Source organism: Archocentrus centrarchus, chromosome 17 (genome assembly GCF_007364275.1).
Source record: "Archocentrus centrarchus isolate MPI-CPG fArcCen1 chromosome 17, fArcCen1, whole genome shotgun sequence".
NCBI lineage: Eukaryota > Metazoa > Chordata > Actinopteri > Cichliformes > Cichlidae > Archocentrus > Archocentrus centrarchus.
Window position 1 is genome coordinate 90,225 of NC_044362.1, and position 121,896 is coordinate 212,120.

General features: G+C 41.8%; 2 protein-coding genes across 3 annotated transcripts; one reads left to right on the plus strand and one right to left on the minus strand.

Moving 5' to 3' along the window:
- The first annotated feature begins 12,145 nt into the window (after nt 1–12,145).
- Nucleotides 12,146–72,540, plus strand: LOC115796480 (sickle tail protein-like). Its single transcript, XM_030752904.1, has 23 exons — nt 12,146–12,238; nt 17,438–17,633; nt 21,140–21,338; nt 22,393–22,486; nt 29,863–30,124; nt 38,399–38,675; nt 40,334–40,654; nt 41,620–41,724; nt 41,970–42,004; nt 42,091–42,260; nt 43,928–44,103; nt 48,820–48,956; nt 49,238–49,385; nt 49,468–49,786; nt 49,888–50,010; nt 51,541–51,832; nt 55,355–55,450; nt 55,714–55,912; nt 56,001–56,085; nt 59,094–59,270; nt 64,077–66,017; nt 67,128–67,250; nt 70,663–72,540. Exons 1-23 carry the CDS (start codon nt 12,209–12,211, stop codon nt 70,687–70,689), a joined length of 5,532 nt encoding a protein of 1,843 aa, XP_030608764.1. The 5' UTR covers nt 12,146–12,208; the 3' UTR covers nt 70,690–72,540.
- Nucleotides 72,541–79,699: 7,159 nt separating this feature from the next.
- On the minus strand, nt 79,700–100,388 carry paxip1 (PAX interacting (with transcription-activation domain) protein 1). Of its 2 annotated transcripts, none has more exons than XM_030752553.1 (23): nt 100,206–100,388; nt 98,286–98,420; nt 97,996–98,039; nt 97,688–97,751; nt 97,567–97,582; nt 97,114–97,176; nt 95,850–96,377; nt 93,656–93,765; nt 90,631–91,402; nt 89,019–89,113; nt 88,834–88,929; nt 88,351–88,488; nt 88,070–88,191; nt 87,476–87,660; nt 85,603–85,646; nt 83,882–83,949; nt 83,646–83,748; nt 83,336–83,504; nt 83,048–83,148; nt 82,623–82,757; nt 82,302–82,377; nt 82,137–82,197; nt 79,700–79,965 (listed from the first exon to the last, which is right to left on the minus strand). In XM_030752553.1, exons 1-23 carry the CDS (start codon nt 100,284–100,286, stop codon nt 79,950–79,952), a joined length of 3,222 nt encoding a protein of 1,073 aa, XP_030608413.1. In that variant the 5' UTR covers nt 100,287–100,388; the 3' UTR covers nt 79,700–79,949. The 2 variants fall into 2 exon arrangements, with proteins under 2 accessions (XP_030608413.1, XP_030608412.1); XM_030752552.1 differs by having other exon boundaries at nt 97,114–97,189; nt 97,472–97,582.
- Between the last annotated feature and the right edge of the window lie 21,508 nt (nt 100,389–121,896).

The window sequence follows — 121,896 nt, forward strand, 5'->3', positions numbered from 1 at the left end:
TTAGTATGTGCCATCGCCAGAAGGTTTGCTGTGTCTTCAGGCACAGTCTCAAGAGCATGGACGAGATTAGTGGAGTCAGGCATTTACTCTAGGAGAGCTGGACAGGGCCCTAGAAGGTTTCTAACCCATCAGCGGGACCAGTATCTACTCCTTTGAGCATGGAGGAACAGGATGAGCACTGCCAGAGCTACAAAATGACCTCCAGCAGGACACTGGTGTGAATGTCTCTGGCTAAACAATCACAAACTTCATGAAGGTGGCCTGATGGCCCTGTGTCCTCCGTGGTGCCTGATTAGCATTTGCCATAGAATACCAAAGTTGGCAGGTCCACCACTGGTGCCCTGTGCTTTTCACAGATGAGCACACTTGACAGATGTGAAAGGGTCTGGAGAAGCTTTGGAGAATGTTATGCTGCCTTTAACATCATTCAGCATGACTGGTTGGTGGTGGGTCAGTGATGGTTTGGGTGGCAGGTACGCACAGACCTCTACAGGCTAGGCAACGGCACCCTGACTTCCATTAGGTGTCGGGTTGAAATTCTTGGACCCTACACTGTGCAGTGGGTCCTGGGCTCCTCCTGGTGCACAACAATGCTCAACTTCATGTGGCGAGAGCATGCAGGCAGTTCTTGGACAATGAAGGAATTGATACCATTGACTGGCCCCCACATTTACCTGGTCAATAGAACACCTCTGGGACATTATGGTTCAGTCTGTCTGACACCACCATGTTGCTCCTCAGACTGTCCAGGAGCTCACTGATGCCCTGGTCCAGATCTGTACCTGAGGAGATCCCCCAGGACACCATCCATCATCTTATTAGGAGTCCCGATGTTGTCGGGCATGCATACAAGCACATGGGGATGACGCTAACTACTGAGTACCAGTTTGAGTTGCTGCAATGAAATTTTGGAAGAATGTTCTAGCCTGCTGCATAACATTTTTCACTTTGATTTTTGGGGTGTATTTGAATTTAGCCCTCTGTATATATTTGTTGTTGTTGTTGTTTTAATCCTTAGTTAAAGTGAAATTTTTTTTTCTTTTAAATTAAGCTATTTTTCCTGCTCTGGGTGAGTGAAAATAAAAATACAAAACATACACAAAACAAATTATTTATATGTGAAAAACAGATATTTATTAAACATAAGCATGAATTAATACCACTAAAGTGTCTTTTTCATTAAGATTATTCACAGCTTGACTTATCATGGTATTACTGAAATCACAGTGAAAACTACTAGCTAGAAAATAACAATAAAGTTTTGACTGTTATTAATTAGCATATAATGTTTAAAAATATATATATTCTTTATTGTCATTCACATCACATTTACATGCAGTGGAACAAAATTCTGACCTCATTTCCAGTGTTGTCCTTATGACAGTTTCCACATATATTAAAGAAGAATAAATATAAATAAAGTAACAATAAATATAAAAACAGAAAAAATAAAGAGAATTAATATAACAATAAAAAAAATATAAATTAAACACTATAAACTGTCATAGCAGTGACTTGTGTGAATGACAGCAGCAACAGCAGGATGAGTGTGTGCAAAGATTGATGGAGGCAGAGCAGTGCAGCTACACAACCCCACCAGAGTTCAACAGTCTTGCAGCTTCAGGGAAGAAGCTGTTCCTCAGTCTGGTGGTCCTGCTCTTAATGCTCCAGCCTCAGACTGGAAGTGTTGTTGCCCAGATGAGGTCGTTACTTAGGAGTACACCCAAGTACCTGTAGCTGTGGGCCACTTCCACCACAGATCCTTCAGTGTGCAGTATGTATAATATATACTGCAGTTGCCTGCTAAGCACTTCCCAGGAACTATGTCAAGTCTACATGAACATGTAGTCTCAAACCCCCTTGATGCAACTCTTATTATTTGAAGGCTCTGATATGAGCAAACCAGATGGTAAACCAAAGTGAATCAGTGATGGACCGAGAGGATACTCTACTCCCAATTCAACTTCTCTTACTTCTAAATAAAAAAACAGCATTTGGCATTCTGCGTTTGAAGTCACAACTGAAGTCAGAATCAGTGGGCTGACTCAGAATCAGTGTGGACTGTGGACTGATGGTCACTTGTGTCTGTTTCTGCACCACTGATGTGTTACTTCTGCATTGAATTCAAAGTGTCCTTTTTCTTTTTACAGTGTTTGTTTGCATGTAGGTTTGAGATGTGGATGTGAAATGCCACACGGCACTCGTGATGCCGTAATTCTCTGCAGTTATGGCAGTAAGCTGGAGTTAGGGCTGGATCAGTGACATTTAAATTGTGTTAAGAATTCTTGGGTTGTGCAATGCCATCAGCTGTTACTGTGGATTTGTGAGACACTGTTACTTGATTAGCAGGGGTTAGGCCTCTGAGCAACTGGGAGCCTCAAAGATACAAGCTTGTCAAAATCATGCAATGAACCTGCAGTATACTGGAGGGAAAGTACTAACCTTTCACATTTAAAAGACATTGTTTCATCTTAGCAAACCATAAACTAAAAGAAACCTTGTAAAAACAGAACAGTAGCAATAATAAGTATATGTCAAAGACTATCTATAAAACATTAAAACACATTTTAAAATTTCACGTGACTGGTGCTGATCCAAACAATTACAATAATCTCTGCCCCATCTCTAATTTACCTTTTATTTCAAAGATACCTGGGAAAAAATGATTTTTAACTTCACTCCCTTTTAGCTCAAAACAGTCTGTGTGAAAAATTCCAGTCTGGTTTCCGCCCCGTCGTAGCACAGAAACTGCGCTACTCATAATCATGAATGACCTTCTCATGGCAGCTGATTCTGGCCTACTCTCTGTTCTCATCCTCCATGATCTGAGTGCAACTATCTCCTACAACATCAGATTAGCTTCTGTAGATTGCACCCTTAACTGGCTATCTCACAGGCTGCACTCAGTTCATCCAATTTCAAATCCCACCCCTCCCCAGTTACCAGGGAGGGGAGGGGTGGGAGGTGTGCCTCAGGGTTCAGTCCTGGGGCCCCTCCTCTTTATTATTTATCTTGCTTGTCTGAAATCAAATCTTGGTTCACATCAAACTTTCTTAAACAGAGATAAAACTGAGTTCCTCCTTGTTAAAACAAAATCCATTTTATCCAAAGTCGAAAGTTCCTCCCTCACCATCAACAGATCCTCAGTTTTCCCCTCCCCTCAGGTAAAGAATCTGGGTGTCATCGTCAACAGTACTTTATATTTCCACTCCCATATTGGTAATATTACCAGGACTGCAAACTTTCATCTCCGAATCATCAATCATCTGTGCCCCTCCCTCTCCCCACATACTCCTCTGTTCTTGTTCATAGTCTTGTTACGTCCCGTATTGATTATTGTAATTCTCTTCTATTTGGCCTCTCTCTCAAATCCCTCCACAAGCTTCAGATGGTTCAGAATTCAGCCGCTCCTATCATTACCAAAACCACCTCATTTTACCACATCACCCCCACAGCAACTGCACTGGGTCCCATTTAAATTCAAAATTCAATTCAAAATTCTTTTGTATATATTCAAGGCCATTCATAACCTGGCTTCATAACCTGTATATTATTATTATTATTATTATTATCATTATTATTATTATTATTTATTATAATAGGACCAATTTTATTTACATTATACATGCTTCCCTTAGGCAGTATTATTAGAAAGCACTGCATCAATTTTCATTGTTATGCAGATGATACTCAGCTTTATCTATCAATGAAGCCAGATGACACACATCAATTAGTTAAACTGCAGGAATGTCTTAAAGACATTAAGGCCTCGATGACCTCTAATTTCCTGCTTCTAAATTCAGATAAAACTGAAATTCTTGTTCTCGGCCCCACAAATCTTAGAAACATGGTGTCTAACCAGATACTTACTCTGGATGGCATACTTTGGCCTCCAGTAACACTGTGAGAAATCTTGGAGTCATTTTTGACCAGGATATGTCCTTCAATGCACATATTAAACAAATATGTAGGACCGCTTTTTTGCATTAGCGCAATATTTCTAAAATTAGAAACATCCTTTCTCAGAGTGATGCTGAAAAGCTCATTCATGCATTTATTACTTCTAGGCTGGATTATTGTAATTCATTATTATCAGGCTGTCCTAAAAGCTCCCTGAAAAGCCTTCAGCTGATCCAAAATGCTGCAGCTAGAGTACTGACAGGGACTAGAAAAAGCAGATTTCTCCCATATTGGCTTCTCTTCATTGGCTCCCTGTTAAATCTAGAATAGAATTTAAAATCCTTCTCCTCACATACAAGGTCTTGAATAATCAGGCACCATCTTATCTCAAAGACCTCATAGTACCATATCACCCCAACAGAGCACTTCGCTCTCAGACTGCTGGCTTACTTGTGGTTCCTAGGATACTTAAGAGTAGAATGGGAGGCAGAGCCTTCAGCTTTCAGGCGCCTCTTCTGTGGAACCAGCTTCCAGCTTGGATTCGGGAGACAGACACCCTCTCTGTCTCCCGAATCCAAGAGTTTCAGTCAGGTTTCAGAATTCATCACAGTACAGAAACAGCATTAGTGAAGGTTACAAACGATCTTCTTACAGCCTCTGACAGTGGACTCATCTCTGTGCTTGCCCTGTTGTTCCTCAACATATATCATAGACCAACTTGGGGTTCAGTTCAACATGAACAAATTGGAATCTGTTAGATAAATGTGATTCAAACCACTGCAGTGCAGTACCTTTAATACCTATGGCATGCTCTAATCTCTGTAATAAAATATTACAGTTAACAGTATCGAATGCTGCACAGAGCTCTGACTCTTTGTCAGCCTGGCTACAGTGCTGAAAACAAACCTGGGGTTGTTCTTATTTTCTTCAATTAATGATGAATAGTAAGATGTCCTAGCTTTACGGAGGGCTTTTTTATAGAGCAACAAACTCTTTTTCCAGGCTAAATGAGCATCTTCTAATTTAGTGAGACGCCATTCCCTCTCCAGCTTACAGGTTATCTGCTTTAAGCTGTGCGTTTGTGAATTATACCACGGAGTCAGGCACTTCTGATTTGAAGCTTTCCTTTTCAGAGGAGCCACAGTATCCAAAGTCGTACGCAGTGAGGATATAAAACTATTTACGGGATAATCTACCTCACTGGGAGCAGAGTTTAGGTATCTGCTCTGCACTGTGTAACAGTCGTAATTGTGATGTCTCTTTATGACAGTCTGGTCTTTTCCTGTTGATGATGTCACCAGTGTGCGCCCACCGCTCCTCAGTAGAGAGCGCGGGAGATGTGTTTTGCACACGGACATTTTGGCTTGAGGCGGACCCTTCCTTTCCTTTATTTTTTGTACCGTCATAGGTTGTATGAACACTGCTGGTTTTCATGTGTGTTTATGTAGCAGCCGTTCAACCGGGCTTCATAAGGTTGTGAAGATTACATTTATTAAAAGGGCAACACTGAAATTCTCAGTGCCAGTGTGCTTGTGCGTTTTTTTTTTTTGGCTGCCCGCCGCCTCCTCTTCACCACCGAACACAACCCAGATGTTACAACTGTGTTGGCACATGGCACTGAAGAGCATGCAAGTGGCCTCAGCATTAAAAGCTGAACGCTGCTTTTGTAAAACAGCAACGAGGAAAAAGTAAAAGATTTAATTGTTTACTCACTAAAGAGTTTTATTCTTGCAGTGCAGCTCAGGTGTTTGTCTGTACTACTGGAGTCAGAAAGATAACAAGAGCAGCAGGTCAGTCATTGACTACAGTTGTGGAAAGACTGAGCTGTCACTGTGACTTTGGCTGAGCGTTGGTTGTTGCTGTGACATGGTACGATAGGGAAGGTAAAATAACTTCATGCAGCATGTGTGCAGTGAGGGTTTGTGCTGACTGAGCACTGTGCTGAAGCTACTCTATTCTTGACTTCCTGTCATATTAGTAGCAAATTTAATAGATGTATCACCAAAAATTAACTGTCGTAATTTAGTACCTCATAGAAGCTCCTTCAGCACCAAGTCAGACTGTGTTTGTCTATTGTCTGTCCAGAGACCTTGAGAGGAGTGAACATTAGGAAAGCAGGGGACCCTGAGAACATATCAGGACAGGTACACAAGGAATGTGCTGACCACCTAGCTCCAGCTCTCACAGTCATACTGGTCAAGGACCACGTTATTTTCAGACTCACTCCTGCATTCAGCTCTTTTCAGTTTGATTACCACTCAAATTGCTCCACAGAAGACACCATCTCCTCTATGCTACATCTAAGCTTGGCAAATCTGAAGGAGAAGAACACATACTCATGGATTTTGGCTGAGCATTTAACACCATCATTCCACAGCACTTGGTAAACAAACTGGTCCCTTGTGCCCCAGCATGTGTTCCTGGCTGCTAGACTTCCCCACCAACAAGCTCCAATTTGTTCGGGTGGGTAATAACAGGCCTCATTTACTGACAGTGCTTATTGAGGGCTTGGAGCCAAAGGGGCGTAAGTGACATTTTGGTCAAAATTGAGATATAGATATCAAATGAAAGCTCTTGATGTGCTCTATCTAAGTAAAATATTAATAGAAATAGAGTTATTCAACAAAAACCAAAAGGCTTAAATCTGAATGCACAGAAGTTGGTGTCAAAAGGGCATATGTGCATTTATGACAAAGACAATATTGTTCATTAAGCATTGTGTCATCAATTTGTAAAAAGAAACATGCTTTAAAAAATAAAATTATTATACAAAGTAAGAGCGAACTATGGTCATTTTTTTTTGTTTGTTTTGTTTTGGCTCTCCTGTAAAGTTGGCAAAATGTCACTTATGCCCCTATGGCTCCAAGCCCTCGATATATACAAATCTGTGTAAATCATATGCAGATATGTTTCACAAACAAATCTGGGATTTATCAATATTTGTTCGTACTTTAGGAACTTTAGATCAAAGTCCCTTTGACCATGTGTACAAACAAATGACAGCCTGGCTGCCTTAGAATTTAAGTCTTTAAAATGAATTCTGCTACTACTGCTGCTACTAATAAGAACAATAATTATTATTATTATTTTTATTATTTACTTTTGGTCATTATTTAGTTTTCCAAAACACCATCCAACTATCCATTCATGTAAAATAAAATTTTAAGATCTTCCGCTTATCTGGGACCGGGTCCTGAGGGTAGCAGCCTAAGCAGAGAAAACCCGACCTCCCTCTCCCCAGCCACCTCCTCTAGCTCATCCAGGGGAACACAGAGGCACATCCAGAACATCTCACTCGAGAGGTGCCCAGGAGGCATCCTAGTCAGATGCCCGAACCACCTCAACTTTTCAATGTGGAGGAGTAGAGGCTCTATTCTGAACCCCTCATAAATGGCTGCACTCTTAAACCTATCTGTAAGAGAGAGGCCAGCCACCCTTTAGAAAAAGCTTATTTCCCCCACTTGTACGTGCGATTTAGTTCTTTCAGTTATGACCCAAAGTGTGTGAGGGTAGGGATGTGGATTGACTGGTAAATCTACTGCTTCGCTTTTTCACAGCCCCAATCAATATGTCAACTCCCCCCTCATGCCTCTCCCCTCACTCACAGACAAGACCTAGAGATACTTAAAGTCCTCCACTTGGGGTAGCAACTGGTCCCTGACCTGGAGTGGGCACTTTTCCATTTTTCCAGCTGAGGAGCATGGCCTCAGACTTAGAGGTGCTAATTCTAATACCCACTGCTTCACTCTCAGCTGTAACTGCTCCATTGAAAGCTGGAGGCCACCACCTGATGAAGTCAAAAGGACCACATCATCTGCAAAAAACAGAGATGATTCTGAGGCCACCAAAGCCTTCCGCCACTTGACAAGGGTTAGAAATTCTGTCCATAAAAATTATGAACAGAATCGGTGACAAAGGCCAACACCCACAGGAAAAGAGTCCGAATTATTGCCGACAATGTGGCCCAAGATCTCGCTGCGGTTGTACAGGAACCGAATGGCCCGTAACAATGAGTCCAACATGCTATACTACCCAAGGATACCCTTCCAAATTTGGTCAAATGCCTTCACCAGGTCCACCAAACACATGTAACACATGAATGGGCAAACTCTCATGAACACTCAAATATCTTTGACAGGATGATGAGCTGTTCCAGTGTTCCGCGACCAGGATGAAAACCACATTGCTCCTCTTGAATCTGAGGTTTGACTAACAGACAAACTCTCCTTTCCAGCACCTTGACATAGACCTTCCTGGGGAGACTGAGGAGTGTGATCCCTGATACCTAGAGCACACCCTGTGAACCCCCTATTTAAATCTTTAAGAAGGGAACCATCAACCCAGTCTACCAGTTAGTGGCACCACCCCAGACTGAACTGGGGCCTCTGCCAGTTGTTCCAGCACACCCACACTTTACATTTAGGTGTGCCACGCCTGTCCAACTTTCCCCACCACCTACTCTAACTCACCACCAGGTGGTGATCAGTTGATAGCTCAGCTCCTCTCTTCACCCACCCGGAACATAATGGCCGCAGATTTGATGATACAATTGCAAAATTAGTCACCGACCTAGGGTGTCCTGGAGCCAGGTGCACTTATGGACATCCTTAATGTTTAAACATTGTGTTTGTTATGTACAAACTGTGGTTTGCACAGAAGTCCAACAACAGAAAACCTCTCGGATTCAGATCAGGCAGGCCATTCCTCCCAATCACATCCCTCATCAGTGCCCACGTGAGCATGGGTAACAACATCCAGTCTCCCAGAAGGACAACAGAGTCACTGGATGGAACAGAAAACAAAATGCTACCCAAAAACAAGTTTGAAAATATGAGTTCTTCAGCTTTTTAAAATGAGATCACTGAGTCCACTGAACTGGCTCTATAATGTAGTGGTGCCATGTGAAGACCCAATGTGGAGGGGTGTAGGCTTTAACCATTTTAATTTAAACATATTCCATTATTCTTCTCTTTCATTAAAAATGACTTCTATCATTTCTGGATGGCATCACTTACATTATAATGTCTTGGCACTGTCCCATGCTGGAAAATCTGTTTTTTCATTGCAGTGAGTTTCACATCTGAGAGATAACATGGCCCGTTCTTCTTTTTCCTGTAGTCTCTTAATCTTTTTCATATCACCTTTGATTTTAAACTTGTTTTTCTTGAGCCACAGAGTGTCTCAGGGGAAATTATATTTGTTATTCAGCCTGAGTGTCGCTTTTTATTTATTTATAAATGGTTGGCACTCTGGTGGAAATACTTTGGAAAGTTGCGCTTCTTCTTCTATTAGTAAATGATGATCAGTGTATCCAGCATCATCTGGAAATCCCTGTAAACTGTTTTCCCCAGGGCTGCATCCTGAGCCCGCTGCTGTTTTCTCTGATGACCCATGACTGCTGTGCCAGGTCACATTGTGAAGCCTGCTGATTGCACAACAGTAGTGGTCCTCATCTGAGATGAAAATGACCAGGCCTACAGAGAGGAAGTGAACCAGCTGTCATGGACTGATGCAACACTTACAACTTGGGTCTGAATATTAAAAAACTGCCAGGATACTGGCTCACCGTGGTTGTTGTGTGTTGTTTTGTCTTTTTCAGGTGGATGAGTGGGCTGGCTGAGCATTCTCTGCACCTTTGGGCCGGAGCTGTGCATTCTTGCACACCTGGCAGTTATCTTCTCATCTGAGGGTTGTGTATTTATGCTCGGCTGTGGTTCTCCACTAGTTTGTCCCGTCACCTTTAGTAGTAAAATGGCTCACCTCGTTGTTCTCAGCTCTTGTACTCACCTGTAAAATAATCATCGTCACTAGTTGTTGTGATAAGGGACCTTATGCCGCACCTGCATGCCTCTGCATTCTTCAGTGAATACTCACTAGTTTCGCTTCATGGATTTCCCAGCTTGCAGCCTCTCAGCCACACCATCTGGTTTCAGCAGCTCTTGGATTGTCACCTGCCTGCTGACTTTCCACTGATTTTCCATGCATTCCACTGCTGTGCCACACTCTCCGCTGATCCAGGCCAGTCCTTCGTCAAACCCCTCAGCCAGCTGCTCTCCAGACCCCAAACTCTCCCTGACTGCCAGTCTTATTTACCAGCTCAGATTTTCTGCTGCTGTTTTCCCTTCATTTTAAATACACTCACTTTCAGTGTCATCAGTTGTTTTGTCTGCTCCAGCAAAATTTGAAAACCATGACAAAAACAAACTGGATCGCTGCTGACTTCAGGAGGGTGCAGTAAAAATACTACTCCATCAATAATACCACAGTGGAGGTGGTCACCAAGTTCCTGGCGGTACAAATAATGGACACTCTGGTCACTTCACACTGGAACTCTTGTAAAGAGAAATCAGCAGCGCCTGCACTTTTTGTGTAGACCTCACCTCTTCTCTCCGGTTCTCACCATTTTCTATAGAAGCACTACAGAGTGTGTACTGACCACATGCATCTCTGTGTGAACCATAGACTGGAAATCCCTGCAGAAAGTGGTGAGGATAGTGGAGAACACCCAGGTCATTGCACAAGAGCACTGAATGATTAGAACTAACAGTCATACATGACATACAAATTGTTGCATAGCTGACATCAACAGGTTTGTGGGCATTTTTCACAAATGATAGAGAGCAACCTCAGAAAGTACAGCTAATACAGTGGTCTCTCGCTATATCGCGGTTCACTTATCACTTCATTGTATTGCAGATTTTTTTTTAAAAATATTACTAATTCTATTTCGTGGCATTTTCACTATGTTGCAGGACTTTGCTTAGGTATTTTTGTAACTCCCCATAACTACGTTCATCACTCGGACGAAGAGATAGTACTGCACAGCTACATAATTCATCATCTTCATCATTCAAGTTGTAGTAAGAAAGTGGAAAGCTTTATAAGAGTATGGGAAGGGTTTATAAAGCCTTAAAATATATAAATAATAAAATAAATATAACGCTGCTACTTCACAGATTTTCACCTATCAGGGGGGTTCTTGGAACGTAACTCCCGCGATAGATGAGGGATCACTGTATATGATTCCCAGCATGCCCCTCTGCTGGGCAGCACAGTGGTGTGGTGGTTAGCACTGTTGTCTCACAGCAAGAAGGCCCTGGGCTTGAGTCCAGGCCAGGATCCTTCTGTGTGGCATTTGCAAGTTCTCTCCAGGTACTCCGGTTTCCTTGCACAGTCCAAAGGCATGCAGTTAGTGGGGTTAGGTTAATTGGTGTTTCTAGGTGTGAGTGTGAATGGTTGTTTGTCTGTCTGTGTTAGCCCTGAGACAGGCCGGCAACCTGCCGAGGGTGTACCCCGCCTCTTGCCCTAGGGTAGCTGGGTTAGACTCCAATTCCCGCAACCCTGAGAAGGAGAATAAAATGATCAATGCCCCTCAATCATCAAAACATTTTTTTTTTAAAAAAGCACCTATTTGTAATCAGTGCCATGTAAAACATTTCAGTAAATATTTGCAGCCAAAATTTAGTTCATAAGGAAACATTAATACTGCATGAATAAAGTTAGGCTTTGGGTGACAAGATAGAACCATGACTTAAACATGTAGTGTCTCTCTTATACTCTCTCCAACTATTATATATTACAGCAAGCATATGCATGCTGTGTAATGTGGAGCGGCCCATTTGATTGCCATGTCAACTAGGCCCTTCCTACCTTTTCGGGCTCAGGGCACAACACTGAGGCCATAAAGAAACCACCAACAACAAACATGACAAAACACAATGTACAGAAGAGAAAAAGTTTGAGTGAGGATGGCAGTGCTCAGCGCTGATATGCTGATACCGCAGTGACATGCAAACTGAGTTTAATAACTGTCTACAAATGTGGACACTGGGTTTTAAGCATTTTTTATTGGATGAACTTTCAGACAAATTGATTCTACCACAGAAAGTTCATCCTGTCATATGTAAAAAAAAAATTTCCTGTCTTCTGTGTCCAATCATGTCCTAAATCTTCTTTCTCTCTGCACCCCTGTACTCCTTCCTCACTCCTTTCCCCCTCTCATCCATCCCACTTAGATCCAAGAAAATCCCCATCCAGAGCCTCTCCCTCTTCTTGTACTCTGGGGGACAACAGCACAGAGCGTCTACTACAGAAGAAAGACCACACTGCCAGAGGCCTGCTCTCTAATCCTGACTACTCCTATGGTCCAGCTCCACGCTCTCCCAATACATTACCTCGAAGCTATGCCAGCAGCATCAGAGACAGCCAGGTGGACAGCCTGATAATGCAGCACATACATGTGGAGAGGAAGAAAGAGGTGTTCCTGGACCACGTCAGGCAAAAGTATCCTCAACACGCTGTTATTATCATGGGACACCAGGACCCCATGAAGGAGCAGGTGAGAGTTGTACATGGTTAGCAGTGTTGGAAAAATGGAATGTGGACGTGATTTATGATGATGCCATACAGAGGACAGAGTCCATCCATCCATCCTCTTCCACTTATTGTGTTCAGGATCGCAGATTGACTTAAGGTGATATGAAAAAACAGGAGAATTAATGACAGTACAGTTAAAATGCAAATAAAACAATGTAATGCTGGCTGAATGGGGAGTCTTGTGAGTTGTCATAAAGTTTACAAGTAGAACTGATCGCCTAGTCAGACCGGTACAGTCAGCATTATTTGCTGAGGTGGAGTTGTGTTGTAAGAGAAGGGGGCAGGAAGAGAGGTGGAGTTTGTCAGTGCACCTGATCCAGGCAGAGAAACATGCGGCACACAGAAACTGCGAAGTCTCAACAGTCCGAGAAAAGAACCTTTAAACTGACGTTAAACCGCAGGAGCTTAAAACTGAGTTAGCTGCTGTGCTAAAACTCTGAAGCCACACTGCAGACTCCGAGCTTCTCCTCCAGGTAAGCTCCTCCAACTTCTGTGACAACAACTTAATAATGACCCAACAGTTCCTGTTTTGTCTACTCATTTAAAGAGCACAGTGTAAAAAGTAGCCAAAGCGATCAGCAGCGTAACACGTTTAGTGAACACAGCGTCGCCTTGAACCCGCAAACGCGCGCTGCTGTTCAGTGCTGGAGCCGGCTGAGCGAGCTGCTCCATCAACACTTCAGAATGCGGGCTGCTCAGTGTCTGCGTCTGACGTCATTGTCTGCTGCGTCAGCTAGTGACGAGAACCAAAACAACAAGAGTGAGAGGTGTTAATGAGGTTCCCGCAGTTTTAAGGTTTTATTCAACGTGTGGACTCACGTTTTATCTGTTCCTCCCCCCCGGATCTGCTGCTCTGGGCGAAGTTTCAGCCAAGTGAAATATCTAGTTAGTTTCTTAATATCTATTAACCACAGTCATTAAAAAATACAGATGCCCTGTAGATAGCTACATGTTAGTGCAGAAATGGCAAGCATTCCCCACAGGAGACTGTTATTGTGATTTGGCATTATATAAATAAAATAGAATTGGACTGAATAGTTACAGTTTGACCTCTATAACACAGGGGTGTCTGTAAATACTCTCAGATCAGTCATAATAACACTCGGGCCAACCAATAATAGTCTGCTACACCAGTGATCTCGATGCAGCATAATTTTACCTGGATGGCAGATTTTATTTTAGGTTGCAATAGGTGAGCTGCACAGTGGTGTGGTGGTTAACACCAACACCTCACAGCAAGAAGGTCCTGGGTTTGAATTCACCATCTGGCCAAGGCCTTTCTGTATAGATCTTTCATGGTCTCGCCACGCCTGTGTGGGTACTCTCAGGGTAGTCCCACTTCCTCCCACACACCAAAGGCAGGCATGGGATTAGGTTAATTGGAGATTCTAAATTAAACATAGGCATGAATGTGAGAGCGGATGGCTGGCTGTCTCTCTGTGTTAGCCCTGTTACAGACAGGTGACCTGTCCAGGGTGTACCCTGTTTCTTGCCCTATACCAACTGATTAGCCACTTGGTTAGCTGAGAACCTAAGACTGTCCTCATGGCCTAAAGTGTGCACTTCTGTCCACTGCCCCCCCCCCCCCCCCCCCCCCCCACCCCCCCCCCCCCCCCCACACACACACACACACACACACACACATAACTGCAGACTGCTTCCGGTGTTATCTACTTGGATATATGGCACTAAGTCACATGTTTTCATGCTTTTACCACTAATATATAAGTTACAACAGAACTTTACCTTGGTCTCTGATCTGAAGGCCACATGAAGTTTGGAGGTCTGCAGTGACTGACTGCTGAAAGTTGGTGATCTTTACACACTGTACACCAGCACTTGTTGACTCTGATTTTATGTGGCCTACCACTTCATGGCTGACTTGCTGTCATTCCCAATCGCTTCTACTTTGTTATAATCCCACAAACAGCTGACTATGGAATATTTGTAGTATCACAGTACCACGCTGGAATTCACTGAGCTCCTGAGAACAACCCATTCTTTCACTAATGTTCGTAGAAGCAGTCTGCATGCCTAGATACTTGGTTTATACACCTGGGACCATGGAAGTGACTGGAGCACCTGAATTCAAATATTTGGATGCCTGAGTAAATATTTTTGACAACATAGTGTAACTATGTACAGCAACAGTAGGAGCAGATGCAGAACCTCCTGGTGTGTTGCACAGTACTGTGGCAATGTGCATATTGTCATTACAGTGTTCTGGCAGTATTCTTGTGTGTGCTTTTGTGCACATTCTGGGTTGTAAACATCAGAACTTCTGTTCACAGGACATCACATAGTTTGGAAATACAGACCACACACACACATACATACACACACACACACACACACACACACACACACACACACACACACACACACACACACACACTGTGTCTTTGTACTTGTCAGGACATTCTGGTACAAAACGCTGCAATCTAAAGATTATAAATATCCAACCACATTGTAATTCCTTTTTATTTTATCTTGAGTGTACCTCTTTAATTTTATATCAGCTATGATCACACTTATCTTCTTTAAGTTCAGTTGACTATGTGCATATTTATATAGAATTATATTCATGAAGGTGTCTAATCTTCAACTGGAAATACATTGGATGCTCCCACATTTTCGCCATAGTCTCCGTAGGCTAAGTCAGTAGAGTGAACTGTGGGTTCCCAGATTGCTTTGATACAGTGCACCATAAAACCTGCCCAGAACAGCTAGTGACACACAAAAAAGAAATCTTGCAGTGATCTGACCTCCAAATTCCCAGATTCCAGTGTGATCTAGCATCTGCACAGCTCCATCCCCAGAGGCCCTGACTTTGCAGCCCACAGGAGACAAAGGTTCTCCTAGCATTCTCTTCTGTCACACCAACCCTCTTCACTACATTCACAAATCTTCTCTGGAGGGTCTTCCTCTTTCCTCCTACCTGGCAGCTTCATATTCATGTAGTATCACCGTTCCTCTGTTGGCATCCTATCATGTTTTCTCTGAATCCACAAAGACCCAGTGAAGCTCTTTCTGTCCTTCTCTAACCTCCTCTAACTTCTCCATCAACACTCTCAAAGCAAACATCACAACTGTAGTGCTCTTTGTCGGCATGACTGCTGCTCACTGATCATCACCTCTCTCCTTACCCTAGCTCAACAAGTATTTCCCAAAGCTTCATGGTGTGGCTCAATAGTTTTATTCACCTGTAGTTACAACAGCTCTGCACGTCACCCTTGTTCTTTAAAATTAGTATCAGTACACTTCTTCTCCATTCCTCAGGCATCCTCTCACTCAAGAGGATGATTGTGTTAAAACAATCTGGTTAAAAAGGTAACTGTCCTTTTTCCTACACGTCTCCATACATCCACAGGTCTCTTGGTCTCTGTCATTTGGACTAACTAGCTTTCCACCCTTCATATTCTTCAGAGCCGCCCTCACTTCCTCCTTGCTAATCTTCTGCACTTCCTGATTAACACTGTTCACATTTTTTTGTATATCCGCCTCCCTTTCTCTCATTTTCTACATTCATGAGCTCTTCAAAGTACTCCTTCCATCTTCTCAACATGCTTTCTTCATTCATTAGTACATTTCCGTCTCTATCCTTAACCAGCTTAACCTGCTGCACATCTGTTCCACCTCGATCTCCGCCTAGCCAATCAATACAAGATGTTTTCGCTTTTCTTAGTGTCCAGCCTCACACACATCTCAACATTAAAACTGTTTTCTTTGCTTTTGTCACCTCTCTCTTTGCTCCTGTCTACTTTCTTCATCAGGCTAACCTCTTCCTGTCCTTCCACATTCTCCCAACAATTCTCCCAGTCCTCTTTCCTCTGTCTGGAGGAAAAATCCACTACCATCTATCCCACATATTTCTCCTTAATGCCCTACCTTAATTTCTTAATAACATTTAAATTTACAGTAAATGTCTTTGTGAAACTACTGTAACTAAGTCTAAAGGTATAATTCAATTCTGTTCTATTTTATTTATATAGTGTTAAATCACAACAAACGGTCAGCTGAACATGCTTTTTATTGTAAGGTAAAGACCTACAAGAACTCTATGGGGGTGACCCTACAACCCCACGAGAATCCCAGTGTGATTTGGAATCATATATATTGAATTGAATACCTGCCCAACACCGTTTAATCACCTCTGTTCCCTTCACATGTCCACTGAAATTTGATCCAATCACCCCCCCCCCCCCCCCCCCCCCCCCGGACCCACTCTACCACTTAATTCAGATTACTCCACAATTCCTCTTTTTCTTCTAACAGACATCCAACTTATGGTTCATATGCACTTCAGCATCACCTGTATAATTTCCAGTCTGACACTCTTGTCAGACAAGATTATCTCACAACATTATTCAGATACTCTCACCTTCATACTCCTCTGTTTCTATTTCCCTCACTGCTTCCGAACGCACCTTTCCTTTCCTTTGTCTTCAGCCAACATTAGCACAGTTTCCACTGCCACCCTTTTGGCCAGCAACACCAGGTAGTCATTGTTAACTTGGACCCCAACCAATCTGTTATGGAACTCGTATTCTTTATGAGCCGCATGTTTAATTTGGCCAAGATTTTACACCAGATGCCCTTTCTCATTCAACCCTCCCCATTTATCCAGGCTTGGGACTGGCACTAGGACTACACTGGCTTGCGACCACTCCCCATGGATGGGTTTGCTCCCATGCCAAACACCACAGGAAATCCCCAGAGCTCCTTTGCAGCAGTAGTTTCCAGCATAAGGGGAGCCTACACAATATTAGGCAGGTGGTTTTAATGTTGCTGGAGGTTGGTGAAGTCCTCCTTCAAGTGAAACATGAGAAATTTAAAAGTTAAACAGAGACACAGGCTTACATACCCAGATTTATAAACATGGCCAAAGCACACATGCTGCACATTATGAGCTCATTTGTATAATCAAATGTGACAGCTGTCTGGTAGTTGATGTAAAGATGTTCTGGCACTCACTGAAGCAAAGGGAGCTGCACTGTAGCAGTTGGTGTGTGTTTGTGTGTTTATATATATGCACACACACACACACATGGACATTAGTGTTCTTTAGTGTAAGATTTGACTTTTAGCAGAAGCACTTTTTTACCTATCTCTCTAATCTTTGTATATTGCCATTTTTTTCCTGCTTTTCCACTCTGTCCAGGTGAGGAGTCCACAGCTTACTGACAGGCCCCACTGCACTGGTGTGACATTGGTGAAAGACCAGGACAGGCTGGTTTCAAGCAACATGTCTGATGGAGACGTGATACCCCCGTCAGTCCCCTTTACAAGGGGCTCTAAGGCCAGAGCAAGTCTACCTGTGGGCCGTTCCAGCGGACAGACACGAGAGAGGCCATTTGGTATGTAGACGTATATAAATAAATCTGTGTAGTAACACTTACCGCTTAACTGCTTCTGACCATACATATGAATATCCTGTAGAAGCTGTACTAAAAAATTGGTCATAAAATTCTGTTGAAATCAAAGTTATAATCTACAAAGCTAAAATAACACATTCCCAGGTCACTTCTTTAAAATGGGGAAGTACAAGCCAGTGTACCCCAGTGGTAAATGCTAAATGGACTAGTTCTTATACAGCACTTTACTCCTCTACATAAGCACTCAAAGAGACAATATGTCTCATTCACCCATTCACACGCATTCATAAAGCACTTTCTACAAGTGCTTTCTATCAATCACCCTCTCTGGACACTATGGTGTAGATAGGAAGAGAAAAGGAGTAGAGGTTGTCTTGAAGGAAGAGTATGTGAATAGAGGTCTGGAGGTAAGAGAGTGTCAGATAGGATCGTGAGTTTGAAGCTGGAAATTTATAGGGTGATGCTGAATGTTGCCAGTGCATCTGGCCCACAGGTTGGATGTCATTAGAAGAGAAAGAGAAATTCTGGAGCAAGTTGGATGAAGTGGAAGAGAGTATCCCCAGGGGGGAGAGACTGGTGATTGGAGCAGACTTCAGTGGACATGTAGGTGAAGGAAACAGAGATGATGATGAGCTGTTGGGTAGGGATGGTGTTAAGGTGAGAAATCCAGAAGGACAGATGTGGTGGATTTTGCCAAAAGGATGGAAATGGCTGTCGTAAACATACTTCAAAAGGAGGGAGAGACATAGGTGATGTATAAGAATGGAGGACGGTGAACACAGGTGGGCTATATTTTATGCAGAAGGTGCAATCTGAAAGAGACTTCAAGGTGGGCTCACAAGGGAAATGTAGCTAAGCAGCATCAGATGGTAGTTTGTAGGATGACTTTGGAAACCAAAAAGAGGAAGTGAGTTAAGGCCACGGCAAGGGAGCTGGTAGAAGCTGAAGAAGGAAGAATGTTGCAGAGTTCATGAAGGAGTTGAGACAGGCTCTGGATGGTAGGGAAGAGTCATGACTGGAAAAGTGCAGCTGTAGGGTTGAGAGGAACTGCCAAGAAGGTGTCTGGTGTATCCTCCAGGCAGAGGAAAGAGGACAAGGAGACTTGTGGAATGAAGAATTACAGAAACATATTTAAAGAAAGAGGTTAGCAAAGGAAAATTGGGATAGTCAGAGGGAAGAAGATGGGAGTCTTGAAAGACTAGGCATATGGCAAAGAGGGAGGCAGAAAAGAAAAGGGCTTATAGTGAGTTGTATGTGAACCTGGACTCTAAGGAAGGAGAAAAGGACTTGCATCAATTGAGCAGGCAGTGAGATCGAGCTGGAAAGTACAGTACCAGTCAACAGTTTGGACACACTCGCCCATTTATATGAATATATGCAGCAGGTTGTGAGAGAGTGAGGGCAGCTATGAAGAGGATGAAGAGTGGAAAGGCAGTTGGTTCAGATGACATACCTGTGGAGATCTGTAGATGTCAAGGAGAGAGGACGGTGGACTTTTTGACCACTGTTTAACAGAATCCTGGAGAGTGAGAGGATGCCTGAGGAATGAATCAAGTATACAGGTACCAATTTTCAAGGACAAGTGTCATGTGCAGAACTGTAATATCTAAAAGCTCCATTCAGCAGCTCTCTTATCATCAGTGGTCACCGCAGTTCCACATGTTTGATTTTGCAGAATTTTACATCTGACACAACATCAAAGGGGACTTGTGTCAAACCAGCAATCTCAAGCTTGCCAGGCAGATGTGTTAGCCACTACACCGCTGGAGGCATTATAAATATAAAAACTACAGAGGGATAAACTCGATGAGCCACACCATGACCCTATGGAAAAGAGTTGGTGAAGAGAGCAGCGAGTGTGGCTTCATGCTGACAAAGAGCACTGATGTGATGTTTGCTCTGAGAGTGTTGATGGAGAAGTTAGAGGAGGAGAGAAGGAGCTTCACTGTGTCTTTGTGGATCCAGAGAAAGCAGATGACAGGGTGCTTAGGGAGGATCTGTGGTAGTGCATGATGAAGTCAGGAGTGGCAGGGAAGTATGGTGAGGGTTGTGCATGACATGTATGAGGACAGTGAGACAGTGATGAGGTGTGAGGTAGGAGTTACAAATGACAGGTTGACAGATGAGGTCAGGCAGGAGTCTCCATGGGCTATGATGTTTGCAGATGACATTATGATCTGTAGTCTTTAGTAGGAGATGAAGAAAGCGTAAGCCCTAACCCTAACCAGAGGAATGTTCTGGAGAGAAGCAGAATGAAAGTCAGTAGAAACAAGACGTAATACATCTGTGTGAATGAGAGGGAGATAGGTGGAAAGGTGAACATGGAAGGAGTAGGGATAGATGTAGGTAGATGAGTTTAAACACTTGGAGTAAAACATCCAAAGCAACAGACTGTTCTCAAGAGAGGTGAAGAAGCAAGTGTAGGCAGCGTGGGGTGGGTGGAGACAAGTGTCAGGGGTACTTTGTGACAGATGGATATCAGCAAGAGAGAACGGGAAGGTTTACAAGATGGTATGGTTTGGAGACGGTGGCACAGAGGAGCTGGAGGTGGCAGAGTAGAAGATGCTGCTTCCTCCAGAAGCTGAAGATTTTTACTGGGCATGACCAGGATGGACAAGACTAGAAATGAGTACATTAGAGGGACAGCTCAAGTTGAGCGTTCTGGAGACAGAGTTGGAGAGGCATGGCTGAGATGGTTTGGACATGTGGAAAGGAGGGATAGTGGATGTATTGGGCAAAGGATGTAGAATATGGTGGAGTAATAGAGGACAACCACAGAAGATTCATGAATGTAGTGAAGGAGGATATGCAGAAGGTTGGTGTGACAGAGGAGGATGCTCGGGATGGGGTGAGATGGAGACAGATGATCCGCTGTGGTGACCCCTAAAGGGAGCAGCTGGAAGAAGACTGATTGACATAATAATAACTAAACTCAAAAGTGAGTCATGATGATGATATGATCGCCAAAGACCAGAAGTCTCCTCACTCATTGTTAAAGTGTGCTTAGTTACTGAGTAGACCACTTGGTCTGCAGAAGGTCTTTGGCTGAGGACAGACAGCAGAAATCAGTACTAGTACTGAGGTTAACCTTAGTGCAGATAAGCTTCTGTTAGGTAGGCGGAGTGTTGCAGTGGTTAGCTCTGTCAGTACACAACTAAAAGGTTGTAGGCCTGAACTTTCCTCACGTCTGGATATTTTCCAGTTGCTCATCCTGCAGACTGAAGACTGTATGTCAGGTTAGTTGGTGATTTTAATTGCAGTTAGTAAGTGTGGGTGTAAAACAGATGAATTATTGATACCTTATTTAATTTAAGTATTCCTCTGTGAATTGTGTATTTTATGCTGTATACGGCTCAGTATATTAACTGAAATTAGCAGTCAAAAACATTTATTGTAGCTGTAACTCATCATGTGTAAAGAGTTAAGGATCCGTCAGCACCATCACTGTACAGTTCTGTCACAGACTGTTAGCCCTCTGCCTGTGCCAGGTGTGCTGTTCCTGCAGTATGGGGAGGAGACGAAGCAGGTCTGGGTGCCTACAGAAATCAGCAGCCGGGACGCTCTGCGGGGTCTGTTTGTTAATGCCTTCCCCCATCAGCTCACCGTCAAGATGCTCCAGTCTCCCAACATGGCCATCTACATCAAAGACACCAGTCACAATGTTTACTATGACCTGGAGGACATTAGGTGAGGACAGTACTGGGAATGTGACTTGGTCTACTCAAGATTGTCATGTCAACATCTAGATTACAATAAAACACAAAAGGGTGCAAATGAAAAGATATACTACGTGCACAGAAATGTATACACGGTAATCACACTCTAATCTATCAGTGTGTTATGTTAAATTGTTCTTACATTCACAATGGATGAAAAAGTCTGAAGCCCTAAATTTTGTCTTTTGCTATCACCTGTAAAATGTAGAAAAGTTTTTTAGATTTTGTCATCTTTAAACACAGATCCAGCTCTCCTTGTTCCTGGTTTCAGCCCTGAGCCTCACTCACCTGCTCTGGCAGCTACACTTTTGCTTCTTGTCACATCCTAAAGGATTAAGTACCCTGATGTTAAAAGGTCAAAGGAACAAGGCCACACATTCAGAAAAGTCATTCACTTCATGTAGTGCTCTAAATGGTTAATCTCCATCCTCCACTGTGCCTGAAGATGTTGCCACTCTCTGTATCATCATCTGTCATTTACAGAGCCCCCCCATCCTGTGTCTCCCTCATGTGTCCCCATTAAATTGGCTTTTAGTCAATCCAGCTGGAACATAGAAAGAAAAATACATTTATCAGCACTATAAGTGAATGTTTGTATGTCACATTTTGGAGTGGTGCTTTTTTTTTTTATGAGGTGAGATTTCCTGACACCAGCTGTATTTGTAAATGTTTGGAAGCTGTAATAGCTGTGAACAGAAATGTAATGTGTGTGTGTGTGTGTGTGTGTGTGTGTGTGTGTGTGTGTGTGTGTGTGTGTGTGTGTGTGTGTGTGTGTGTGTGTGTGTGTGTGCACAGCAAAATATATCTAATATATCAAAAATAACTGAACTGAAATAGTAAAATGTTAACAGTTGCATCCTTAACATCAGTGATTAAATGAAGCCATCCTTACAGAGAATATGTAGCACAGCCATGAGCCCTGCTTTTAGCTTTTAAACAATATAACTGATCCATTTAATCACTACCCAGTGAGTGAGTTGCTGCACACATTAAACTACCATATCATGTAACTCTGTTGCTTCTAGAAACATCACCCCTAACTCCTGTCTGAAGGCTTATCATAAAGACCCTGCACATGTGTTCAACCGCCATGCCAGGTCTGTTACTACAGGAGGAAGGGTGAGTCAGTCAGTCTGCTTAATGCTTTTCTTTGTAGCCATAGATGCTGTGATGGTAAGTACATTTTGCTGAGACACTGAGGAATGAACTGTGTTATAGGCAGCAGCTTTTTTATATATATACACACATATACACACACACACACATGCTGCTTGTCAGATTCAAAGGTACTTGCAGCTGTCCTCAATATCTGCAGTCTCTTCTAGTGATGCAGTCACTGCAGTTCTGACTACTTTCCCTCTCTTTGTTGCCATCTGACTAAACTTCTCCAGTCTAAATGATATTCCAGTGTTGTTGCACCTAGTGGTGTGGATCACTGAATCGATGTCTCATTCACTCCTGGGTGACTCCAGGTTCATGTCACCCATGTAGTGGAGGTGGCTGATGGTTGCTCCATTCTGTAGGTGTATCAGACCTACGCACAACAGCAGTGGGGACAGAGCAGCCCCTTGGTAAATCCTGCACTTGATGGTGACTTGTGCAGTTGATTTGAAGTTGGCCTCTAGTGTTGTCCTCCACATCCCTACTGAGTTCCTGATGAAGGCTGATGAGGGACCTGTTGATCTTGTACAGTTCTAGGCATTCCAGGATCCATGTGAGACACTGAGTCATGGGGTTTCTTGTAATCAATCAAGACAGGTTGTCAGTCTGGTCTTACAGTCTTGAATGACTGCTTGGTCTACCATTAACTGGTGTTTTGCTCCACTGGCTATTGAAGGAAATTTCAAATAAAGAGTGCGTGCTGTTGTTGCTTTTAAGCCTTTAGGTTTCTGCGTGTTCGTTTCATCGAACAGGACTGACAAAGAAACAAACAGGAATAAGGAGTCCAATTATTAAATTTATAAAGCCATTTCAAAGAGTTTACAGATATCTGGACCAGACTGCATGCCGTGAGATGACATGAAGTACTGGCACTTTCCAATTTGACAAACAATTTCATATAGTAACAGCATATCAGTCTTGATTACATCATTTACAAAACAGAATGTGAAATTCAACAACAGGGTGACCTCGGAGTCTCCATTTCTATCACTGTGTAGTCTTCATCAGTGTACAGTCAGAATACAAAGGTCACGATGACACAGAACATTATAAGCTTCTGTATTTTTAATCAGTTAAGTTATTTTCCAGACAGATTTCTCAGGGAAGTAAATGTATGTAAGATATATACCATGAATATTCCAACACTATACTATAGCACTTTTTTATCTATGTCTAAGGGCTTTCTAACATTCACACACACACTCACACTCCAATGGAGTGTTCAATATCTTGCCCAAGGATACTCCAGCGTGCAGACTGCAGGAGTCAGGAGTCGAGCCACCATGATGGATGGGGTGTTCAGGTTCAGGCACGCTTATATGAGGTTGTGATCAATAGTTGGTGGAAACCATAGGAGTGTGTATTTTTGCACAGGTCAGCAGCAACACAGACTCTAGGTTTTAACACTGGTTTAAGACTATGCTGTCTTTAAAACACAACATTGCCACTGTTTTACCCTCCGTCACAGCTTTGTTCTGACAAGTTGTTTTGTATAATTCTCAAAACAGTAAATTTACCTCTCAGAGCACAAGGGTTGTATATGTGTACAGGTGTTTAGTTAGCTGTGTATTTGTGTGATTTTGGTGTTTTATTGTATTAATTTGGATCTTAACTAATGCATTAAATCACAAAGGTCACAAAGTGAGCATCAACTCTCAGGTTTTATAAATCACTGCTTTTGTCAGTGCAGCTTGGTGGCTTTGAAAAGAGTGCTTTCTTAGCATGTTTACAGAAGCCAACAAACTCTTTCAGTTGTTACAAGTAATTTTAAATTAATGTGTACCATAAAATTTGTTATTCATTGTTAGGCCGGTGCTGTCTTTCTCCAGGAGCGCAGGGATGGAGCTGCCCTCCTGGAGAAAGACAGCAAACAGTATATTGCTAGAAATAATATTGTCTAATCTATCCATATATAATTAAACAGCAAACAGTCTTGAACAAAAACACACCCTCTTTCAATTCTAAGGTTTTATGTATCAGGACATAATAAAAATAATTTGGTCCTTAGCAGCTTCTAAAATGATTTCAGTATAATCTCAGATGAACATCAACACATGATGTTTGAGACAGTTTCCTAATTTATTAACTATAAAATAAAGCTAAGCCAAAATGAAGAAACAGCATGGCCATAAAACAGCAGTAAGATGGAGTCAATTTTTTGTCAGTTTGCATTAACAGTGCATTTACTGTCGCTGCTGAAGAGAAGCAGCCCCAGAGCATGATGCTGCCAACACCATATCTGACAGTGGGGATGGTGTGTTCAGAGTGATGTGCAGTGTTAATTCTCTGCCACACATAGCGTTCAATTTTGGTCTCCTCTGACCACCTTGTGGCACCTTGTTCCACATGTTTGCTGTGTCTCCAACATGGCTTCTGGCAAACTGCAAACGGGACTTTTTATGGTTTTCTTTTAACAATGGCTTTCTTCTTGCCACTCTTCCATAAAGACCACATTTGTGCAGTGCACGACTAATAGTTGTCCTGTGGACAGATTCCCCCACCTGAGCTGTGGATCTCTGCATTTGGTCCATAGTCACCATGGGCCTCTTGGCTGCATCTCTGATCAGTGCTCTCCTTGTTCGGCCTGTAAGTTTAGGTGGACGGCCTTGTCTTGGTAGGTTTACAGTTGTGCCATACTCTTTCCATTTCCGGATAATGGATTGAACAGTGCTCCGTGAGATGTTCAAAGCTTGGGAAATCTTTTTATAGCCTAAGCCTGCTTTAAACTTCTCCACAACCTTATTCCTGACCTGTCTGCTGTGTTCTTTGGACTTCATGATGCTGTTTACTCCCCAATACTCTCTTAACCAACCTCTGAGGCCGTCACAGAGCAGCTGTATTTGTACTGAGATTAGATTACACACAGGTGGACTCTTTTTAGTCATTAGCAGTCATCAGGCAACTTCTGAATGCAATTGGTTGCACTCAGAGAACAGGGGTCTCAATACTTTTGCACATCGCACTTTTCAGTTTTTTATTTGTAAAAATGTTTTGAATCATGTATAATTTTCTTTCCACTTCACAATTGTAACCACTTTGTGTTAGTCTTTCACATTAAATTCCAGTGAAATATATTTATGTTTGTGGTTGTAATGTGACAAAATATGCAAAAGTTAGTTCAAGGGGGATGAATACTTTTGCAAGCCACTGTATTTATTAAAGTCACACACTAATACTGTGTGTTACTGTGTGAGTTCCTAACTCCCAGTGTTTTTCTTAGCCTAATGCTCCAGGAGATCATGGCATTGGCAATTTGGCAGCATGACTTAGATTTGCAATGTTCTTTTTAACTAGAAGAGGCTTTCTACTGGGAAACGCTTCCAAAAAAAAGCCATTATTGTTTGGTCTTTTTCTAATTGCTCTGTGATAAACTTTTAACATGCTTACTGAGTTCTGTAGAGTCTGAGATGTCAGTCTTGGGTTTTCTCCAGTTTATCTGAGCATTGTGGTTTGACCTTGGATTAAATTTGCTGGGATATCCACTCCTGGGAAGATGGTGTTTGTATGCACAGTGACATGGTTTGTTAGGTATGAGCAACCCTCCAAGTAGTCTGTACAATGTCCTCAGTTCACTGCCCCACGTTTCCACATATTGACACGTAGACATGCTTGTAGACTAATGTGGTGGATTCCTCACCTAAACCCTGCCTCTGTAGGTGAAGGTTAGCACAAGATTTATTTTGGGACTAATACTTCTGTTCAGATAGAAGGGATCAGATTGTGTTCAACATTAGTACCAGCATGCCTCATTAATTGGTTCTCACTGAAGAAATGAAATTCTGGAACATGTGTTTTGAACAGCCAAGTTTTGCATTTTGCTTTTTTTAACCAGCCAATATGTTTAATAAATGTTTGTGTGTATTAAGACATTTTCTAACATCCATAATGATGATGATGGAGTAATGTCATTGTTTTGTACTTCCTATAAGCCATGACATGAAAATGCATCTGAACAGAGTCCTGAAGGAATTTCAGATAAAGTCGTGCATCAATACCTGCTCCGGCCTTTGACAGCTGTAGAGTGTAAAGGACCAACTTCTAATGTGTTAAATTCAGTAACAGTATTGATAGAAGAGAACTATGATTGCAGAGGGATTTGTTCTTGTCTGTGCTTACATTACACATGAAGGAGCAATGTGGAGATGAGTTCCTTATGAGAACAATATTGGGCAAGTTCCCATATTGTATGGCTATCTAGGGAAAAGTTAGGTTTGAGTTAATGTTAGAGTGTCCGGGAAAGTAATGTAAGTCAAATAAGTAGTACTGACTTGTCTATGTGTGTGTGTGTGTGTGTGTGTGTGTGTGTGTGTGTGTGTGTGTGTGTGTGTGTGAGCATTTCCTATAGCATCCTCTGATTAATGTTTCTTGCTGGGGAGAGAGAGAGGATGATGCCTGAAAGCTGAAGTGAAAGCCAGTCGGTCCTGAGTCACAGTTGGAAGGAGATTTTCTTGTTGTGGGGAATCTGTCAACTCAGTTTGTACTGCAACAATCATTTGATGATTGACAGGCTGCTCTCCTAGTGTAACTGGTCTGGATGTTACACTGCAGGCTTTATTTCATGTTGGATTTTCAAACTTCTGGCAGTATATGTGTTATGACATGCCAGCTCTGTGTGGGTTTAGAGATCAACGCCCTTTTCAAATAAAGAGACGGATTTGAACTGTGTCACTGAGTCGCACAGACTGCTGTACACCTCTTATCTGAATATTGACTGTGTTCATGCAGAGGTAAGTCCAAATGTGCACACATGGTGCTAGAACACTCGACAAAACAGTGTTTTTTTCTGTCACTTTGTCTAAGTGAACAGGTAAAACAATAACAACAAAAACCCCGTAGTGCACAAGCTGGGTGTAGATCATCTCTAATGAACTGAGTGTGTGTGATCAAACTGATACACTCTCAAACTGTCAGACTGATGGAAATACTCACTTGTTGATTTCACAGCTGGTGAAGCCTGACGGTCACAAAGGTTTGTGGAAGTTTTAGAAGTTTATTAGTATGTTTTTTTTGTTTGTTTGTTTTTTTTGTAAAATTAAAAGGTTCTTATCCTGAGAAGCAGTTCATATTTGAGTATTTCTAAAGAAATTACACCAGTCACATTGTAATCTGTATCAGAGGACTGCAGAAAGAGGGGGATAGAGGAATCTGTGCTCATTTGTCCCATTAGTTAATTATGTGGCTTATGGATGTCTCAGAAATACTTGTTCATTGACATATTCATCGTGCATCTTTTGACAGTAACATCAGGTTTGTAGACCCAGGGATACCTTCATCTGATATGGAGCTACTTGTAACCAGAGCCTGCACTGGGATGGCATTAGCCACGACGCCCCACATGTTGGCGTTCTGAGCCATCAATATTCAGTAGTGATTGCATCATTAAATAAATACTGAGTAGTCATACACTGGACTGCACACAGTTGCCACACCACTGTGAAGTGAGACTGAGGTGTCTCTTTGCTAAATAGTTTCATTATACACACACATGTTCATACACACAGCTTCACCAGATACGTTCACACCTGCTGTGTGTATTTTTATTTCTGGCTGCCAATTTCAACACCGGCTGTATTTGTAAATGTTTGGAAGCTGTAATGGCTGTGAACAGAAATGTAGTGTGTGTGTGTGTGTGTGTGTGTGTGTGTGTGTGTGTGTGGGGGGGGGGGGGGGGGGGGGGGGGTCCTATAAATAGATATTAAACCTTCAATGAGTTACTAACAAATGTTCCATTTAGCTAAGAATAAAGCCTGGGCTGATACCTCTTTCACTTGGTTAGCATCATAGGATTAGAACTATTACATTTCTACACATAAAGCAATATTTTGTTGGTTGATTTACATAAATAAGCCTCTAATGATCTTCAACAGGATTTCTCCTTGTAACAGTGTTGGAATTATGGTATAAATTCCATTCTGTTTATTATGAATTATCATATCTTCTGTTTGTATATTTTCTATAAGTTGTTTTATGTACATATGATACTGTTGTTTTTATGTTTGAAATGGAAACACGTGGTGACATTTCTTACAAAGGAAGTTGTAGTGCAGGCTGTTTTCAGCCTGCAGAGAACAAACATAGGATACGTGTCTCGTATACGCCATGTTACATGCACATTCTACAGGATACTTACTACCATATATGGTAAGGAAAAAGCCAAGAACGTTGTTTATTACATGCTGTAAACTGCGTTTGGTGTAACCCACGTGATCTTATTGTGAAAGTCCGAATAAAAGCGCTGCGCAGGAAGCCGTCCTTCAGGACAGATAACTTCCGCTCAGCCGCGAGCTGAGTTCAAGGAACGGATCTGTCCTCCTTGCGCAAGTTTGAAAAGAGTTGTGTGTTTGTTCTCTGAGTTATTAAAATGATCTGAACCTATCATGCTGCACAACATACAGTGGGTAAAATAATTTTTGAAGTAAACATATTTCATAAGTAAGATGCTATTGACATGAAATTCACCCCAGATGTTGGAAACAACCCATCTAATCCATACATGCAGTTTCTGTGCACACTTTGATTCACTGACTTATGCCTGATTTAGACTTCTGTAGCAGGTCTTTGCAGGGCCTATATACATAACCAGAAACCCCTCTGAACCCTACGTGGTAACCTACGGCGTAACCTGATGCACACCTCTCAAGAAATGTAACTCCATGTCAGGTCGATGCAGCCTGCTAGGATTGCGATTGTTCAGCACGCAAGATTATTCTCATGCATTCTGGGCTATGTTTTCCAAAGCAGTTTTTGAATCTATCAGTGAAAGAAGAACAAACATCATCTCTATATAAGGAATAATAATCATAGCAACACTATAAGGACTCACAAATGTCAGCAAACTCCTGGAGGGAGATTTCTGAAACTATCAGGATGGACGTGAGGGAATGAACAAAGAAGTGTAAAAACCAGAAAATATGTTCACGCCCAATAAAAGCTGACCACAACAAAGAGAGAAGACCCAGGAGAGAAAAAAGTCCTGGCATTTTATTTGTTTCTGTCAGCCAGCACCACATATAAAATGCCAGGACACCACCACACAGTAATTAACACACACAATGCATCTGCACAAGTATAAATGCCAGCAATGACGTCGGCCAGGCTACGTACGTAGGCCCTGCAAGGAGCCAGCACACAAGTCTAAATCAGGCCTTAATGAAAGCATTTTGACACACACACACACACACACACACACACACACACCTCTCTGGGATTTCCTCCGTATCAGTGGTTTTGTCTTTGTTTGTTTTTAGTCCTTGATATTTTCTATTTGTTCCTCTTCTAAGCTTCTAAGCTGTATTAATGGTGCAGTTTCAAAGCATGTGTTTCCCTTTCTGCAGATTTCCAAAGAGGCGTTGTACGGCAGTCACAGTCCAGTCCACACTCTTTCGAGCCTGCAGGGCTCCATGTCTCCGCCTATGGTCCGCTCTATGCCCTCTTCCCCTTCCAGAGTGGCATATGGTGGAGTGGGCAAACGAGGGGGCAGTGGGGGGGTATGGGACCCCAGCTCCACATTACCGCGGGAACGCCTTTCAGGGGCAGGACGATCCAGCGCCATGAGCACCAGCAGTGCCATACTAGAGAGGAGAGACATCAAGCCTGGTGAGATTCCTGCTGTTTCTCAGCTTATTCCTATTCAGTATGGCTAGCACTTTCTTTTCCTCTGCTGTGACATAAGGACAGAAGTTATGTGGGTTGTGATGTGTAATGTATGACATCTTTCATGTCTTAAAGTCTGCCACTGCTATGCAGTCATTGGAGAGGCTATTCTGTCTTCAAAGTTTAGCTGAATAATTCCTAGTGAGTCTCAAATATTTTTTTCCTTGAAATCCCCATCAAATATAAAAGTTTAGAACAGATTGTGAACATCTTTGGAAGGAAGACGGATGAGGTTTTCCAACACTCAGTTCATTTTTATTTATATAGCACCAAATCACAATCACCTCAAGGCACTTTATATTGTAAGACCCTGCAATAATACAGAGAAAACACAATAATCAAAATGACCGCTTTTGAACGGTTGGGGGAGAGGAAGATGGGTCAAGAGGCATGCTGTGGAAGAGATCCAGAGTGATTAAAAGTAGAGGGTATAAATATATAGAGATTGAAAAAAAGTGTGTGAAAAATAAATACTCTCCATCATGGGAACCCCCCAGCAGCCTAGGCCTATAGCAGCATAACTAAGGGATGGTTCAGGGTCACCTGATCCAGCTCTAACTTTAAGCTTTTTCATAAAGGAAAGTTTTAAGCCTAGTCTTAAAAATAGAGAGAGTGTCTGTCTCCTGAATCCAAGCTGGGAGCTGGTTCCACAGAAGAGGGGCCTGAAAGCTGAAGGCTCTGCCTCCCATTCTACTCTTAAGTATCTGAGGAACCACAAGTAAGCTGAGACTGAAGTGCTCTATTGGGGTGATACTGTACTGTGAGGTCTTTAAGATACAATGGGGCCTGATTATTCAAGACCTTGTATGTGAGGAGAAGAATTTTAAATTCAATTCTTAGATTTAACAGGGAGCCAATGAAAAGAAGCCAATATGGGAGAATTATGCTCTCTCTTTCTAGTCCCTGTCAGTACTCTAGCTGCAGCATTTTGGCTCAGCTGAAGGCTTTTCAGGGAGCTTTTAGGACAGCCTGATAATAATGAATTATCATAGTCCAGCCCACTAGCGGAACAAATCAGAGCTGGGCCGTGGGGCGGGGTAAATGACCGAGCCCTTTACACCCAAATAATAAAGCTCATCATAACATCATTTTACATGAAGTGCCACTCAAGTGACTGATGATGACGTTGTGGATGGTTGGTGACGTTACCCACAATTCACTTGGAGAAAATATCTGCGATCCACTCGAAATTTTGCGTGTCATAAAGTTAAATGTAAGAGTGAAAATAAAGCCAGTTATGCAGCACAACATTTTATTCAATATTTTACACCTACTACATCACTAAAGTCAGTCAGTCTTGTAAAGATTTTAGCAACCATGACTCAGTCCTGGCTGTGGCAACCTTTAAAACTCCTGTGTAAAACATGAATGATGGGTGATGTAAAGTAGGCAATTCCTTTGACCATATACTGCGCTCATCTGGATACACTCAGGAGCGGGCCCGCCTTCTCCAGCTCTCCTTGGACATGATAGAGGTCTGGCTACCTGAAATCTTATCATCTCTCCCATCCGGGCCCCCTTTAGGCCCGGGCCGGGGGCGTGCCGCCATCCCAGCCCCCCCCAGAAGCTCCGCCCCTGGTCCAGCCTAGAAGTAATAAATGCATGAACTAGCTTTTCAGCATCACTCTGAGACTGGTTGACCAATTTTCTTTCTTTCTTTTTTTTTTTGACCAATTTTCAACTTTGTGAAAGCCATAACTCGAGAACGATATGACTTAATTGATAGCATAGATGCATCTACTAAAAATCTTGGATGACATCAAGGTAAGGGTCACATACACGGAGCCATATGACCAACTATAAAAACAGCACCAACAAAGCTGTGGTGTCGACTGAGGTTAACTGATGCACAACAGACTCACTACTTTCTATGCCCCCAGCTGCCTCCAGTACATGCACACTCACACTGCAGAAACTGCATGTGCTAAGGGCAGTCAATCCTAGGGAGGCAATTCAATTCAACATCCTGCAATACAATGTGCTGTATAAGCGCTTTGAGTGCTCAGACAGAGTAGAAAAGCGCTATGTAAAAACTAGTCAAATACAATATACAGTAGATAAAAATCTTTAATAAAATCACAACAGATGATGTGTAAAAATAGGGAAAAAAAATAGGAAAACTAGAACTCCTTTAACCACTCACCTGTAATTCTAGCAACCATGAGTTTGTCTGTACCGAATTAAGAGCATTTGAAAAACAATTAGCAACCATACTGCAATCAACATGTTGGTGTATCAATAAAGAACAAACAACAAACCTCATCTGGTTCACAGATTTTCATTTAACACTGTATGTATATAATACATTAAATATATGACATTAAGAATTCAAGTCAACAAACAGATTTTTTCAGAGCTGACAGTAAATCTGCAGTGTGTGATGTTTAAATGTCAGAGAAGATTGATGTTCAAGGAAATGACTAAAGAAAAGACTGATGAAAGTCTGACAAAGTAATATGCAGCTGGCTCTTCGATTTTGTTCTAATGCTTCTGCCTATAATGTCCTCAGATGCATGCTTTGATATACAGTGGTGTGAAAAATGTTTGCCCCCTGCCTCATTTCCTGTTTTTTTGCATGTTTGTCACACTTAAGTGTTTCGGAACATCAAACCAATTTAAACAATAGTCAAGGACAACACAAGTAAACACAAAATGCAAGTTGTAAATGAAGGTGTTTATTAGTAAAGGTGAAAAAAAATCCAAACCATCATGGCCCTGTGTGAAAAAGTGATTGCCCCCCTTGTTAAAACATACTATAACTGTGGTTTTTCACACCTGAGTTAAATTTCCCTAGCCACACCTAGGCCTGATTATTGCCACACCTGTTCCCAATCAAGACATCACTTAAATAGGAGCTGCCTGACACAGTAAGGTCCACCAGAAGATCCTTGAAAGCTACACATCATGCCGAGATCCAAAGAAATTCAGGAGCAATTGAGAAAGAAAGTAATTGAGATCTATCAGTCTGGAAAGGGTTATAAAGCCATTTCCAAAGCTTTGGGAATCCAGCGAACCACAGTGAGAGCCATTATCCACAAATGGCGAAGACATGGAACAGTGGTGAACCTTCCCAGGAGTGGCCGGCCACCCAAAATTACCCCAAGGCCGCAGCGACGACTCATCCAAGAGGTCACAAAAGACCCCGCAACAACGTCCAAAGAACTGCAGGCCTCACTTGCCTCAGTTAAGGTCAGCGTTCATGCCTCCACCATCAGAAAAAGACTGAGCAAAAATGGCCTGCATGGCAGAGTTCCAAGAAGAAAACCACTGCTGAGCAAAAAGAACATTAAAGCTCGTCTTAATTTTTCCAAAACGCATCTTGATGATCCCCAAGACCTTTGGGACAACATTCTGTGGACCGATGAGACAAAAGTGGAACTCTTTGGAAGGTGTGTGTCCCATTACATCTGGCGTAAAAGGAACACTGCATTTCAGAAAAAGAACATTATACCAACAGTAAAATACGGTGGTGGTAGTGTGATGGTCTGGGGCTGTTTTGCTGCGTCAGGACCTGGAAGACTTGCTGTGAAAAATGGAACTATGAATTCTGCTGTCTACCAAGAGATCCTGAGGGAGAATGTCAGACCATCTGTTCGTGTACTCAAGCTTAAACGTACTCGGGTTCTGCAGCAGGACAATGATCCTAAACACACCAGCAAGTCCACCACTGAATGGCTGAAGAAAAACAAAATGAAGACTTTGGAGTGGCCTAGCCAAAGTCCTGACCTGAATCCTATTGAGATGTTGTGGTATGACCTTAAAAAGGCCGTTCATGCTCGAAAACCCTCTAATGTAACTGAATTAGGACAATTCTGCAAAGATGAGTGGGCCAAAATTCCTACAGAATGCTGTAAAAACCTCATTGCAAGTTATCGCAGACGCTTGGTTGCAGTTGTTGCTGCTAAGGGTGGCCCAACCAGTTATTAGGTTTAGGGGGCAATCACTTTTTCACACAGGGCCATGATGGTTTGGATTTTTTTTCACCTTTACTAATAAACACCTTCATTTACAACTTGCATTTTGTGTTTACTTGTGTTGTCCTTGACTATTGTTTAAATTGGTTTGATGTTCCGAAACACTTAAGTGTGACAAACATGCAAAAAAACAGGAAATGAGGCAGGGGGCAAACACTTTTTCACACCACTGTAGACTGCATGAATGAGGAAATGAAATGACTACTCCAGGAAGAAAGGAGACACTGAGGAACACAGAGTATGTTGAAGAACAACTGCAGCAGGCATGTTTGGTTCACAGAGTGAAAGAACACATGAAAAAGTTAAAACAATCTGAAAAAGAAAAAGCTCTGTTGATGTTGCCTCTGCATATTAAGATCAAAGTTTTCAAGATTTACTCTCTCTATCTATCTATCTAATTATATATATATATATATATATATATATATATAAAGCTAGGACATCTTACTACTCATCATTAATTGAAGAAAATAAGAACAACCCCAGGTTTGTTTTCAGCACCAGGCTGACAAAGAGTCAGAGCTCTGTAGAGCCGAGTATTCCTTTCACTTTAACTAGTAGTGACTTCATGGATTTCTTTACAAATAAAATTTTAGACATTAGAGAAAAATATTACTCACAACTATCTCACATATCATTGTGTACAGCTACCTTTTTTACTACTGATATTTGTTTAGACTCTTTCTCTGACTGAGCTTTCAGAGTTAACTTCAATAGTTACTTCCTCCAAACCATCAACATATCTATTAGACTAGATTCCTATAAGACTGCTCAAAGAAGTCCTTTCATTAATTAATGCTTCAATCTTAAATATGATCAATCTGTCTTTATTAGTTGGCTATGTACCACAGACCTTCAAGGTGGCTGTAATTAAACCTCTACTTAAAAAGCCATCACTTGACTCAGCTGTCTTAGCTAATTAGCTAAGACAGCCAATCTCCAACCTTCCTTTTCTCTCAAAGATTCTTGAAAGAGTAGTTGTAAAACAGCTAACTGATCATCTGCAGAGGAACGCTTTATTTGAAGAGTTTCAGTCAGGTTTCAGAATTCATCACAGTACAGAAACAGCATTAGTGAAGGTTACCAATGATCTTCTTACAGCCTCTGACAGTGGACTCATCTCTGTTCTTGTCCTGTTGGACCTCAGTGCAGCTTTTGATACTGTTGACCATAACATTTTATTACAGAGATTAGAGCATACTATAGGTATTAAAGTTACTGCACTGCAGTGGTTTGAATCATATTTATCTAATAGAATTTGTTCATGTATTTGTTCACACACTAAGGTTAATTATGGATTCCACAGGGTTCTGTGCTAGGACCAATTGTATTTACATGATACAATGCATCCATTAGGCAGTATTATTAGAAAGCATAGCATACTTTTTCATTGCTATGCAGATGATATCCAGCTTTATCTATCAATGAAGCCAGATGACACACATCAATTAGTTAAACTGCAGGAATGTCTTAAAGACATTAAGGCCTGGATGACCTCTAATTTCCTGCTTCTAAATTCAGATAAAACTGAAATTCTTGTATTTGGCCCCACAAATCTTAGAAACTTGGTGTCTAACCAGATACTTACTCTGGATGGCATTACTTTGGCCTCCAGTAACACTGTGAGGAGTCATTCTTGACCAGGATAAGTCCTTAATTGAACAAATATGTAGGACTGCTTTCTTGCATTTGTGCAATTTCTGTAAAATTAGAAACATCCTTTCTCAGAGTGATGCTGAAATGCTCATTCATGCATTTATTACGTCTGTGCTGGACTATTGTAATTCTTTATTATCAGGCTGTCCTAAAAGCTCCCTGAAAAGCCTTCATTCGATCCAAAATGCTGCAGCTAGAGTACTGACAGGGACTAGAAAGAGAGAGCAGATTTCTCCCATATTGGCTTCTCTTCACTGGCTCCCTTTAATACAATCATCCCAGACATTCTTACTACCAAAATGCACACCCTGGGCCTCCCCCCTTTCACATGTTCGTGGATAAAGGACTTTTTTAACCAACCGGCCCCAGTCTGTAAAACTTGGCTCCCATCTCTCCTCCACACACACACTGAGCACTGGCTCCCCGCAGGGCTGTGTGATGAGCTTCTTCCTGCACTGCCTCTACACCCATGATTGCAGTCCAGCCCACGATAACAACCTCATCATCAAATTTGCTGATGACACCACAGCAGTCAGACTCATCTCAAGGGGAGCCTAGGAGTTCTTGACGTTGACAGCCTGGTGTTCAGAGAACATGTATCAGGTGACCCTAAACCCTCCATTAGTTACACTGCATTAAGCTTAGGCTTCTGGGGGGTTCCCATGATGCATGATGGGTGTTTTGTATTTTTCACTCACCTCTTTTCACTCTGTTTATGTACCAATCTGTACAGTACTGTATGCTCGTGAAACATCGTGAAAAGTCTTTGATGACTGACAGTACTACAATTGCCTTACAGAGTTTACATATTCATTTATAGAGATTACCCAAAAGCTAAGATATATAGACTGACATGAGACTTATCATCATGCTAAACAAGAAAATAGAAAACAACCTTCTCCCATCTGCAAAAATCTTCTGCATTGCAAGTTAACAGTACACTCTACACCCTTCCACTGTGTGATGAGTATAACTCTGCATGTAGGCATCATTGCCGCTGCTGAAGGGTTTCTCGATTCAGGGCTGTTTCATTTTGAGTCTGGTGTTTTCAACATTTGCCTCAGTGTTTTTCTTCCTTGTTCTTTAATAATGGAATTTATCGCAACAAGTAATTATGAAGCATCTGTCAAAAACCTGTACTAATTCGTATAGAAACATGTACAAAATTGTATTTTATTATTGACAGTTCAGAAAAAATCACACAGAACTTGCCTATGTGCAAATTCCTCAGACACCTTTAACATAGTGTTCAATTCAATTCAGATTTATTTATATAGTCCCAAATCACAACACACAGTCACCTCAAGGTGCATGTGTGTGTCAGTAAGTTTTTGGAAGGCTTTATAACCCACTTCCACTCAAGGTTATTTGATTTAGAACAGTACTTAATATGGTGGATCGTCCACTCTAGCACCCAATTAGAGAGAAATTCCGTATTTTAACTCAAACTACGTGGTAGCATATAGTGTGAATATAAATTAACAACAACAAAAAAATCCCATTACTAATAAGTCTGTACATAAACCCATCTGCTAGCTGAAAGTCCCAAGTCTGCAACATAAGCTAATTAAAACATCCATCCATTCACATCCTCTTATCCTGTTTAGGGTCGCAGGGGGGCCTGGAGTCTATCACAGCTGACATGGGGAGAGAGGCAGGGTACACTCTGTACAGGTCGCAAGCGTGTCGCAGGGCCAACACAGAGAGACAGACAACATCCACACTCACATTCACACCTATGGGCAATTTAGAGTTTCCAGTTAACCTAACATTGGAAACTCTAAATTGCATGTCTTTGGACTGTGGGAGGAAACAGGTGTACCCAGAGAAAACACATGCAGACACGGGGAGAACATGCAAACTCCACACAGGGAGAGAGGGAGGGGCCTGGGCCAAGGTGGAATCAAACCCAGGCCTTCCAGGTGGTATTCTAACTGTGAGGCAGCAGGGCTAACACCACGCCACTGTGCTGCCCCTAATTAAAACAAACAGAACAAAATAAAATTTGTCTTTTTTTTAAAATAAAGACTTGATTTTTGTTTCCATCGTACAACGACTGTATTAAGCTTTTGCACTGCAGGTCCAACAAAATCACATTTAACGATTTCTTAATGGGCAGTTATAAAACTACCTTTATTCTCACATGCAAGTGGCAAACAAGATTAACTAACTTATCAAAAAAATAATAAAAACTGATCAATAATGAAAATAGCCACTAGATGCAGACCTGAGCAATGGCTATCTTGTTCTTTAGTTTCTAATTACAAGGCTGTTCTCACTGTCAACACCTTTGTGTTTATGTGCACATCAAACTTTTACTTCATTATCTGTCAGTTGCTAATGTAAATCCACAGGTATGTTGGATACTGAAAAGCTGCACACAGTTCAGAGCCGTCTGTTCTTTTCAGTCTCTCCTGTCATCGCCATCCAAACACATGGCAACCCTGTTTACAATACGCAACTGATTTTACTTGAACTGCATACTTGGAAACATGACCTGAGGCAGGATTTTTAATGTTTTATGTGGGTTTTTTCGACAATCTGAAGTGACAGTGTGTGTTTATGTGTGAATGTTTGTATGTGTCAGATGAGGACGCTGGCAACAGTAAGAGCATGGCCTTGGTGGTGCATGGTGAAGGAGGACCACATTATCCAGACTCCTACTGCTCCTCCCTGCAGGATGGAACAGGAGGTCGCCAAAGCATCCCCTCCTCCCAGTGTAGTGCCCCTCCAGCTCTCACTACAGACATGGTGGAGGTTGGTGTCCTAGGGATCCCAGGAGGGCTGCAGCAGTACCGAGCCTCCATTAAACCCTTGATGGGTTATGGAGAGAGCATGGAGGATCAGACCCACTCCCTCCACAGGTACACTCACCAATCTACACACATATACAATGGGAAGCATTCAATTCAATTTTATTTATATAGTGCCAAATCAGTTGCCTCAAGGCACTTTATGTTGTAAGGTAAAGACACTACAATAATACAGAGAAAACCCAACAATGAAAATGACTCCCTGTGAGCAAGCACTTGGCAACAGTGAGAAGGAAAAACTCCCTTTCAACAGAACCAGGCTCAGAGAGGGGCAGTCACCTGTCATGACCGGTTAGGGGAGAGGGGAGGGAGACAGGACAAAGGACACACTGTGGAATGGAGCCAGAGTGAAGAAGAAAAATTCAGTGCATCATGGGAATCCCCCAGAAGCCTAGGCTGATTGCAGCATAACTAAGGGTCACACTATAAGCTTGATCAAAAAGGAAAGTTTTAAGCCTAATCTTAAAAATAGAGAGGGTGTCTGCCTCCTGAATCCAAACTGGGAGCTGGTTCCACAGAAGAGGGGCCTGAAAGCTGAAGGCTCTGCATCCCATTCTACTCTTAAGTATCCTAGGAAGCATAAGTAAGCCAGCAGTCTGAGAGCTCTATTGGGGGTGATACGGTACTATAAGATCTTTAAGATAAGATGGGGCCTTATTCAAGACCTTGTATGTGAGATTTTTAAATTCAATTCTGGATCCCCACGCCTCAGGGGCTGAGGATAATCATGAGAAAGGTGGCAGATCAGCTCAAAACTGCATGGGAAGAGCTTGTTAATGATCTGAAGGCAGTTGGGAACAGAGTCACTAAAAACACCATTGGTAGGACACTATACCATAATGGACTGAAACCTTGCAGCACCCACAAGGTCCCCCTGCTCAAGAAGGCACATGTACAGGCCCATCTTAAGTTTGCCAGTATTTAAAGAAAGAGAAATGCTGAGTATGACCCAAAGACCCATTGCCACTGATACACCTGTGACCTGTCTTTAACATTGCCAAAACATCTGATCAAATGCACTTTGCATAACCGTAATTAAGTGACCATTTGTTGTTTCAGAAAACTTGAAACAGCTTGTGAAAGCCAAGAAATTGCACTTCACGCCCAACTTAGGGTTATTACAGTAATTTGTTGCCAGAAGTCCGAGAATGGTGGGGCATTTGAAATACATTGCATTGGTGACATTTGGTGTTAAAGGGTTAAGGTCATGATGTGGCCTAACCAGTGTCCGGACATCAGTCCTATAGAAAATCTGTGGAGGGAGCTGGAGCTCTGAGATGCCAAGCAGCAGCCATGAAACCTAAAAGATTTAGAGTTTGTGTAAAGAGGAGTGAGCCAAAATCCCCCCTGAGATGTGTGCAAACCAGGTGACCAACTACAAGTAATGTCTTACCGCTGCGCTCGCCAACAAGGGTTTCTCCATGAAGTACTGAGACATGTTTTGCTTGGAGATCAAATACTTATTTCACTCAGTGACATGCAAATCAATTTCTCTTGTGTAATGTGCATTTTATGGATTTTTGGCTGATATTTTGTCTTTCTCCATTAAGATTAAACTACCATAAAAAATTTTAGACTTTCTTTGGAAACTTACAAATTGAGCAGGGGATCAAATAATTATTTCCCCCACTGCATGTGGGTTAACACTGTTCATCTAACCAGCTATGCATAAATCTATACTCTATGCCATCTGCTTTTCTATTATCTAGGCAGAAGAGCAAGAAGTATAGTGTCAGCCAGCTTCCTCCAATGGGAACCAAAACCCCTTCCCCTTCTCCTCACAGAGTCAGTGACATCAGGATGACTGATGGTGGGCAGATCATCGGAGGTATGGGCCTAGTGTCTCCTGAGAAGATTTCGCCAATTCGCCGGTCCCTGCGGCAGGACGGTAGCAGTTCTACAGTAGAGATTGTAAGCAGAAGCAGAGGAAGCGGATCCTCATCCTCCGCCTCATCTGTTTTTGCTGACAGTCCTCTTGGACAATCTGAGAGACTGTTTCAGAGCCATATGAATGCCAGCAGTGCCCAAAGGTGAGCTGAAAGCCAAAATAGTCATCCTATTGCATCGCATCCTAATACAAAAACACAACACAGCTCGGCTATTCTCTGTTACAAGAATAAAACATGGAATACGGTCTGTTTGGATCAAATCGACTATTTCCAACTTATATCACACTGTCATTTGCTGTTAACGAAATCTATATAATGATATGGATAGTTATCAGATCAGCTATGGACAGGATTGCAGATGGGCTGACACCCCTTGCAGATTCTTGTCAGTTTAACATAAGCTCTGTAATAGTTTCTGATTTGATCTCAGAGTTGGGGTTGAGGAGACAGACAGCCTATTTGCATTTAAGATTAAGCTTCAAACTTTCCTTTTTGATAAAGCACATGTACCATGCTGGTTATGCTGTTATAGGCTCAGAGCACTAGAGCTAGAGCAGGGCAAGTACTAATCAGAAGTTAAAAGGAAGAATGCTAATTATCACCTGCCTTCTTAAACAAAACATCAGCTCTTCGTTTTTGCAGCCACTAGAATCGTGTGATTCCTAGTACTGAACCACACTTTCTGTGATTGAAATTAATATACCAAAATTACAGGTTGCTCACTGTTCTCAAAATTGTAAAAAGAAAAAAATTGTGTTGACTTTCCAAAAAGAAATCACATGATCTGAGATTAATTTCTATCTACCTGGTGGAGACTGTCACCAGGTGAGGCAACTGTTGTGATTTGGCGCTATATAAATAAAATTGAATTGAAGTTTGGTGATTTGATTCCTGTTTGCTGCAGCCTGCTTACCAAAATGTCCTTGGTCAAGATACCGAACTCCGATGTGTTCATCAGAGTGTGTATATTAGATAGAAAGCATTTGGTGTCTATGAATGTGTGTGTGAATGGGTGAACGAGACATGTTCTATGAAGCGCTTTGAGTAGGAAAGCACTTAAAAAGAATCTATCCAGTCCATATAATGTATGTATTCCTGTTTGTCAGTGAGAGAATCAAAGCCATGGAGGAGCAGATCGCCAGTCTAGCAGGGCTGGTGCACCATGCTCTGTCTATAGGACCAGATGCTCCTGGAGCCAAGGATGCTGTCAGGTCTGTAGAATCTACTGATTTTAACAATTATTCTATTAATATAATAAGAATCACTGTAACAGTTACTACTATATTATTACTGTTGTTATTAGTATTATTCAACATAATAAATTCTATAAATAATAATAATTAATTACATCAAATATAATTAGTTTAACCTAACACATCTCCTCGTGAAGTAAGATTAGTTCTCTATACTGGATAAGCCTACAGTATGCAGTTCAAACTAACTCTGTGTTTTTCAGTATAAGTCTGGAACGCAAGGTCATAAACAGACATGGTGAGTTTTTTTAAATCTACACACTGACACTTAGAGTGTATCTCATGTTCTGAAAATATTGATAAAGGATTTCCTTTGCCCTTCAGGAGTGTCCTCTGAGTCTCAGAATCCTGCTGCTTTGACTGACAGCTTTAGCTCCACCCCTCTGGCTCTTCTGGCCCCGCCTTCTAACACCGGGATGCAGCAGCGTTTAGTGTCAGCCAAGAGGAATGTGTGTGAACTTCGGCTGCAACTGAACCAGCTCAGATGTTTACAGGTATTCAACTGTAGGCTCACTACTTACAGTTGATGCAACACATATACTACTACCATTAATAGCAACAGTTATTATAGAGATGTGATTTTTAACTGCTTTTTTTTTATCCTGTTAACCAGTCAAAGCACTACAGGCCACTTTCTCCTGTTGACACACCCATTCACATAGAGTTCTTTAGCTATCATACACACTACAGAAGCACTGGGGACAATTTGGGGTTCAATATCAGGGATAAGAACAGTCTGCCAGACCATAACAGCCAAGGATAAAACCAGTGACTTCAGATTAGTTGACCCACTCTACCCCTAAAGCCACAGTTACTTTATTTCAGCTAAAGTGAACCTGAAAATCTTATTTCTAGCTCCAGATTTATTTTCTTGAACACCACTAGAAAAGCTTTGCATGATTGACATTTCAAAAAATATTAGGAAGCTTATGCTGGGCCATCAATTCAATGTTATTTATATAGTCCCAAATCACATCACGCCTCAAGGCACTTTATATTGTAAGGTAAAGACCCTACAATAATACAGTAATATTAATAATAATAATACAGCAAGAGTGTAATGAGGTGTGCAATAGGAGTGACAGATGGGTTCGAGGTGGTGGTGGGATTACATCAGGGATCGGCTCTGAGGAGGAATAAAAGTCAGTAGAAGCAAAACAGAATACTGTATGAAAGAGAGAGAGAGAGAGAGAGAGGTGAAATGGTGAACATGCAAGGAGCAGATGAGTTTAAATACCTGGGATCAACCATCCGAAGCAACAGACAGTGCACAAAAGAGGTGAAGAAGAGAGCAGACAGGGTGGAGTGGGTGGAGGATATTAGCAAGAGTGAAAGGGAAGGTTTACAAGATGGTAGTGAGACCCGCTATGATGTGTGGTTTGGATACAATGGCACTGACAAAAAGCCAGAAGGCTGAGCTGAAGATGCTCAGATTTTCACTGGGAGTGAGCAGGAGATAAAGTTAGAGAGGCAAGGCTGAGATGTTTCAGTGTGCAAAGGACAGATAGTGGATACATTGCACAAAGAATGCTGAACATGGAGTTGACAGGCAGGAGGATAAGAGGAAGATCTCAGATGAGGTTTGTGTGTGGTGAAGGAGGGTTGGTGTGACAGAAGAGGATGCTGGGATATGGTGAGATCGAGGCAGATGATGTCCTGTGGCGACCCTGAAAGGGAGAAGCTGAAAGAAGAAGGAGATCTTATTCTGGGCCTTGCTGCACCTCCTCAGTTCATCCTTTTCCACAAACAAACTATTTTAGACCTGTTGTTGTGGTGATGGCTATAGTAGGAATATTTGATTTTACTGACATGAAACAGATCTAAGAGTAGAAAAAACTGTCTGAAACAGATTGTTTAAACCAGTCTGCAGCCTGGACATTTGGCTCAGGGGGAACCTGTCTGGATAATGAATATTAGTCATTGCAACTGATCCCCTTTAAAGCAGCTATAGTGTAAACAGCAAAGTGTATGCAAAGACAATGTTAAAAGAGGTCTCTTTGTAGTGGTGAACCTATGAAGATTTTAAACCTACCCTGCAGATTCCTGTGGTTAATTAGAGAGCTCCAGCTTGTTGTTGAATTGTCTGATGGCAGAGAGGGAGGAACAGTGGTTAAAACCCAAAAAAGCTCTCCTGATTCCCGATTTGCTCCATGTTTTCCAGTTATCAAACCAGGAAACTGTGAGCTCTATGCTGCGAATGGCAGGTCAGGAGCTAGTGTTGCTGATGTGTGACCGACTGGCTCAATTTGAGGAGGCAGCTTATAGACGGAGAGCTGAGATGGAAGAGGAGAGGACCCACTACCTTGCAGCAGAGGAGAGAATACTCACACAGCTCAGGTAAGAATTTGAATTTACTCAATTTTTTTTTTTTTTTTTTAGAGTAACACAGTCAAGAAAAACACAAGGAAATGTGCTCATGTTTAATGTTCTGGTATGATTAAATGTTACCCTTAACTTTATACAAATACAGTATACCTCTGGAGATGAGTCCACTGTCAGAGGCCATAAGACGATCATTGGTAACCTTCAGTGATGCCACAGTATTAGCATCATAAAGAGCGAGGATATAACAGTGCTAGCAAGCTAACAAACACGTTTGGGAGTAAATTTAGGGAAGACCATCAAAATTTCATTGACGATGACATATTTATTTCATAGAGACTTCCTCTAACGTAACCCTCTCTACAGAAAGCCAGTTTCATACTCAAATTTAATAAGAATGTATGAAAACAGAGTGTTTGTCTGTGAGTGAGGTGAGGCTTCACAATGTGACTGTGTGAACATACCCTGCAATATAAATAATACACCGTGCACACACACACACACACAGTGAGAGATAGCTAAGAAAATGAAGGTACGCTGAGAATGTGTTGTAGTCAGGCGCACATTTGTCAAATACTGTCATTACTTATTTAACAAAAACTCAGAAGCAGTGTGTGAAAAATTATATACACCTCACAATTTAATAGCTTGTAGACGCACCTTTAGCAGCAATAACTTGATAATCATGTTCTGTATAAATTAAACAGTCTCTTCCATCACTGTGGAGGAATTTTGGCCCACTCTTCTTCACAGAGTTGCTTCACTTCACTGATTCTTTTCTTTGTCAGCTATTCTGTTGTAGAGTGTTGTATCTACATGTGCTGGTCATAAAAATAGAATATCATGAAAAAGTTGATTTATTTCATTAATTCCATTCAAAAAGTGAAACTTGTATATTATATTCATTCATTACATTCATTAATTAAATGGTCTCTCAGTCTAGTTCTGTAGGCTACACAATCATGGGGAAGACTGCTGACTTGACAGTTGTCCAAAAGACGACCTTTGACACCGTTCACAAGGAGGGCAAGACACAAAAGGTCATTGTTAAAGAGGCTGGCTGTTCACAGAGCTCTGTGTCCAAGCACATTAATAGAGAGGAGAAGGGAAGGAAAAGATGTGGCAGAAAAAAGTGTGCAAGCAATAAGGATAATTGCACCCTGGAGAGGATTGTGGAACAAAAGCCATTCAAAAATGTGGGGGAGATTCACAAAGAGTGGACTGCAGCTGGAGTCAGTGCTTCAAGAACCACCACACACAGACGTATGCAGACATGGGTTTCAGCTGTCACAGTCCTCGTGTCGAGCCACTCTTGAACAAGAGACGGCGTCAGAAGCGTCTCGCCTGGACTAAAGACAAAAAGGACTGGACTGCTGCTGAGTGCTCCAAAGTTATGTTCTCTGATCAAAGTCAATGTTGCATTTGGAAATCAAGGTCCCAGAGTCTGGAGGAAGAGAGGAAAGGCACAGAGTCCATGCTGGCTGAGGTCCAGTGTAAAGTTTCCACAGTCAGTGATGGTTTGGGGTGCCATGTCATCTGCTGGTGTTGGTCCACTGTGTTTTCTGAGGTCAAAGGTCAACGTGGCCATCTACCAGGAAGTTTTAGAGCACTTCATGCTTCCTGCTGCTGACCAACTTCATGGAGATGCAGATTTCATTTTCCAACAGGACTTGGCACCTGCACACAGTGCCAAAGCTACCAGTACCTGCTTTAAGGACCATGGTATCCTTGTTCTTAATTGGCCAGCAAACTCAACTGACCTTTAACCCCATAGAAAATCTATGGGCTATTGTGAAGAGGAAGATGTGATACACCAGACCCAACAATTCAGAAGGGCTGAAGGCCACTATCAGAGCAACCTGGGCTCTCATAACACCTGAGCAGTGCCACAGACTGATCGACTCCATGCCACGCCGCATTGCTGCAGTGATCCAGGCAGAAGGAGCCCCAACTAAGTACTTAGTGCTGTACATGCTCATACTTTTCATGTTCATACCTTTCAGTTGGCCAACATTTCTAATTTTATGACCAGCACCTGTATATAGTGTTAATTCACAGAATTTGGCTCCTCAGGGTAATGAAACTTTGAGATTGAGACCATAAACTTATCAGAAAGATGTTTGTTGAGGTCATAGAAAAGGAGCTGAAGGTACAATTACCCACAAACTTCTGTTTGCGACCAGATGAGTCACTCCCTGATGGCAATTAGAAAGGATGCAGATTTAAGGCTCTTCATCAGATTCACTTTTCAGACCAGGAAGGTATGTGTCTAAAACACATCAGTGCTATATGCACTGCAGTTGCTGTAAATAAATCATTAAAATGTTCTCTGCATCCAGATTTTTGTTATCTTATGTGAAACAGTACCACCTCTGGGGAGAAGCAGTGCCTCGAGGTCAAATGCAGTGAGAAAATGCTCATTTGTTGTGGTTCCATTATCTGGAAAGCTTACAATGCAACATGCAACTGTTGCTGTAATTTAGCACTATATAAATAGAATTGAATGGAACATGTACCCTTTGTCAAACTGCAGTTTGTTACACCCTAGCCCCAACATAAGGAGGCTGAACCTATCCCTCAAACATTCTCCTTCCCCTCTCTCCAAAAACCCTACTACACTATTACACTGGACCAAACATCATGCTTAGGTGACAGAGCCAGCCCACCCACAGTGAAACACCTACAAATACTGCCTTTAATGTTTGAGTCAATGTCAGCCCTTCTCCGAGCATATTTTGTGTCTATCTGTTCTCTTTCAGTTGTTATATAAAACACTGTGTAGTCTTTACTTCAGACTTTAAGAGTTATTGAGTTGAATACATGCAAGATGTCAGCTGTCCTCTTTCCTTTAAAGTTGAAGCACTGATTGGCCACTAATGTCTATGTCCATGATTTAGCCCTTTCAACATTTGCAGACTTGCTCTGACATCATGCCCCTAATAGTGTAAACTGCAGCTGAAGTCAAATCATTGATGGCATGTATGACACAGCAGATCAACATCTGTAGGCACAGACTGAATGTACAGAAACATATCGTTAAAAATAGAGGAGAAGGACAGAGAAAGTGATTTGATCTGGTATGACATGGGCTTCCAAAAACATCAGAATTAATTCTCATGTTAGCATGCTACACATTAACTTCATATTGCCAACAACTCTGCTAACACGGGCCTGGCATTTATCAAGCATCAAATGTAGGAGATTCATGATAAGTGGGACACGATTATCTTTCTACACCCCAGTCCAAACACACATGATTAGACAAATACCATGACATCAAGCAAGCATAGACTTCACATATGAGGTAGTCTGTTTCCTTTTTGCTTTGCATCTCTGTGTTACCCTGATGGATGTGTTACCCTGAGCAGGCTCTCACTTGTGGTGTCAAGGGTGAGTTTGCCTGTGGCAGTACACGTGCCAAACTGTAATACAGGCATCCTGAGGTGAACTCAGGGAGGACAGGAAACTGCCTATGAGGCAGAAGGGCAAAAGCTCATTTGATCTCGAATTTCAATTCAGTTGTATTTGTATAGCACCAAATCACAACAACAGCCACCTCAAGGTGAGAGAAAACCTCAACAGTCAGATTATTCATACTGAACAATATCTATCACCCTTGTAATGTGCAATATTCAGTATGCATTCACCAAGTGCAATACTCACCCATCTTCACACACATATATATATATATATATATATATATATATATATATATATATATATATATATATATATATATATATATATATATATATATATATATATATAATGTATATATATATAATGTATATATATATTTTTATACATTCTATTATATTATTTTCTTTATATTTTTAGAAAGTGTTACTTTCTACTGCATAGCACTGAACAGGAGTGGCCCTCCAATGTCATTGTATGTTCTATATAATGACAAATAAAGACATTCGATTCTAAAAGTAGACTACAAACCGCCCTTAGCCATTCATTTACTAGTGTGCTCTATTCTGTGCACTTTATCTATCTCACACAGCCAATTTAGAATCACCAACAAACATGTTTTGGGATTTTGGGAGAAGGAGGCGTGCCTGGAGAAAACTCACACCAATACAGAGAGAACATGGAACTTTCACAGAGAACGGTTCCAGCTGTTGTTCAAACCACAAACCTTCTTCCTGTCAGGTGACAGGTATAACCAGCAATGCCACCTTCCTGGCCACAGAGAGATTATATAAAACAGTTTATACACATACTGTCACAGCAAGATCATTTTTGTTGGAACACTGGAACTTCTTACATCCTAGAACTATTTTTTTCACTAAGAGAAGACAGTCAGCTGACAGTTATTCAATATATAAATATTTGCTGGGTACCGACTAGCACTACTTATCCTGTCTAGAAGGTTAAAGCCAGAACTGGTTCTTATACTGTGCACACATGCTGGAGTTTTTGCCAGAAATTTCAGATGTTGTCAGACTGGTTCGCCTGATAAAGTGTCAGAACGTTCCAATCACTTTAACACATTTCATACTGCAGACTTTTAGATACAACGTGCTACAAGTTATTCATGCAAAGGATTAGTAGACTTTCATTATTGATCTGAATTTCTATTAGCTTAATATTAGGGCCACCAACAGGACTGTGGAGCTCCTTAAATCTAGTTTCTGCTGCCATCTTGTGGCTACAGCAGGCGATCGCATGGTTCATAGTGACTGTTAATAACACAGGTTTCTGTCTGGCATTTTCTTCTTTCAGTGAACTGGAGGACTATGTGGACCATTTGCAAAGCAGCTCTGCCTCCAGTACAAGCCAGCTGAGAGTAACTCTGAGAGATGTGGAGGAGGGAGCAGTGAACCTGCGAAGGGTTGGGGAGGCTCTGGCCATTCTCAAAGGTTGGTGGGTTTAACGTGACACAACAAAAGGCTGGTCATATCATTTTATTGGCCAATGTCCAATAGGATGCATTGGATTAGTATTTTGACATATGGATGGGGTCTTCAAATATTGTTATTAATGAAGATTATAGTGATTTAAATTATTACTAATTATTGAGAGTAAATTTAGTAATATGAATAATAAATTCAACTGATCACCTCTATCAGTTATTTAAATAAATGATATGTAGAATTGGCAAATTTCTTTTCTCTGTGTGATCCTATTTGATATCGTCCAGGTGAGTTTCCAGAGCTGCAGATGAAGATGCGCTCAGTGCTAAGGCAGGAGGTGGAGGCAGTGCGTTTCCTGAAGGAGGAGCCTCTTAAGATGGACTCCATGTTAAAGAGGGTCAAAGCCCTGACTGAAACCCTAAGCTCTCTCCGCAGGTAATCAGTACTTTTACTCAGAGTTAAAACTGCTCAAAAGGAAAATGCTCTTGACCATGTCTGTCCTCCCTGTTTTCACTAGGTGTGTGTCAGAGTCAGCCCCCTCACCCAAATCAGCCCAGTTGGACCCACTAGAAGTTGTGGCAACAGACAGTGGACTCTCAAAGATCCAGAGTCCTCAGAACTCACCCAAACCCCAACCTCGGTCCTCAGTCAGACCACCTCAGCTTACCCCTCCTCTCTCTGGGAGCCAGGCTGAGATTAGCTTAGTGGGCTCGGACTCCCCCATTGTGGCCCGCAGATTGAAGAGCATGGCACCTTCAGTGGTCCAGCCTTCTCAACAGTACCCCAGTGTCCCTCTGACACCCACCCATCGACATGAATCACCCACTGTGGCTAAGGTACCGTGCAGATAATAGCGGAGTCACTGTAAAGTAACAAAATATGAGCTCTCCATTTTGTCTGCAGTGTAGATTGTAAGACATATTATCATGTTGTGAAGGTGAGTCCTCGCAGCAGAGAGGGGAGTCCTGCCCTACAGAGGAGAGCAGGTCTTCAGGAGTCTGATGTACTGGACCAACCTGCACCAACGCCTGTACAACAGGCCCACAGTGAGATGACCGTGGTAAGACACACAGACACACAGATCAGTGCTGCTTTGATAGATAAATACCTGCTCTACCTACTGAGCTACGGGGTGGCTGTAGCTCAGTAGGTAGAGCAGGTCACCTACTGATTGGAAGGTTAGCGGTTCGATTCCTGGCTACTCCAGGCTACATGCCAATGTATCCTTGGGCAAGATACTTAACCCCAAGTTGCTCTCCGACCATCCTGTCGGAGTATGAATGTGTGTGAATGCTAGTTAATTAAAAGCACTTAGCTTAGTATAAACATGGAAGTGCTTGTATGAATGTGAGTGCATGGGTAAATGTAAACATGTTGTGTAAGTGCTTTGAGTGCTCTGACTGAGTAGAAAAGCGCTGTATAAGAGCTAGTCCATTTACCATAAAGTTTCAAAGATTACAGGAATTTAAATGTTAATCCTTTGTCATGTTAGTGATTAAAAATGATGCAGGAATCATTCATGGCAAGTCCCTGAGGCCTTGATTTCAGTAAATTTAATAAATAAATTTAACACTGGGCTTCATTAGTTTTCACCTACCTGATATTTTACTTCTTTTTGTTATTTATGGTCTGATTTGATTTGTTTTTTGTTGTACTGAGTGTTATGCAAAAGTTTAAGTCAGTAAAAGTTTTTTAATGCTACAGTCACAAAAGGGAAAACAGTGGTTGGAGACCACAACACAACCAAAATTAATGTGTATGTGTGACTTGTGAGCCCTTTGCTTTTGAAATGGTTGCTTTAAAGACTAGAATGAGGTGTGCGATCACTTGTAGTGAGTTGCCATCTTCAAAGCAACTTTACATCTGCATCAAGATGGATAAAATGGTAACAAAACATAATCAGTCTATTAGTTTGGGTCAAGTTGGAAATTACATGCAGTCTGTCATAACACAGCAATTAACCCTGATACTTTGGTAAAAAAAAATAATAAAGATCCACATCTATTGCACTCAACATGCTAAATGGTATTTATTTTAGATCTAATGCAATGCAATCTGCAATCTACTGACATTTGGTGAGATTTTACACACTGTACCTTTAAACATATGTGACCCGATCTGGCAAAATGAGTCGGAAGTCAAAACAATGAATTTTTAGGCCAATAACATATGAATCAGCGCACTCTGTTGTGGGGGAGAGCAAAATTAAAGTGAGCTCTTATTGGCTACCAGTAATGACATCGCTGGTCATCAGTAAGAGCACTCAAAATATGTAAGCAATCTCTCACTTGTTGCTAGGAACATCAACTGGGATTGAGTCAAAAGTAACAATGCACACAGGTTAATGTCCCCACCCCAGTGTCAGTGTTATCTCTATTTCCAGGAAATAAAGTGAAAGTTTTTTCTTTTGTTTTTTCTTCTATATGGGGGGGGGGTCAGTCAGAATGGCTGCAGATCACGATTGTTTGGAGAAAGGTTGCCTCCCACCAGGCGAGATATTAAAGCACATTCTGTGTGGTATTTTTTTTTTTAAAAAAGCTTCATTCAGTTTTGTGCCTAGTTTTAAACAAACTATCACTATTCTCCATAGACCACAGAGAGGCAAACTCAGGAGGGCAGTCTCGGCGGAGAAGCCAGCATTAGGGGCCAGTCCAGCAATTGTCGAGCCAAGCAGCCAGCCAGCTTCGATTCCAGTCAGTCTCAACCTCCCAGCGCCAGTAAAGACTTTGACCAGGTCCTCCAGGAGGTCCAGGCCAGCCTGATGGAGTCTATCCCCAATTTGGATGTGTCAGAACCCAAAGGGAACAATTCTGCCTCACAACACACAACTCTTTCTGCATTGAAATCAGAACAGGGTGCACCTCTGAACCTGACGCTGCAAGGTAGACTCCCTGTCAGTTAATGCTCAGTGGTTCTCATGCAGTTTCCTATTATTATGATGATGTCCAGTGCTCATAAATAAACCAAGTAACAGTATGAAATTTTAAATCTAGTGCTTGCCTATAAACATCATGGTTCTTTAAAAAGCTGCAGTGAATTAAACTTATAGTTATAATATCTTTTATATATTGACCATCAAGCTCTTTTCTGATTGGCTGCCTAAAACAACATAAAACCTTGTGGCTTCAACAGTCAGTCTATAACTGTAGTCAAAGTTTTACCACATTACCATAGACCTTAAAATTTGACAGGGAACACGATAGTCTACAACAGTGTACCATGTGTCATGCTTTATGGTTTTAGTTATACCGGTTAGTTTTTCTCTTATTAGAATAGAATAGAATCCCTTTATCGTCATTATACAGAATGAGCATTCCATGTATTTTTTCTGTAGTTTTCTGTATCATCTATAGCAGGGGTATTCAACTCCAGGCCTTGAGGGCCAGTGTCCTGCAGGTTTTAGATGTGTTCCTGATCCAACACACCTGAATCAAATGGCTGAATTACCTCCTCAGTATGCAGCCAAGTTCTCCAGGATCCTGTTAATGACTCCTATATTTGACTCAGGTGTGTTGAAGCAGAGACACATCTAAAACCTGCAGGACACCGGCCCTTGAGGCCTGGAGTTGAATACCCCTGATCTATAGTACATTCATTAACAGTTGACTAGTGTGATCTAATCCTTTATTTATAGTCCAGCTGCTCCCCTTTCAGTTAGTTTTCATCCATTAGCTTTAGTTGTTAACGCTTACTTGAATCTGGAGTCCTGTATTTAGGTCATTTTCTCTGAACTGCAGCAACCCTCCGATGCCATAAAGCCTTTCTTGCATTGTTGAACTGCCACTGACAGCCTCAGAACTATTAAATACAGCTTGCAAAGTGTGTCAGTACAGATGCATCAGTCAAGAAGGGTTAAAGGTTAGTTGCATTTATATAGCATTTCTCTAGTTTTACTGATCACCCAAAGCATTTTAAGATAAAATAAGATAGATAAGATAAAACTTTAATGATCCCACGACGGGGAAATTTGCGCGTTACAGCAGCTCAGTACAGAGAAAAAATGAAAAGGATGAGTAAGAACAAATAACTAAACTAAAACTAAAATAGAATAGAATAAAATAAAATAGCAAAAAAAACTATACACATATACATAAGCACTATATACATAAAATATATATATCAATGTCAATACACACATGTACATATACACACATATACACACACATCAAAACACTATATACAGATATCAAAAATATTATATACATTTGTAGCCGGTAAGGTACACAGCATACACGGTATGCATTATATGGGTGAGTGTAATAAATAAAATGTATCTGGACTGTATGGATAAAGTGATGGCAGAGGAGGTAAAGTGTCCAAGTGACTCAAGACATTATGAAGTGTTGTACAGTCTAACTGCTGTTGGGATGAATGAGCTGCGAAAGCGCTCCTTCCTGCAGCGAGGATGTTTCAGTCTCTGACTGAAGGAGCTGCTCAGCTCACCCACGGTCTCATGCAGAGGGTGATGGGGGTTGTTCATGATGGATGTCAGCTTTGCTAACATCATCCTCTCACCCATCACCATCACAGACTCCAGAGGACATCCCAACACAGAGCTAGACCTCCGCACCAGTTTGTCGATCCTGCTCCTGTCCCTTTCAGTGCATTAACCCCCCCAGCAGGCCACTGCATAGAAAAGGGCAGATGCTACCACTGTGTCATAAAAGGTCTTTAACAGAGTCCTGCAGACACCAAAGGACCTCAGTCTCCTCAGCAGGTGGAGTCGACTCTGGCCCTTCTTATACAGGACATCTGTGTTTGTACTCCAGTCCAGCTTGTTATTGAGATGAACACCCAGGTATTTGTAGGAGACCACTGTCTCAATATCCTTTCCCTGGATGTTCACCGGTGCTGTAGGGGGTGGCTTCCTCCTGAAGTCTATAACCATCTCCTTCATCTTGCTGGCGTTGATTTGCAGTGTGTTGTTCTCACACCAGCCGACAAAGTCACTGATGACCCCCCTGTATTCCTCACTGTTCCCATCTGATACACATCCGATGATGGCCGTATCATCTGAGAACTTCTGTAGGTGGCAATGGTCTGAATTGTACCTGAAATCTGAGGTGTACAGACTGAACAGAAAGGGTGAGAGGACCGTGCCCTGTGGCGCCCCCGTGCTGCAGACTACCACATCAGACATACAGTCATGGCACCTCACATACTGTGGTCTGTTGGTGAGGTAGTCGATGGTCCATGCCGTCAGCTGACTGTCTACTCCGGCTCCCTCCATCTTCCCTCTCAGTAGTGCAGGCTGGATGGTGTTGAAAGCACTGGAGAAGTCAAAGAACATGACCCTCACAGTGTTCCCCGCCTGCTCTAGGTGAGAGAGGGATCTGTGCAGCAGGTAGATGATGGCATCGTCCACCCCAATGCCGGGCTGGTAGGCGAACTGCAGGGGGTCCAGCGCTGAGCTCACCAGTGGGCGGAGGTGATGAAGGATGAGCCTCTCCATGGTCTTCATCAGGTGAGATGTCAGGGCCACAGGTCTGGTGGTTGGACTCCCTGGGATGTGCGATCTTTGGCACTGGAACTATGCAGGAAGTCTTCCACAGTTCAGGAACCCTCTCCAGATTCAGGCTCAGGTTGAAGATGTGTAGGACCACCTGACAGAGCTGGTCTGCACAGTCCCTGAGCAGTCTGGGGCTGATTCCATCTGGACCCGCTGCCTTCCTGATCTTCGTCTTCCTGAGCTGACTTCTCACCTGATCAGTTGTGAGGTGGATGTGAGGCTGGGTTGGGGTGGGTGATGGGGCTGGCTCTGCTGTGGGTGAGGGTGAGGAGAGTGCAGGCAATGATGGCATTGCACCAGGAGAGAGGGGGGTCAGCATACGGAAGGGGGCAGATGGGAGCTGAGGGGTGGGGGTGGTGGTCAACGACCCAGAGTCAAATCTATTGAAAAATAGATTCAGGTTGTTAGCCCACCCCCGGTCAGCAGACACTGTGGCTCCTCCATTGTCCTCAAAGTGGCCAGAGATTTTTTCATGTTTCTCCAGACTTCTCGGACTTTGTTATGTTGGAGCTGTTCCTCCATCTTCCTCCTGAAGCTCTCTTTGCCTCTCCGGATCTTGTATTTCACATCCTTTTGCACTCTCCTCAGTTCCTCCTTGTCTCCAGATCTGAAGGCCCTCTTCTTCTCGTTCAGCAGGGCCTTCAGCTCTGGGGTCACCCACGGTTTATTGTTGGAGAAGCACCGTACCTTCTTGGTTGGCACAGTGTTCTCCACACAGAAGTTCATGTGGTCTGTGATGCAGTGGGTGAGGGCACCCAATTTTACACAATATAAATAAAGCATCACAATTATTTTTGCCCCTTAGTGGCAGTGTTTATGTTCAGATTAAATAACTTTGTTAGTTTAGCGTATTGTGACCACAGATGCTGCATCTGTGTTTGTGCTGTAATCTCAGGAGAGCAGCAGGCACTTTTTTCTGGCATCCAGGAAGGCACACCTTTCAGGCACAGTGATGAAGTGGATTCCACTGACATCAAAGCCCCAAACACAGGTATGACTCCGGGATTGACAAAAGAAGAAGACACGACCATATCACATCATTTGATATAAGTTAATACAACTCTGATTATTCTCATCAATTAACTTAGGTCCTTCAGAGCAGTTTCAGGATTATCTTGAATAGCATCACATTGAAACCATATTAAACCATATTAAATGAGAACTGAACATTTTTGAAATAGACAGACCTTAAACTAAATGAAAAGACATTAATTTATTTTAACTTAGTAAATGACTGCACTGTAATGTATTTAGTTCCAGCAACAGTGGCAGCCTCCCAGCTTCCTGCAGCCACTGTGGACATTCCTTCATTACCTGCTCCTTCAGCTTTTCGTGGTACAGAGAGCAGCAGCCGGCCACAGGTGGAAAAACCCCGCCGCTCCAGCTTAGACAAGGAAATGAAGCAGAGTCGAGATAGGCTGGGCAAGAGCCCTCCTCCTCCTCCTCCACGGAGGTCAGTTGATCAATGAGTATCAGATAGGACTTTCTAAAATCATAATTAACCTAATATTTGTATTTGTTTTGTTGTGTTGCCTTGTCAGGATCCGTGCTGTCAGTTCAGGTCTTGCAGCAGGAAGGTTAGGAGAGGTGGTCTTCACCACCAGGACAGAGCCTGTTGGAGCACAGGTATGTTGTCATAAGCTGAGACATGGCCATAAATAGGTATTCTGTAGATACTTCTCATCTGGCCCCGTCACCCTCCCCATATGCATGACATATGCATCCCAAACTATGAACTAGTGCTAAGTGGGAGAGCTTTATACATTTTTCCTTAAAAAAACTTGTAACTTTTGTTTTTGAAGTTATTCATTATTTAAAGAATTGTAATAAGGCGAAAAAGAATGAATCCAAATTGAGCTTTTCTGAAAGTTTATCACAAGCCCTGAATGTTTTTAGGGCATCCACAACAATGGTCAATGTGAAAACACAAATAAACTTTACAGCTGCCTCATGCACATGTCAATGTGATGTGTGCATGACAGCGATGTGTCATAAGAGCAGCTAATATCCCACCTATTTACTGCTGGAGAGTGGGCGTCCTGCCTCCTGTGTGCTCTATCCAGTTAGCCCCCTCACCTAAATCACAAATAGTATTTACAGGATTGAGAATACATGGTGATGATCATGGTATGGGAACTACTTTATTTATCCCCAAATTTGGATAATTATATTACCCCCAGTATCTGGTCTACCCAATTACATAAATTTCAGTGTAATATTACTCAGCTATAACCACTGTTGATTCAAGATTATTAAATGGATAATATTTTGGCAAGGCCGTAAGTATTGTGACTAAGGCCATAAATACTGTGACTAAGGCCGTAGGTTCCAGCATTAAAGCCGTACTGTTGTGACTAAGGTCATAAGTACATGTATTTTACAGGGATGTATCCTCCAAGTACAATCGAGTTCTGCGTTATTTAGAGGAAAAAACAGCATTTTCTCTTCTTACATCATAACCACCATGTATGTAAACCTAGTTACCCGGTAAGCAAATTCAATTTAAGTACCCTGTAAGGGGATTTAAATACCCTGTAAGTGAATATCTTGTAAGTGAATTTAAGTGCTCCTAAATAAAGTACTGCATAATTTTCAGGGAATTTAGCAGGAAAGTCAACAGTATTTCCCTATCTTACATTCTTAGTATTCTGTATGCTGTATTTAGGTTGCAGGCCGTATTCTGTAGTCAAATAACCTTTCTTTATAACTACTTAATCTCAGTAACTCAGTAATTTTAATAAAAAATTAAATAAATTAACACCCCACAAACATTTCAAGATATCATATAGAACTTAATATTAAACAAAGATGAGCTAGACCATAAAACAATGTATTAACTTTTCCAACAAAATTAACTATAACAATACAATGTTATACGTATGGCCTTTGGCGTGGGCTGTATTATAAAGGGTTACCATAATAAAAGAAATAATAATAGGGGCAGCACATTGGTGCAGTGGTTAACACTGTTGCCTCACAGCAAGAAGGTCCTGGGGTCAAATCCGTCTTTCTGTGTGGAGTTTGCATGTTCTCCCTGTGTTTGTGTGGGTTCTCATGCCTGTTCTAAACACACACATGCAATCTATCAGTGTGCAAGCTTGAACATAAAGCTGACAACAAAAAGCAAAGCTGAGCACCAGCCAAAAGTGGTCACCATGGTGATTCTGCTGCAGAGATGGAGGCTATGGTGCTGCAAGCCTCACTGCTCATCACTGCCTTCGTTACCTGTTAACAATCAGGCTCTGGCTGCTGGGCTGGGGTCTGCATGCACTCAGCTTTACCATCACTCTGGTTCCTCATCAGTGTTCTGTGAGCGTGCTGTCTTGCCAAAAGTCAAAGGTTTTTTTAGCAGTAAAATGCAGTTTTTTCTGTCCTGGATGCAGTTTGAATTTAACATCGTGATCTTGTCCTTTCATGCACTACAAATAAAAGCAATCTCCATATCTCCGCTCCTCCAAAACTGTAGAAGAAAAAGGCATGGCTGTTTTTTCTTTCTATTTGCCCATTGTGCAGATGACAGAAGAACCTTTGTAACACAAGTAATGATACAATTGTAACTGTAATGTGATGACTGAATGTAGTACAGTAATGCTACATTACATTACACACTACATTACCTTCTGAAATGTGCGAGTGTGTCATGGAGTGGGAGGGTGGATGCGCTGGATTGAAACTGGATCAAATCATACATTTGAAATTGAAGTACATATACAGTCTGAGTAAGACTTCAGTTATATTTCTTTACACTTCACATTTAATTATTGACACTGCCCTGTATGCAAAAGAGTAATTGGCTAAATAAATTCAACCTCAGACTAGATTTTTATTTTTGGTTCAACAGAAAATATTTGAACAGTTCATGAAACTACAGGCACACTTGTATTTAAAAACTAATAAATACTATTTTTTTCCACAAACTGTATGATTCTAATATTTGTCATCAGAGGATCACTTTAGGTCCATCAGGTGTCTTTAACACTGACACGTGTAGTGTGGTTCTTATTTTTACCATTGCTAAGTAACTAAAGTTAACAGAACAAACAAACATGGGTGAACTGTGGCCATGCTGCCCCCTTCTGTGTCTGAGTGTAAATTGCCCTGCACACACACTTTCATAATGACTAGGCAGTCTAACTGAGGCCCGAATAGCTGCCCAGACTTACCAAATTTCCCAATAAATCAGGTACCCTCCAAGTCCAATCAGAAAGTAACCTGTTACCAATAAGTCAAATATGTAAGCGTCTTCCACAGCTTCATTTGACAAACAGCAACAGGGTAGATAAGGAGAGAGTTGGGAGAGAAAAAAAAGACATCTGTCTCCACCGAGGACAGGAAGAAGAAGTCACTGATATATTTAAAATGAAATAGTAATGTGATATCGCTAAATCATTTTATGACTGTACTCTGATAACCTGGTGATGCAATGTTAAAAGACATGATGCAAGGTTGCGTTTATACTCATTATTAGGTAGTTTAATATCACACAACCTTTAGCTGTAGTCAGAAGCACATGTTGGCTTTGAAAAAGATTTAGTGACTTTGATGACTCCAGAGAGTTAGACTGTGAGCTTTCTCAAAAAAGAGAAGACAGCTAAATTCATTCTGGGCTGGTTTCACTTTATCTATTTGCACAGGATGATGATGACAAAGAAAAAGAGCTGCCTGCAGTTTCTCAGCCCAAACCTCCAAGACAGCCACCAGAGGTTAAGCCCAAACCCCAGATGTGTACTGCTGCACCTCTGCCTGGATCCACCTCTGCCCATGCTGCAGTGTCAGCAGAAAAGCACGAAGAGGAGGAAGAAGAGCTGCAGGTACACTAAATACATTTTTATTTTTAAGATTAAATTCTGAATCAGAAGAAAACAGTAGATCGAGATGAGCATGTGCGTAGCTTCTCACCAACGCCAGACTTAAAAGCCTTTCTGGATTAAACCCTGCTTTTCCAGCTCTGTCATGATGACAGCTGTGTGTTTGTGTGACACTGGCTTCATGATGAAAACATACTCCTGTTGTTTTTATTATTGGTAGTACAAATGCAAATAAACAAAACAAAACAAAAAGCCCTTGAAAATATGTTGTTCTTGTTCACTGCACACTGGGGGGGGCTCCAGTGTGCAGATACCCTCAGGGAACTCTTTTATCTGAACACCAGGGGAGCGGAGAGCTCTGCTAGGAAAAAACCTCTGTTTTTCTTTGACTCAGTACCGAGGTAAAGCTCATCCCTGCACTCACACTTAGTTTTTTTATCCTCCTGCCGAATGTGAAGTATGAGGGTATTGTCGTCATACCATCCATCTGGCCGTCCGTCCTGGCGTCCGTCTGTGAGGTTTTAACTTTCCGGTCTACAGACTCCAAAACCACAAAGAGTTGAGCCATGAAATCTGTCATATGCTTCTTTACTCTTTAAATATGTGCAACACAATATTCGTATTCATGGATGTTAAGTACCTTTGTACACTTTGGCTGTATTTATCTGAAGTGGAGAGTAAATAAAATGGAGGATCTCAGGCTGGTAATGCTATGATAATCTATGCTAATGATGTGCAGCCTCTTTCTCATGCCTGATTGGCTTAGCCTAATCAGGTGATCATATTGTGCTGTGAGTCAGGAGGTAGAGCAGGTCACCTACTGATCGGAAGGTCAGCGGTTCGATTCCTGGCAACTCCAGGCTTCATGCCAATGTATCCTTGGGCAACTTGCTCTCCGACGCAAGCGTTGGAATGTGTGTGAATGTTAGATAATAAAAGCACTTAGCTTAGTTAATCATGGAAGTGCTTGTGTGAATGACGTAAATTTAAACATGTTGTATAAGCACTTTGAGTGCTCAGACAGAGTAGAAAAGCACTATATAAGAACTAGTCCATTTACCTACTTAACCATTATTGACTGACTGAAATTGGCCTGTACATCACAATGAGGAGAGGACTGAGCTTCCAAGTCCACCAGGAGACATCGTGGATCCTCACAGATTGCGGTGAACAGTTTGTGCACCAGATTCTGTGGGACAATGGTGTTGAAGGCTGATGTGAAGTCCACAAAGAGGATACGGACATAGGAGTCCTTACAGTCCCGGTAGGTGAGGGCGGTGTGAAACACAGAGATGGCGTCCCCCGGTTCTTCCAGTATGCATATTGTTTTGTTTTTTGTTTTTTAATCCTGTCATGTCTGTCATTTTTCACAATCGGAATGATTGTGAAAAATGACAGAAATGAATCCAGTATGCATATTGGTGTGGGTCCACAGTGACATCGATGGTATCCTTGATGTAGTGTTGTAGTACTCGAGATCGGTCTTGGTCTCGAGACCGCTTTTTGATGGTCTCGGTCTTGTCATGGACTCGGACCTTGCGGACTCGGGATTTTATTTCAAGACCAGTCAAGACCACAGCTCTGGAAATATCACTAAATTGCCAGAATACTGTCCAATTTATTTGTTAACATCTTTGCTTTTATTGGATGCAAAACGTACTGATTCAAATCCAACAAAGATTGCGCTCTTCTGCCTCTCAATGGAGCACACCTGGCAGACTCCGCCCCAGCTACAGTAGGTCGCTGCTATTATCGCTGCTTACACCTGTATCATTTCACCGCAGTTTGCAATCTAGCACAGAGCACGGACAGTTTCATTCACAATGTGTACGTTTGATCGCACTGTAACGGATTTCCGTCATTTGGAAAAAAAAACAAAAAAAACCAAAAACGACCCTTTAACACGAGTGGACCGCTGAGATATTTTTCCACGCCCCCACTTCTCTGTGCTGTGAGTGCGCATGTTTGAATGTGCGCACGTGTGTTGTGCAGAGGATGTCAGCTGTTATTTTTTCTTTAAGTCAGCTGTAGCCACCAGAACAGATCTATAACCACAGTGTACTGGGGAAAGGGGGGCTGCCATTAGCACTAGCAATCGTTCGGTGCCCCCCCACCCCCTTCAGTACAGAGGGGCTCCTTCAAAATGTTTTTTATCAACCACCTGATCAGCAACATGAAGAACAGAGAACTTTGTAGCTGCTCCATCCACCCTGTTTGTTTCACCCAGAGTGCATAACTGAAAATCCTCTCTGAACCAAACATGACATGCACCTCAAGAAATGTAACATGTCCAAAAAAACTGATTGCTGCTTTCCAGTTACATCTTAGGCCCCATTACTCAGTTAACAAGTGGGAGCAGAATTTAGCGGTTAGCATTAGCTTACTAATTAGCATTAGCTTACTAATTAGCATTAGCGTTAGTGCTCGGGTGAGAAATATTTCTTGCTAGAACCCTGAAGTTACCATGGCCACCACCAATGGTAACGGCAGAGAAGTAAGTAAGTTGTTTCTTCGCCATTAGTACATTGAGCTAGTGGTGGGCAGATTGATCCTAATATCGATAATATGGATGCCAACGTTGGTATTGGTATTGATCAATATCAGTGTAATGAGATCGATACTTTGGCTTCAGTTTCTGTCCTGTATGCAGTGCTGCGGTTTCATCAAAGATGCGAGCTGACTGTCTAAGTGTCGCTCCTGTCACAGCACAGAGCACTTTGCTCCTCCCCTCCCCACAGTGGTTTGTTATACTGGCATGTGACGCATAACATATTTTAATTGGGGGGAAAAAAAAGGATTTTGCTATGAAACATTTAGATCAAATTCAAATTTAAATTTGTAGAATATTAGTGAACAAAGAGACATTTTTATTACATTTTTTTATAATACTTTCTGAACAATCTACCTGGAAAACAGTTTGCATTTGTTCCTGAGTGAGGATTTTGTACACTTAATTTATGAAAAAAAAAATTCCAGACATCAATGTATGGGGAAAATTGTTTTGTTAATATTCTATTGTTTCAGAACAATAACTTTTATTTTAATAAAGTATTTTCTACTTTCTACATATAAACTTTGCCCAGTTCTATCCTGGGTTTTAACTAATTAATGATCCAAAGGAAAAAAATCTCAAACCAGTTAAACTTCATGGAAATTCTTCATAATTATTAAAAAGTATTGGTATCAGTATCGGTGATAATGGCCCTGTGTTTACTTGGCATAGGATCGATACCAAATCTTGAAGTATCGCACACAACTACATTAAGCAGCATACACCAGGAGTGATTGACAGTGCTAAGACCCTCCTCCTGGCTCTGATTGGTTGTTTTTGACTTGGAGCGGTTCAGGGAGGAGGTGGAGGAGCTCCATTTTTTTTGCAGATTATCGGTCTCATACTATCGTGACAGTTTTAACAAATATGTAAAAACCAGATTTTTTATAAAAGTTACATCCTGCAGCTTTAATCTGTATAAGATTAAAGGCTTTAGTCCTTACTGTCGATGATTGTTTGCCATTTTTTCAGTTTTACACATTTAGCTGTGTGGTTTTGAAAAAGCACCCATTTTTACAAAGATTTACAAAGACTGGGTCATGTAGCGTCAGGCACTGGTCTTGGTCTTGTCTCGGTCTCGCCCTCCCTCGGTCTTGGTCTCGACTGGTCTTGGACCGTAAAAGTCTTGGTCTTGTCTCGGTCTCGATACGCTCTGTTCTTGGTCTTGTCTCAGTCTCGGGTTAGGTGGTCTTGACTACAACACTACCTTGATGTAGACCATAACCAGTCTATCAAAACACTTCATGATTATCGAGGTGAGAACTACTTACCGATACCCATTCAGGCCTGTCACTGTGGAGTTCTTGGGGACCGGGATGATGGTGGCAGTCTTGAAGCAGGTGGGGACAGCTGCCTGTATGAGGGAGGAGTTCAACATGTCCGTCAACACCCCCGAGAGTTGGTCTGCACAGTCCCTTAGCACCTGCTCAGGGATATTTTCTGGACCAACAGCTTTGCAGAGATTAATCCTCTGTACAAGCCTCTTTCCCTCTGCTTTAAAGTTTGAAGTTTCCTTTCTTTCCTCATGATGGCGGCAGGTACCCAAACTCCTCTATGCCTGTTTTATCTTCTTTGAAGTATTTGATCATATGGATTGTTCATGCTGTATACCTACATTTTTGGATTAATAGATTTTAGCTTTTCACATTCTTTGGCTCTTTAAATCGTTTTTCTTCTTTATGCATGAGTGTGCATACACTGTGGTTGCTTCAAAAAGTATTCAGACCCCTTTTGATTATGAAAGACTAGATATGTAGATTTTTTTATTTACAGGTTAAATATGATGGTGTCAGCACCATGTATTGCCATAGAGGATCTGCCCAAAGTATTTAGTCAGTTTTAATCAGTTTGACTCCACCTTTGCCCGGGCCTTTCCGTGTGGAGTTTGCATGTTCTCCTCGTGTTTGTGTGGGTTTTCTCCGGGTACTCTGGTTTCCTCCCACAGTCCTAAGACATGCAGTTAGTGGGGTTAGGTTAACTGGGGATTCTAAATTGCCCATAGGTGTGAATGGTTGTCTGTCGCTCTGTGTTGGCCCTGCGACAGGCTGGCGACCTGTACAGGGTGTACCCTGCCTCTCGCACTATGACAGCTTGGATAAGTTCCAAAAATGATTCCAAAAAATGTTTTTTGGTACATAATGAATGACTGTACTGGAGAAAATGTGGATGCAAATTTAAAGCAATAATTGTACAAAAAAGGCTAAATATAACTTTTTTTCATGTACTGTTTTCTTTCATATTACCTTTGTTATTTATAGGTGACAGAACTGACAAATAAGAATCATTCATCATGTGGAAATAAGCAAAATGGAGAAAGAAAGGAGAGGACTTTTCTAAACTCACAAGTGGCTAATGATTTAGCAACATGTGACCAACAGTCCATCCCCCAGCTGGGTTTTACAAATGGCTGCTGTCTTAAACCCATAATGGCAGCTAGACTGAAAGAACACGAGGAAGGTGGTAAAAACTGTCTCATTGAGAATAAAGTGAAGAAAGTAATTAAGGAAGTGCCTTCTTGTCCAACAATAGACAATGTGGAGATATCTCCACTGGGAACTTTACAAGATGTTCAAAGTGTCCAGCAGGATGGGCCAACACCGAATCAGGACAAAGCCATGAAAACGAATGAGCTTCCAAGTCCAGTTTCACAGAAAGAAAATGTTAACACCTCTAATCAAGTGAAGGAGTTTGTTGGAAAGGTATCATCACCAACCATGCCAGAGAAGAAGGTCAAGTTTACAACAGTTGTTACTCTACAGAATGAAAACATTCAAGAATCTGTCAGATGTCCTGAACACATAAATGAAAAAGCTGTCAAAAAGCCAACAGAGAGGAAGTCTAATGTGATGGTAGTTGTAACTTTAAAAGGCAGAGAAAAAGAGTGGATGTCAGGAGATCACTTATCAGCGCTGCTGCCACCAGTCCAGCAGAATACATCCCTGAGGTCCGACCAGGAGTTTATAACTTCAACACCCATTATGAAACCTTCTCCACTTCCACCCATCATGACTTCCAATACCAAGCAGTGGAAACTGGAAGACACAGAATTGGTATCGAGCAACCAATCACAGTGTGTGGAAGAGGGGGGTAGCCTGAGCTGTGATGAGGCTGATCAGGGACCACCTCCTCCACCACCTCTTATTGGGAAATTTAGCAATAGAATCTCCAAGAGCCGAACCACGACACAGTCCAAAGAGGAAAACCTAGCCAAAATAAATGGATCTAACATACAGAGTGTATCTGGGGACAGCACTGGTAAGCCTACCTATGTAGGACATGGTTTTAAAGACAGTAATGATGAGTTTGGCACAAAACCTATCATTGTCATCTTGAATGAGCCCATGGACATTCAGTCAGCCTACAAGCGTCTGTCCACAATCTTTGAATGTGAGGAAGATCTTGATGGGATTTTGTGTCCAGAAGGTGTTTCAGAGGAGGAAAAGACAAAGCAGAAGGAAGAGGAACAGGATCTGAGAAAAATTTGTATCACTGAAATTACTATGGGGTCAAGCCCTACAGGAAAGAGTCAGAATTCTCCACAAATCCAGCATGGAAGACCTTCAACAGATAGTTATTCAGTTCCTGAAAACCAAGACCAAACTAACTCACATTCACTTAGGAAACCTGAGACAAAAAGGAAATTCAAATTCAAGTTCCCCAAAAACAGACTGGCAGCACTTAGCCAGGCTATTCGAACAGGGTCGAACAAAACGGGGAAGAAGACTGTTGAAGTTGTTGTTTCTGAGGAGGAGGTAGCAATGTATGATAGGCCAGTCAAAGAGACCAAGAATCAGACAAAGGAATCACCAGTGTTTGAAATGAACACAACTGAACAATTCAACTTGGACAAAGGCAGTGCCTGTGACAGAGACATCAGGATACCCTCTTATACCAATACCAGTCACTCAGGGTCACATAACCGGATAGAGGAGCTCTGCAAAAATACATTTGACTCTATGGACAGTCTCGAGGAGTCCATTAAACAGTTGGAAGTCAGCGTGGAGAGTATAACTGCCCCCTCTTCCTCATTTGAGTCCACTGATGAAGCACAGCTTAAAAGAAAAATCAAACAAGAACAAGAGAGAAGCCCATCCAAAAGGTCAGCCACTCAGATCACCAAGGGTCCAAATCCACCTCAGAGTAAGAGAGCCAAACCACTGCCTCCACATGGCACAGAAAGAAACACCATCAAGAAACAGGTCTGATATTCCTCTGCCCAGCTTTTTCACTTCAGGTTGCTGTGGTGGTGGTGGTGGGCTCTTCGCCCTTATAATCTGCCTCTAAACTTATTCTGTGTTCTTTCATATGTTTTCTTTCATATCTATGTGAAAACTGCACAGACTCAGACTTGGACTGTAAACTTCTGAAGAACTTTGCTGTCATTTCCCTCCATGCCTCTCCTTTTCTTCCGACTTTAAGAATAATTCAAGAAAGAGGGAAATTCTGCTGTCACAGACAAATCTTCAGACTACCCCAAATTAATGTAATAAATATGTTGCCATTTAATCCAGTTTTTGATAATATTTAATGTATTATCATGTTCAACATTTTCCAGTGCAAGGATCAAGGGCAGATTTAGGATTTACAGAAAGTGGTTCTTTTTAATCCGGGATCTACCAAGAACATTAGAAGATGCAATCATTTTGTAGTAGTTTCAACCATGGCATCAATTCTGAGCTCGCTAAACATCAACAACGGTGGAACAATGGAAAGTGGTTTTCCTACCATAACCCCAGGTTTAATGAGTGTAAGTGTGGCTCATTAAGACATGGCTTCTGCATTGCTGTTTGTCTTGTTGGCCTCTAAGGAAAATTTAATGCTGCTGTAGCTGATGTTTGAGAGGGAAAAGAGTGATAGGATGCAGACTTGTTATGCGGTTAACTAGTCGGAATTGACTCCTGCCCATCACTTTTTACTTTGGTTATGGGGGTGCTCTGCAACAGCAATGAATTTTTGCAGTGAAAACTCTTCAACATTAGTTCATACAAATAATATTTAACATTGTCCTTTTAAAGATACTTTCTGTTTGGCCATGAAGACTCATATGCCCCACTACTCATAGACGGGTCCTACAAGGATTAAATCCCTTGGAGTAAAATGTCAGATGTCATCTGTTGTCTTAATTTATACTTTAATCTAAAACTCTGGATTGCTTCTAGTTGAATCTTGTACAGAAAAATAAAAATTTTTCAGCAATATTACAATGTTTTGAGCTTCAGCTGGTAACATTTGCCAGAAAATGCCTATATAAATGGCGTTCATCTACCATTTTCCCATACTAAACTTTTGTTTACTTGTGTACATGCCAGACCTCCAGCAACAGCTCCAGCTCTTCTGCTCAGCGATCCCATGTCAGGTCCCGCCACGCATCTGGCTCTCCAGAGAAGACACCTAAAGGCCAGCAGCAGGCCACGCACAAACGAGCCAGCCAGGTAAATGAAGTCTGAGGAGACCTGAAGTTAGCAGCTTTGAGTCAGCGCACACTAAAGAGTCATTGAGGATTTGTGTTCTTGGGGTGGCTACTAATTGGAAGATTGGTGGTTTGATTCCTGGCTGCTCCAGTCTGCATGCCAAAGTATCCTTGGGCAAGATATTGAACCCCGAGTTGCTGTCGATATATTCATCGGCGTGTGAATGTGTGTGTGGATCTTAGATAGAAAGCACTCTGAAGTAGGAAATGTGTGCATGCAGACATGTTGTGTGAAGTACTTTGAGTGCTCAGAGTAGAAAAGTGAATCAGTCCATCTACTGCTCCTCAGATAGTTTGTTTTGTCAACTATCAGTGGCACCTTATACAGGGAAGACTTAAAGCATAGTTGCAGTGTAGAAAATTATATTACAAAAAATAAAATCTGGGTATATTCTTGCAAAAGTTATGAAAGGGATTAACATTTAGTGGATTAACATTTAGTGAGCAGACAGTTTAACAGACCTCTAATTTAGTGCTGACAGACATAAAACTTCACTATAAAACAGTCATTAAAAAGTTAGTGTGGAGGCTGCTTTAAACATCTGAGAATTTGATGCTGCTGAGGTTACTTAGTTCATGTCTATCAGTGATAAAATTTTGAAATCATCTGATTAAAATTACCTATACTTGTTACGTTTACAGTATAAAACACCAAATGTTACAGTGTTTGAATAGAGATGGATTATTTGTTGCTTTGTTGATTCTTTGTAAGCACAGTTTGTTCTAGCACAGAGATATGATAGATTAAAAAATGGTTAAAATGGTTAAAAAATGGAGAGTCTCCTTTCTCAACAGTGGAGAACTTGTATTTTTCTCTTTGCAGAGGGAAACTCTGCATTTCAGGGTCACAGAGCGTGACTCCTTGTCCTCTTCTTTTCCTTATATTCTGCTGTTGGTCTATCAACTTTGATCTCCAAACTTTTCTTCTCTTTAAATTTGAGCCACAGTAAGTGTCTCCCGGGCAGTGATATTCAGCACCTCTGATATTTCAGCCTCACCCCAGTGGTCACTGGGCCTTTTCTGGCTTACTCCTTGAATACAGTTGTTTCAGTTTCTTAAGGTGCTGCTTTTTCCCAGACTTCCAGGTGAATTGGAGGTCCAGTTCACCTGGGTGCAAACAAGTTTCTTTCTATACAGATAGTATACAGACTGCACCAGGCTCTTGGTCAGGACTTTGGTAACAAAGCAGACCAGTGTGCATAAAGTATTACATGAGTACAATTAGAATAGAATAGAATGCCTTTATTGTCATTATACAGGATGTACAATGAGATTAGACTTACATGATTGCACAGGATTAGAACATTTCTACCCAGATATCAGTGAATGAAGCCCACTGTCCTGCTGCATGACCCAGTTTCAACCAAGCTTCAGCTGTTAGACAGACAGCCTCAGATGTGACTCTAGAATACTTTGGTATACAGACGAGTTCATGGTCTACTCAATGTCTGTAAGGTCCTGTGGCTGTAGAGCTATGCTAAGGCCTCCACCACTATACTGACAGTGGATGTGAGTTGTTTGTGCTCATATATGGTGCTGGCCATTATTGCCACACTTCCACTTTTGTCTTGTCTGTCTTGTCAGAGGACATTATTCCAGAAGACTTGTGGCCAGATGCAACTTTGCAAACCTAAGCCACGCTGCCACATTCTTTCTCTAAAGAAAAGGCTTCTGGAAACCCTTCCAAAGAAGTTCAGTCTTTTTCTAATTATACTATGAACTTTAACATCTAACATGCTAACTGAGGCCTGTAGAGTCTGAGATGTAGTTCTTGGGTTTTGCCTTGCTTGGCCTGACCTTGGGATGAATTTGCTCAGATGTTCACACTTGGAAAGCTTGTGTCATTGAAAGCTCCAGACCAGGAAACTGAAAAAACTGTGCTTTTATAGAGGTGGTCACCCTTGCTGATGATCAGCACCTGGCTGCTACTTTTTCATTGAAGTCATGACTATATAGAGAGGCAGATATGAAACTTATAATATTCATTTATTGCATTATTAGGAAAACAGGCTAAAAAAATATCGCCTTGACTGGCGAGCTATCGGTAATTTCTTTGATCATCCATCAGCACAATAAAAAGCTATGAAAGCAACCCGGTGGCAGGAGGAAATGACCTGATCTCAGCCCACTCAAGCTGCATTTTAATCTCTGAAGACAAAACAAAGGCAGAACACACACAAAACAATAACAACTAAGTGTATAAATGCAGTCCAGGATAGCTGCGGTTAACACAGCTGGAAAAGCATCACATCAGAAAAAACCCTTTGAAGTTTGTGGGATTCAGACTTTTGGCAATCATTTCAAGCATTTTCATAGTATTAAACAGTTTTATTACTATGTTAATTTGTCCAATTTTATTTGAGCACCCACAAAAAGAGGACTGACTTTCAAAATACAAAAAAAAAAAATTACGTTTTTCTGCTTCTCAATCCAAAGGTTCTTTGGAGTGAGAAGCAGAAAAAACTGCAGCAAATTACTGTATTTTCATTCTTTTCTGCATTATTGGACAAAACTGCAGATTTAAAGAACTTTTATGATTAATTAGTAAGTTAAAAAAATAAATAAGGGTGATCTGTTTGAAATATAAATTAAAAAGTGGAACTTCAGCTGTCAGGTGCGCCTGGACAGGTGAGCTGTCTGTGACAGAGACAGACAATCCTTCACACTCATATTCACAGGAACCAGCACCAGAGCCACTGTGCATTTAAGGGGAGGGGGGTGGCTTTGGTCAGGATATGCCCATTTCTAAATCCTCTGCCCCTCTGGTGTGAACAGGCCTCACAGCAGACGAGTAGACTGTATCAGAGAGGGTTTGGCTGGCTAAAGCTGTATAGATAAAAGGTATGAGTGCTGAGTGCCTTTCTCCTGTCATGTGGGCTGTGTGGTGCTGCCGTTGATTTGTCGTATCCCGTGGTGTGTTTGCAGGCTGCCAGCAGAAGCAGTAAAGCAGCTGGGGATAGTAACCATTGTGTCGTTGCTTTGCGTGCCTCTAAGATCCCAGCCTTGTGCCATAGCTCTGGGAAACACCCATCTGCCTCCCTGTCCACTTCTCACTGCTCAGATGCCACCGATAGCCTCCAAAACCTTTCCTCTTCCTCCTCCTCTGCTTCTTCACCTTCAGCCTCTTCTCCCTCCTTCCACAGGAAACACTTTGTTTTGTCTCCTCCTTCAACCATCCTCAGCTGTCCTTCTTCCTCCTCCCATCGCTCTAGGCAACAGACTTTATGTCCTTCTTCCTCCTCCTTGGTGAAAAACTCTCCCCCAGTTTCTTCATCAGACTCTCCACCTTGCTCTCCCTCTCCGTCATCCTCTTCATGTCCTCACAAGTCTTTTATCCCATCTCTGAATTTGACTCGTCTCCTCCCCTCATCTAGCCACGCCTTGTCACCACAACACGTTAACGTGAGTCCGGCCCACCACGGGCCTCCCAGCAGCAGCAAGCACCAGCACCGCCTCGTCTTCACTTCCACCACCACGTCTACCTCCAGTAACCTCTCCCAACACAGCTACTACTCTTCATCCTCCTACTCTTCATCCTCACCCTCCTCCTCCACCTCATCTTCCCATTCCCCCTCATCCTCCTCCTCATCCCCTCCTTCCCCATCTTCTTCCCTCCCCCCCATCACAGTGACTCAAGGGACAAAGAGTGGACAAACACCAGCATCCATCCCCAGCTCTCCAGGATGTAGCAAGAAACACACTAGGAGCCGAGCTGTACGAGCGCCCCACACAGTGGACGCAGTAGCAGCATCAAAGGACACAGAGTGATGGTTTCATATTTTCATGGATGTTTAAGAAAGATAAAAAATGTAAAGTGCTCTTTGTTGTGTACCTTTGACATGTTGAGATTGCTTGTGGAAAGCTTGAAAGGTTCAGCTTGATATCCTTTGAACTCTAAACCATGTTAATGCCATATGATCAGAACCAATACATCATGTGGAAAGAGTCTAAAAAAATCCCAAATCAAAAAATACACGGACATTAAAATGATACCAAAGTGAAAGCATCTCAAACAGTGTTGTTGTAAAGGATCCCATGTTGCCTGTTTGTATCCACCCTGTGATTTACTCAGTAGCTTATTGTCTCTGAAAGTTAGTGTGACTGTTTCTGTCATGCTCTTGTCTGTGCAACGCTGACAAAGAGTGGAACTGGGTGAGCTGAGAGGGGAGCAGCACATGGTGACTGTAGGTAAGCCTGTCATCGCTGAAAATGTGCCCCAGCTCATCAGCTTCCACAGCTCTGAAATCAGTATCAGTAATGTGTGTGTGTGTGGACACAGTGATGACATGAAATCAGGGTCCAGTGTGAAGCAGAAAATGCAGCTGTTAGAGAGGTTTGTAAGAACACGCCAGTTTAGCCTGTGTAGCATGCGTGTCCTAAATGTAAAAGGTTTTGTCACAGTGTATTGCTCTGATACGGAGATTGCAAAGGACAAAAAAAAAGAAGAAAAAAAGATTCTGTTGTGAGATCCTGTAAAAATTTTTCACTTAAGGCCACGCGCTGAATCCTGATACGACAGCGTCCATCAGGAGAGTGAAAGGATGGGCCAGAGGTTGGCTGCAAAATTAGGACCATCCATAACAGCAATGCTACAGATAATCTATAAAAAGAAGAACATATTTAATTACCCAGCTGAATGGAAATGACTTCAAATGAGCTCAGCTTTCAACATGCAGTTAATAATAATTTCATGAAGTGAATATAAACACTAAAAGTATTCAGTGACGCTCACAACTGAGTAAAGCTTTGATGTTTAATTCTAGAGTATTTTCAGTGTACTGGTGCGTTAACTAAAGTAAATGTCAAGAAATATTTTTATAGTTACTGAAGAAGACATCTTTAATATATTTTTACTTATAATGCAAATTTTAAATGCTTAATTTAAAAAAATTCTATCACTTCTTTAGCCTAAAAGAACTGCAGGAGACGCTGAAACGTCTGAATCTGCTTCATGAACCAGCTGGGCTCTCATCCAGCAGCTGTTTTTCTGCCTGTCATAGCATTAACCACAACCTTTACACTGATTGGTCAGTTCTAAACACACTATAGCTGCTGTGTTCATGATGAAGCTGTGCTTTAGTATTTGTGTCTTTCCTGTTTTCAGGTCACAACAGAGAGCGCCTTGAGCTTTCTCTGTTTGTGTTATGGAGTGGATGTTTCAGTGAATAGCTTGCAGCCAATCAGACACAGTGTTTCTGTTGGTTCACTGATGAGCTTTGATGGGGAAACATGGTGCAGTGTGTGTGTGTGTGTGTGTGTGTGTGTGTGTGGGGGGGGGGGGGGGGGGGGGGGGGGGGCAATGGTGAATATAAAGGTTGTGACTATCCAAAGACAATCCTATGCAGCCTGTACACTATCCAAAGAATTGTGTAAATCTGTTGTGTAGCGCTTTCATGTAGATACTTTTAACATGCAGTACTGTGTTAAAGTAATTAAAGTAAAGTGAGATGATGTCATGAGTAGTTTTTATCAGTCATAAGAAGTGAACAGAGCACTTGTAGAGTTTGCAGAGTGCTGTCACTGCTGCTTCCTGTGCTTATTTGCATTTTTAATGAGTTGTTTGTTGTGACTCTTGTCAAAAAGAATGAGCTCGATGTTTTATGATGACTTTTGTTGCACTGCCAAGTATGATCATTAGACCACTGCAGGAAACCAGAGTCCAATGAGAAGATGGATGTGGAGTCGTGAATCAGATCCAGTGAAATGCCACTTGGTTGCAGAACTGAAGTGAAAACCAGTTCAAATAATTAGCAGTAACAAAGAATGTGCTCTAGAGGTCCAGTGTTACTAATATTTGCCACAGGCTTCTATTCTTGCCTCCATTCAGTCACGCGTCCACTTTTTATGGATCACATGTGGTAGTGTTGTAGCATATTCAGTTTAATTCAGTTTTATTTATATGGCACCAAATCACTACAGTCACTTGAAGGTCAAGACCCTATAATATTAAAAAGAAACACCAACAATCAGACAATTCCCTGTGAGCCTGGTTCTTCCTTTTAACAGGAAGAACCAGGCTCAGGGTCTCATCGCCCCAACCGGTCATGGTAGATGGCTGTGATGTCACAGCGTCGTGATTATTCAGCTGCAGTGATGTTTCTTGAATAACAGCAGAACAGCAAACTCTTCTGTTACTGTTTTATTGGCTTAACTCAGAGAATCACAGCTTCAAATAAACAGAGCAGACCTAAAAGCTGTGATGAACTGCACAATTCATCTTCTCCTGTGACTCTGAGAACACAGTCTTACTAAACTGTATTACATGTACTGTTCCCGTCCCTGTAAGAGTATATGAGCAGTATGATTTAATACACAGTGTGTACCTTTTACTGTGCTGTCTCTAAAAGAAAACTTTGAATGTTCACACCTAAATGCATAGTTTCATATAAGCCTTTATGTGTATGCAAATTCATTTCTGTGGTTTTATTATCTTGCCTGTGCATGCTGTCAGTCCTGAAACATGCCGAGTTGACATGTCCTGAGATTTTATCAGCTGTTAGCGCTCATGGACTTCCTGTGAGGTTGGAGATGAAATAAAGGGCTTCCACAGTGTTCGATCATCAGCTGCTTGTTCATGTCACAGTACAACGATGTTTTGTGCCACTAGAGGGCAGTAGAGACACACTAGACTCTAACTGATGAAATCAGATCACATTTATGTATAAAGATAGATTCGGAGTGTCCCTGAATATTTAAATGTGTGCTCATTTATAGAATGGAGGAACCACCAGTACTTGTTTATTTCTCACCTGGCGTAATTTTTGAATGCAGAAATATATATTTTATCGCAACTTGATGCAGAAATGGTACAAACGTGCATATGTCCTCCTCATACAGGTACACAGAGCATATATAAATTCAGCACCCCGTACATGCAAAAACATGCACACACAAACTGTTGCATATGCTGTAACAGTACAAATACACTGTTACCCAAAACACAAATAATTTGGTCAATGAAGAATTTTGTTTCAAAATGTTACCTGAACATTTTTCACTAAACTGATACACAAGCCTGTCATGACCCAACTAACCTTTGATGCATGATGCAGTTATTTTTGTGTATGTCTCTGAACGTATAAACACACGTTTAATGGATATTCCAGATATAACTGTCTGTAGATTCATGATGTCATGTTTCAGGGTTATAAATGTGCATAAAGACAACAACAATTATGTATTAAACCCAGTTTCCAACTGTAATGAGCTCATGTAAACTGAGTGAAATGGGTCCAGCCTGAGTTTGATGAGCCCACTGGCAGTGACTTTTTGCTAAAGACCACTAGGGCTCCTTGGAAGCAAAATGTAAATAAAAACATGAAAATTTTATTAAACATGAAAAGCAATGAAACACACATATTTGTAAATATAAACGGTAAACACCTGAGCATGACCATGACCCCTTAGATGGTGATCTACCACAATGATGAGGACAGCTGCAGCTCCACACATGCTTTCTCCCTTGCACTGAGCTGCCAGTGTTTCAAAATCCACCTTTATCTCATTATCAAAAATATGCAAATCAGAAGAAATCGCTGCAGCACGTGTGGACAGACTTCAGGAGCCCCACAGTCACTACTCTGAGATCCACTCACACACTGGTTGCTGCCTTATATCAAATTTGCATAATTTGCTAATCTGCCGACAAAAGTTGGCAGTTTAATCTGATAAATTAAACTGCCAACTTTTGTTTTTATGTATTTATCTGTTATGGATGAGTTTCTCAGTACTGTGAGCCTGCTTAGCTGTTAGAAAACCTGTTGCATAAAAGACAAACATACATCACTAACTCCACACATACCCAGTAGCCCTTGAGCAGGGCACAGTGAACATGGACACATCAAGGTAAAACCAGTCTCCTCCTGTTTGCCTCTTTGTCTATGACTGAAACAATACATTGTCCTCCAAGCCGCTTTTCATCCAAAAGTGGAATGAGATGGCCCGGCCTCTGTAATTGGCTACATTATTAGTCATTAGTTCCAGCGTATGCTAATTAGCTCATATGTTAATTTGCAGGGCCTGATGAATCCCAGCCCCCGCCTCTCTGTAATTAGTCTGTAATTCCTCTGCATCCTGTGGAACAGGGAGAAGTTGGCAGGCCAAAAGTGTGTCTGATGCAGCAGAGGGAGGGACTGGGGTCTAATTAGAAATATCTCACATGAAGCATTTATGCATTAATTACAACAGTTTCTGTGTCCCAATACTTTTTTCCCTCCTTCCTTCTTCCCACAACTGGGCTGTGTCAGAGGAGGACATCACAAACCAACAAGGAGCCCAACTGCTGCTTAATCAAAGATGTGGCTCCTTATTTGCATTTCTAATTGGAATTAATTAGGATTGCCCAAATACCCTGTGTGTGTGTGTGTGTGTGTGTGTGTGTGTGTGTGTGTGTGTGTGTGTGTGTGTGTGTGTGCGTGTGTGTGTGTGTGTGTGTGTGTTCACGCTGAGATGTTCTTGTTTCTTTTGGATTTCTTCATTTATCTGATGATGTCATCATCAACCAGGGGCGGGGTGGCCATAGGGAGGTTCGGGAGGTTTCCCGAACGGTCGTTTCCGGGCCGGATCAGCCGGTGATCAGAATTTTTTTTTTTTTTAACCCAATTAAGCACAGCAGCGCTCGCGCGGCCACAGGTGCAGGCAGTGATGGTCGGTCGCGAACGTTTCGGCTCTAAGAGCTCTTTTTTCATCAGGAGGGGCTAAAAAAAAAACAGCCCAGCAGTGTTCATTTTGTTGATGAAATATTTTCGTCAACGGCCCTTTTTTCATGACGAAAACGAGATAACTAAATAAAAACTACCTAAAAGGATAAAAACGATAACGAAATTAACTGACACTTTCGTCAATGAATGAAAACGAGATGAAAATGCTTGGCAGGGACGAAATCCAATCAGAACTGATTTAATTTTGTGACAGGCCGGACAAGTTAGGAAAACATCCAATCAAATGCACAGTTGCGCAAATTTGCTCTAAACCCGGGAAGACCAAACTAGCCTGTTATTGGTTGTTACTTCCGATAGAACTAAGTTATGTAAACAATGTCAGCAGGGAGAAAGAGAAGAGCCGATGTATGGACACATTTGTGACAAACAAAACGATGTGTAAACCATGTGGGGCGACTATCTCGGGTAAAAACAGACAAATTTCAAACGACATCTGCAAACCAGTCACCCAGACCTCCATGCAAAGGTCAGCATTTTAATGTCATGCAGGGTAAAGTGTTTTTCCCAGTTTGTGTTTAGAGAAAATCTCCACACTGCGGTGGATTAGCCTTTATAATCTCAGTCCTGAACACTGCCCTGTACCTGTCAGAGCGTCCTGCTGTAAAACGCTCGCATTATCTCAGTAAGGTGGTGTTAATGATCAGGTGTGTGGGAAGCAGGTGAAACTCTGTTAATATTAATAATATTCCATAACTTTTAATAAATGTTTAATTTTGTGTAAGTGTGTATAATGACTAATTCAAGGGAACTGAAGAAAAAGCATTTACAATTTACACCCTTTATATTTTAGTCGACTAAATCGACTGTAGATTTAGTCGACTATATTCTTACGATAATTTCGTCGACTAAAACTTGACGAAAACTATTCAAATGACTAAATTGTGACTAAAACTAAATTAGATTTTTGTCAAAAGACTATGACTGAAACTAAATCAAAATTTGTTGTCAAAATTAACACTGCAGCCCAGCCAGCACATCATTAGGAGGGGTGAAGGGCGAGACACCAGCTAAGGGGGGGTTGACGATCTTTTCCCCCCTTTTGCTGCTCCGTTGTACGATCAGATAAAAGGCCTCTCCAAACCAAGCTCCCGGGCTGAATTTCAACCCCAGCCCGCCCCTGTCATCAACAACACATGGGCACGAGGAAGAAGGCCATATCAGAGGGAATCAGCTGTTTTTAACATTAATGTGTTTAAATCATCTCTAAAAGTGTGCACACCTTCCCAGAGTGCTCTCAGCCCACCTGGGCTGAAATGTCTTCTTCAATCAGTGATGAATAGTAAGATGTCCTAGCTTTACTTTTTTATAGAGCAGCACTGTTTCCCATGCTATCTGAAGCCTAAGCTTTCATTCTCTGTGTTTATACACCACTCTGCATTTAATCATTAATCTCTGGCTCCCTCCCCTCACCTCCAACCAGTCGCAGCAGATGACCCCCCCTCTCTGAGCCGGGTTCTGATGGAGGTTTCATCCTGTTAAAAGGGAGTTTTTCCTTCCCACTGTTGCCAAGTGCTGGCTTATTGTAGGATCTTTACCTACAATATGAAGCACCTTGAGGTGACTATTGTTGTGTGGCGCTCGATACCATACCAACCACTTTATTTATAAAGCACTTTTAAAAACAACAACAGGGCTGACCAAAGTGCAACACAATAACATCAAACATAAAAGACAAACACAGAGGGTGAAGGGGTACAACAAAAAAGTATCATTAAAATCAAAGTCTCACACTAGGTCGAAGGCCAGGGAGTAAAAATGTGTTTTTAACTGACAATTAAAAACAGCAAGTGAAGGAACATGTCTGACATACATAATTTTGGACCGCACCTGCAAAAGCTCCATCACCTCTGAGTCTGCATTGCATCTTTGGAACAAGTAAAAGCATCCGGTCTGATCAAAGGGAACGAGATGGGACAGATGGGTGCAGCAGTTCAGATAAAATGGGGCATGACCATTTGGGGACTTAAAAACAAATAAAAGAATTTTAAAATGGATTCCTAAATGAACTGGAAGCCAGTGAAGCGAAGATAAAAATCGAGCAGCAGCATTTTGCACCAGCTGTAGGCGAGCAGTGGAGGCCTGGCTGATTCTGATCAGGAGAGCATCACAGTAATGACGAGATGTTATAAACATGTAAGCGTGAGAGAAGAGGCTTGATTTTTGAGTCGCCTCAGCTTGAAGAAACAGGATTTCACCACGGTGTTTACCTGAGTATCATTTTCACACCTAAATTAGTGATAATGGATTTATCACATGGGGCCAGAGGGGAAAGGTCAACACATGGTACTGCCGGGTCTAAACAACAGAATAATTTTTGTCATTAAAATTCAGTGACATCCATCCCCTGACGTCTGTAAGGCAGTCAAGGAGGGAATATATAAATAAAACTGATTGGTCTGCTTTCAATCACATGACTCATCTGTTGTCCACGTGGCCTTTTGTTCTCCCAGTGTGTGTGTTCAGGAGTGTATATGCAGGAATGAATGAAAGACTGTGGCCATGAATGTGCACATTTATCTTTAATGTGTTTTTATCAAAATAGTTAAACTTTTTTGTAACTGCATGTTGTAAAAAGTGTAAATAAAGTTATTGATATTGATTCCATAGTTGAGTCAGATTTTATCAGCCTTGGTATCAGTTTACGATTCCAGGACTAATTAAAAAAGGCCGTTCAGCTGAGCTGGAAGAGAACGTCACGTTAAAGGACAAAGAGCGAATGCTGAAAGCTTCTGAACCCTAACAAAGGAGCTACTTTGATTCCTTCATTTAAATCCATGTGTTTTACTTTGCAGCTCTGCCAGAGGTCTTCTAGCAGCTTTTGCTCTGCTCACGTTATCTGCAGGGTGTTTACAATTAAAGCACCTTGAGGTGATGGCTATTGTGAGCTTTTATATAATATAAAGTTATATATAATAAAACCACACTGAGCCAAAGCAGCTGACTCCCTGTACCAATGCAGAATCATGAAGGCCCGCCTCAAACCACCGCCACAGCATAAAGAATCTGCTGCTAATGTCTTGGTGCTCAATCCCAGTTAATCAGTTTGTTGTGGAGCTTTAACAGTTGTAGCCAGGCTTTTAAGTTGCAGCCTATTCAGTGACACACTGAGGCGTGCAGTGGAGGACAATGGCTCGTTTGGTTAAAAATGCTCCAATACAGTTAAAGATTTTGAGTGTGCATGGCCACCTCGGAACATCAGCTCTCATGTTCATGTAAATACACGTCGAACAACACCACACGTGGAATATGTAGTACATGACCTTGGCTCAGGCGGTGTCTAATTCAGTCTGCTGTAGTTTTTGAGGGCAGCACCGCAGGCGACGCACGCCTCGCTCCCACTCAGCACCCCCGCCCAAGCCTCACATGACCCCAGGCTATCTGTCTGACAGCCAGCAATTAGAACTTCACCAGTAACTACCCCAGACCCTCATTAACAGTTAATTAAATCAAATCTATCAGGAATTATCTGTTTAAACCTGGGAGGAACATCTTCAAGAAAGCTTTCTCAAAGGAAGAGACGGCACCGGCCCTTTTGTTCTGAACACGTCGTCTGTTACCTGCACTGTGAATCAAGCTGTTATAGATCCCAAAGCTTGCCTGTGTGCTCAGTCACTGTCCTGAGGTTTTATTTCTCATCCAAAAATCAAATTTTACCCATGAAGCTGAAAGCGTTTCACAACCAAATGTAGTTTTTATTCCAAAAAGCAGCATTTAGGAGCTGAAGCTTTACACATTCTACCTCAACAGGAAAAAGGTTTCATCCTCCATAATTTAAACATATATTTCACAAAAATAACATCCATTTATTTAGTCTCAAACAGGTAACAAAAGGCTACAAAAACATTGGAGACCTATGCACAGAAATAAAAACATAGAAAAGTTGGTGTGGCTGGACTGGTCACATGGGCCCATCTCATCTTCATGACTTCACTGCTGCGCCATCAAGTGAACCTATACGTGACACTGTCAAGGAAAATGACTTCTATAAGAGTAACAGCACAGCTGCAACAATCCCTGCATCACACAGCTGACATGTCTCTGCACACACACACACTCACAAAGCACCAGGAGCCCCTCTCAGTGTGACCACAAACAGCAGGACAGGCAGACGAAGAGGAATCGATCCACACCCAAAGAGGGAAACATGACAGCAATGTAACTGCATGTTTAATAGAAAAATATGTTGTGGGGAAAAGACCCTCTCTCTTTGGACAAAGTTTTTTTCAGATTTGGCTGGTGATTCTACACATGCGCTGCTCGTATCCCAGTGACCACTGAAATGAAAGTTAGGCCTTTCTCCTCGTTTACACGGGATTCAAAATATCTGCCAAGAGGCTGCTGAGCTGAGACTTCCCAATTTCAAACACCCAAAGCCACCAAAGCCACCCCTCAGCCCAATCAGGAAGTCTCAGACGATCCGGCCATTCAAAGGAGACTGCACTGATTCCAGCTTTGAGAAGCTGACACACTAACAGAATGATCAGCACTGTCCCATTTCATGTCTGACCAGCTCAGGCTGTCAGCAGTTAGAAAAAGTGGAAAAGAGAAAAGCTATCTTGCTGCTGTTTCACACAGCGGTGTTCTCTTCTCGTCTCCTGTGCTGAGGAAATACCTGTAAAAGTGATGGAATTTAGAACCATCCATCACTTATGCTGCTGAAGGATTTCCCATAATGCATTTCTTCTCCACTCCCCTTGCATCTATGCCCTCACTGTGTCCTTAATTTTTGTCTTTGTGTTTCACCCAGGTGTTGCTCCTGTTTTCTGTTCATCTTCTTCTGAAGTCTTGAGCCCACAAACAAACATGAACATGTTTTAGTTGAGAGACAGAGAAAGGCCCGAGTCACGCAGCACAAACCAGAGGCTTGTGTTCAGTTTTCTCCCCTCAGTGACGGATGCTGCCAGCTAGAATGAACGGTGACATCATTGAGTGCAAGAAGCTGCAGTCCAGGTGATGTGGGAGGATTTGGGGTTTTTAGTGCACTGCGCACACTGTAACTAAAACACAATCTGTGACCTGGACCTTCAAGAAGAAAAAAGCACTGATGCTACTTTTCCACCACTGAGGTGCCGGTGCTCGTGCCATTGCTGGTGTCGGTTTCAATGAACCGGTGAAACGCTTAAGAACAGGCCTGTGAACTGCTCCTTTACGTATGTGTGGGCGGGTCCTCGTCTGGACACGGAAGCCATAGAGCGCAAACATGAGAGAACACACTCCCCTTTGTTGTGCTGCAAACACATTTTACGGTCCAAATAAGACTACTGCAGCATCTGTGTGCAGCACAGAGGTAAACACAGACAGCAATAACATGCAAGATGACAAGTACGCACTTTGTGTCCTTTTATCTGTGATATGCTGACTCATACAAAGCAGCAAGTTCAGCCTTAGAGCCCAACATAATTCACAGCCGTTAAAATCGCTTTGCTTTCCTCCTGTAATACACATGTAATACAGTAGAAAACTTTATGTTGACATAGCAGAGTCACGCGTTCTTGGTTCGAGACCAGCTAGCCTGCGAGGCCCGATTTGAACCCGTTTTTTCGGCCGAGCACCGAGTGCGTTCACAGTGGAAAAACCGCTGAAAGGTTCAAATACCGGCACTGGAACCCCGTCTGCTCCACTTTGTTCAGACTCAGTCAAATCCAGCACATCAGTCTCTCTCACTGATGTTGTGCGAAAGCATAAAGAGCTCAGAGACTGTCCCGTTTATCGGTGAGGTTCGGGGCTGAACGGGTGGGGGGGTGTAATGTGGAAATATTCTGGAGTATCAAAACTCATCAGGCTGCTCTGAAAATATGCACTGATCACACCACAGCATTTACTCCTGATCAGTTACAACCATAGGCGGCTATATTAGCAGTTTAGCCTTTCATTCATGATGAATCCATAAATCTGCTATCTCACAATACTGTGCTTAGTGCCGACTGCAGTGAAGATGACTGTTACTAAAGGTTTCTGTGTCCCAGTGACTGCATGACTCCTGCCAGCTTTACTGTGGGAACATTTTGGGCTTCAGACTGAAGATGAGAGTAGTAGCAGAGACAAAGTAAACTAGTTATTTTTACTGACCAACAGGAAGCATTTTGCTCTGATTGCTGCGATCTTTGACTGTCACTGCTAAAGGATATGATTCATAGTCAAGCTTCTGGGTGAGAACTCCGGTCAGGATGAACTCAGCATTGTGGACATCTGAGAAACAGAGACAGCAGGAGAAAAATAATGCAGCACATCACTTCTAATTTCTGTGGCATTGTTACATGAAGCATATAATAGGCTGGAGAAGAGCATCTTACCAATGTTTTTCAAGAAGTATTCTCTACAGAGGTGAAGGTCATTGTCACAGGAAATTAAAATGATCTCTGGAAGGTTCTGCAACCGAATGCCAACATGTGGTTAGTACTTCATAGAGAGAGAAAAAAAAAAAAAGATAAACATCTTATATTTATTGTGAAAATAATGCCGGTTAATGTTTAATTTTGAAACTTGATGCGAACATAAAGGCTATTTCCATACTGTCACAGCCACCTCCCACCTGCAGGAATCTGTTTCAGGACATAAACGTGACATTTCCTCTGAGTGCAGAGACACTACAGAGCAGCAGCAGGTTTGAGCACCTTGTTCTGTTTATGCTCCATGATCTTCCTGTACGAGGGCTGCTTGGTTAGCAGCTTTCCTCCAGCACTCTCCAGGATGGATTTCATGGTGCTGAGGCTCGGGCAGATCCCTGGCGTGAGGTAGAAGTACTTCCCCTGCATCACCATGTCACACAGAGAAGGAGAGCCAATCATCAATCATCAGAACAATTCAATGTTCCCACATCTGTGTCTGTGTGAGCTCCGTCTTACTGGAACCTACACTGAGATTTGGAGTCTGGTTAACTGTAATATTTAAGCTCCATATTAACGTTAGAGTTCTCAACATCATTTAGTTTTTAGTAGTTGACAAAGAAGCAAAGCCAGTCAACGTTTCAGTAGTTCTTGCTTTTGTTACTTTTGAATTCTTCATTTGGAGTCATGAAAACCTTCAGCTGCCATCACACCTTAAAGAGCGGTGCACTGTGGGCTCTCTTTAGTGACTCTTCCAGGCTGAAGCCAAACAACACCTCTGCCTCCGCATCCCTCAGAGTGTAACTCTGCTCATCTGCAACACACACACAATTTTGCTCCATAGGAGTAATCAAAAATATACAAATAAAAACATAAAATGCAAGAGAAATTTTCCAGTTATACTTAATACTAAAACAGAAGAATAAGAAAATTCTGACTGCTCTGCAAAACAAAGTAACAAAAAAGACTTTTGCTGTATCAGTCCTGTGACACATACATACCCACAAACTTCTGACTCCTCCAGCTCTCCTCCAGCCAGTCTGGGCTGACAATATGTTTGACCACAGACATGGCAGTGAGGAACTTGACTGTGCGAGTCACCTTACTGGCCACCAGGTGAGTGACTTTCTGGCTGTTGTCTGCAACTTCACCGCCTAAAGCATGTAACCTCTGCAGGGGGGACAGAGGAGGACACATTCAAACACACCAGCTGAAGCTTTAGGAGTAACAGTGTAACATCAGTGTTCTCACTGCTCAGGTCTTTAGTCTCTAACCACACATGCAGTGTTTGAGTGGCAAGGCTGCCATTACCTTGGTGTACTGCTGTACTTGCATGGGCTCAAAGCCTGTGAACATGACCCGAGGAGTGGACTCTGGAGGAAGCTTCTTACTTGGGGACTGTATCTCCTCCAGTCTTCACACACAGAGACAGAAATGCCATTTACCCACAATATCATTAGCACATGGCAGTCTGCAGAGATGTGTGGACCTTCTCTGTTCTTCTATAGGGACAAGTGACAGGCTGGTGCCTGACCTACTGTACTGACCTGGCCTTCTTGTTTGCAGGCGGATTGGTTGAGTCACCAATCTTCTGTTTCTGTAGCAGCTTGAGGCTCTATTACAAACACAAGAAAAGCACGATCATGAGCCAGCTACACAGAAGCACAGAAGGGCAAGAGAACACGCAAAACAGGGGCAATCTTTACCTTTTCTTTTTTAACCCCTTTTGGACGACTGTTGCGAATTCACTACAAACCGCTTCTGTCTTGAATGCAGCCAAGATGGCACATTTATTCCACTAATGATGGTTGATGCATATTCATTACAAACCAAAGATTGTATTAGAAGCATTGGTTCTGCCGTCTCGTGTTCGGAGTGGAAACTATATCCGGTTGATGGAGCGGAAGTGCTGGCACAGCGGTACGATTTTGGCTGCTAATGTCTAAAAAAGAATTTCCTAAATAAAGGCGAGCAGTGTGAAAATAAAAATACGTACCAACTTATTGCTTGTTTCTACTGCTGATCTTCCATTAATAGACTACATGTGACAAACATTTCAGAAGTTATTTGCATTTTTCACTGTGTAGCATTTTCGCGACATTAGGCAGTTATGGCTGCGTACGGACCATGTTGTGTTTAGGTGCAGTAGAAATTGCAATGCCTGTGCACAGATTTCCAATGTTTTGATGAATGTTGCTCCTAAATCATTTCTCTGTATTATTGTAGGGTCTTTACCCACAATACAAAGCGCCTTGAGGCGACAGTTTGTTGTGATTTGGCGCTATATAAATAAAATTGAATTGAATTGAATTAAGTCCAGTTTCTGCCAAATTTATTTATTTTTTTTTTTTTTAGGCAGAACTAAATGAGTACAGCAACATTTTATGGGAAACAAGTTGCTGCTCTTCAAATGAGTCAAAAGTGATTACAGATATCTTAGTGATAGTGAGGATCTTGATGAAGCATGTAGACCCACACAAAATTCCAACAGCCATCACATGGCAACTGCTACCACCAGTGCTACTGATGCAAGAAGGCAACCAGCCAGTACTACAAAGAGAAGATGGTGAAACACCACAAATCTGCAGGACATTCCAATTTAGCTGCTTTTCCTGATGCTGAGGAAATCAGACTAGCCATATAGTACTTGCTGACACTGATCATTTGGATACTACTGTAGAGCAATATAATCTGTATTGCACACAAAAAAAGTCCAAAGACTGCGTTCAAATTGGATTGAAATGAACTGGAACAGTTTACTGGGACTTTAGTGTACATGAGTGTTACCAAGGACAAGAATGTACTAGTCCAGTGACTGCTGCATAGCACAGGTGGCTGATGTGATGACCTGAGCCAGTGCCAAGTGCAAATTTTACCTGTGCCTAAACAAGAACAACTGCTTCTATGACTTCAATTAGATTTGCTTTTATCAATGTTTGTATAGTAACACCAATAAAACTGTCAACATACCTGAAACTTCAAAATTTGTTTAATTACTATTACACCCTATTATGCCTAATGTTGCTAATTTGCATCATACCTAAATTTATATCTATTAAATGTGCTATATTCAAATTAAGTCTCAAGTTAATTTAGCATCTATTTTACAGCAAAAACACAAATATTTTTTTAATATAACTAAATAAATTCAGGTAATAAGGGGTTAAGGAGACTTTCCTGTGAATAACTATTGGTTAATAACTATTATCTACACTGATCACTGACTGAGATGCTTTTTGATGTAACAAACAGAAAACATGACACTCACCGCCAAAGCTTCAGAAGATACTTTGATTGGTGTTCTCCAAGCAGCTACAGAGAAATACACAAAGCAATCAGGACGACAGCATCACACGCACGCACACACACACAGTCTAACCATTCTGAGTGACACCCTGAATCTTTTGAAACAAGATCAAAGCAAGCAGCCTTTCCACTGAGTCCTTATAAACAGAGTCCTTCTAGACTGCATGCAGGTCAGATTCAGTGTGACATAAATGCCTGACCTATTACCTCATATCTTTAAGCTTTCATAAACAGTAGCTTGCAAAAGTATTTATACCCCTTGAACTTTTCCATATTTTGTCACATTACAGCCACAAACATAAATATGTTTCACTGGAATTTAATGTCAAAGACCAACACAATGGTATATAATTGTGAAGTGGAAAGAAAATTATACATGATTCAAAACATTTTTTACAAATAAACTGAAAAGTGTGGTGTGCAAAAGTATTGAGCCCCCCTGAGTCAATACTTTGTGGAACCACCTTTTGCTGCAGTTACAGCTGCAGGTCTTTTATGTCTCCACCAGCTTTACAAATCTAGTGACTGAAATTTTTGCACATTCTTCTTTGCAAAACAGCTCAAACTCAGTCAGATTAGATGGAGAGCGTTTGTAAGCAGCAGTTTTCAGATCTTGCCACAAATTCTGGATTGGCTTTAGGTCTGGACTTTGACTGGGCCGTTCTAACACATGAATATGTTTGATTTTAAACCATTCCATTGTAGCCCTGGCTTTATGTTTAGGGTCGTTGTCCTGCTGGAAGGTGAACCTCCGCCCCAGTCTCAAGTCTTTTGCAGACTCCAACAGGTTTTCTTCCTGTATTTGGCTCCATCCATCTTCCCATCAACTCTGACCAACTTCCCTGTCCCTGCTGAAGAGAAGCAGCCCCAGAGCATGATGCTGCCACCACCATATCTGACAGTGGGGATGGTGTGTTCAGAGTGATGTGCAGTGTTAATTCTCCGCCACACACAGCGTTTTGCATTTTGGCCAAAATGTTCAATTTTGGTCTCCTCTGACCACCTTGTGGCACCTTGTTCCACATGTTTGCTGTGTCTTCAACATGGCTTCTGGCAAACTGCAAACGGGACTTTTTATGGTTTTCTTTTAACAATGGCTTTCTTCTTGCCACTCTTCCATAAAGACCACATTTGTTGGTCTATTTGACCACAGTGTTGCTGCGACAAATAGTTGTCCTGTGGACGATTCCCCCACCTGAGCTGTGGATCTCTGCATTTGGTCCAGAGTCACCATGGGCCGCTTGGCTGCATCTCTGATCAGTGCTCTCCTTGTTCGGCCTGTAAGTTTAGGTGGACGGCCTTGTCTTGGTAGGTTTACAGTTGTGCCGTACTCTATCCAGAAATGGAAAGAGTACGGCACAACTGTAAACCTCTCCACAACCTTATTCCTGACCTGTCTGCTGTGTTCTTTGGACTTCATATTCTTCAATATTCTCTTAACCAACCTCTGAGGCCGTCACGGAGCAGCTGTACTTGTACTGAGATTAGATTACACACAGGTGGACTCTTTTTAGTCATTAGCAGTCATCAGGCAACTTCTGAATGCAATTGGTTGCACTCAGAGAACAGGGGGCTGAATACTTTTGCACACCACACTTTTCAGTTTTTTATTTGTAAAAAATGTTTTGAATCATGTATAATTTTCTTTCCACTTTACAATTGTATACCACTTTGTGTTAGTCTTTCACATTAAATTCCAGTGAAATATATTTGTTTGTGGTTGTAATGTGACAAAATATGCAAATGTTCAAGGGGTATGAACACTTTTGAAAGCCACTGTAATTGCTCACACAACATGACTCTTTTCCAACTGTGGTGTAATCAGCCATACATACCGAGCAGGTTCTGAACCAGCTGGGGGTTAGGCACCAGCGGTTCAGGATGTGTGTAGATGGAGTATCTGCTGTGCTGGATTTGTCTCAGTGCTTCAAAGTTGCCCAGCAGTATATCACACAACCACTGGGCATTCACACACGGGATCTTCCACTCCTTTGCCTTCTCATATTTAAGCCCGTTGGGTCTAAGGGGAGATCAGCGAGAACAAACACTGTGCTTGAAAACTGAAGGTTACACCCCGGCTACCAAAGAGGTTACAATGTTGTCTAAAAGATAAATCTAAATAAAGAATGAAATCATTTAGAAGGTGGCATTTATTATTTTTCCATTGACAGTAGCATAGAGATAACACTGAATGATGAAACTGAAAAATGTTTGAAATGTCTAGTAGATATTTGTCTTTGATGAAGTTGGGCAATAAAAGACTGGAACCATGAGGAGGAATTCCCGACTCTGGGAAGGACTGTAAATAATTAAACAATTTAAGCATAATGTCACTCTTCTATTTTGTGTATGATTAATATGGACACAGAGCACAAAGAGTTCCACTTATGACACCCCCAGCAGGAACTCATCCTGACCCCCAGTCTTACTCTTTGCAGATGAGGACAGTGTTGCTGCGACAAAGATATCCCGTGTATCTGGCACCAGCCAGATAGGCCATCAGCTTTAGATCATCTCTGTCAGCATCCACAAAGCCAGTCACGGATATAATCTGAGGAATGACAGAAACAAGGATTGGAGTAAATCGTCAACAAGCAGAGAAATTTTACTTCCTGGCAATTGGAGTGCAGTATTTTATAGTTTGTGCCTTCACCCAGTACAGAAAGATGTTAGGCTGCTTTAGAAAAGCTACAAGAAAAAGTAGCCGTACGTGCTGAGAACAGGGTTTGGCTCCGGGGGGGAAGGCGAAGGGCAGATGTAGCGTCCGATGAGGAGGAACCATCCTCTTCTTCTTCAGCACAGTGTTGAGCCAGTGGGCGGTTACACAGCGTTTCCCCTCTCTGAGCGCCTGGCAGGGCAAACATGTTTTTGGTTCAACTGAAGAAGCAGAAGCTCAATATTCATCACACCATCAGTCACACACGCTTCCTCCTGAATTCTCTACAAAAACTTTCCACTTGTCTGATTCAAGCGTTTTTGTCACCAACACATTTATTCACATGAGGGGAAAGTAAATTTTGCACTCAGGTCCTGTTTAAAAGAGTCATACATACTGAAACAAGTCACAAACGGAGAGTTTGTGACTTGTTTCAGTATGTATGACTCTTAGTATAAATAGAAAATGTTATGACACCAACATGTGAGACTGCCTCACAGCGAGCGTTCTGCATGTTGTGATGGCACATATCCTTACCTGTACATACATGCTGCTGACTTGGCTCTCACACAGCAGATGTGTGCAGCGGCTGGTCAGGGTGGTGTCAACAGATCCGCCACACACCTGAATGACCTGAGGAAGGAGGTCAGTAAACAAATACTCATCTCTCTGAAGCTGACCATCATTTCCTGTCTTCACCCTACTCTGAGTCACTGACTTACCCTCTTCCATGTAGCGAGGAGCTGCTTGTCAGCCATCTGTTCTGGGTAGTCAGCGATAACGAACACACAGCCCAGGAGGAAGCCATCCAGTGGGACTGGGGGAAAAAAGCAGAATCACAGGCTGAAGCTAGTGCAGAACCTGACAAAGCAAAGCCACCAGCAGCAGCTTCAACCCAACACCTTCTAGCTCCTGTTTAAAGAAGCTCAGCTTCTCTCTAGAAAGTTATCACATCATTATGGTCTCAATCACCAAGCATGCTTATTTTCTTAGAAAGACTTATACAGGCTCTGATGTCTGCTGACAGCTAGCTCACCGTTCCGTTCCCTCCGATTTTATGGCTAAACAAAAAAAAAAAACAAGAATTTTCCTCCAGAAAGTTTCACCGTGTTTCCAGTAAGACCTTAACAAGATGCTGTTGACCGCATGCTGAGCTGGCTTAATGTCTTGTTTCCATGAATGTGTTTTAATGGGTTCTGTGTTCAGAGTTAACCCATTAAAACACAAGTCATGCAATAACACAAACTAAATAATCAAGGCAGCAACAGACAACCAGTCGCCATCTTTCACTTGGTAAAATTACTATTTTTGTCACTGAGGACGGAGCAGTGGTGAAAATGTCGTAAATACACTTAGACAAATGCTGTAGTCCGGACCGTCGCAGCTGATTCTGCTCGGTGTATAAAATCTGTGTAGCAGCAGCAGTGTCTGTGCTGGTCAGTGCTGCAGTCTGCTTGCCACATCTACTGTAGGTAAGACTCACAGACAGTCAGACCCTCATACAACCATGCTACAAACAAGCCGGACATCTCCAGCCCAGTCAAAACAGGCTGGCCTGTGAAATTATTACAATAAAAACCAGAAAGAAATATGGAAACAGTTTCACTAAATTTCCTGACAGAGAATCCAGCTGCTTGATAAAGAGCCCATGACATTTGGGTCAATCACTCTCAAATCATCACAGGCCTTCTTCCTTCGACAATCTCAGATTTGCATAAAAATTTTATGACCCAAGCAGGCAGTGCAGGTTCGCGTCCTGACCGGTCGCTCTTTGCTGCGCATCTTCCCCCATCTCTCCTCCTGGTTTCCTGTCTCTCTACACTGTCAGATAACGCTGCTATGGCCAAAAAAAAAGAAAGAAAAAAAAAGTTCATATTGCAAAAGAAAACATGACAAGTTGTACCATAAAACCAGAAATATTAGTAGACAATTTAATTTAAATGGAACAAAATTCTGGAGTTTGAAAAGGACACTAATTATAACTGAGAAAAAATTTTAATTTATGTTTAAACACCGCCTCAGATTTCAATGTGTGAAAAAACAAGGCCTTAAAGATCTTTTTGAAAAGATAAATATCTAGAAAAGTTCGCTATATTGCCAAAAGTATTCACTTGTCTGCCTTAATCCACAGGAGAGGCGAAAGAGTCAGAGAGACTAATCAACTTGCGTTTCGATGTGACCCCAGCAAATCACAAGACTTCTGAGGCCACCATTTGTCTGTTGTGTGGCTTAGGCTCAGCTTGTTTTGTATCAAGTTTCACTCTGGTGTTACTTGTTAACACCAATATAAAACTGACCCTGATCACCCACCACAGTAACTGTGGCTTAACTCACTTTCTTGCCCCGGCTCGTGTCCAAACAGCTGGGAGACGTGAGGAGGCTGCTGGAGCTGTGGCTGCAGCATGGTTGTCTGCTGCTGATGTTGCTGCTGCTGCAGGGCCTGCTGATGTTGCTGCTGCTGCTTCTGTTGCATCTGTTGCTGCTGTTGCAGGAAATGCTGCTGCTGCTGCTGCTGTAGATGCTGTTGATGCATCTGCTGCTGATTTTGCTGTTGCTGCTGTAACATCTGCATGCGTTGCTGCTGAAACTGCTGTAGCTGTTGCTGCAGCACCTGCTGTTGCTGCAACTGCTGTAGTCCAGGCCGTAAGAGCGGCTGAGGTCGCAGCTGCTGCTGAGAGAATGCATGCTGCTGCTGCTGCTGCTGCTGCTGCGGCTGCTGCTGTTGGGAAAACATCTGTTGGTGTATTTGCTGCTGCTGTTGTAAAAACTGCTGCTGCTGCAGAGGCAATTGTGGGAATCCCTGTTGTTGTGCAACCTGTGACTGTTGCTGTTGATGTTGGTGTTGTAGCTGAATAATCTGATGTTGCTGCTGAAGGTGCATCATGGGATGCTGTGGTTGCTGTGGTAACTGCTGATGTTGTTGAGCGGCCTGGTGTGACTGTTGCTGTTGTAGTAACTGTTGCTGCTGCTCGGCTGTGAGGGGCTGGCCAGTCAGTTTGGATTGATTAAAGAGAAGAGTATTGGTGCTGTTAGGGGTCTGAGCATGGCTCTGATTGGTCTGCTGCTCCAATGGCTTTGTCTGATTGGCTGTCAGATTCGGGATAATCTACAAAAGAGATAAACAGAGGAAATGTGAAAACAGGAAAGCAATGCTGCACGACCCTGTGGTTTGAGGCACTTGTGAAAAATACAGCAAAGCTATGTGCTAGATCTAAAGAAACATGTCTGGAAACATCTGCCTACTGTGCAGCAGGAGGTCTGAATAAGAAGGAACACTGCATGCTGATATGAAACAACTTATAGACTTTATTAGACCTTAACTAATGCTGGTTCTGTACTGTGATGAATTCTGAAACCTGACTGAAACTCTAATGGTTAATACACCTTTTCCACGTCAAATCCAAGCACTTTCAAGGTCAATTTTCAAGATTTTCCAGCACATTAACACTGGGATACATATACAAATATATATATATATATATATATATATATATATATATATATATATATATATATATATATATATATATATGTGTGTGTGTGTGTGTGTGTGTGTGTGTGTGTGTGTGTGTGTGTGTGTGTGTGTGTGTGTGTGAAAAGGCAGGTTCACACACGAGAACCTGCCTGTCACAATTTCCCACATGTCTTCCCCTGTATCTCTCCTCTGCATCTACTGAATAAAGCCATGAATGGCCAAAAAAACCCCCAAAAAAACCAAGATGGTATTATGCAATAAGTCACTTGACAGAAACCAATAACTACTGATAGGTAATTCTGGAGACTTTATTCTCCAGACTGTGAGCAAATCCGGTTTAAGCAGCTCTTATGTTGCTGCCACGGTGTAACTCGGTCTAAACACAGTAACCTGAACTATCCGTCAAAGTGACCAATCACATTAGGCTCCGCCCAAACGGTCAAAAGACAGTTTCTTCATGGGTGTAGAATTCAGCTTGTATGCGTAAAGTTTCCTCATGAGAGTGTGACCCTGCAGCAACACGGGCGCAGCTACGCTCGCGGAATGACATTATTTGTGCAGATTATGTTTCTTCTTGAGTGTGACTTTTGACCTAAATACCTTTCATACTCGTCTTATCCATAATTAGAATTTGCACTTTTCCAGCCAACACTCATTAAAACGGCACCTCTGTCTTCAGGGGAGGGGCGGGGTCACAAACAGACTGACAGGTCACATGCAGACGTGCAGGCCAGGCCGAGAAATTTTCATTTTAGACTTTCTGACTCATTTTCTTTCTCCATCTCATAAGTGAACTATTCAATCAGTTTAAAAAAAACAAAAAAAAAAACAACAACAACAAAAAAAAACGGTTACAATTTCAAGCAGTTTCAAGCACAATATCAAAAATTCAAGCACTTTTCAAACCTTGAAAACACAATATTAAAATCCAAGCATTTTCAAGGATTTCCAGCATCCGTATGAACCCTGAACTCTTCAAATAAACTGTTCCTCTGCAGATGATCAGTTAGCTGTTTTACAAGCAGTCTTTCAAGAATCTTTGAGAGAAAAGGAAGGTTGGAGATTGGCCTATAATTAGCTAAGACAGCTGGGTCAGTGATGGCTTTTTAAGTAATGTTTAATTACAGCCACTTTAAAGGCCTGTGGTACATAACCAGCTAATAAAGACAGATTGATCATATCTAAGATTGAAGCATTAATTAATGGAAGGACATATTTGAGCAGTCTAGTAGGAATGGGATCTAATAAACACACTGATGGTTTGGAGGAAGTAACTATTGAAGTTAACTCAGAAAGATCAACCAGAGAGAGTCTAAACAAATACCTGCAGTACATGATGATACCTCTGTGAGATGGTTACGAATTTTTCTTCTCTAATGGTTAAAATTTTATTTGTGAAGAAATTCATGAAGTCATTAATAGGTAAGGTTAAAAGAATACTCGGTTCAACACAGTTCTGACTTGCTGAAAAGAAACCTGGGGTTTTCAGGGAATACTTAGTTTCTATACGATGTCGGGACGAGATCCAGAGTATGATTAAAGTGGTGGGTGGGCTGGTTTACATTTTGAAAGAAGCCAGTTGAATCTAGATAGATTAAATGCAGTGTTGAGGCTGTCCTTTTCAGCATCTACATGGACATTAAAACCACCCACTATAATTATTTTATCTGAACTGAGCACTAATCCAGAATCATTATTCTGAAAAATTATGACTGAAATAACCACTGAAGATTAATGTGGGACACACATCATAATGTATGTTAGCATTTCCACCATGGTGTCCTGTCTAGTCAGCATAAGAACAATGTTAGAGAGACGTGTGGTCCTGCTCAGTGAAAACAAACTGCATTTCTAAACGTGCAGAGATCCACTGCTTTTCCTTACATGAACACTGGCTGGTCGATTGGCAGGCTGCATGTCAGAGTTGTTGGTGATGTTGCGGAGCGTTCTAACAGCTGGGCTCCACCCTGGCATACTCTCTGGAACTGACACACCTGAAGAGTACACAGAAGTGATACCTTCATCAGCAGGATATTGTATGAGGAGTAACAATGGTCTTAAAAACAAAGATACAAGTACAAATGCCAGTGTCTGCCTCCACAGGTATCCTCCTGTTAAACTGAGTTACTTCTCACTATTGCTGAATAGTTGCTCATAGTTTTTTAATACTATATGGATTCTACCTTGCAATATACAGTCCCTTGAGGTCACTGTTGCTCCAAAGTAGCGCTATATAAATAAACACTGAACTGATTACAGAAAATATTTCTAAAAAACCCAAAACTCCCCTCCCTGGCTTCCAGGGAGAGGGGTTTTTTTGGTTTTTAAAATTATTCAAAGGAAATTTTAAGTCATTCTGTGCTAATTCCAACAGCAAACAACAATGCAACAACTAAAATAATAAATTGGTCACTACCTGGTCATTACTTACAACAATCCTCTCTTATTTTAATACAGTCTGCTCAATCTAGCACTCTAAGAAAAATAATAGAATATATTAATATTTACTAAATGGAAAATTTTATTTAAAGAATATTAAGTGAAAATGAATATTAATGGAAACAAGAAAATCTAAACAACACTGAGCTTTGGCTCTGCTGGCTGCTGATTGCTCCAAAGCTCAGTGCTTCTGGCAGTGTACTAAAATGTGTGGGTTCACCCTGTCACACCTCAGCATCAGGGAATTTTCCATTCTAACACATTTTCAGACATACGGGTTTAAGTTAAAGTATTTTATTTAGCACTGATCAACCAACTGCAATTTTCTTGGCCAATTCTGATTTTTGCTAGTTCTACTTTTCTGCCTAAGAACTAGAACTGGCAGCATATACAAACAAAAATCGAATTTTCTCCAGTGCAAAATATTATTTTCATAACAGAAGAAATTATTCAACTTTACAATTTTCCCCAAACTGCACCAAGTCACAGGATCCTGTAACAAACTGATAATAAAGTGCTCTGTTATTGGAAAGAGAAAATAAACTTAAAAATATACACCTTTACCTGACATATTTCACCTTACCAAACAAAAGCAGGTGAAACAGATTTAATCAAAACAAATGTCAGGTGGCTGTGGCTCAGGAGGTAGAGCAGGTCATCCACTAACTGGTAGGTCAGTGGTTTGATCCCTGGCTGCTCCACAGTGTGAATGTTAGAAAGCACTTATACATAGAAGAAAGTGCTTGTGTGAATGAGCGAATGAGGCATGCTATATAAAGCACTGAGTGCTCAGAGTAGAGGAGATAGGTGCTGTTTAAGAACCAGTCCATTTACTTCCATCATTTTCTAGTACGTTTAACAGTTCAGTAGATAACAGGGCTGCGACCCTTTTCTCTTTTTCACTCTTCTCCATAATTTTCCTCATAACTTTGCTAATACCGAGGTTGCTGACTTTAGCTTTAATCACTTTGCTTCTGTTAACATCATGAAAGTGCCCATGTTCACCTGTGTGATTTGTTTAGATATATAAGAACCAGTCCATTTACAAAAGCACTGTCAACACTTTCACTACTGCCTCTAAAGTAGTTTGAGAGTGTTGTCAGATAAGTCGACATCTTCCATGCAAACCACTGGCAACCACAGCAGTCTGCTAGAAACCAAAGCAATGACAAGGTGTTTTTTCAGGGCAGCACTGTATATCTCTTTACAACCAATTTCAAGATAGTGACAACCAGCAACCTCCAACCATTTGCAGAATACACATAGGTTGCCAGGTTCATTGATGGGTCCTGCACGAATGGAGCTTTAGCAATTGATTTCACAGCAACTGCAATCAACCTATAGCAGCCACTCGCTAACTGATCAGGAAAAACAATTTTCCTCTGGTGTTTACCAGATGGTCACCGACTGGTCTAGGTCTGTGTGACTGGGGTCAGAGTTCTCTCACTGCTATAACCAAGACTTTAAATTTATTCCTGTTGGAAGCTGCACAAATGCAATACTCTTCTGTCTGTGGCAAACAGGATGATAATTATCATTTAAAATATATGTTGTTGACTCAGCAAATACTGTGTGGAGGTGTGTCAGATAGTATATACAGTGTACAATGCAGGCTTGACCTACAATGAGTTTTTTTTACCTTGCTGTGTGGAGTGAGCAATGGCGGCAGCAGCAGCACGAGCCTCTGCAGGCATGGCACCTCCACTGCCAGGCACAGGAGGCACTGTAGCACACAGGTTGATCAGCCCACTGCCTGTGGATGACACTGGGTCTTTAGTGCCAGGTGGCCCAACCCGCCGTCTGACTGTGCCGGTTGTAATAGGAGGTGCTGGTGTGACCACTTCAGCTGGTGTCCAATTGAGGTTGGTGCCCTCCTTCTCTGTGGAGGAGTCGTCGTCAGAATCGTCAAACATACGTTCACTGCGGCGCTCAGGCTTGTGTGGGGAGGTCGGGGAGACAGAGTTCAATCTTTTGGGTCCTGGTCGTCTGCGGGGGCTAGACTCCTCACCGGATGAGCCGCCACTGGACAGTCGGGATCGTCGGGGGCTGTAGCTTCCATCCGACTGGGACTGATGGTCGTATGACTCCGCCTCACTCTCCTCCTCTTCATCAGGTTCCACATATGTGAGTCTGGGGTGATAGAGTGTCTCATCCTTCCTGCCTTTATCTTTAATACATGCAAAGAGGGAGAGGTTATTGTGGACACTCTGAAGCCGCTTTTCCACCAACGGGGTTCCGGTGCCGTTCCCAAAAGAACTGGCAAAAATCTTAGGAACGGGCCCGCGTTTCCACCGCGCTTGCGAACCGCTGCTTTACATATGAGTGTGGGCGGGTCCTCGTCTGGACACGGAAAAACCGCGAAGCGCAAACGTGGGAGAACACGCTCCCCTTTCTTGTGCTGCGAACACATTTTACGGTCCAAACAAAACTACTGCAGCATCTGTGTGCAGCACAGAGGTAAACACAGACAGAAAATACGAGCAAGACGACCAATACACACTTTGCATTCTTTTATCTGTGATGTGAACTGATACAAAGCAGCAAGTTCGGTCTTAGAGCCCAACCTAATTCACAGCCGTGAAAATCGCTTCACTTTTCTCATGTAATACACGTTATATGGTTCTTGGTTCCAGACCAGCTGGCTTGCAATGGAAAAGCGGCTTGACTGACTAAATATGACACTGGGGGAAGGGATAAACTTTGTGCCACAAACTAGTGAAAATGCCCATTATCAATTTTACACAGAGCAAGATGACAGTACTCAATATCTTGTTTTATTTGACCAAAAGTCCAAATTCAAAGATATTCAATTCAACATGCAACATGATAAAGAAAAATGCAGTTTGAAGTAGCAAATATTTAGCAACTTGATAAAAAGCACCGCTGGACTGCACGGACGTTACCTTTAACAGAATCTGTGATCCAGTCGGGGGTGACAATCTTGATGCCGGGGTGCTTCAGAGCACACTCAAATTTGGCCTGGAGACAAACACACAACTTCTGTGTTAGTAGTGATGTTGAATTGCTGTCCCTGTAACTCTGTGATGTATGAGCAATCAAATATCATGTGTAATTAAATTGAATAAGTGGACATAGGTGCATCTATGAAACATTCAGGTATGACTTTGTGTCAAAAAGAAAGAAGTAGCCATACCAAATCTACACTGATGGTAAAGAATGAATTCTATGACAGAAATTTATAGCAATAACGTGCACAGTGAAACTAGTTTAGGTTCGACTCCATGCAGAGTTTACACTCACCCCTTTTGGTTCCTTCACTACTAAATGAGTGACCTTTTTGTTTAGGTTAAGCTGACAGTCTCCTCCATAAAAGGTTATGTAAGCCCACAGAGCACTTAGATCATCAGGAAGCTGTGTACAAACAACACACAAGGTTCACATCTTTCAAAGGTGAGTACAACAACATACACGATCGATGTATTCAGTGATACAACAAACTCATGCACAAGCACCTACCCTGGGAAGACAAGCTGTGACACCAAAGAATATCTGTCCTGATTCTGGTGAGAAGCCAGTAACTCTGTGAAGTTTATGGTTACGGAAAAGTCCTCCTTTGTTTTTCATATGACCCATTGGTAGGGTACAGCAAGCCAGTAAAAACTGATGTGACACAACAGCTAATTAGTAGCCACTGATTAACACCTTTGTATTAGCTTACATATATCAACAAGGCCAACAGTGGCCAATACAATTGTCCACAGAGATTCATTTATTTCTTTTAAACGGCAGTCTGAGTTGTGTTAGTGTTGATGGTGTAAGGATACGGCAACAGGTCTCCACATCGGACCGAGAGGATCACCCAGGACGGCTGAAAAATATTAGCAGAACCATAAGTCAAAGGTTGAGATTCTCTCTGTTACATTAGTTTAAATTACTGCTGGTACAGAACTAAAATGCAGCGAGCTAAATAAGCACATGTTCTGCTTTTACTGGACCTGTCCCAAATATGTAGTGAGCATTAGATGGTTCAGTGAAACACTAAGGCTTCACATGGGCTGGTGGAGCAGAGAAAAAAGACAAAAACATTTGATAAGCATATCGCAACAATCCTTACTTTGACAACTGGAAGGTCAAAGACCTCTCTTGACTCGCCCACCTCAGGGTTGTCCCCATCCTCTGCAATGATGTGAGTGGCCAGAGCATTGTAGGACACCTCCTTTCCTTTTCCTGCTTTTAGCAGCTGCACCACCTGGAATATGACACGAATTCTAAGTTCCACTTCAGTTTAAACATGTCACTGGCCAAAGAGTCACAGGGACAGCAACATCACCACTAACACAGAAGTTGTGGGAGCCAAACGAGTTCACAAAATTATTTTGAACTAAATCAGTGAGAAAGGTGTTAGAAAAGCAAGCGTGTTGTTTCGTGGGTGGGTAAATATCAGCAACACATCATCAACAGAGTTACTCCAAATGTATGTAAATATAAATTATGACACAATGATGTGTGCAAACACAGATGGATGCTTCAAACAAACTCTGTATTAAGGATTTGAAAAGTTCCATTTATATCCTGATGTCTATTAATATCGCTTCTTTGTTGAGCTGTAACTATTTTCACCTGTTCTGATACAATATCAGCAAAGCTTTGGGACAAAAATCCTGGACTTGTCAGTCCAACTCGTCCCTCAAGAGACAGAAGAGGAGCGGAGTGGAGTCAGATCTGTTACTGACAGACGATGCTTGGCTGCAATACAACAGAAATATGTAGTGACTATAGGTGTGTGCAAAAAGATAATTGTTCAATTCAACGTTCAAGACCAAACCACCATTAAAGTGATTCCTCACTGATTGACAATTGGCTTGTCACATCCCTTAACATGTGACACACTAACAGCCAATCATTTGACAGCTAAGAAAGAAAGTGAAGTTCTGTGCCTCTCCTGAGTGCCAGTGCACTATTAGCAATTGCTAATAGTGCACTGGCAACTATTAGCAATTGCCAGTGCACCTTATGGGGTGGCTGTGGCTCAGGAGGTAGAGCAGGTTATCTACCAACTGGAAGGTTCATGGTTCAATTCCTGGCTACTGCAGTATGCATGCCAGAGTATCCTTGGGCCCATACTGAACCCCAAGTTACCAAGTTGCTCTCTTATGCAACAGTAAGAATGTGTGTGAATGTTAGAAAACACTTTAATATAGAAAAAAAGTGCTTGTATGAATGGGTGAATGCAAACGTGTTGTATAAAGCATTTTGAGTGCTCAACTAGAGTTTTTCTGGGCTTTAATAAACATATGTAATTAAAAACGATCAATAACTAATATAAACATAACTGAAACACTGTCCCATCCACTCCTACTTCAGACTACAGGAAGAAACAGCCCACCGTACTCACGCAGCCAGACACCCAGAAATATTCAGACTGACAAACGTCAGTCTTGGAGCCCAACAACAGCAATTATGATAAGACTATGACTCATAACTGTATTGTTTGTCTCATCCAGGCTCAGAGGAGTGTGAGTGGGCAGTACCTTTTGGCAGGAAGTCCAGCTCTGTACCACAGGTGTGCAGTATCAACGGACACATGCAGCATAAAAGCCGAGCAACTGAGCAATGTTGACATCCACAGATGGATGTAAAATAACATAATGTACCGTAGTGCAGTGTTTCACTCCTTATCTGAACCGCCAAGCAGCAATACCGAAGCTGCTTTTTTTTTTTTTTTTACAATGCTAGCAGCGGCAGCAGCAAGTCCTGCTTGCCAAACCGCAGGCTACAAGCTAGCAGCTAACCTGCAACACTAGCAGCTAGCGATAAAGGGATGCGTGAAAGTGCAGCTTGAAGCAGTTTCTGCAGAAAGTATTCAGCCATCGAGTTTCGCTGACGGCCCCAAGCACCGTTACATGGCCTGACAGAAGCTAGCTAAAGACAGGTGCTACTTAGCTTCTTTTGCATCACCTGCTTTAGATTCAATGAGTCTAGCTAGTTAGCATGCTACCAACTAGGCTAAAGCTGCTAGCGTCCAGAGTCTCACCTTTTGGTCAATGTCCCCCACCACGTAGAATTTGACATCTTTGAAAAGCTCATCAGAAACCTTGTTCTCCTCTTCAGACATGTCTGTCCATGAAGGTGGCGGGACTGTATCGTTGAAACACAGCAGAGAGCTCACAGCAGAAAGTGTGCGCGCTTCAGCAGCTGATCACAGGACCCGAGACGCTTAGCGCCAAACCGCCGAGCGCGCCGGACTGCAGCATTCTCCGAGCGCGAAGGGGGGCCGGCGATCACACACCAACACTTCCCCCATTTAGTCATTTTGTCTTTTAATTTTCTCCACACACTGCATCGTTAAATGTAGCATTTAAATATTGTTAATTAAAAGAACTCGTATAACAGATTAACAAGGGCGGGTATTTATGAATATGTTTTCCACTGGACACAACCCCCCCCCCCGGCGATATGAAAGTTGTTTTTCTGTGAACGTGTGAGCAGATTATCTCAGACTGGGAGCTTGAGGTCAAACGCAGCGGATAGCGGCAGAAAAAAAAGAAAGACTAGCAGAAAAAAGCGTGTTTGTGGAAACATTCAGTGAGCAGAGATACAAAGATTCAATTTGTAATAATGAAAATCAACTTCATGACATTTAATTAATGACTGAACGGTGTTTGTTTCCTTCAGAATGACCGAACCTGCGCACTCATCACCCTCAGCCGCTGTTAAACTGCTCTGGATACTCATTTCCATGATTTTTGGAATGGTACATGGAAGAGCAAGAACAAACTGGGAGTTGTCATTGGCAAACCAGAAAAATAAGAAATAAATACCACACAACCTGAAAACTTGTTGAAAATTCAGCAAATTCTGCTGCTTTTAACTGAGGACAGACATCCTGCAGGAAGCTGCTATTTCAGGTGCTGACAGCTGCCATGAAACAGTCATTTTGTTCTGAGTTATGACACTGTTTAGGATGCTGCAGCGAGTCCAGCACACCTTAAGCCAAAGTATAAAAGAACAATAAAATAATGAAATAAATCAATTGTGACAAAAATGTTTGACAAAGTCATGAAAAAATGCAATGAATAAAAGAATGAATGAAGCACCTTTAATATATGGCAAAAGGCGAACCTGTAGAGGGAATAAGAACAGTTCTCAGGACTGCACCCTTCATTCAGCAGCATGTAGAACCACCTTTAGCAGCAATAACTTGAAGTAATGTCTCTCACATCTGGCCCACTTATACTTACAGCATTGTTTCAGTTCATTGAATTTTGCATGTCAGTCTGGATTTTGGACCACTGCGGCACCTTGACTCTTTCTCTTTTTCACCCATCCTGCTGTAGGTTTGTTGCTGTGCTTGGGATCATTGTCCTGTTGTATGACCCTGTGTGGACCAAGCTTTAGCAGTCAGACAGATGCCTCACATGTGACTCTAGAAGACTTCGGTATACAGAGGAGTTCCTGGTCCACTCAGTGACTGCAGGGTCTGCATCCTGTGGCTGCAGAATAAGCCCAAACCATCATCCCTCCCACTGCTGTGTTGACAGCTGGTATGCTGTGTTTGTTTCTCTCCAGACGTGCTGCTGTGCATGATGGTCGCATATCGTCATTTTGGTCTCATCTGTCCAAAGGACATTCTTCTAGAAGTCTTGTGGTTTGTTCAAATGCAACTTTGCAAGCCTAAGCCATGCTGCCAGGAAGAGGCTTTCTCCTGGTAACCTTTCCAAACAAGCCGTACTTGTTCATTCAGTATTTTTCTAATTGTGCTCTCGTGAATTTTAACATTCAACATGCCAACTGAGGCCTGAAGAGTCACTCTTGAGTTTTCTGAAGTTTCTCTGAGGATTGTGGTGTGCCCTTGGGGTGAATTTACTGCAACATCCACTCCTGGGAAGATTGGAAACTGTCTCAAATGTTTTCCACTTCTGAATAATAGTTTGATTTACATAATGATAGATCTCAGGTTGTTTGGAAATGGCCTCCTAACTCTTCTAAGATTGATGCTGTCAGATCATTGCTGATATCTCCTCATCATTGTGTTAACGCACACCTGAATGTTTCACAGAAGTCTCTGTGTCAAACTGCAGAGGCAAACAGGAGAAGTCAGTGAACTCAGCACATCCTCACATTTCCATCTGTGGTGCAATTTTAGAGCAGGCTCAAGCTTGAAAGTTCGCTGATGAATGACTTCATTTAATTTCAAAGAGACGCTAGAGGTTCTTCCCTGAGTCGCTGCAGAAGCACTAAACAGCCATGAAACTGAGCTTGCACTGCAATAACTTAGGGCAGCCTGTGCACTTCAGTTTTTCATTACCAAGCTGTCTGAAGTCATGTAACTTTAGTTAGTTAGTTACACATAGCCGAATTTAGCTGGGGGCACAGTGACTTTAAGCCCCCAGGATACCCGCTACGTTGGCCGCTTCTCACGCCGCCAGTGTCCTCCTGGATGATAGGTGTCGCCATTCAGACAATACCACCACATCAGTGCTGATATGGGAGAAGAAGAAGCCAAAACCGGAAGCAAAGACATTGCCCAATGTTTTTTTTTTTTTTCTCCCCCAAAGTTTTTCTCGAGTTTTCAGCCTGCTGTAACTCCTCCTCCTCCTTCTGTGCGACCCGTGACCTTTGACTCTGCACTGACATATCACTAAAATGGCAGTAAAACACGACGCGATCAAACACTCGTGTTTGTTCAACGCGCCAGGTTAGAAAACTCAAGAGGCGCGCGACAGTAGGCGTGACGTCAATTGACGTCAGCTTTGTTGTCCAGTGGCATTCGCGAGGCGCGGGCACACCGCTGACGCTGTGGACGAGCCGCCTGTGTGTCGGTCACAAGTGCGCGCAGTCCTGAGTCATCTTTATCTTAAAGCGCCTGATATTAAAGAAACATGAAAGCGTAAAATGAACACTGTCCCTGTTTGTGCGCACTGTTCTCTGGTTTGGACTCTGCAGGTAGAGCAGGTCATCTCCTGATCTGAGGGTTGGTGGTTTGATTCCTGGCTGCTGCAGTCTGCATGCCAAAGTATCCTCGGGCAAGATGCTGAACCCCAAGTTGCTCATTGGAGTGTGAATATTAGACAAAGCACTTAGATGTAGAAAAAAGTGAAACAGTAATGTTGTCTGAAGCACTTTTGAGTTCTTAGAAATAACAACCAGCCTATTTGCTGAGTATTGATTCTGGCTAATGTACTATATGTCAGCAATCTCAGTTAACACTGCTTGGCTTAAAACATCATTCCTTGGAATGTTTTTGAGCAACCAACCTAGTTGGCAAGCTAGCAAATGGGTCTCTAAGGTAACGCTACAAGAGCATCACTCATGGGGCCGAGGAAGGCGCTGACAGCCGAGCTCAGTGAAGACGTTATTATAAAGTTGGTGGAGTTTATGTCTAAGAAGATTTCTGCTGTTGAACTGCAGCAAAACGTTAAGGCTCTCTGCATCCAGAATGCTGAGAGGTAACAGTAGCGGATATGGAGCAGAACACCATGATGAATGATATGATCATCACTGGGATTGGCATTACTGATCATTGGAGCGTGGTGGTTCCTATAGTCCAAAGGTCCATCCATCCATCCATCCATCCGCTTCCGCACATCCTGTTAAGGGTCGCGGGGGGGGGCTGGAGCCCATCCCAGCTGTCATAGGGCGAGAGGCAGGGTACACCCTGAACAGGTCGCCAGCCTGTTGCAGGGCCAACACGGAGTGACAGACAACCTTTCACACTCACATTCACGCACTCAGTCACACCTATGGGCAATTTAGATTAGCCAATTAACCTAACCCCAGTAAGTGGGGTAGTCCAAAGGTATCAAAGTAAATAACAACAACACTGAGGCTTGTCACCCTCTGCGCTGATAAATAAAAACAACTACAACACAAAGCAGCCATCATAATGAGAGCTGAAATAGAAAAAAGGAAATGGCACTGATAAACACGGAAAGAAGCTGAAAGCATCAAACATCTTCATAAACCAACACTTGACAAAAGAAAACCAAACCCTGACATCACCAGAAAACACAATACCTAAAGAAAATTTTAAAACACATTGACCCCAAAATGTAATGATATTGATTAAAGTCATTAGAAGCACTGAGGAACTGCAGCTGACAGTTGACAGTACTGACATTCATCATACACTAAGTACAACAACCTCAGATAAAACTGCAGTTACTCGGCCCCACAAACCTTAGAAACATGGTGTCCAGCCAGATACTTCCTCTAGATGGCATTACTTTGGCCTCCAGTAACACTGAGAAATCTTAGAGTCATTTTTGACCAGGATATGTCCTTCAATGCACATATTAAACAAATGTGTAGGACCGCTTTTTTCCATTTGTGTAATATTTCTAAAATTAGAAACATCTTGTCTCAGAGTGATGCTGAAAAGCTAATTCATGCATTTATTACTTCTAGGCTGTGTAGTGGAAAATTTGTGTTTCAGCTCAGATATCCTCAGTGTATCTGTGTGGACATTTAAGGGGTGGCTCAGGAGGTAGAGTAGGTCACCTACTGATTGGAAGGTCAGCGGTTCGATTCCTGGCTACTCCAGGCTGCGTGCCAATGTATGCTTGGGCAAGATACTTAACCCCAAGTTGCTCTCCGACGCAAACGTTGGAGTGTGAATGTTAGATAATAAAAGCACTTAGCTTAGTTAATTATGGAAGTGCTTGTATGAATGGGGTAAATGTAAGCGTGTTGTATAAGTGCTTTGAGTGCTCAGACAGAGTAGAAAAGCACTCAAAGCACTTGTTCATTTACATGTAATTGTAACTTTCTTGAACGAAGACTCAGTGTGCGAAGATGAGGAAAAACAACAAAATTGTAAGCCGTGTCTTAAAATCATGATGCAGGTTATCATGCTGGAACCGACATGATGGTGGGAAGAAAACTCACCACAGCTGGAACAGAGAAAAATCCACACAGTGAGTATAAATGAGATGTTATTTTTCCCTTTCAGTATCAGTGCTGGTGTGAAGACTGGTGCTGTATTGATCCCTTTGCAAAGGTTTCTTTCAATAAATCTCAGAAAATCAGTTTGGTTTCAGAACTCACTTTTTTTCCTCAAGAGTCTTGGCAAAGAGGATGAGATGGTTTGTTCCCATTTTCAAATAATCAGTCAGATGATTTAAATTCCACCAGAAAAGAGTTGAGTTGGGCCACGACCTCAAGCAGTAGTGCTGTGGTGCTGCTGTCATCCAAACTGTTCATTCATCCATGGAGGAAAAAACAATTCCCAATCCGTTCACATGAGGGGATCTTAATGTCGGTGCAGTCTCTCTGGAAGTGTTTTGTGTGCTGGGGGAGGTTGGTTGATGCTGAAGCTTGTTTTGGAGGGTCAGAGTAGGGTGGAGGTGAAGCTGTGGAATATGTCGAGATGTGGAATATGTAAGATGACAGTCTGATGATGATGATGGTGTTGGTCTGTGATTCTGCTTGATCCAGGTCCTGGTCTCCCTGCTTTTGACACACTGGGACATTTGATTAGCATCATTTTTCATCCCTGCCTGTCACACTTTCTTTCCCTGATTCCTGCTTTGTCCTACCATAAGAAAAAATTATTTTCAGTCTCCATTAAACTGAACATGCAGTACTTATTTATTTCCTTTTAATTAATTTGCTTTCTCCTCATCTTCATTTTGTCTTTTTGTCATTTTGATCAGTTTTTATTTTTTTTTTCCTTTTTCTTTATTTATGCTGTAATAGGCCTAGGCTGTTTTCATTCACCTCCTTTCACTCTGTTTATACTCCACTCTGCATTTAATCATTAATTATTATTAATCTCTGGTTCTCTTCCACAGTGTGTCTTTTGTCCTGTCTCTCTCCCCTCAGCCCCAACCGGTCACAGCAGATGACTGCCCCCCCCCCCCCCCCCCCCCCCCCCCCCGAGCCTGGTTCTGCTGGAGGTTTCTTCCTGTTAAAAGGGAGTTTTTCCTTCCCACTGTTGCCAAATACTTGCTCACAGGGGCTAGTCTGATTGCACTATATAAATAAAATTGAACTGAATTGAATTGAAAATTGAATACACTGGAGGTACATGTGAGATGGCACATAGCATCTCACATGGGTATGTCACAATCTGAATAACATTACAAGCTGTGTGTAGCTGTGTACGTGGCTAAAAACTTAGATTATAAGGTGGTGGAAAGTATGACAACTGCGATTGATTACTTATTAGAATTTAAGCTGACATTTATAAGGAAAAAATGTAATAATCAGCTGTCTATATAGAACACAATGTACAGTTGGGTGGCACGTTGGCTCTCTGTGTTAGCCCTGCAACAAGCTGGCAACCTGTACAGGGTGTACCCTGCCTCTCGCCCTATGGCAGCTGGGATAGGCTCCAAGCCCCCCCGTGACCCTGAACAGGATAAGCAGAAGAAAATCACCAGACCAAACCCATTGTGCCATCTTAATCAATAATATGTGCACTAATGACATGGAATACAACACTTTGAGTGTCATCAGTGACCAGCTACCAGTTTTTGCAGTTTATGATAGTAATTACAAAAAAAGTGAAAAGCTACGATATAGACATGTGAGGACAGAAGAAACCATGAATTTAATTTAATTGAATGACTTGCACAGAATTGGGGAAATGTATACAAAGAAACTGATACTGAAAATGCATAAGACATATTTTTAAGAATATTCCTGTCATTATATGATAAAAACTGTCCAATAATACAATACAATAAAAAAATAAGGCAGATTCACTGTGGATCACTAAGGGTTTACAAAATACATGTGAAAATTAAATACTGTACATTGCAGCTTCACTGTATTGTGGATTTTCACCTATTGCGAGGGTCTGTGGAACGTAACCGCTGCGATATCACTGTATATAGGGAAAGAAACATAAAGTTCATTAAGAACTAAAGAGGCAGAAAATAAATAGTAAAAAAATGCAAAAATAAGTTGACCAATATCATATGGGCACGTAGAAAGGAGTACTATAGTAAAATATTGAATAACAATCAGCAGAATATCAAAGAAATATAGGATATATTAAATACTGTTATTAAAAAATAGTTCCAGATTCCTGGCTGTTCCGGTCTGCATTCCAAAGTATCCTGGAGTGTGAATGTGTGTCATTGTTAGGTAGAAAGCATAGAGAAAGTGCTTGTATAAATGTGTGCATAAATGGATGAATGAGACATGGTGTATGAAGCGCTGTATAAGAAACAGTCAATGTATTATTGTTATCCTCAATATTTTAATGATAACAGCATCATAAAGGACAATTTTGTTGATTTGGTCAATAGTTTTAGCAATTATTTTGCAAGTGTTGGACCAAATCTGGCAAAAAAAAAATAAAAAATTGTTGAGCCACTGCCATCTGTATACTGTACTGAAAACTTGATGGAACAGAATCACAGTTCAGTGTTCCTTACAATAGTGGAGGAAAAAGGGATAACAGATATTGAAAAGAAATGCAAGTAAATGTAAGACATCCACCATTTGTAATAATGTGGGAGCAAATACTGGGAGAACCTACATGTGCTGTGGCTGCACTTGGCAAATGCGTATGGCTCAATCAGCTCACACAAGCTGATTGATTTTTGCACTGTAATTCTTCCATACACCTCCGGTGGCTGCACAACAGGATGGCAACAACTGGAAGTCAGCATTGCCATGGATTGCTCGATATCACAGATCCTCTTTGAGGCTGCCTTTGAGATTATCCTCATTGTTCCCAGACAAATGGCCAGAGGCATGAGATTCAACTGGAGAAAGACTCCCAGCCTTGAGAGGTTATTTGGATGACGTCACACGCATCCCACAGACAGCCCTATGCACAGCAAGGCTACTGAAGCAGCTAGATGAGCTAACACTGTGAGAAAGAATGAAAATCAAGCCCTCAAAGTCCTGGAGCACATCAGTCAGGAAGGGGCTGAGGGATGACAACACAGTGTTCATGGTTGGAGGAGAGAAACAGCTGCTAGCAGAGCAACCCATTCAAAGTCTCGGGAGACAGAACACATCAGGGCTCTCAGACTGCCAGACCATCAATCAGCTGTTTCTGTACTACCCTCAACTCTCTAAGATTGACAACAGGCAGCTTCCAGGGAAACTGAAAGTGTGGTGCTATCAGTTCAAGCTGTACCAGCGGTTAATGTGGTCACTGAAAGTCAGTGAAGTTCCGTCTTCGATGGTCAGCAGGATGGATGGCATCTCCAACACCTACATTAGGAGGTGGTTGGGCCTTCCCTGATGCCTCTCAGACACAAGTCTAGTTGGCAATAACATGCTGCAGCTACCATTGAAGTCCATTACCATGGGATATAGGCAGGAGAAGACCCAACTCACAGTCAAGTTAAGGGAGTCTAGAGGCCCGCTGATCAAGGGTGCAGAAGTGGCCATCTGCACAGGGCGCAGGTGAAAGATGCAAGCAGAAGTAGATCAGTCTATCAGTAGGTTGCAAGAGGCCCATGGGACAGTCCAAAACAACCAGGCAGGATCGGGCTGTGAAGAACCTGTCCAAGTCTGGTCCTGAGCTACAAGAGAGCAGAGAAAGACCATTATCCTTGAGGAAGTTACACGGGTGGAACAGGAGCGCTACCTTGTTAAGCCAGTGTCCCAGGGTGCTTCAGGTGGCTTCAGGCGGTGACACAACAAGGTTCTTAAGACGCTGGCAGAGCTGTTGGAGAAATGCAGAGTGGTGGCAAATAACTTTGCAAGTCCTCCCCCAGCTGGCCATTCCCTTCATCAGAGCAGGAGAGGCTTGGCAGAAGCCAGTAGCAAGGAAAACAACAGCACTACTTGCTCTGGAAAATGGAAGGGAGCTCCCAGTCAACCTTGGTAAGCAGCTGGTCTTTCCAGCAGAGATCACACAGACATCACCAAGACCAGACGTTGTGATGTGGTCTGCAACAAGTGTGTGGGGTTCAGCACACAATGAGAACAGCTGTGGGGGGTGGTGGGGAGACGTCCCCTGGCAGCCACTGTGATTATCCACATTTTCAGCTGAGTTAAATTTTACTAGCCACACTCAGGCCTGATTAACTGATGACCTGCTAAATCAAGAAATCACTTGAACAGAACCTTTCTATCAAAGTGAAGCAAAGTAAAGGATCTTAAAAAGCAGCTGAGAAAAAAATTCATTGACCTCCCTCAGTCTGGAAAAGGTTACAAAGCCATTTCTAAGATGCTGGGACTCCAGCAAAACACAGTAAGAGTCATTATCCACAAATAAAGAAAACTTGGAATAGTGGGGAACCTTCCCAGGAGTGGCCAACCTACCAAAATTACTCCAAGAAGGCATTGACGTCTCATCACAAAAAACCCAGAACAGCATAAAAAAAAAAACCCTGCAAACAAATACAGGCTCATCTCACATTTACTGTACCAAAAAACGTCTTGATGGTCCCCAAGACTTTTAGAAAATATTCTGTGGACTGATGAGACAAAAGCTGAGCTTTTTTGAAAGTTTGAGCCCCATTACAGCTGCATAAAATTAACACACAGCATTTCATAAAGAGAACAACTCAATTCAATTAGTATTCAGTTTCACAGACACACACACACACACACACACACACACACACACACACTGCTTCACGATGACTGGCTGATGGAACCATGAACTCTGCTCTCAATCTGAAAATGATGTCCTGCCATCATTTTCTGTCCTGAAGCTGAAGGATAGTTTTTTCCATTAATAAATGAAATCATCATTTTCTCTGGTTATCTTTGTCTAATATTAAAATTATGCAAAAACAGGCAAAAAATAATAATAATAATTAAAAAAAATCAGGAGGGGGTAAATACTTTTTCACAGTACTGCAGTACCTATTGTTGTAACAGTTGCAGCTGAGAGTGCAGTTTATGCAGAGGAAGTCTTGCCGTGTCTAATTCTGAAGATTTCATCTGAGATTTTCCTGGTGTTAACTGCAGCATACTGAAATCTATGTGTAAAAGTATTTAAAGTGAGTAAAACTAGATGAAGATACATGAACCTAAGTGTCAGATTAATTTTTTTCTTAAATATTACAGTAATAAAACCTGTGGGTTTCTTGGCCAGATCTTACAAAGTGGTGTGAGTTGTAATGAAGTGCTTGCTCATAGGGATAATATTTAAGGGTCTTTATAACAATAAAAAGCAGCAAATATTGTTGTGAAGTCATGCTAATAAAATAAAAGTGAGCTGAATGGAATTTGGAATATATATATATTGCTGTCTACTCTGCATGTGTTCTCATTATAGGCACTTGTAACAATCTATCTATGTCTTGTTGTTTGTCATTCTGGTAGTCATGTGTTTAGTACATGTTTTATGACTTAAAACAGAGTACACAGTGGATCATGCCAGCCTATATTCTGTCACAGCCACCATTTAAAGCTTCTGTTTTCCTGCTGAAGAAAGTGTAATTTTTAATGTTCTAAGATGTCATTCCTGCAATTTGTTTCTGTGGTGATTAGTTACTTCATCCATTAGGAGGTGTCAAAGCAACTGTCAAGCAGAAACGCACAAGTATTTCTATGGGTGTGCAGACACGCATGCTACACGGTGAATCATGGATGCGTCAGTGCTAAGAGACCTTGACAAACTGAACTGCAACCAATTGAGAGCAGTAATTGGAGGAGCTCTCTGACAGCTACATTAATGATGTAGATGGTAGCTTTTTGACCTCACTGCTATAAAATGTAGACATTACTTTAGACACACTACCTGTCATTATGAACCATGCTGGTCTCAGTTTTTATTCCTGTCACCCATTGCCCTCCCCCACCCTTGCTTCTGATCAAACTGAGACACAGCCATGGGAGCAGTGATTGGAGGAGCCATTTGACAGCTACATTATTGCTTCGGCTCATCACCCGATGACCACATACATATTATATTTAGATATCACTCTTTAGGGACAGATTTGACATGATGATGATAATAATGATGATGATGATGATAGCACAATGATTAAAAAGCATTTACCCATGTGGTGTTTTCTTTCACAGGTATGAGAGTTGTGCCTTCGTAAGTACATTTAGATGACTTTTCCAGTATGATAACTTTATTTCTGTTCATGACAATGAACCATTGTGTGTCCCAACACTAAAAATATGCTTTTCATAGTTGAGTGGGTATTGCTGCATTCATTTTTAAAAACTGATATGCATAAAATAACACAGCAAAGCAATAACAGTCAGTGGTTCACTCAGTTTGGTTGCAGATTGCTTTATGGGGCCCACAGTGATTAGTTCTGCAGGCAACATACCCAGGATATCTTTGTTGGAGTCCCTGGGGAAGGTGCTAGAAAGTGACCTTGCTGGGGACTCCATTTTCCTGCTGGAGAACAATCATGTGGGCAAAGACAATGTGACCAGTAGTGGTATGAGTGTGAGGCCTGCCTGATCTGAACCCAAATGGTGCTTTATGTACCAATCAAAGTTTGTCCATGACAGGAACAAAGTTTGAGCATTAGGGTGTTGAAACTTATCACTCAGACACCATTTTAAAGTATTTTTGTATCCTCAGATCTTCAATTCCCTCCTCCAGCAGAACTTCAACACTGTTCTCAGGTAGGCTGTGAACACTGAGTCTAAATGTACAATGTTCCACATCTCCTTTGTTTTGGCAACTTTAGTTGCAGCTACAAGGTGGTTAGTGCCTGTTGTGGCAGTAACCCACCACAACAAACCACCAAACCTAAGGAGGTCTCCTATCAGCCTTGGTTAGCTTGTAGGACTCCAGAGGCAGACCAAGTGCGGCTGTGGCAGAAGCTGAATCAAAAACTGTTCTCCCTCTCTGTGTGGGTTCTCACCTGGTACTCTGGCTTCCTCCCACAGTCCAAAGACATGCATGAGGTCAGGTTAACTGGTGTTTGTAAACTGACTGCAGGTGTGAATAGTTGTCTGTCTCTATGTGTCTGTCTGTCTCTATGTGACAGATTGGCAACCTGTTCAGGATGTATCCTGCCTCTTGCCCTATGACAGCTGCAATAGGCTCCAGGTCACCTTTGTCTAGCCTGGAAAAAATAGTTGTTACTTTATAAAAAGCCCTCCTTACAGCTGGAACCAAACTGGGAAAAAAAATCTATGCAATATTCCTTTAACTTTAACTACTTGTGATGTACTGAAGTTCTTCACAAATAAAAATTGTAACCATTAAAGTAAGAAATATTCGCAGCCATCCCACCAATCTATCATTAAGTACAGCAACTTTAATAACTGCTGATATTTACTTTTTACTCTTTCTCTCAAATCTTTCAACATTAACTTCAATAATTTATTCCTATAAATCATCAACATGCCAGTTACACCCAGTATGATGAATTTATCTCTATTAACATGTTATGTACCACAAGCTTTTGAGGTAGGGTAATTGAACCATTTCTTAAAACGCCCTTACTTGACCCAGCTGTCTTAGCCAGTTATAGACTGATTTCCAACCTTCCTTTTATCTAAAAAATTCCTGAAAGAGTAGTTGTAAATCAGATAACTGATCATCTGCAGAGGAATGGTTTATTTGAAGAGTTTCAGTCAGATTTCATATTTCATCACAGTACAGGTTACAGGTTACAAATGATCTTCTTACAGCCTCTGACAGTGGACTCATTTCTGTTCTTGTCATGCTAGACCTCAGTGCATCTTTTGATACTGTTGACCATAATATTTTATTACAGAGATTAAAGCATGCCATAGGTATTAAAGATACTGCACTGCAGTGGTTTGAATCATATTTATCTATCCATCAATTCTCTTTTGCTTATCCTGTTCTGGGTCACAGGGGGACCTATCCCAGCTGTCACAGGGTGAGAGACAGTCTCTCTCTGTGTTAGCCAGCCTGTCACAGGGCTAACACAAAGACAGACAACTATTCACGTTCACACCTATGGGCAATTTAGGATTACCAATAAATCTAACCCCGGTTGTCTTTGGACTTTGGGAGGAAACTGGAGTACCCGGAGAAAACCCACACATGGGGAGAACATGCAAACGCCACGCAGAAAGGTCCGGGCCAAGGTGGATTCGAACCCAGACCTTTTTCTGCGCTAACCACCATGCCACCGTGCAGCCATATTTAGCTAATACACTCCAATTTGTTCATGTAAATAGGGAGTCTTCTTCACACACTAAAGTTAATTATGGAGTTCCACAGGGTTCTGTGCTAGAACCAATTCTATTTACATTCTACATGCTTCCCTTAGGCAGTATTTTTAGAAGGCATAGCATATGTTTTATATTGTTATGCAGATGATACCCAAATATCATGATACCCAAAAAGTCACCTCTGAAAGTTTCAAAACTCAGATTACTGGTGTCAAAGGCTGAACTTAAGATGATTATTCATACTTTTATCTCTTCTTGTTTGGATTATTATAATGGTCTTTTTACTTGTTTCAACAAATCAGCTTTGGAACGCCTTCAAACTGTGCAGGATGCTGCGGCAAGACTTTTAACTGGTACCAATAGAAGACCTCATATCACTCCAGTTTTGGCTTCTTCGTCCCGAGCTCTTAGATCATCAGGTCAAAGGTTACTGTTGGTCCCATTCACTCGGTTCAAAACTCGTGGGGATCGGGGTTTTCAGGTAGTGGCACCGAGGTTGTGGAATTCTCTTCCACTGTCTTCACGCTGTACAGACTCCACTGACTCCTTTAAAAAGCAGCTGAAGACATTTTTATACAAGCAAGCTTCTAATTAACTTGTTCTTTATGATGTATTCTATTGCTTTATATTGTTATGCTTTTATTTTTTTTTGTCTTTTATTGTGAAGCACTTTGTGATTTCTATCTGTGATAAGTGCTATATAAATAAATTTACTTACTTACTTAAAAGTACAGACTTTTTTACTTAATTAGAAATACAGATACTTGTGTTCAAAAATACTCCAGTAAACATTTAATTACTGAGTCACCTTCTTTAAGTACGGGCTGTGAAATGTACTGAAAGTAAAGTTAGCAGCTCATTGTTTGACGTTTCTACCAGCTACTTTTTTCAAAGCTAACTGAACCTCATGCTATATTAATATATTAATATAATAACATTAGTACATGGGAATGCAAACTTTCTTTTTCTTTTTTACTTTGCCTGTCAGGATAGGGGCTGGCTGTGTGTGTTTTCTTCCCATCTCTTTCAGGTGGAGATGTGGGCTGCCTGGGTCTCGCCTCTGCCTTCTGGGCAGGCTGGGGCTGCTCCTGCACACCTAGAAGTCATTTGGTTGTTGGTGGACTGCATATTTAATCTGGGCTGCGACTGTGAGTCTCTTCCAGATTGTTGTACTCCACATGACCAAGCCTTGGTTTCCTCAGTCTAGTATTCGAGTAATCATCTCTATCTTGCAGCCTCTGCCTGCATCACCTCGCTTCGGCGTCTCTCGGGAAGCACTTTGCCACTGCGCTTGAAGAAACCCCATCTCACAGCCCATGAACTGAATCTCTCATCCACCACACCTCTCAGAGTATCACCTGCCTGCCCACTCTCCACCTGGTCACTACACACACCTGGAAATGCAGTTGGCCTTTTGTCAGACCCTCCCCTGCCTCTGCTCTTCAGTCCTCAAGTAAGGCCTCATATTTAGTATAATCAGCTGTAGAGGCTCCACATGGGGAAAAGAATCATAACTCACGATAATTTCTATTGTGAGCTCAACTAGATTTTCTTTGTGTCCAGGCTGTGATCAGCCGACCTGTGCTGCTGCTGCTCTGGTTTACTGCCCTTTGGGGATTTACACAATTGTATTTAGCAAGCATTGATATGGGAGAGACTGCTGTGAGAACAGTGCCATGGTTAAATCAACTAGGCAAAAGCACTTAATGTACATTATGATTATGTACTATTATGATCAGTTCATTCTTCATATTTTATTCTTGGACTCCACTGAAGCAGAGTCACAGTTCAAAATCTTCATCACATAAAACAGTTTTAACTCCTCCCCCATTAAACCAACTTTGTTCTGATTGGCCCACACCATGCGACCAGAGGTTTTGAACATCTGGTGGTGGTGGGGGGGCTCCTTTCTTCACAAGAATAGAAAAATCTGTCTGAAACCAAGTATTTAGAGATGCTATGTTACTATGTATGTCTGTGTGCACCAAACAGCTAATCATCACTAATGTCCAACATTTGTTTTGTGTCCGTAACACATCAGTTAGGTATCATACAGAAACAGTAGCATAAGCTTAATGTACTGGGTATGAGCTCCATTTAAGAATCTATAAATTCAAATCAAAAAGTGTATTTTTCAACATGTTTCATAAACTATCTTGGTTGTTTTCCATCCCCTACTCGACTGTAAACAGTTGGTATAAGGGTGGAATTCAGTGAATGAATCTAAGCACCACCAGCTTAAATTCAAATTCATCTTTTCTACACTTGATGTAACCTGTAACTCTGAGCATTAACAGCTGTTGTGCCCCAGTCCAACACAGAGTGTTACTGTAAATGCAACACAGCATAGCAAACTGTTTATCCTGCACTAAACTACAGTCTTTTATTTGTTTTGCAAGATGTCTTTCACAATATGAAAAATCATGATTTCACATCACAATTTCAGATGAATATCTGATTTTAAATTTCTAGTCAAATGTCACTGAGCAGTCCTTCCCTTTAAACCTGCTTCCTCTCCTGTCTTCTTCCTTCCATCTCTGAGTGAACTTCTCTCTCATCCTGGGAAACACAGCAGCTGGACCTTCAGCTTGCAGACACATTGGGTGACAAACTGCACACAAACAGTTTGTGGGTTTGCTGATATTTATTGAGCAGTTAGAAAAGTTGCATTTGAAATTATCTGCTTCTTAATGAATATTACTCTCTTTATGCTAGTTCCTCTTCTGTAGCACTAGCTAGATGCTGAAGTACCGTAACCACAACTTATGGACATCTGCACTCAGTGTGGCCCTCTGTAACCCCCTGAGTACAGCGCTCTAAATGATACAGAAATTATTTGTTGTTGCCTCTTTCATCTCTTTGTATGTGATAAGCACTGGTGATGGATACAGCAGTAACACTGCCTTTTCTGTGTATTTGTTCGTCCATTTTAGGTTCAAATTAGTTTGATGTTTGATAGCACACACTGATATAAAATAAAATCTTCCCTCAAATGTGTTAAACTTAAGGTAACAAGCCTGTTTTGAAAATGTAAGGAGATACTTGTACAGTACAGATACTTGTATTAAAATTAGAGAGTAAAAATAAAAAAGTAAAGTGTAGAAACCTGAAAATTAGGTACAGTAATGATTATTTGTACTTTGTTACTTCCCACCTCTGGTTATTATAAACTCTGGCTCTTTTTCCTGTAGTGTGTCTTTTGGCCGTTCGCACTCTACTCTCTTCTCTCTCCCCTGTGACTGCCCCTCCCTGAGCCTGGTTCTGCTTTAGGGGGTTCTGCTCATAGAGGGTTGTCTGATTGTTGGCATTTTCCCTGTTTTATTACAGGGTCTTTACTTTACAATATAATGTGCCTTGAGGCGACTGTTGTTGGTTGTGATCTGGCACTAATAAAATTAAATTGAACTGCACATGAATCACGTTAACTGTTTTATTAAGGTGGTCTGCAGAGCTAGTATTGCTTGACTGTTGTTTTGACATTCATTGTGAGCTTTGTGACCTTTAAATACACCACCTTTTCTGATGTAATGTAGTCCATTCAGATCATCACAGATGTACATGTCAAGCTCTGGGGACATCTCAAAGAATGTAAACGTTTTGCAATTTGGGGCACTATGACACAATGAGTATCAATAGTGGAATTGTACATCTTCACAATAGTAGCAACTATGTATTTGTAAGTTCTCAAGGAATTTAATTAAATAACATTTATTGGCAGATTGAACTGCATACTATGCAAAAACCATACAGATCAGAATAAAAATGAAAAGAACTATATAAAGGGGGAAACACGGTGGCCTGGTGGTTAGCACTGCAGCCTCACAGCAGAAAGGTCCTAGGTTTGATTCCACCTTGGTCCGGGTCTTTCTGTGTGGAGTTTGTTCTCCCCGTGTTTGCGTGGGTTTTCTCCAGGTACTCCGGTTTCCTCCCACAGTCCAAAGACATGCAGTTAGTGAGGTTAGGTTCACTGGTGATTCTAAATTGCCCATCGGTGTGAATGTGAGTGTGAATGGTTGCCGCTCTGTGTTGGCCCTGTGACAGGCTTGCGACCTGTACAGGGTGTACCCTGAGATAGGCTCCAGGCCCCCGCAACCCTGAACAGGATAAGCAGAAGAGAATAGATGGATGGATGGATGGATGGATGGACTATACAAAGGCCTTCTTACAGGAGTCTTCTTAAAATGGGGGGATAGTAACACATTGAGACATACCTGTGTGCAGAAACGACAGACCTCCCACTTGTTGTAAAAGAGCCTCAAACCCATCCAGACCTCCATCCACTGCGAGCGTATTCTCTGTAGGTTAAATGTTGTCATCAGACCATAATGGAGAAACAGTACATTTTAATATCTTGATGTTAATTGAAAAGAGAAAATGACCTCCAAGAGCCAGAGTGGAGAGAAAGAAGCAAGAGACTGTCTAATAGAAAACCTCCCCAGGGTGTTACAGACAGTGGTACTTACTGCCACCCAGATTCAATCAGCAGGATCAGATTAAAGAGATGGAGCAACACAGTTTTAATTAGGGCATTTTAAAGTGTGATATTTTGCTGGAATAATAATAGCCTTTGAGTGATGTTTGGTGGGAAGCTGACAGAATGTGGAGAGAGATGGTCGTTCATCAGGTCAAGGTCATGTTACAACACTGCAGTGGTTCTCTTTTGTTCTTTTACTGTGGGGTAAATGTCTTTGTATTAAAGCCTTCTCCTTCACTGCCACTGATAATGACTACTTCACTATTATTTGTGGAGAAGCAATTCAAATTATGATTAGTTAAACAAATGTCTTAGTTAATGATGAGCAATAACACAAGCATCTGAAAATGGCTTTGATCCTTCCCCAGTCTGGGGAATGGTGGCTCTGTTATTTTGAAGGTAGTGTTGTAGTCAAGACCACCTAACCCGAGACCGAGACAAGACCAAGACCAGAGGGTATCGAGACCGAGACAAGACCAAGACTAAAATAAAATGTGAAACATGATCAAAATCACTTCTCAAATTGATCTGAAAGATCCACATTCCCATAAAATCATCCTGATATTAAACACTTACAGCTCAAATAAATATAACCATCTTTATTTAATACTCCTGGGTGACTTCCATCAACAATTATTCATAGTTCATCCCAATAGTCTTAACTTTTCTCTGCCTTTCATAAACAGTACATAAAGTTGTGTTGTTTTTAAAACAACAATCTTTGTAAAAATGGGTGTTTTTTCAAAACCACATAGCTAAATGTGTAAAACTAAAAAAATGGCAAACACTCATTGACAGTAAGAACTAAAGCCTTTAATCTTAAACAGATTAAAGCTGCAGGATGTAACTTTTATAAAAAATCTGGTTTTTACATATTTGTTAAAACTGTCATCATGTCAGACAGTATGAGACCGAAAAAAATGGAGCTCCTCCACCTCCTCCCTGAACCGCTCCCAGTCAAAAACAACCAGTCAGAGCCAGGAGGAGGGTCTTAGCACTGTCAATCACTCCTCATGTATGCTGCTCAATGTAGTTGTGTGCGACACTTCAAGATTTGGTATCGATCCTATGCCAAGTAAACACGGGGCCATTATCACCGATACTGATACCAATACTTTTTAATAATTATGAAGAATTTCCATGAAGTTTAACTGGTTTGAGATTTTTTTCCTTTGGATCATTAATTAGGATAGAATTGGGCAAAGTTTATATGTAAGTAGAAAATACTTTATCAAAATAAACGTTATTGTTCTGAAACAATAGAATATTAACAAAACAATTTTCCCCATACATTGATGTCTGGAATTTTTTTTTCATAAATTAAGTGTACAAAATCATCACTCAAGAACAAATGCAAACTTTTTTTTTCCAGGTAGATCATTCAGAAAGTATTATAAAAAAATGTAATAAAAAATGTCCATTCACTAATTTTCTACAAATTTAAATTTAAATTTGATCTAAATGTTTCATAGCAAAATCCTTTTTTTTTTCCCAAATAAAATATATTATGTGTCACATGACAGTATAACAAACCACTGTGGGGGATGGGGGGGGGGGGGGGGGGGGGGGGGGGGGGGGGGGGGGGGGGGGGGGGGGGGGGGGGGGGGGGGTGGCAAAGTGCTCTGTGCTGTGACAGGAGCGACACTTAGACAGTCAGCTCGCATCTTTGATGAAACCGCAGCACTGCATACAGGACAGAAACTGAAGCCAAAGTATCGATCTCATTACACTGATATTGATCAATACCAATACCAATGGTGGCATCTATATTATCGATATTAGGATCAATCTGCCCACCACTAGCTCAATGTACTAATGGCGGAGAAACAACTTACTTACTTCTCTGCCGTTACCATTGGTGGTGGCCATGGTAACTTCAGGGTTCTAGCAAGAAATATTTCTCACCCCAGCACTAACGCTAATGCTAATTAGTAAGCTAATGCTAACCGCTAAATGCCACTCCAACTTGTTAATTGAGTGATGGGGCCTAAGATGTAACTGGAAAGCAGTAATCAGTAATGTTTGTTCTGTTTGTCTTCTTGGATGGGTGTTCTGTTAACTGTAATTTCCCCATTGTGGGATCAATAAAGTATCATCATCATCATCAGTTTTTTTGGATGTGTAGTTACATTTCTTGAGGTGCATGTCAGGTTTGGTTCAGAGAGGATTTTCAGTTATGCACAAAGGACCTCTAAAGAACTCTAAATCAGGCCTTATTAGGTCGCTAGAATGATATTTTTTGCATATAATCCAGAAAGGTTACATTTATATATCAAGCATTTAATGTGTCCCAGAGTGCCGTTTCCTTCCACCGTGTTTGCAGAAATCACATAAAAAAATACACAACAAAAACATAATCCAGATTCCTCAGCTGCTAAAAGCATTTCCTACATTTGAATATCAGCCACCATGTTGTGAACATAAACTATCACATTTTTAATGCAACAACATTAAGTGACATCATCTTGCTGGGAACTGTAGTTATTTTATTCTTGAAGGCCTCTCATAGCTCTACTGGTGCTGAAAACTAATGTTTGACTATGGCTTTCTGAATACAAGTAGGGCTGCAACCAGGGTTATTATAGTTAACGAAAACGAACGAAATAACGAAAACTGAAATTGAAAAAACATTGTCGTTAACTGAAATAAATAAAAACTATAATTAAAAGGAAAAAACGATAACTAATTAAAACTGAATTGTGAGTTTACAAAACTAACTAAAACTAACTGAAATTATCGATAAACTGACTTTCATTTTAAGCCTTGTGGATTGATATGAAATCATTGTTTCCGCTCTCCGAGTTTAAGCTGGGAGCGCCACAGGACAACTGTGTGAGTGCGCATGTGCGTGCGCTCACCGCGCTGGTCCGCAAAGTAATTGCTGCGGTCTGCCGAGAAAGCGGCAGAGTCCCGTATGGAGGTTCTTTGAGTACAAACACCTGCACACGACCACAAGGTAATAACACACACAATCCAGCTACACAAGCATAAATGCGGACATGAGGTCGGCAACTTCTGTAGGTTGTGTACAGAGGCCGCAAAGACCCTGCAGGTTTAATTAGCGAGCATCTAACCAAGCTAGCTCCAAAACAGAAGCAGCTTCAGGTGGTGAGAACATCAGGATGCAGATGGATTTGAGCTTTGACTCCTTCAAAGAGTTTGTTTTTGTTTAACACCACATGTAGGCGTTATTAATCTGCTGCACTGATGCTGAAGTTATTGTGGAGTTTATTGTAGAATTTATTGAGTTTGGGAGTTCATGTTTTTCTTTGTTTCTCCCTGTTGATGTTCATGTGTGTCCTTAATATTACACAAATTTAGCATGTCTTGTGAACAGTTGGTTGTTGAATATATTTCTTTAAACTGTATCTTTTGTCAAGTTTTCATTACACAATAGTCACTTTTCCGCCTTGAATCTTGCACCTGATTAGGTATGAAAATACTAAAACTAATACTGAAACTAACTGAAACTAACTAAAACTAAGCATGAAACCAAAAATAAAAACTAATAAAAACGAGCAAAACCACTCTGAAAACTAATTAAAACTAACTGAATTAGAGAAAAAAAAGTAAAAACTAACTAAAACTAAACTATAATGTAAATCCAAAACTATTATAACCCTGGCTGCAACTATCAATTATTTTACTAATCAAGTATTCAATTGATTACTCCGTCAATTAATCAAGTAATTGGATAAGAAATAATTTTTCATTTTAACAATTCATCAGCATATTTTAACTTCCGTGCTGCAGATGTTTCTCTGTGTGAAACAAACAGGGTGGATGGAGCAGCTACAAAGTTCTCTGTTCTTCATGTTGCTGATCAGGTGGTTGATAAAAACATTTTGAAGGAGCCCCTCTGTACTGAAGGGGGTGGGGGGGCACCGAACGATTGCTAGTGCTAATGGCAGCCCCCCTTTCCCCAGTACACTGTGGTTATAGGTCTGTTCTGGTGGCTACAGCTGACATACAGAAAAAATAACAGCTGACATCCTCTGCACAACACACGTGCGCACATTCAAACATGCGCACTCACAGCACAGAGAAGTGGGGGCGTGGAGAAACATCTCAGCGATCCACTCGTGTTAAAGGGTCGTTTTTGTTTTGTTTTTTTTCCAAATGACGGAAATCTGTTACAGCGATGGAGAACTAATGTGGAGGAAATGCTCCGCTTACACGGAGACACCCGAGCTGCAAAGTTGAAACGAAA

Excerpts from the sequence above, each read along its gene's own strand:
- LOC115796480 (XM_030752904.1), top strand. The coding sequence starts at position 12,209 with ATGGGACACCAGGACCCCATGAAGGAGCAG. Across the intron at positions 49,386-49,467 it reads ACCCTAAGCTCTCTCCGCAG|GTGTGTGTCAGAGTCAGCCC; the intron begins GTAATCAGTACT and ends TGTTTTCACTAG. Across the intron at positions 49,787-49,887 it reads AATCACCCACTGTGGCTAAG|GTGAGTCCTCGCAGCAGAGA; the intron begins GTACCGTGCAGA and ends CATGTTGTGAAG.
- paxip1 (XM_030752552.1), bottom strand. The coding sequence starts at position 100,286 with ATGTCTGAAGAGGAGAACAAGGTTTCTGATGAGCTTTTCAAAGATGTC. Across the intron at positions 97,190-97,471 it reads TAGTGAAGGAACCAAAAGGG|GCCAAATTTGAGTGTGCTCT; the intron begins GTGAGTGTAAAC and ends GTTTGTCTCCAG. Across the intron at positions 85,647-87,475 it reads GCTGGTTCAGAACCTGCTCG|CTGCTTGGAGAACACCAATC; the intron begins GTATGTATGGCT and ends ATTTCTCTGTAG.